Here is a 134,947-nt window from a genome sequence, read left to right on the forward strand (position 1 = left end):
AGCAATTCTCCTGCCTCAGCCTCCCGAGTAGCTGGGACTACAGGTGCGTGCCACCACGCTTGGCTAACGTTTTGTATTTTCAGTAGAGATGGGGTTTCACTGTATTAGCCGGGATGGTCTCAATCTCCTGACCTCATGGTCCGCCCATCTTGGCCTCCCAAAGTGCTGGGATTATAGGCGTGAGCCACTGCGCCAGGACCCCAGCTAATTTTTTATATGTTTTGTTTTTGTAGAGATGGGGTCTCACTATCTTGCCCAGGCTGGTCTTAAACTCCTGGCCTCAAGCGATCCTCCAGCCTCCCAAAATGCTGGAATTACAGCCACCACACCTGGCTTATTTATGGCTATATATTACACACTAGACCCTCTTTCTGAGCATGTATTGTAAGCCAAGCCTTCTTTTTATTATTATTATTATTATTATTATTTTGAGACGGAGTCTCACTCTGTTGCCCAGGCTGGAGTGCAGTGCAGTGGCCTGATCTCAGCTCGCTGCAACCTCCGCCTCCCGGGTTCAAACGATTCTCCTGCCTCAGCCTCTCAAGTAGCTGGGACTATAGGCATGTGCCACCACACCTGGCTAATTTTATATATATATTTTTTAGTAGAGACGAGGTTTCACCATGTTGGCCAGTATGCTCTCAATCTCCTAACCACGTGATCTGCTCGCCTTGGCCTCCCAAAGTGCTGGGATTACAGGCATGAGCCACTGCACCTGGCCTATTATTATTATTTGTAAAGATGGGGTCTCACTATGTTGCCCAGGCTGGAGTGCAGTGGCTATTCATAGACACAAGAATAGCACACTACAGCCTTAAACTCCTGGCCTCAAGTAATCCTCTTGCCCCAGCACACCAGGGGATGTGGCTCAGGCTTTCTACTAGATGCTGAGAATATAGCAATGAATAAATTAAAGTCCTTAGCTGGGTACCTGTAATCCTAGATACTCAGGAGGCTGAGGTAGAATGATCCATTGAGCCCAGGAATTCGAGACTCTAGTGAGCTATGATCACGCTATTGCATTCCAGCTTGGGCAACAAAGTGAGACCCCATTGCTAAAAAATAAATAATAAAATACATAATAAATAAAGTATTTGCTTTTATGGAGTTTACATTCATTGTGGTGTAACTAAATAAATAATGATGGCTAACACTAACATAGCACTTACTATGGACCAGGCACTGTTCTATGCATTTTTTACCCGCATAAACTAAGGGAATCCTTGTAATCTTATGGGTTATGTGCTAATATTCTCTCCAGTGCACAGATGAGGAAACTGAGGGCAGAGAAAGTAAGCATCCCATTACTTGAGTCCCTCCAAGGCCACAGGACTGCAGCCAGGCACGGTGGCTCACGCCTGTAATCCCAGCACTTTGGGAGGCCAAGGTGGGTGGATCACCTGAGGTCAGGAGTTCATAGACCAGCCTCGCCAACATGGTGAAATCCTGTCTCTCCTAAAAATACAAAAAATAGAAATAAAAATAAAAAGTAGCTGGGCGTGGTGGCAGGTGCCTGTAATCCCAGCAACTCGGGAGGCTGATGCAGGAGAATCACTTGAACCTGGGAGGTGGAGGTTTTAGTGAGCTGAGATTGTGCCATTGCACTCCAGCCTGGGCAACAAGAGGGAAACTCTATCTCAAAAAAAAAAAAAAAAAAAAAAAAAAGGCCACAGGACTGAAAAATGGCAGAGCTGAGAGACAACCTGACAGTCTGGCTCCAGAGTGTGTTATTTATTTATTTATTTATTTATTTAGACAGAGTTTCACTCTTGTTGCCTGGGCTGGAGTGCAATGGTACCATCTCAGCCCACTGGAACCTCTACCTCCCGGGTTCAAGCCATTCTCCTTCTGCCTCAGCCTCTCGAGTAGCTGGGATTACAGGTGCCCACCACCACGTCCAGCTAATTTTTTGTATTTTCAGTAGAGACAGGGTTTCACCATGTTGACCAGTCTGGTCTTGAACTTCTGACCTCAGGTGATCTGCCACCATCGACCTCCCAAAGTGCTAGGATTACAGGCATGAGCCACTGTGCCCAGCGCAGAGTGTGTTCTTTTGTTCACATAGTCTCCACCTCCCTGATGAGAAAAGGTGAGGACAAAACAGACAGCAGCCTGGACCAGAGTTGGCAGCCTTTATTCACATCAGTGTGGGGATCGTCCAATTCAGTTACCTGGAAGCAGGTTGTGATGCCCCAGCTCTTGCTGCTCCCGGTTTGAGCTGTTATACTTGAACATATTTTGACTAAAAGTTTATGTGTTGTTTATCTGAAATTCAAATTGAGTATCATGTATTTTGATGTGCTAGATCTAGTAATTGTACTCAGGAGTTGGAACAGATCGCACACAGCTGCCAGATACCTGGCTTGCAGTCAGCCACATTTAAGTTAGGAAGAGAGACACCGAGACCCACAGGATGAGGGTCAGGGTCTGGGCCAGAGAGGTGGGGTGGATGGCAGGAATAGAGGAGGTGAGGGAAAGCAGGAGTGGTTCTACCTTCAGCTTTCCGCCTTCCTGGATCCCTGACCCTCTTTCTTCTCCCTCTCAAAGTAATCTCCCTATCAAGCAAATCCTCTCACTTAAGGACTGACTGATTGGTTGTGCTTTCAACCTTTTATGAATAAGCTTCACTCCCTGTGTCCCCTCTCCCATGAGTGGGTCATGCTGGTAAGAGGGGAGCCCAGAGGACATCTGGGCTCTACCTGGAGAGCTTCTCCAGGGGTCAGCTTGCCCATCTCTGGAGTAGGCATAGCAGTCACTCATCAGAGAGCTGTGCAGAACAAACCGTAGCCCACAGGTGCAGATGCTGCTGCAGTTTCAGTGCACAAAAGTGTGCTCCACCTCTCTCGTGGCTCCAGCCACACTGGCTTTCCTTCAGTTCTGCCACAGGGCTTTTGCACATGCCACTCCTTGTACTTGAAACAGTCTTCTTTGTTCTTCAAGCCAGCTCAGCTCTACATCACTTCCTCCAGGACATTTTCCCTCACCTCCGTAGTACTCATACCCATAGCAATCAATACTTGACAGTGCTTCTCAAAGTTGTACTTTTTTACATGTGTTTATGTGACTATTTGGTTAACATCTGGCTTTTTTTTTTTTGAGACGGAGTTTCACCCTTGTTGCCCAGGCTGGAGTGCAATGGCTCAATCTCTGCTCACTGCAACCTCTGCCTCCTAGGTTCAAGCGATTCTCCTGCCTCAGCTTCCCGAGTAGCTGGGATTACAGGCGTCCGCCACACCCTGGCTAATTTTTCGTATTTTTAGTAGAGACTGGGTTTCTCCACGTTAGTTAGGCTGGTCTCGAACTCCTGACCTCAGGTGATTTGCCCGCCGCAGCCTCCCAAAGTGCTGGGATTACAGGCGTGAGCCACTGCCCCCGGCCTACATCTGGCTTTTAAATTAGACTGTAAACTGTGAGAGGGCAGCTGTTGGGTCTTGTTGGCTCTTCATTGTCTTCCTGACACCTGACACACTGCCTGGCACACAGGTGCTAAAAAAGACTAAATGAATGATATGTCCAACATCACCCAGCTATGCAATGGTAAATTTGCAACTCAGACCCAGGCAATCTAATCTCATGCTCTGAAATGCTACACTCTGAGTGGTGGATAAATTCTAGCTTTTTTTTTTTTTTTTTTTTTTTTTTTTTTTTTTTGAGACAGGGTCTTGTTTTGTTGCCCAAGCTAGAGTCCAGTGGTGCAATCATGGCTCACTGCAGCCTCAACATCCTGGGCTCCAGCAATTCTCCCACCTCAGCCTCCCAAGTAGCTGGGACTATAGGCATGCACCACTACTCAGTTATTTTTTTTTATTTTTTATTTTTAAAAGATTTTTGTAGAGACGGGGTTTCACCTGGCCTTGAGGTGTTTGTTAAATGAGTGACTTGTGAGTGTGCTAGACACAAGTAAGGCTACCACTCTGCGCCCTGTTGAAGAGGCAGTTCTGGCAAGGAGCAGGGGGCTGAACTGACAGGGGCTGAGGGCTGGGTTTTGGGTCCCTCTGCTGAAGCCTGGGGGATTTTTCTTTTTCTTTTTTTTTTTTTTCTTTGTTTGAGAGGGAGCCTCTCCCTGTTGCCAGGCTGGACTGCAGTGGTGCAATCTTGGCTCACTGCAACCTCCGCCTCCCAGGTTCAAGCTATTCTCCTGCCTCAGCCTCCTGAGTAGCTGGGACTACAGGCACCTGCCACCACACCCAGCTAATTTTCTGTATTTTTAGTAGAGACAGGGTTTCACCGTGTTAGCCAGGATGGTCTCGATCTCCTGACCTTGTGATCTGCCTGCCTCAGCCTCCCAAAGTGCTGGGATTACAGGCGTGAGCCACCGCGCCCGGCCGAGGTTTTTCTATAATGTTCAAGAGCAGAGGTTCTGGAAGGGACCTGCCCTGGGGAGAGGGTCTGTCATCATTATTCTTTCTTGGCCTCTCAGTAAAGGGGGTTCCTGGCTAATGTGTCTTTAACAGGTGGAACAGGATGACGAGAATAATCACAGTGATAGTTACCTTTAATGAACAATTACAAAGTGCCAGAACAGAGCTGAGACTTTAAATAATAATACTCACAAGTGGGGTGCGGTGGCTCATGCCTGTAATCTCAGCACTTTGGGAGGCTGAGCCAAGAGGATTGCCTGAGCCCAGGAGTTTGAGGCCAGCCTGGGCAACATAGCAAGATCCCATTTCTACTAAAAATAAAAACATTAGCCAGGCATGGTGGCACGCACTCATAGTCCTAGCTACTTGGAGGCTGAGGCCAGAGCATAGCTTGAGCCCAGGAGTTTGAGGTTGCAGTGAGCTATTATTGAGCCATTGCCCTCCAGCCTCGGCAAAAGAGCAAGCTCCTGTCTCAAAAAAATTTAAAAAATAATAGTAACAAACTATGAGTGCTTATTGAGAGAGCCCTATGTAGCCTGCCTGGAGCTGAGCGTTTTACAAGTAAGAGCTCATCAAATCACCCCAATGATACAATGCCATGAGACAAAAATTATTGTCCCATTTTCCAGATGAGAAAACTGAGGCTTAGAGAGGGACAGGATTGCCCATGGTCAGACAGCCAGTAAGTATTGCAGCTGGGCTGGGAACCCACTTCTCTCAGACCTGAAAGCCAGTGCTCTTGATCACTTCACTATGCTAAGTTCAGAAAGGGGTCCAGGAGAGCTCAGTGTGCACACAGTGGATGGCAGTGATGGAGCGAGGGGGCAGAGTCTCTTGTCTGTCTCATCCCTCATCTGAGGGATGGGAATGGTGTCATCCTTCTGCTTGAAACCCTCCTGCGCCTCCCCCATCACACTTCAAACAAAATCCGAAGTCTTGGCCAAGTCTGTGAACCCCCCAGGCCCCGGCCCACTCCCTCGGGCACTCTCTCTTACCACTCTGTCCCTCGTTCACCGCTCTCCTGCCACCAGGTATCTTTGCGGATCACTGGACATGCCCGGTATGCTCCCGTCAGGCTCTGCTCCTGCTATGCCCTCCACCTGGAACATTCTTTCTCCACTTCTCAGGGTTCGCTCTCTTACTTCATTCACACCTCTGCTCAAAAGTCACCTCCTGAAGAGGACTTTCCTTTTCTTATCTTACCTAAAATAGTTCCCTTTGGCCAGACGCGGTGGCTCACGCCTGTAATCCCAGCACTTTGGGAGGCTGAGGCGGGCGGATCACTTGAGGTCAGGAGTTTGAGACCAGCGTGGCCAACATGGTGAAACCCTGTCTCTACTAAAACTACAAAAATCAGCCAGGCATGGTGGCGCGCACGCCTGTTATCCCAGCTTCCTGGGAGGCAGAGACAGGAGAATCACTTGAACCCAGGAGGCGGAGGTTGCAGTGAGCTGAGATTGCGCCATTGCACTCCAGCCTGGGTGACAGAGCGAGACTGTCTGAAAAAAAAGAAAAAAAAAAAGCTCTCCATCAGTGATATAACCTATGTTATCTTTTTATTTTTCATGGCATGCTCTTTACTAGCAATCCTGTTGTTTATTTACCTGTTTGTTTCTCCCACTAGAACAAAGCTCCATGAGGCAGGACTTGTCTGTTTACTGCTGTTTCTCTGGATACATTTGATATATTGTAGGCCCTCAAAATGTACTTGTGAATGGAGCCACACCAACCTGGGCTCTAATCCCGGTCTGGCTACCTCCTAGCTGTGTGACTTTGAGTATTTCAGTTAACCCCTCTGAGCCTCAGTTTGTGCCTTAGAAAACTAGAGGTGGCTATGAGTATTAAGTGAGATCAGGCAATAAAATACCTGTGTAGCGCCTGGCACACGATAGGTGCTCCATAGAAATGGTAGGTGACAGCTGGGCGTGGTGGCTCACACCTGTAATCCCAGCACTTTGGGAGGCCGAGGCAGACAGATCACGAGGTCAGGAGATCGAGACCATCCTGGCTAACACGGTGAAACCCTGTCTCTACTAAAAATACAAAAAATTAGCTGGGCGTGGTGGCGGGCTCCTGTAGTCCCAGCTACTTGGGAGGCTGAGGCAGGAGAATGGTGTGAACCCAGGAGGTGGAGCTTGCAGTGAGCCGAGACTGCACCACTGCACTCCAGCCTGGGCGACAGAGTGAGACTCTGTCTCAAAACAAAAAAAAGAAGAAAAGAAATGGTAGGTGACAATCACAGACTTCCTTCCTTCCCTCCAAATTCTTCCCCTGCAAAGAAGGGAGAGAGCCAGAGATTGGGGCCCGGGGTTCACTGAGTGGCTTCTGCACTTACGTGCAGCAAAGACATGAGGCCTCGGCCTGGAGGGACTCCCCTGACTGTGATCAGGGGCTGGTAGAGAATGAAGCCAAAGAGGGAGTGGTCAAGCCTGGCCAACATGGTGAAACCCGTCTCTACTAAAAATACAAAATTAGCCAGGTGTGGTGGCGCACGCCTGTAGTCCCAGAGACTGGGGTCTCGCCATATTTCCCAGGCTGATCTTGAACTCCTGGACTCAAGTGATCTGCCTGCCTGGGCCTCCCAGAGCACTGGGATTACAGGCACGAGCCATCGTGCCAGGCCTAATTTTTAAAAAAACGTATCACCGAATGGGCAAGACAGGGGTGTTGCTGAAAATGTCAGACTCAAATTTGGATAGCAGCAAGAAGAATTTCTTTGAGGGGGAAGCAGATGATGAGGAAAGTGTGATTTTGACATTGGTGCCAGTTAAAGATGACCCAAATATGGAACAACGGAACCAAGTGTTTCTTCAACTTCTGACGTCAAACTGGAGAAACCTATGAAATACAATCAAGGTCATCTACTTCAAACAGATTAACAATTTACAGCTCCACAAAAAGCTAGATGTAAAATACCAGCTCTTCCCTTGCCAACCATTTTGCCTCCCATTAATAAGGTGTGTTGGGACACTTTGCGGGACTGGTGCCAACAACTCAGTTTGAGTACTAATGGCAAGAAAATCGAAGTTTATCTGAGGGTCCATAGGCATGCTTACCCTGAACAACAGCAAGATATGCTTGAAATGTCACAAGAGACCAGATTACAGTGGTGTTCAAGGAAACACAAGGCAGTGACCAAGACAGCAAGGCTTCAGAAAACTTATGAGATAAATGAGAGAGCAGAAGAGACTAATACAGTCGAAGTGATAACTTCAGCGCAGGGAGCCATGTTGGCATCAAGGGCAAGATTTGCTGCAAGAGCTGTTGAGCCTAAGGCTGTGAATTCAAGTTCCATTCCTGTTTCTCTTGAGGCCTTTTTGATGCAAGCCTCTGGTGTCAGGTGGTGTGTGGTCCATGGCAGACTTCTCTCGCAGACACAAAGGGTTGGGTACGCCTGCAGTTTCATGCAGGTCAGGCCTGAGTGCCTACCACTCACAGGAGGATGATTTCTCTCTTCTTGTTACCTGCCTGCATTTTCTCATCCCCAGGCACAGAAGATAATATGTTATGCTCCAACTGTGCTAAGAGGAATAAGAAGATGATGAAAAGATTAATGACAATAGAGAAGTAGCAGCCACCTGTTTGAATGAAATGTACTAGAGAAGGAGGGAGGTACTTTCGGACCATGTAAATCTATTATGAAACAATGGAAGAGGAGACAATTTGAATGAAACTTTGTGATATACAAAACAAAAATCGCAGTGACTAGGACTCCACAGTGAAGGTGGTTGATAGTGACACAGCCCCATTTAAAAGCCCCTTTCTGTAAGTCTGAAAACCCTTTAAAATAAAGTCACTGCAATTGGAAAAAAAAACAAAAACAAAAAGAGAGGGAGTGGTCAGAGAGGAAGAGGAGGGACTGAAGCATGCAGGCGGGATGCTCCAGGACTGCAGAGGGTCAAGGACAGCAAGGCAGAGAATTAGGCAGTGAGCTCCTCCACAGAGCAGTACCACTGACCTGGAGCCTGGGGATGAGGCCGACTTTGGTTGCTGACATTAGAGAGGACAGGAGGTGACAGCAGAAGTGACACAGTAGCAGGAAGAGTTGGGGAGGGAATTGGAGGTAAAAGGGGCAGAAGAGGGAGCAGCTGATCACCAACAAATAGTTACTGAGCACCAGCTACATGCCAGGCACTATTCTAGGCACTGGGAATACAGCAGAGGAGAAGACAGTCTCTGCCCTCTAGGATAGAGGCGCACAAACTGGCCCACATGATAAATCTGGCCTACTGTGTTTGTATGCTTGCAAGCTAAGAATGGGTTTTAGATTTTTAAATCATTTTAAAAGTCAAAAGAAGAATATTTCATGACATGTGAAAGTTATATGAAATTCATATTGTAGTATCCATAAATAAAGTTTTATTGGAACACAGCCATGCTCCGTTTACGTATCGTCTATGGCTGCTTTCTCACTGTAACAGCAGAGTTGAGTAGTTGCAACAGAGACCATATGGCCTGAAAAGCCTAAAATATTTACTAGCTGGCTCTTTCGAAAAAAAGTTTGTTCAGGGGCTGAGGGGTTAGGCGAGGGACGGCATTAGGAGAAGTACCTAATGTAGATGGCGGGTTGATGGGTGCAGCAAACCACCATGGCACATGTATACCTACGTAACAAACCTGCATGTCTGCACATGTAGCACGGAATTTAAAGTATAATTTAAAAAAATTAAAAAAAAAAAAAAAAAAAGAGGCACCAGAGGCCAGGCGCGGTGGCTCACGACTGTAATCCTAGCACTTTGGGAGGCTGAGGCAGGCAGATCACCTGGGCAAAAAGAGGGAAACTCTGTCTCAAAAAAAAAAAAGGCACCAGAGAGCTGCCTTGCCTTTCTGCCATGTGAGGACACATAGGAAGTGCTCTGTATGAGGAACTGGCCATCACTAGACACCAAATCTCCTGGAGCCTTGATCCTGGACTTCCTAGCCTGCAGAACTGGGAGAAATTTCTGTCTTTGCTAAATTACCCACTGTAAAGTATTTTGCTGTAGTAGCCTAGATGGACTGCGACAGTGCCCTAATAAGAACAGACACCAGATAGCTCACTCCCTCTCCCTCAAGCTCACAAAGAAGAGGTCATGTGGTCATGTGAGCACACAGCAAGATGGTGGCTGACGACATGTCAAGGGAAGAGTCCTCAGAATGAAATCTACCTTGGCAGCACCTTGATTTTGGATTTCCCAACCTCCAGGACTGTCAGAAATAAATTTCTGCTGTTTGAGCCCCTCCCTGCCAAAAAAGTTTGTTGACTCCTGCTCTAGAAAGTTACATTATCTGGCTAGACACAGTGGTTAATGCCTGTAATTCCAGCAATTTGGGAGATCAAGGCAGGCTTGCTTGAGCCCAGGAGTTTGAGACCAGCCTGGGCAACATAGTGAGACCCCATCTCTACAAAAATTACAAAAATGCCTGGTGCCTTGTGCCTGTAGTACCAGCTAATCAGGAGGCTGAGGCAGGAGGATAGCTTGAACCTGAGATGTTAAGGCTCCACTGAGCAATGATTATAGCACTGCACTCCAGCCTGGGAGACTGAATGGGGCCCTGCCTCCAAAAAAAAAAGAAAACAAAGTAAAAAAAAAGTTACATTTTCTTTGGGGAAGACAGTTAAACAAGTAGGTGAGCTCTTTTCCGGGTGCTTCCCAGGACAAGAACTGGCTGGTTTCAGTGTTTCTTTGTACCCTGCTCCTTGGCCACCTTCCCCTGGAAGAGAACTTCTCTATCCAGCCAGGCTCTGATACAGCAGCAGAGGAGCCTAGGTCATGGTGATCAGTCCCCTGCCTCCTGGCCAAGAGGATCTAGCCTTTTCCTGGCAGGAAAAAAATCTCGCAGTGGGCCGGGCGTGGTGGCTCACGCCTGTAATCCCAGCACTTTGGGAGGCCGAGGTGGGTGAATCATGAGGTCAGGAGATCGAGACCATCCTGGCTAACATGGTGAAACCCCGTCTCTACTAAAAATACAAAAAAAAAATTAGCCGGGCATGATGGCGGGCACCTGTAGTCCCAGCTACTTGGGAGGCTGAGGCAGGAGAATGGCGTGAACCCGGGAGGTGGAGCTTGCAGTGAGCCGAGATCGCGCCACTGCACTCCAGCCTGGGTGAGTGCAAAAAAAAAAAAAAATCTCTCAGTGATTGCAGTCTAGCACCCACCAGATCCCCTTCCCCTCTCCCAGATCCTGGATCCAGGAACAGCTTGTGACCTCAGAAGAACATAATCACCTTTGTTGTCAAGGCCTGCCATCTGTGTACACCTGCCACCTGGGTGGTGCCGCCCTCTTTCTAAACAGTCTTCTCCCCCACTGCTTCATGGAGCCCTCACAGGGGTAAGGCATGAGTAGGGATTGTTACTCCATTTCCAGATGAGAAAACAGACTTAAAGAGATGAACTGACTTACCCAGGGTCATTGGCTGGAAATAGCTTGTGGAGCCAAAATTAGAAAGAGTGGATTTAGAGGCAGTCTTTGTCTCTTTTTAAAAAAGAAAGAATTAATAAAATAAAGTTGGCCAGGCACAATGGCTCATGCCTGTAATCCCAGCACTTTGGAAGACCGAAGCAGATGGATCACTTGAGGTCAGGAGTTTGAGACCAGCCTGGCCAACATGGTGAAACCCCGTCTCCACTAAAACTACAAAAATTAGCCGGGCATCATGGTGCACGCCTATAGTCCCAGCTACTCAGGAGGCTGAGGCAGGAGAATAGCTTGAAACCAGGAGACAAAAATTCATGCCACTGCACTCCAGCCTGAGTGACAGAGCAACACTCCATCTCAAAAAAAAAAAAAGAAAAGGCTGGGCACAGTGGCTCACGCCTGTAATCCCAGCACTTTGGGAGGCTGAGGTGGGCGGATCACAAGGTCAGGAGTTCGAGACCAGCCTGGCCAACATGGTGAAACCCTGTCTCTACTAAAGATACAAAAAATTAGTGGGGCATGGTGGCACGTGCCTGCTATCCCAGCTACTCGGGAGGGTGGGGCAGGAAAATGGCTTGAACCCAGGAGACAGAGGTTGCAATGAGCTGAGATTGGGCCATTGCACTCCAGCCTAGGTGACAGGGTGAGACTCCATCTCAAAAAAAAAAAAAAAAAAAGTAATGGAATGTTGTCAGCTTTGGAAGGGGCCTTTGTCTTGGCCAAAGATGGGAAACTGGTAGCCTGAGGCAGAGGTGAATCAGGTAAGGGTGGTGGTGAGTCTGCCATGTGCAAGAAATAAGGCATGCTTTGTCTGTAGAGAATTTAAAAACATTAGTGAGGCCAGTTGCCATGGCTCATGCCTGCACTCCTAGCACTTTGGGAGGCTGAGACAGGTGGATTGCTTAAGCCCAGGAGTTCAAGACCAGCCTGGGCAACATGGTGAAACCCCACCTCTACAAAAAAAAGTAAAAAGAAATGATAAAATTAAAACATCAATGAAACTGGGTAGGTCTGCTTTTTACTATCACCATGGCTTGGCAATTCTAAATAATGTTGGTGATAAAATCATCTTTCCCAAAGAGATCCCTCTGTTGGTCAAAGTACTAACTGTTGTGATTGCTGTGAGGTTTTTTTTTTGTTGTTCTTTTTTTTTTTTTTTTTTTTAAGAGACAGAGTTTCCCTCTGTCGGCCAGGCTGAAGGGCAGTGGCACAATCACAGCTCACCGCAGCCTCGAATTCCTGGGCTCAAGGGATTCTCCACCTTGGTCTCCCAAAGCACTGGGACTGCTGTAAGTTTTAGGAATATATGTAAGCTTCAGATTCATATGTTTTTATTACCTAACCTTTAATAAATATTTTACACGGAAGCTAATTTGGATAATTCTGAGTTATACGCTTGGCCCCCAGCACACAGGGAGTCAGCTACACACCTTTAGTTTGAGAGTTCCCAGTGGGTTGAAATCATGGGAGCTCACTTTGGGAGTAGTTCATGTCTCCACATCCTTGCATTTAAACAACAAATTTGAAATCAACAATGATAACACAGTAACTATAAAAACAAGGGAAGAGCCAGGCCGAGGCGGGTGGGTCACGAGGCCAGGAGATCGAGACTAACACGGTGAAACCCTGTCTCTACTAAAAATACAAAAAATTAGCCAGGTGTGGTGGCAGGTGCCTGTAGTCCCAGCTACTTGGGAGGCTGAGGCAGGAGAATGGCATGAACCTGGGAGGCGGAGCTTGCAGTGAGCCGAGATCGCACCAGGGCACTCCAGCCCAGGCAACAGAGCGAGATTCCGTCTCAAAAAAAATAAAATAAAAAATAAAATTTTCACTGTGTTTACTTTCTGACCATGATTATTTGTTTTATTTCATAATTGTTACTGATAAAAATTCTGACATATGGAGGTTAAAATATGATTCTGTGTGTCAAATACACTAGGTGCACCATGGACCTGAAGACAGAAGAGGACCCACAGTGGCTTACATCATTATGTTATCCATCATAATCATCATTTTATTTATTTATTTATTTTGGACACAGGTCTTGCCCTGTCACCCAAGCTGAAGTGCAGTGGAGCTCACTGCAGCCTCAAACTCCTGGGCTCAAGTGATTCTCCCATCTCAGCCTACCAAGGAGCTAGTACTACAGGCATTTACCACCACACCTGACTACTTTTTGTTTTTTGAGACAGAGTCTTGCTCTGTCGCCCAGGCTGGAGTGCAGTGGTATGATCTTGGCTCACTGCGACCTCTGCCTCCCAGGTTCAAGCAATTCTCCTGCCTCAGCCTCCTGAGTAACTGGGACTACAAGGGCGTGCCACCACAGCCAGCTCAGCTAATTTTTTGTATTTTTAGTAGAGATGGGGTTTTGCCATGTTGGCTAGGCTGGTCTCAAACTCCTAGATCTCGTGATCCGCCTGCCTCGGCCTCCCAAAGTGCTGGGATTACAGGTGTGAGCCACCATGCCTGTCCTTAATTTTTATTTTTGTAGAGGTCAGGGTCTTGCTATGTTGCCCAGGCTGGTGTGAAACTCCTGGGCTCAAGGAATTTTTTTTTTTTTTTTGAGACACAGTCTTACTCTGTCTCCCATGCTAGAGTGCAGTAGCATGCTCATGGCTCACTGGAGCTTTGACTTCCCAGGCTCAAGCAATCCTCCCACCTCAGCCTCCCTAGTAGCTGGGACTACAGGCATGCACCACCATGTCCGGGTAATTTTTGTATTTTTTGTACAGACAGAGTTTGCCATTTTGCCCAAGCTGGTCTCAAACTCCTGGGCTCAAGTTGTCCACCCTCCTCAGCCTCCCAAAGTGCTCAGATAAGTGTGAGCCACCATGCCTAGCCTCTTTCTTAAAAACATGAAAAAAAAAGTTGTTGTCTTGATTATTGAGATTTTTGATGCCTCCTTAAATTTTGTACTTTAAGAGGAGTACCTCATTAACCTCCCCCTAGTCCTGACCTTGCTCATTTAACCCTTGCAACAATCCTGTAAAGTAAGTGCTATAATTACCCCTGTGTTACAGATAAGAAAAGTGAGGCACAGGCCGGGCGTGGTGGCTCACGCCTGTAATCCCAGCACTTTGGGAGGCCGAGGTGGGAGATCACAAGGTCAGGAGATCGAGACCATCCTGGCTAACACGGTGAAACCCCATCTCTACTAAAAATAAAAAAAAAAAATTGCCAGGCATGGTGGCACGCACCTGTAGTCCCAGCTACTTGGGAGGTTGAGATACGAGAACTGCTTGAACCCGGGAGGTGGAGGTTGCGGTGAGCCGAGATCGGGCCACTGTACTCCAGCCTGGGCGACAGAGAGAGACTCTGTCTCAAAAAAAGAAAAAGAAAAGTAAGGCACAGAGAGGCCAAGTGATTTGGTCAAGGACATACACTTTGTTTTTTGTTTTGTTTTGAGACAAGGTTTCATCATATTGTTCAGGCTGGTCTCGAACTCCTGACCTCAGGTAATCCACCGGCCTCAGCCTTATAAAGTGCTGGGATTACAGGTGGGAGCCACTGCTCCCGGCCTTAAAATGTATTTCTTTCTTTCTTTTTTTTTTTTTTTGAGACAGAGTTTCACTGTTCTTGCCCAGGCTGGAGTGCAATGGCATGATCTCGGCTCACCGCAACCTCCACCTCCCAGGTTCAAGTGATTCTCCTGCCTCAGCCTCCCGAGTAGCTGGGACTACAGGCACCTGCCACCACGCCCAGCTAATTTTGTATTTTTAGTAGAGATGGGGTTTCTCCATGTTGGTCAGACTGGTCTTGAACTCCCGACCTCAGGTGATCCGCCCACCTCAGCGTCACAAAGTGCTTGGATTACAGGCATGAGCCACCGCACCCAGCCTAAAATGTATTTCTTAAAATAATAAGACTTGAAAGTCAAAATTACTCCCTGATCCATAGGCTGCAGAATGGATGTTGTGTTAGCAGGCATGAAAATCATATTAATCTCGTACATCTCCATCAGAGCTCTTGGGTGATCATGTGCGTTGTCAATGAGCAGTAATATTTTAAAAGAAATCTTTTTCCTAAGAAGTAGGTCTCAACAGTGGGCCTAAAGTATTCCATAAACCATGCTGTAAACAGATGTGTTGTCATCCAGGCTGTGTTGTCCCATTTACAGAGGACAGCAAGAGTGGATTCAGCCTAAGTTTTAAAGTCCTTGGGATTTTCCCCAGAATGGTCAATGAGCACTGGCTTCAAATTCAAGTTACCAACGGCATTAGCCCCTAACAAGAGAGTTGGCCTGTCCTTTGAAGCACTGAAGCCAGGCATTGACTTCTCTCCAGCTATGAAAGTTCTAGATGGCATCTTCTTCCTATAGAAGGCTCTTTTGTGTGTGTGTGTGTGTATGTGTGAGAGAGAGACAGAGTTTTGTTCTTGTTACCCAGGCTGGAGTGCAATGGTGCAATCTCAGCTCCCTCCAAGGCTCAGCTCCAACCTCCACCTCCCGGGTTCAAGTGATTATCCTGCTTCACCCTCCCGAGTAGCTAGGATTACAGGTGCCTGCCACCATGCCCAGCTAATTTTTGTATTTTTAGTAGAGATGGGGTTTCACTATATTGGCCAGGCTGGTCTTGAACTCTTGACCTCAAGTGATCCACCCACCTCAGCCTCCCAAAGTGCTGGGATTACAGGCATGAACCACTGTGCTCAGACTGAAGTCTGTTTCATCTACACTGAAAATATGTTCGGTGGGCATGGTGGCTCACTCCTGTAATCCCAGCACTTTGAGAGGCTGAGGCAGGTAGATCACTTGAGGTCAGGAGTTTGAGACCAACCTGGCCAACATGGTGAAACCTCATCTCTATTAAAAATACAAAAATTAGGCTGGGCGTGGTGGCTCATGTCTGTAATCCCAGCACTTTGGGAGGCCGAGGAGGGTGGATCACCTGAAGTCAGGAGTTCAAAACCAGCCTGGTCAACATGGTGAAACCCCGTCTCTACTAAAAATACAAAACTAGCCTGGCATGGTGGCACGTGCCTGTAATCCCAGCTACTCGGGAGGCTGAGGCAGAAGAATCGCTTGAACCCGGGAGGCGGAGGTTGCAGTGAGCCAAGATCAAGCCATTGCACTCCAACCTGAGTAACAAGAGCGAAACTCTGTCTCAAAAAAAAAAAAAAAAATTAGCCAGGCGTGGTGGTGGGCGCCTGTATTCCCGGCAACATGGGAGGCTGAGGCAGAAGAATCACCTGAACTCGGGAGGCGGAGGCTGCAGTGCAAGATCATGCCACTACATTCCAGCCTGGGTGACAGAAGGAGACTCTGTCTCCAAAAAAAAAAAAAAAAAAGATTTTCCGGATTATTTGCTAAAGCTTCTCCATTAGCACTTGCTGCTTCACCTTGCGCTTCTTTTTTTAGATGAATTTTTGGTCTGCCGCCCAGGCTGGAGTGCAATGGCACGATCTCTGCTCACTGCGACCTCCACATCGTGAGTTCAAGCAATTCTCCTGCCTCAGCCTCCCGAGCAGCTGGGATTACAAGCATGCACCACCACACTCAGCTAATTTTTTTTGTATTTTAGTAGACACAGGGTTTCATCATGTCAGTCAGGCTGGTCTCAAATTCCTGACCTCAAGTGATCTGCCTGCCTCGGCCTCCCAAAGTTCTGGGATTACAGGTGTGAGCCACTGCACCCAGCCCTGGCTAACTTTTTATTTTTGTAGAGACAGGGTCTCACTATGTTGCCCAAGCTGACCTCCAACTCCTGGACTCAAGTGATCCGCCTGCCTTGGCCTCCCAGAGAGCTGGGATTACAGGCATGAGCCGCAGTGCCCAGCCTGTTCCACATTCTTATCATTCATGTGTTCACTGGAGTAGCACTTTTAATTTCCTTTAAGAACTTTTCTTTTGCATTCCCAACTTGGCTAACCGACACAAGAGGCCTAGCTTTTGGCCTTCCTCACTAAGTTTAATTAATTCTAGCTTTTGATTAAAAATGAAAGACATTCGAGTCTTCCTTTCACTTGAACACTTAGAGGCCACTGTAGGATTTTTTTATTATTATTATTTTTTATTATACTTTAAGTTCTGGGGCACTGTAGGGTTTTATTGGCCTAATTTCAATATTGTTTTATCTCAGGGAATAGGGAGGCTAGAGGGGAGGGAGAGAGAAGAAGGAAAGGCAACGGTGGGTAGAACAGTCAGAAAACACACACCACTAAGATGGAGTCTTGCTCTGTCACCCAGGCTGGAGTGCAGTGGTGCGATCTCAGCTCACTGCAACCTCTGCCTCCTGGGTTCAAGTGATTCTTCTGCCTCAACCTCCCAAGTAGCTGGGACTACAGGCACGAGCCACCACGCCTGGCTAATTTTTGTATTTTTAGTAGAGATAGGGTGTCACCATATTGGCCAGGCTGGTCTCGAACTCCTAGACCTTGTGATCCACCCGCCTTGGCCTCCCAAAGTGCTGGGATTACAGGCATGAGCCACCGCGCCCAGCCTAAGTTTGCCATCTTATATGGGCACAGTTTGTGGCGCCCCAAAACAATCACAATAGTAACATCAAAGCTCACTGATCACAGATCACCATCATAGATACCATAACAATGAAACAATCTGAAATATTGTGAGAATTACCAAAATATGACACAGGCATGAAATGAACACATGCCGTAGGAAAAATGGTGCCTGTAGTTGCTCAACACGGGGTTGCCACAAACCTTCAATTTGTTAAAAACAAAATATCGATTGGGTGTGGTGGTTCACGCCCGGAATCCCAGCACTTTGGGAGGCCAAGATGGGAGGACTGCTTAAGTGCAGGAGTTCAAGACCAGCCTGGGCAACATACGGAGACCTCATCTCTACATAAAAAATAAAAAATAGGCCGAGTGCAGTGGCTCATGCCTGTAATCCTAACACTCTGGGAGGCCCAAGCGGGCGGATCACCTGAGGTCAGGAGTTTGAGACCAGCCTGACAAAATGGAGAAACCCGGTCTCTACTAAAAATACAAAATTAGCTGGGCGTGGTGGTGCATGCCTGTAATCCCAGCTACTCCGGAGCCTGAGGCAAGAGAATCGCTTGAACCCAGGAGGCGGATGTTGTGGTGAGCTGAGGTCGTGCCATTGCACTCCAGCCTGGGCAATAAGAGCAAACCTCCATCTCAAATAATAATAATAATAAATAAATAAAATAAAATAAAAAATAAAGTCAGCTGGGCCCGGTGCCTCGCACCTGTGATCCTAGCTACCGAGGAGGCTGAGGTGAGAGGATCACTTGAGCCTGGGCAATTGGGGCTGCACTGAGCCGTGATCATGCCACTGCACTCTAGCCTGGGTGACAGAGCAAGACCCCATCTAAAAAATAAAATTTGATGAAGCACAAGTAAAGTGCAATAAAATGAGGTATACCTACACTCGTTTTGTTTGCTGTGCACAGGTTGTTAAATATCTCAAATTACTTGCCATCATTCCAATTTAAAATTAAATTAACAACAAAATAAACAAATAAGATTGTAAAAATACAACTTTCTAGCTTCTTTAAAAATATGGCCATCCAGGCCCACATTTCTGCTTTATAACCATCAGCAGGAATGGAGTAGCCACCTCTTTTAGATGAGGCTAGTTTGTCAAACTGCCATAGTCCCCATTGTCTGAACTCCTCACTCATTTAACTTCCTTATGTTACCCACCTGCTCCTATGGGCATTTGAATTTGGACCTCTAATTTCACCGTTTCACAAATGGAGGGATCCATGCCCCAGAGAAGGAGAGGCTTCCCAATTCACACAGCAGTTTTGTGAGAAGCTGGGTTCCAAACCTCACCTCATACAGTCCTCATAGACTTTTGTTTTGTTTTTTTTTTGAGACGAAGTCTCGCTCTGTCACCCAGGCTGGAGTGCGGTGGTGTGATCTCGGCTCACTGCAAGCTCTGCCTCCCGAGTTCACGCCATTCTCCTGCCTCAGCCTCCCAAGTAGCTGGGACTACAGGCGTCCTCCACCAAGCCTGGCTAATTTTTTATATTTTTAGTAGAGACGGGGTTTCACTGTGTTAGCCAGGATGGTCTTGATCTCCTGACTTCGTGATCCACCTGCCTCTGCCTCCCAAAGTGCTGGGATTACAGGCGTGGGCCACTGCACCCAGCCGACTTTTTTTTTTTTTTTTTGAGATGGAGTCTGTCGCTCAGGCTGGAGTGCAGTGGAGCTCACTGCAACCTCCTCCTCCTGGATTTGAGATTCTCCTGTCTCAGCCTCCCAAGTAGCTGGGATTACAGGCACATGCCACCACACCCAGCTAATTTTTTTTTTTTTTTTTTTTTTTTTTTTTGAGATGGAGTCTCGCTCTGTCACCCAGGCTGGAGTGCAGTGGCGCGATCTCGGCTCACTGCAAGCTCTGCCTCCCAGGTTCACGCCATTCTCCTGCCTCAGCCTCCTGAATAAGCTGGGACTACAGGCGCCCGCCACCACGCCCAGCTAATTTTTTGTATTTTTTTTAGTAGAGACTGGGTTTCACCATGTTAGCCAGGATGGTCTCGATCTCCTGACCTCGTGATCCACCCGCCTCGGCCTCCCAAAGTGCTGGGATTACAGGCGTGAGCCACTGTGCCCGGCCTAATTTTTGTATTTTTAGTAGAGATGGGGTTTCGCCATGTTAGCCAGGCTGGTCTCAAACTCCTGACCTCAAGTGATCTGCCCATTTCAGCCTCTCAAAGTGCTGGGATTATAGGCATGAGACACCATGCCCGGCCCCTCATAGACTATTATGAGTGAACTTGAATGTGATGGGAGCTCAGAAAGGGAGGTCCCCAACTCAGAACAGAGCTAACCCCTATTTTCTGAGCACCTCCCAATAGCTAGCACTGTGGTGGGCACATACACGTTCACATCCCATGTGGTCCTCCAACAACCCCGACAGATCGGCATGGACAACCTTTATCTCTCAGGTGAGTAACTCTGGTTCAGGGAGTTATGGGACTTTCCCAGGATCTCACAGCAAGTTTGTGGCAGGTCTAAGTTCAAATCACTAGCTCTTAACATAAGACTAGAGGAATCCACCACCTGCTCCCTTCCCGGGACACCCCCTCTCACTCCTGCTTGGATTTTCTTGGGATGGGGCTGGAGTCATCCCAAGAAATTCCTGGCTAAATTTCCTCTCTTCCAGGAGGATACTGAGGTAGGGCAGCATGAAAGCCAGGCGAGGATTGTAAAAAATATTTCCTATATGCTAGGCGTGTGCTAGACTTTTTTCACAAGACTGATATCATCTTCTTTGTTCTGTCTGCCTTCTCTAAATTTTCCACAATTAACACTTTTTACATCCTGCACAAGGAATTGTTTGTTCTAGGCCTGGATATGATTCTATGGAAGGTAGGGAGATGCTGGGGTCAGTAACTCCATTTTGCAGTTAAGGAAATAGGCTCACAAGGATTGCCCAAGGTCAGACAGCTAGTAAGTATGACTCCAAGGCCTGTACTCTCTCAATTCCACTGCTAGGCCTGCCTTTTTGTTTTTAACACACTGTTCCACAAAGGAGTTCAGGCAAGTCATAAAAATACGTAAGAAAAATTAAGCATTTATATTGTCTGTCTTGTATAAACTATATTTCAAAAGAATCAAATAATGAATGAGAAAAAGTTCTTTACACTGAGCTAATGAATGAAAAAAAAAAGAGAGAATTAGAAAATTATTATAGCTAATAAAATTGAATCATTAGTGGATAATAAAACCAATAGGTGAAAAGTTGATGGGAAATTTTATACTGAAGAGGGCATTAAACCCACTGATCAATCAGTAAAAATATCAACTAGACATATGTGTCTCCAGATGTGATGTAATAATAAGCACACAGCACTGTTACCAATGAGGTATTCTTTAAACACTCAGGGGGCCAGGTGCAGTGGCTCACACCTGTAATACCAGTACTTTGGGAGGCCGAGGTGGGAGGATCACTCAAGCTCAGGAGTTCAAGACCAGCCTGGGCCACAGTGAGACCTCATTTCTACAAAAATATTAAAAAGTAGCCAGGTGTGGCCGGGCGCAGTGGCTCACATCTGTAATCCCAGCACTTTGGGAGGCCAAGGTGGGTGGATCATGAAGTCAGGCCTTCGAGACCAGCCTGGCCAATATGGTGAAACCCCGTCTCTACTAAAAATACAAAAATTAGCCAGGCTTGGCGGCGGGCGCCTGTAGTCCCAGCTACTCAGGAGGCTAAGGCAGAAGAATTGCTTGAACCTGGGAGGCAGAGTTTGCAATGAGCCAAGATCACGCCACTGCACTCCAGCCTGGGCCACAGAGTGAGACTCCATCTCAAAAAAAAAGTAGCCAGGTGTGATGGCGTGCCTGTAGTCCCAGCTACTTGGGAGGCTGAGGCAGGAGGTCAAGGCTGTAGTGAGCCATGATTGTGCCACTGCACTCCAGCCTGGGCGACAGAGCGAGACCTTGTCTCAAAAAAAAAAAAAAAAAAAAAGAAAGAAAAAGAAACATTCAGGCATTCTTGAATGTAATTAATCTTCTGGATCTAACTTTCAGTTTGCTGGAAATACAAGGGGCAGAAAAACAAGGTAAAATACACTACTGAGTCTGGGTGCAGTGGCTCACGCCCGTAATCCCAGTACTTTGGGAGGCCAAGGCAGGTAGATCACTTGAGGTCTGGAGTTTGAGACTAGCCTGGCCAACATGGTGAAACCACATCTCTACTAAAATTACCCAGGCGTAGTGGCAGGTGGCTGTAATCCCAGCTACTCGGAAGGCTGAGGCAAGAGAATTGCTTGAACCTGGAGGTGGCGGTTGCAGTGAGCCAAGATGGTGCCACTGCACTCCAGCCTGGGCAACAGAGCAAGACTCTGTCTAAAAAAAAAATTCTCAAAAAGTTCTTTATACTGAGCTGATGAATGCAAAAAGAATGAGAGAATTAGAAAGTTAGAAACAAATACACTACTGGGGCCAGACGCAGTGGCTCACGCCTGTAATCCCAGCACTTTGGGAGGCTGAGGCGGGTGGATCACGAGGTCAGGAGTTCGAAACCAGCCTGGCCAAGATGGTGAAACCCGGTCTCTACTAAAAAAAATAGAAAAATTAGCCAGGCATGGTGGCGGGTGCCTGTAATCCCAACTACTCATGAGGCTGAGGCAGGAGAATTGCTTGAAGCCGGGAGGCAGAGGTTGCAGTGAGCCGAGATTGCGCCACTGTACTCTAGCCTGGGCGACAGAGCAAGACTCTGTCTCAAAAAAGAAAAAAATACATTACTGGAAAGCAATCAGCTAAATCTGGAATGTAGGAACTTTTACAGGACAAATATTCTGGTTTCTTCTACAACTCAATAGCATTAAAAAAATGGAAAGAAAAGTAGAACTGATCAAAAGTTACTTAAGAGATACATCAACCAAGTGAAGTGTGTGGATCTTGTTGAATCCTGATTGGAACAAACCAACTATTGAAGAAATTTGAGGCCGGGCGCGGTGGCTCATGCCTATAATCCCAGCACTTTGGGAGGCCTAGGTGGGCAGATCGCGAGGTCAGGAGTTTGAGACCAGCCTGGCCAACACAGTGAAACCCCGTCTCTACTAAAAATACAAAAAATTAGCCTGGTGTGGTGGCAGGTACCTGTAATCTCAGCTACTAGGGAGGCTGAGGCAGGAGAATCACTTGAACCCAGGAGGCAGAGGTTGCAGTGAGCCGAGATTGTACCACTGCACTCCAGCCTGGGTGACAGAGTGAGACTCTGTCTCAAAAAAAGAAAGAAATTTGAACATGGACTAGATATTAAATAATTTTAAGGAATTTGCATAAATTTTGTCAATTAGGTGTGACAGTAACATTGGAGTTATGTTTGAAAAAATCTTTTTTTTTTTTTTTTTGAGACAGTCTCGCTCTGTTGCCCAGGCTGGAGTGTAGTGTCAAGATCTTGGCTCATTGCAACCTCTGCCTCCTGTGTTCACGCCATTCTCCTGCCTCAGCCTCCCACGAAAAAATCTTATTTGAGATTGATAATGAAATAATTCAGGTGAATTGATATGATGTCTGGAATTTGCTTTATAATACTTTAGAGAGAGGAAAAAGTGGGGAGGTGGATGAAACAAGATTGGCAAAATGTTGATAATTATTGAAGGTGTGTGGTAGGTACATAATAATTTATTATTATTTTTTGAGACAAAGTCTCACTCTGTTACCAAAGCTGGAGTGCAGTGGCGAGATCTCGACTCACTGCAACCTCCACCTCCTGGGTCAAGCGATTCTCCTGCCTCAGCCTCTCAAGTAGCTGGGACTACAGGCATGTGCCACCATGCCCGGCTAATTCTTGTATTTTTAGTAGAGACGGGGTTTCACTATTTTGGCCAGGCTGGTCTTGAACTCCTGACCTCATGATCTGCCCACCTTGGCCTCCCAAAGTCCTGGGATTACAGGCGTGAGCCATCGTGCCCGGCCATGATAATTTATTATATTCTCTCTACTTTTATGTATGCTTGAAAATTTCCAAAATAAAAAGCTTTTTTTTTAATTTTTGTTTTTTGAGACACAGTGTCTTGCTATGTTTCCTAGGATATAACTGGACTCCTGGCATGCACCACTGCATTGAGCTTATTCTTTACTTTTAGCCTTAAAAAATATTTTTATTATACCAAGCCAGGTGTGTATCTATAGTCTCAGCTACTTGGGAGCTTGAGTTGGGAGTACTGCTTGAGCCCAGCAGTCCGAGTCTAGCCTGGGCAACATAGCAAGACCTCCTCTGTTTAAAAAAAAAAAAAGTAAACCAGAGAATTGGGGCCGGGCATGGTGGCTCATGCCTGTAATCCCAACACTTTGGGAGGCTGAGGCAGGTGGATCACTTGAGGTCAGCAGTTCGAGACCGGCCTGGCCAACATGGTGAAACCCTGTTTCTACTAAAAATATAAAATTTAGCCAGGCATGGCAGCATGCACCTGTAATCCCAGCTACTCGGAAGGCTAAGACCAGAGAATTGCTTGAACCTGGGAGGTTGCAGTGAGCCCAGACTGCACCACTGCACTCCAGCCTGGGTGACAGAGCGAGACTCCATCTCAAAAAAAAAAAAAAAAGAAAGAAAGAAAGAAAGAAAATTGGGACAAAAAATAATAAAGATATAGAAAAGTTCTGAGCTTCTTACCAACCAAAACAAAGAGGGAAACAAGAATCATGCTAACCAAGAGGTTTATAAAACCAACAAACCAGCAGTTTCTTGTAATCATAAGGATTCTGGGGCCTGGTGCGGTGGCTCACGCCTGTAATCCCAGCACTTTGGGAGGCCGAGGCGGGTGCATCACCTGAGGTCGGGAGTTGGAGACCAGCCTGGCCAACATGGTGAAACTCTGTCTCTACTACAAATACAAAAATTAGCTTGGCGTGGTGGTGCGTGCCTCTAGTTCCAGCTACTGGGGAGGCTGAGGCAGGAGAATCGCTTGAACCCGGGAGGCGGAGATTGGGGGGAGCCAAGATCGGGCCTGGGCACTCCAGCCTGGGCAACAAGAGCGAAACTCCATCTCAAAAAAAAAAAAAAAGTATTCTGGTGGTAGCAAAATTCCCATTCATTATGGCCTACCAGTTCACTAGGAGAAAGGCCAGTCACCCGTTCTTATTTGACTATAATGAGGGACTGGAAAAGAGCTGGTGGCAACAGAAGGAGAGTGAGATGGAGAAAGGTAGCCCTTACAGGATGGGGAGGAGGAAAGGCAGTGCATTCGGGGAAGAGGGCACAGAATGAGCAAGGCTAGGGAGGCTATTCTATTCTCATAAAAGGAAAAATAAACAAAACGTATAAAACCAATCCCTTTCTTCCTACTTGCACGCGCGCGCACACACACACACGCACACACACACACACACACACACAAAATCCAACTCCAAAAAGCACTGCAAAAAAGCAAAAGCCTTACCAAAGTTCTCTGGAAGGCATTGCAGAGGGGTTACACAGCACATCTCACAGCAAGATGTCCATTCATTAATTTCTTAGAGACAGGGTTTCTGTCACCCAGGATAGAGCGGCTGCTCACTGCAGCCTCGACCTCTTGGGCTCAAGTGATCCTCCCACCCCCGCCTCCGGAGTAGCTGGGACTACAGGCGGATGACAGCACCTGGCAAATTTTATTTATATTTTGTAGAGACAGGGTCTCTCAGTGTTGCCCAGACTGGACTCAAACTCCTGGCCTCAAGCAATCCCTCTGCCTCAGGCTCCCAAAATGTTGCTATTACAGGCATGAGCCACACACGGAGCCCGGCCGAGATGTCTTTTCTTTTTTCTTTTTTTTTTTTTTCCTTTTCTGTTTTTGAGACAGAGCCTCGCTCTGTCGCCCAGGCTGGAGTGCAGTGGCACGATCTCGATCTTGGTGGCCCACTGTAACATCTGCCTCCCAGGTTCAAGCGAGTCTCCTGCCTCAGCCTCCCCAGCAGTTAGGATTACAGGCGCGTGTCTCCACGCCTGGCTAATTTGTTGTATTTTTGGCAGAGACGGGGTCTTGCTGTGTTGCCCAGGCTGGTCTCGAACTCCTGGCCTCAAGCAATCCGCCCACCTCGGCCTCCCAAAGTGCTGAGATTACAGTTGTGCCTGGCCACTTTTACATAAAAAAAACTTTTCTGAGGGAAAAACGGCAGGAAGAATTTCCAGGTATTTCCAGGCCGAATGGCAAAACAAGACATGACAGAAAAAAAAGGGCCCCAAGGACTCTGCACCTCGGTCCTATCCCTGTGCAGTTTGAGCTCTTCAGCCCTCAAAGTGCCCTTCTGGCCACCACCTGGTCCTCTTTTCCAAAGACTGCACGAGAAAGGAGCCAGCCGAGGTGCCCTCAGGTCCAAGCCCTGTGACCTGGAGCTCTTTCTCCATGTGGCTTGAGGTCCCAAGGTTTCCCCAATGCCAAATCCTTTTGAAACTGAATATGAAGGAGAGGCTCTGAGGGACCCCCATCGCTTTGCCAGGTTTTCAGAGTGGGGCCCACCCTGCTGTTGTGGAGAGAGGGAGTCGCGGAGTCCTCAAACCCTTGCAGGGCAGACCTGGACCTTTCCTGGAATGTGGGAAATGAGTGCGACGGCATACTAGGGCTGCATTAGCCCGTCTCTAGAAAAACCTTCGCCTCCAGATCTGGCCCCCAGATTGAGTCCCAGGATTTCCGGGCTGGTTCCAAGAACCTGATCCGGAAAATGGGCGCGGTTCCTGTCTCCTCCCCTTTCCCCTCGGGCCGGTTGGGCACAGTACTTGGGACCCAAATCTGGACCTAATGCCAAGGCCGCCCATCCAGCGCCCAGACTCAGCTGGCCTTGTGCTCCCTCAAGCCACTCGCGGGTGCTGGGGACGCCCCTCCGCGTCCCGTGGCCCCCACCCCCATTTCCGCGTAGTCCCGGCTCCCGTCACCCCGCGCGCGTCCCGCAGGAACCCGAGCCCGCCGACCCCGCCCCCCCAGGCCCCGCCCCCGGTGACGCCCCGCCCCGGCACGTGCGCGCGCGTGGTCTGCCAGCTTCTCTGGCCTTGCAAGGCGACCTCTAAGCGCAATCCCCGGGACCCGCGGTCGAAGGGCTGGGGTGAGGGTGGCAGCGCTCAGGGAAGGAGGCGGAGGCAGAGGCAGAGGCCTCTTTCTTCCCCCGAGGTGGAGAGGGCCCCAGGTCGGAGGAGCGAGGGCCGCACCGCTGGAGCCCACTCCCGCCTCCTTCCCCACGGGTCGGCGCACTTGGGAGCTGGACAGGACGCTCTTCCTGGGCTCGGAGCAGGCGCGGGCCCGGGTTGAGCCGAGCCTGAGCAGGGGCAGGCTGTAGCTGGGGGCTGGCCAGATGCCCTCCAGGTGCGCAGCGCGTGACCTGCGGCAGGGCGGGGCGGCCCCACGAGACTTCTTCGAGGGTGGCGGGCGAGTCACATGAGAAGGGGTTGGGGTCCCCCGGGTAATGGGGGATGCGGGAGGAATGGAGGGCGGGAACGGCAGTTAAGCCCCAGCGACGCTCTCGGCCTGGATGTCGGGCCGGGTCCTGGTCGAGGCTGGGGAGCTGGGCCGAGGAGCCCCATCCCGCGGGCGCCGCCTCCCAGGTGGGGCGCGGAGCTCGGCTCTGCGCCGCCACCGTGTGGCCGAAGTGGGCAGCGCCTGCTTGGTGCCAGGAGGCTCCTCGGGGCTGACGGCGGGGACCCGCACGGGGCACCGAGGAGCCTCTGGCGGTCTGCTTTCGATACCCTGCCCCCTTCCGAGCTAGGGTGCAGGAGTGGGGTTGAGGTTGCCATGGCGACGGGTGCGCGGGCTGGTATCTTCCTCTGGCTGCTGTGGGGCCGGGGTGTGGACACTCAGCATCTGCCTCCACCCTGCTCACTGAATCACCTGGTGTGGACGAGGATTATCCTTCCCAAAAGCAGCCAGGCCTCCCAACAACCAACCAGCTTTTTTTGTTTTGTTATTTAAAAAAAAAAAATAGAGATAGGGTCTCGCTCTGTTGGCCAGGCTGGCCTCCCAAAGTGCTGGGGTTACAGGCATGAGCCCCCGCGCCCAGCCCCAGCTTTCTTTTCTTTTTTTTTCTTTTTGCTGGAGTTAAGCAGCATGATCTCGGCTCACTGCAACCTTCGCCTCCAAGGTTCAAGCCGTTCTCCTGCCTCAGCCTCCCAAGTAGCTGGGACTACAGGCACGAGACTTCACGCCTGGCTAATTTTTGTATTTTTAGTAGAGACGGGGTTTTGCCAAGGCGAGGCCAAGGCAGGTGAATCACGAGGTCAGGAGTTCAAGACCAGCCTGGCCAATACGGTGAAACCCCATCTCTACTAAAAATACAACAATTAGCCAGGCATGATGGTGCGCACCTGTAGTCTCAGTTACTCGGGAGGCTGAGGCAGGAGAATTTTTTTAACCCGGGAGGCAGAGGTTGCAGTGAGTCCAAATCAGGCCACTGCACTGCAGTCTGGGCGACAGAGCAAGACTGTCTCAAAAGAAAAAAAGAAGAATACCTAGGGCCCCCAGCTGTAGTCATGTCCCATTTTGGAAAACACTACCATAGGGAATTACTGGAAGTACCCTGGGGAGGTAGGATGAAGCCGCTGTTGGTTGAGCAAGGTTGTCTGGGGTAGGATGAAGCCACTGTTGGTTGAGCAAGGTTGTCTGTGTATCAAGTAAGGAGGCTTGCTGCTTTTCCTAATTCTTTCTGAGCCCCAGATCTATCAGCATATCTGATCTTAACCTTCCCTGCTGGCAACACTTCAGTGACTCCCAGTTCTCTTCCAGACAAAGAGCAAATGTCTTAACATGGCCTGCAAGGCCTTTTGGGATCTTGGGATAGGTCCACCGTGGCTCCACTGGGCTGGTGAATGAGGGAATGAGATAGGAGAACCAAGAAACAGGGAGGACTTCCTGGAGGAAGTGACATTTTAGCTGAAATCTCACCAATTTATGTGCGAGAACCAGGTGATGGTGGTGAAGCGCTTTCTAGGGAGAAGGAACAGCGCGTAAACAGTTCCTGAGACAGGAGGAAACCTTGTGCATGTGACCACATGAAAGAGGCCTGAAGAAGAAACTGGAGGAGTCTGCAGAGGCCAGACCCTGAGTGCCTGGCGCATCACAGACTGTGATCTTTTTTTTTTTTTTTTTTGAGACAGTCTCGCTCTGTCACCCAGGCTGGAGTGCAGTTGTGCCATCCATGGCTTACTGCAGCATCGACCTCCTAGGCTCAAGCAATCCTTCCACCTCAGCCTCCCTAGCAGCTGGGACTACAGGTGTGCGCCACTATGCCTGGCTAATTTTTGTATTTTTTGTAGAGCCAGGGTTTCCCTGTGTTGCCCAGGCTTAGACTGTGATCTTAATACTGTGCTATCAGAAGCCATTCAGAGTTCCAAGCTGGGGGATGACTTTTATTCAATGATGTGAACAATAAATACTTCTTGAGCACCTACTACATGTAGAATGCTGGGGATTTTATAGTAACCAGACTCTTGCAGTCTCTGTCATTGGGAAGCTTATACTCTTTTCTTTACCTAATCAAAGTTATATATGCACAAAGTTTAAACAGATAAGTTTTTATAAAAACAGCAGGCTGGGCATGATTATCACACCTATAATCCCAGCACTTTGGGAGGCCAAGGTGGGAGGATTGCTTGAGCCCAGGAGTTCAAGACCAGCCTGGGCAACATAGTGAGACCTCCATCTCTACTAAGAAAACAAAAAGACATCCCTCATTCCACTGAACCAGAGGCACCCATTTTCAACTCCTTTAACTGACTATATTTTATATTTATCTCCATACCTCGAAATAAATGTGCTTGTTTTGCTCTTTCTTGATGTTTCAGTTATAGGCACTATCTCTTGTTTTTCTACCATGGAAAATAGTTTTATTTTTTGGGTTTTTGTGAGACAGGGTCTCACTCTGTCACCCAGGCTGGAGTGCAGTGGCGCCATCCATGGCTCACTGCAGCCTCGACCTTCCTGGTTCAAGTGATCCTCAGCTCAGCCTCTTGAGTAGCAGGGACAATAGGTGCACACCACCATGCCAGGCTAATATTTTTTCCTGTTTTTTGTAGAGATGGGGTCTCACTTTTGTTGCCCAGGCTGGAGGAAGATAGTTTTAACACTTCCCATCACCAGCCATATACATAATCCCCATCTCTCTAAACTGCCATCATAATTTTGTTTTGTTCAATTCTCATTGTTTACATTATTCTACGGCACTATGATTCCTTTCCTCTACAACTTTTTGTTTTCCCTGCAGCTCTTAATTGTCCTGTTTTGCCACTTGCTTAGTGTATTTCACTCCCTACCAGGTAGCTAAATCTCTTCTCAAGATGTTCAGACAGGCCGGGTGCGGTGGCTCACGGCTGTAATCCCAGCACTCTGGGAGGCCGAGGCAGGCGGATCAGAGGGTCAGGAGATTGAGACCATCCTGGCTAACACGGTGAAACCCTGTCTCTACTAAAAAATGTAAAAAATTAGCCGGGTGTGGTGGTGGGCGCCTGTAGTCCCAGCTACTAGGGAGGCTGAGGCAGGAGAATGGCGTGAACCCGGGAGACAGAGCTTGCACTGAGCCGAGACTGCGCCACTGCACTCCAGCCTGGGAGACAGAGCAAGACTCTGTCTCAAAAAAAAAAAAAAAAAAGATATTCAGACAAATCAGGTGTCTTAGGTTGGTCTCTCTGGAAGGTACAGAGAAGAAGAGGTTTGTTAGGGATCGACACCTATGAAAGGAAGTGGGAGGAAGCAGGATTGGGCAGAAGTCAAACTACAGTGCAGGCCTGGCAAAGCCTAGGCCAACCTGGCAAGGAGCTCTGGAGTGAGTTTTGCCCATCAGAGTATGCCAAGCCTGGCTGGAATGGCCAGGCCTTTATACCGCTGCCTGGCTCAGTCACCTGATGGAGGCTGCCCTGGGGAAGGATGTGGAAGGATGTGATCTTGGGCGAGGCGGCTATCTGCATCTGAGGCCAGCCCTGGAGCTGACAGCTGGAGGCTGTCTGCTGTCCAAACTCCCTGCAGCTGGGCAGCAGGCGCTTCCTTGAACAGCGGGCGGGGTGGGCGAGGGGGGTGTTGGGAGGCTCATCTCCATGACTACCACATCAATCTTCTATCACTTTCATGTTCTTGAAGAAGTTTTCTTGGAGTCCTCTGTTCTGCTCCAGTCTGGAGTGTTTGCCCTTTATACCTGGTGAGCAGGTATCACTCTGGGCAGGGAAAGATCCAGATTGTTTAGGGTCTAAAACTTATGCAGGCATGGTGTGGTGGCTCAGAACTTTGGGAGGCCAAAGTGAGAGAATCTAGGCCAGGAGTTCAAGACCAGCCTGGGCACCATAACAAGCCCCACTTTCTACCATCAGTCATTCAATCCAAAATTAGCTGGGTGTGGTGAAGTTGAGGCAGGAGGATTGCTTGAGCCCAGGAGGTCAAGGCTGCATTGAGGCATGTTTGCACCACTGTATTCCAGCCTGGGCAAAAGAGTGAGGCCTTGTCTCAAAAAAAAAAAAAAGCTTATACATTCTGAGTCCTTTTATTTATTTAGAGACAGTCTGGTTCTGTCATCCAGGCTGGAGTGCAGTGGCGCCATCTTGGCTCACTGCAACCTCCACCTCCGGGGTTCAAACGATTCTCGTGCCTCAACCTCCCGAGTAGCTGGGATTACAGGCGTGTGCCACCATGCCTGGCTAATTCTTTTGTATTTTTAGTAGAGACAGGGTTTCACCATGTTGGCCAGGCTGGTCTCTAACTCCAGGCCTCAGGTGATCCACCTGCCTCAGCCTCCCAAAGTGCTGGGATTGCAGGCATGAGCCACTGCTGGCCTTTTTTTTGTTTTTGTTTTTGTTTTTGTTTTTTTGAAATGGAGTCTCGGTCTGTCACCCAGGCTGGAGAGCAGTGGCACGATCTCTGCTCACTGTAGCCTCCGCCTCCAGGGTTCAAGCAATTCTTCTGGCTCAGCCTCCCGAGTCTCAGTGGTGCGATCTCTGCTCACTGCAGCCTCAAACTCCTGAGCTCAAGCAATCCTCCCACCTCAGCCTCCTTAGTAGTAGCTGGGACCACAGGTGCTCACCACCATGCCCAGCTAGTTTTTTGCATTTTTAGTAAAGATGGGGTTTCACCATGTTGGCCAGGCTGGTCTTGAACTCCATACTTCAGGTGATCTGCCCACCTCGACTTCCCAAAGTGCTGGGATTACAGGTGTGAGCCACCGTGCCCGGCCTATTATTTTTTATTGAGACAGGGTCTTGCTCTGTCACCCAGGCTGGAGTGCAGTGGCACCATCTCTGCTCACTGAAACCTGGACCTCCTGGGCTCAATTGATCTGCTCTCCTCAGCCTTCTGAGTAGCTGAGATAAAGGTGCATACCATAGTGCTGGGCTAATTTTTGTATTTTTTCTTTTTCTTTTTTTTTGAGACAGAGTCTCACTCTGCCGCCCAGACTGGAGCGCGGTGGCGTGATCTTGGCTCACTGCAACCTCTGCCTCCCGGGTTCAAACGATTCTCCTGCCTCAGCCTCCCAAGCAGGTGGGACTACAGACAGGCACGCGCCACCACACCCGGCTAATTTTTTGTATTTTTTGTATTTTTAGTAGAGACGGGGTTTCACTGTGTTAGCCAGGATGGTCTCAATTTCCTGACCTTGTGATCCGCCCGCCTCAGCTTCCCAAAGTGCTGGGATTACAGGCGTGAGCCACTGTGCCCGGCAATTTTTGTATTTTTTGTAGAGACAAGGTTTCACCATGTTGCTCAGGCTGGTTTCGAAGTCCTGAGCTCAAGCAATCCATCTGCCCGCCTTGGCCTCCCAAAGTGCTGGGATTACAGTCATGAGCCACTGCGCCTAGCCTTTCAGTTTTTAATTGATTCCTGCCCTCTGTTTTCTCTTTCTTTCTCAGGCTAGAGTGCCATGGCTCTATCTCCTTGTTGCAGCCTCTGCCTCCAGGAGGATCAAGCCATCCTCCCACCTCAGCCTCCTGAGTAGCTGGGACTACAGGCTGGAGCCACCACTCCTGGCTAATTTTTGTAGAGATGGGTTTTTTTTTTTTTTCTAGAGATGGGGTTTCACCATGTTGTCCAAGCTGCTCTTGGACTCCTGGGTTCAAGCGATCCGCCAGCCTCAGCCTCCCAAAGTGCTGGGATTACAGGTGTGAGCCACTACGCCCAACCCTAGTCCCCTCTCTTTTCTATGCTTTCTCTTTCTGTAATTTCTTTAATTCAAATGTTGGGTGTCCTGGACCAGGCCCCTAATTATCTTTTTCCTTCCCCTTTTTTATCCCTTTTTCTCTTTGTTCTACTATCTGGAAGATTTCTCCAAATTTATCTTCCAACCCTTTCATTGAATTTTTAGATCCCAAGGACTTTTTGTTGTTGGTGGTGGTTGACTATTTCTTTTGTTTGTTTGTTTGTTTGTTTTTGAGACAGAGTCTTGCTCTGTCACCCAGGCTGGAGTGCAGTGGCTCGATTTTGGCTCGCTGCAACCTTCGCCTCCCTGGTTCAAGTGATTCTCCTGTCTCAGTCTCCCGAGTAGCTGGGATTACAGGTGTGCGCCACCATGCCTGGCTAATTTTTGTATTTTTAGTAGAGACGGGGTTTCACCATCTTGGCCAGGCTGGTCTTGAACTCCTGACCTTGTGATCTGCCTGCCTCAGCCTCCCAAAGTACTGGGATTACAGGCGTGAGTCACCGTGCCCGGCCTTGACTGTTTCTTTTTAAAATAACATCCTCTTCGGCTGGGCACGGTGTATTTTTGTATTAAAAAATACAAAAATTAGCTGGGCATTGTGGTGTGCACCTGTAATCCCAGCTACTTGGGAGGATGGGACAGAACAATTGCTTGAACCCAGGAGGCGGACGTTGCAGCCAAGATCACGCCACTATACTCCAGCCTGGGTGACAGAGCAAGATTCTGTCTCCCAAAAAAGTAAATAAATAAAATAACATCCTCTTCTTGCATCATGGATGTAATCTCTTCTCTTCTCTCTCTGAAGATGTTAACGGTAGGTCTTTCTTCTTGGCTTGGTCAGGTTTCCTTTAGACAACACTTTTCCTGCTCTCTTGCCTAGGGAGCAAAGCCATGGCGGCCAGCTTTCTGGGAGCCAATTTGGGAAACAGGGTTGGTGTGGGGTCTCAGCATTCACAGTGTGTGTGTTCACTTCATCTCCTGATTTGGGGAGGATACCCCTGCCCTCAACCGTGCCTGTGATCTCTCATTCCAGTGATCCTGTGTTCTCCTCTCAGAGAATAAACCTCCAGTGTTCCGCCAGGATTAGGGAAGCCACCCAGGGACCTGATAATTTTCATCCTTAAACAGCAGAGTCCAACTCCTCCTTATTTTATTCCTCCTCACCCCCATAAACAGGTGCCTGAGCCTTTGGGGGAGTCTGTGATCTGGACTGGGTGGGTTCTCCTCTTTCCCCACATCCAGTTTAGGGTACAGTTTTCATGGGTTTGCTGTGTAGTGACCACCTGACCATCTGCTTCCCAGCCTCCAAATGCTGTGCATTTGTCTCCTCCCTCATTCTCCCCGTCTTAGTGGGTTTATGCCTTAAAAAGAATCTCTTTACTGTAGTTTCAGTGAAGTTTTGGGAGGAAGTGAAATTGGATGTGTATGTTCAATTTGCAGAGCCTCTATTCTCGCCTAAACCAATACACAGATTAATAATTACAGACTGTGAGAGCTACAAAGGAAACAAATAGGGGGCCAAGATGAGAACAGGCAGGAATACTTAGGCTTGAAAAACGCAGATTTGTGTCTTTAAATATGTGTCTTACTACACTCCCGTCTGGGCGACAGAGCCAGACCCTTTCTCAAAAAAATAAAATATGCGTCTTGCTGCTGTGCAGAGAAGAGATTGTCCAGGAACAAGCAGGGAGTCTGGGAGACAGTGAGGAAGCCACTGAGATCAAGGTGAGGGATGGGGTTGATTGGAAAGGTCATGGCTATAAAGCTAGAAGGAGCCATTTAGGATTCAGAGAGACTGTGAGCTCCAGGAGGAGAGGCCCCATGTCCATTTTATTCCCTGATGTTTACATATCCAGAGCCTAACATGGTCCCTGGCCACCACAGACATTGTATAAAATATTTATGGAATGGAAGAGAGAGGAGTCCAGGATGACCTTCAGGTCCTCTGAGGGCTATGAGTGTGTAGCCAAAGGGAGCCACAGGTGGTGTGGGAGCAGGGGAATGACCAGGTGAGAGTCTTACCTGCATCATCGGGCCCCTCCACTTCCTGGCCTGTCTCCCACCACACCCCCCACACTGGCCTCCTCACTCAAGCACTTCCCTCTGCCTAACATTCCCTTTCCCTCGCCCCACTCCTTCAACCTGGCCACTCCACCGTCTGTCCTGACCTCAGGAGGCCTCAGTTCTTATTACCCGTTCTTTTTCTGCAGAACTCTTTTTTTTTTTTGAGACGGAGTTTCGTTCTTGTTGCCCAGGCTGGAGTGCAATGGCGCTATTTCAGCTCACGGCAACCTCAGCCTCCCAGGTTCAAGCGATTCTCCTGCCTCAGCCTCCCCAGTAGCTGGGATTGCAGGCATGCGCCACCACGCCCAGCTAATTCTGTATTTTTAGTAAAGATGGGGTTTCTCCATGTTGGTCAGGCTGGTTTTGAACTCCTGACCTAAGGTGATCCGCCCACCTCAGCCTCCCAAAATGCTGGGATTACAGGTGTGAGCCACCACGCCCGGTCTTCTGCAGAACTCTTACCTCAGTCTGCAGTTGTTGGGGTTCTGTGCTGAATGTCAGACTCCCTCATAGAATGTAGGCTTCATGAGCGAAGGAACCTGCCTGTTTTGCTTGTCATTGTGTCCCCAGCACCTAGGACTGGACCTGGCACACAGAAGAGGGCTCAATAAATAGTTGTGGAATGAACTAAAGTGTCATCTTGCAAAAGTGGTGGGACAGGGAAGAGGCTGAGGGGAGACCACAGAGGACGCATGGTCACACCTGGGAGGGAGAGGCACAGTCCGGGCACAAGAGGAGCAGAAGCTCTGAGAGAGGGTCATTGTGGGGATTAAATGAGCATGTGGAGACCACTGTATGAGTGCTATTTCTTCCCTTCCTGAAGCCTCTCTGCTCAGTCCGGGTCCACTGTTTCTCTGACTCTGGTCAGTGGTGGGCACAGAGGAGTCGAGGGTCTTCTTTGTTCTGGCCTGGGACTGAAGACAAGAGGAAATATAATTTCCTATGACCTTCATTCAATGGATGAGGAAGCCAGGCCTCAGAGAGGAGAGGTGACTTGCCCAAGGTCACACAGTCAGGGGCAGAGCCAGGATTAGAACCTAAGCCTACTCAGACCCAGAGCCTAGGGTCTTCCCACTGTGCCTCCCAGCATGCTGTCGACCCCTTTGTGGACAGGTTGAGAAAATTTCCTTCACCAGGAGATCCACAATGCTCTTCTTCCAGATCTAAGACACGCACACAACTCCCTTAGAAACTCCAGAATGAGGCTGGGCATGGCAGCTCATGCCTGTAATCCCAGAACTTTGGGAGGCTGAGGTGGGCAGATCATTTGAGATCAGGAGTTTGAGACTAGCCTGGCCAACATGGTGAAACCCCATCTCTACTAAAAATACAAAAATTAGTCAGGCGTGGTGGCGCATGCCTCTAATCCCAGCTACTGGAGAGGCTGAGGCAGGAGAATCGCTTGAACCAGGGAGGTGGATGTTGCAGTGGGCCAAGATCACAACACTGCACTCCAGCCTGGGCGACAGAAAAAGACTCCGTCTCAAAACGAACAAACAGATGGGTGCAGTGGCTCACGCCTGTAATCTCAACATTTTGGGAGGCCGAGGCAGCTGGATCACCTGAGGTCAGGAGTTTGAGACTAGCCTGGCTAACCTGGCTAACGTGGTAAAACCCTGTCTCTACTAAAAGTATAAAAATTAACTGAGTATGGTGGCAGGCGCTTGTAAACCCAGCTACTTGGGAGGCTGAGGCAAGAGAATTGCTTGAACCTGGGAGGCAGAGGTTGCAGTAACCTGAGATCACGCCACTGCACTCCAGCCTGGGCAACAGAATGAGATGGTGTCTCAAAACAAACAAACAAACAACCAAAAAAAACAGAAATCCAGGAATGAGGGTCACCCCCTCTCCTCCCATCTCCTGTGCTGGGCCAGAGCCCACCTGCAACTGCGGCTTAGGAGCTAGTTATAGACCCCAACCTCCACCCCAATCTCCAGTGTACTTGGGATGGCCAGAGAGGGGAAGTTGGGGCACAAAGGCAGGCCTGGGGTGGTAAGGGTCCTGGAACCAGGTGGCTTCAGGTTTGCATTCAGCTCTCCACTACCTTACTAATTTACCTTGGCTAAGTCACTTCACCTCCCTGAGCCCCATGTTATTCAGCTGTAAAATAATTGGGGAAAAACTCTCTTCTTAGAACTCTTCTGAGGTTGTTGACTTGAGATTGGTGGCCCATAGACACCCAGTCCATATTTATTGAGTGACTCGCTGGCTGATCAAATGCATGTTAGAGGTTTGTTAGCACAAGGCCTGGCTTGTGGGGGTTCTTGCTGTGCTTCTCCTTGGTGCCTTGGCCCTACTGTGTGCTGCACATTTAATGCCGTCTCCTCTCCAAGCCTCAGTCCTATCCCATATGGGTCCTTCAGCCTGTTGGGCTACCACGACCAGGCGCTGCTGCTGTGACAAACCAGCCCTCCTCTTCCCCCTACTTAGGGTCTCTTCAATGCTTTCCAGCCAAGCTCCACCCCCAGCTTATGTCCCTCATTGTCCCACCTGTGGCCCTGCTTATGACCTCAGACTTGAAGCTTGTCTCTTTTCAACCTCTTGTATTTGCCCTCAATCACAGGTGACTTGGTCTCATAACATTGTTTGGTTCCTGTATAGCATCCAACAGTCAAGGCCTGGTTTGACAAATTATAATACTGCATATTATGGGTATCCATGGCACACAGCAGTTAAGAACTTAATTGATGAACTCAAAATGCCCGAATTCAAGTCCCAGCTCGACCACTCATTGGCTCTGTGACTTTGGGGAAATTATTTAACTTTTCTGCATTTCAGTTTCCTCATTTATAAAAGGGAATAACAAACAGCCTGGGCAACATAGCAAGACCCAGTCTCTACAAGAAATAATAAAACTAGCCAGGCATAGTGGTGCATGCCTGTGGTCCTAGCTACTCGGGAGGCTGAGGTGGAGGATCACTTGAGTCCAGGAGTTGGAGGCTGCAGTGAGCTATGATCCAGTCTGGGTGACAGAGCAAGGCTCTGTCTCTTTAAACATTTTTTTTAATTAAAAAAAGGTTTTTTATTGTTTTTTTATTTTTATTTTTTTAGAGATGGGGTCTCATCATCTTGGCCAGGCTGGTCTTGAACTCCTGGGCTCAAGTGATCCTCCTGCCTCAGTCCTCCCTAAGTGCTGGGATTACAGGCGTGAACCACCATGCCCAGCCAAGACTCTGTCTCAAAAAAATAATTAAAATATAAAAATAAAATAAAATGGGGTTGGGCATGGTGGCTCACACCTGTAATCCTAGCACTTTGTGAGACCGAAGTTGGAGGACTGCTTGAGCCCAGGAGTTCCAGACCAGCCTGAGCAACATAGGAAGACCCCGTCTCTACAAAAAAAATTTTTTTTAATTAGCTGGATGTGATGGTGCTCATCTGTAGTCAGGAGGCAGAGGTGGGGGGATTGCTTGAGCCCAGGTCGACTTGCAGTGAGCTATGATCCCACCATTGCACTCCAGCCTGGGTGACAGACTGAGGCCCTGTCTCAAAAAAAATTAATTAAATTAAATTACAGGGGATAACAATAGTTTTTACCTGGTAAGGTTGTTGCTAAAAAATTAAATTACTTAGAATGGAAGCTCTATAAGGGCAAGGATTTTGTTCACTGGTGCATCCCCCATGCCTAGCCTAGTGCCTGACACAGATAAGCTATTCAATAAATGTTACACGTGTGTGGAGTAGCAATGCACATAAAGCAGCACTGTCAAATAGAAATATAATGCAAGCACACGTGCAGTCTTCAGATTTCTAGTAGCCATGTGAAACTGAAAAGAAATGGGAAATTGGCCAGGCACGGTGGCTCATGCCTGTAATCCCAGCACTTTGGGAGGCTGAGGTGGGGGGATCACCTGAGGTCGGGAGTTCGAGACCAGCCTGACCAACATGGAGAAACCCTGTCTCTACTAAAAATACAAAATTAGCCAGGCGTGGTGACACATGCCTGTAATCCCAGCTACTCGGGAGGCTGAGGCAGGAGAATCGCTTGAACCTGGGAGGTGAAGGTTGTGGTGAGCCTAGATTATGCCACTGCACTCTGGCCTGGGCAACAAAAGCGAAACTCTCTCTCAAAAAAAAAAAAAAAAAAAGAGTCATTCTTACTGTAATCTTAGCAACCTCAGTATATATATATATTTTTTGTTGTTGTTGTTGTTTTTGTTTTTGTTTTTAGACCGAGTCTCACTCTGTCACCCAGGCTGGAGTATAATGGCACGATCTCAGCTCACTGCAACCTCTGCCTCCCGGATTCAAGCCATTCTCCTGCCTCAGCCTCCCAAGTAGCTGGGATTACAAGCATGCATCTGCTAATTTTTGTATTCTTTTTAGTAGATACAGGGTTTCACCATGTTGGCCAGACTGGTCTTGATCTCCCGACCTCGTGATCTGCCCTCCTCGGTCTCCCAAAGTGCTGGAATTACAGGCTTGAGCCACCGTGCCGGGCCTGATTTTTTTTTTTTCCTGAAGTAGAGAACTTTCGCCTTTTCACTTAAAGAAAGCACTTTGCGGCTTCTCTTTTTCATATCCACATTATGAGTATCACTCCTCCTGTGCTTTGAGGCCATTTTTTTCTTTTTTCTTTTTTAAGATGGAGTCTTGCTCTGTTGCCCACGCTGGAGTGCAGTGGCACAATCTCAGCTCACTGCAAGCGCCGCCTCCAGGTTCATGCCATTCTCCTGCCTCAGCCTCCCGAGTAGCTGGGACTACAGGCACCTGCCACCACACCCAGCTAATTTTTTGTATTTTTAGTAGAGACGGGGTTTCACCGTGTTAGCCAGGATGGTCTCAATCTCCTGACCTCGTGATCCGCCCGCCTCGGCCTCCCAAAGTGGTGGGATTACAGGCGTGAGCCCCTGTGACCAGCCTGAGGCCATTATTAAAATAAGGGCTACCTGAACACAAGCACCGCAGTACCTCGGCCGGCGATCTGATAACCGAGACGGCTCTGAAGTGACCAATGGGCAGGAAGCACAGACAGTATGGATATGCTGGACAAAGGAATGATTAATGTCTTAGGCAAGAGGGAGAGAGATGGTGCAAGATTTCATCATGCTACTCAGAATGGCACATAATTTAAAATTATTATTTCTGGAACTTTCCAATTAAAATTTTCAGACCTTGGGCAACTGAAACCACGGAAAGGCAAACAGCGGATTAGGGGGGACTACTGTACCTGACAAAAAGAAAGGCATTTGACTTCACTAAGTATCTGGAGGGTGGGAGCTCTGAAGTTGGCTTGACAGCTCCGTGCTGTCCCAGGCTTTCCTCTGCTCTGCCATCCTCAGTGTATTGGCATTTGGCCTCAGGGTCACAAGGTGGTTGTTGCAGCTCCAAGCTTCAGATCCTCATAAATATCTCAAGGAGGAAGCAAACAGGGAGGCAGCAATAAATCCTTCTCCTCTAGAAACTTTTTCCCCCCAAGAAAATCTTTCTCATACTTCAGCGGGCACAACAATCACCTAAACAGTTTTTTTTTTTTTTTTTTTTTTTGAGATAGGGTCTCACTCTGTTGCCTAGGCTGGAGTACAGTGGTGTGATCATGGCTCACTGCAGCCTCCACCTCCTGGGCTCAATCAATCCACTCACCTAAGTCTCCCAAGTAGCTGGGATTACAGGTGCATGCCACCATGGGCAGCTAATTTTTAAAAATTTTGTAGAGACAAGGTCCCACTATGTTGCCCAGGCTGGTCTCAAACTCCTGAGCTCAAGTGATCCTCCTGCCTTGGCCTCCCAAAGAGCTGGGGTTACAGGCATGAGCCACCATGACCAGCCACCTAAACAGTTTTTGTTTTTTGTTTTTCTGAGATGGAGTCTCACTCTGTCGCCCAGGCTGGAGTGCAGTAGTGCAATCTTGGCTCACTGCAACATCTGCTCCCGGGTTCAAGCAATTCTCCTGCCTCAGCCTCCCAAGTAGCTGGGATTACAGGCTTGTGCCACCATGCCCAGCTAGTTTTGTTTTATTTTGTTTTGTTTTTGAGATGGAGTCTCGCTCTGTCGCCTAGGCTGGAGTGCAGTGGCGTGATCTCGGGTCACTGCAAGCTCCGCCTCCCGGGTTCACACCATTCTCCTGCCTCAGCCTCCCAAGTAGCTGGGACTACAGGCGCCCGCCACTATGCCTGGCTAATTTCTTGTATTTTTAGTAGAGACAGGGTTTCACCATGTTAGCCAGGATGGTCTGGATATCCTGACCTCGTGATCCACCTGCCTCGGCCTCCCAAAGTGCTGGGATTACAGGCGTGAGCCACTGCGCCCGGCCAAGTTTTTGTATTTTTAGTAGAGATGGGTTTCACCATGTTGGCCAGGCTGGTCTCGAACTGGCTGGGCTCAAACTCCTGACCTCGTGATCCACCTGCCTCAGCCTCCAAAGTGCTAGGATTACAGGTGTGAGCCTGTGCCCGGCCCTAAACAGTTTTTAAAGCCATGGTCCTAGGCCCCATCTCCAGGGATTCTGACTCTGTGAGTCTGAAGCAGGGCCCAAGAACTCCATTGCTAAGTTCACAGGTATGCTGATGCACTGGTCCCCAAGAGATAATGGTGGCGTGGACTAGGTTGTGTCTCATCCTGGTGTTACCCTTAGCCCTTCAGAAAGAGGTGGCTGAGGAAAGGATTAAATGCTGATACTAGACTTGGAAAGGTGGGAGGGTGGTGAGGGATGAGAAATTACCTGATGGAGGCTGGGCGTAGTGGCTCACGCCTCTAATCCCAGCACTTTGGGAGGCCGAGGTGCGCGGATCACCTGATGTCGGGAGTTCGAGACCAGACTGACCAACATGGAGAAGCCTCGTCTCTACTAAAATTACAAAATTAGCCGGGTGTGGTGGTGCATGCCTGTAATCCCAGCTACTCGGGAGGCTGAGGCAGGAGAATCACTTGAACCTGGGAGGCAGAGGTTGCCGTGAGCCGAGATTGTGCCTGGGCACTCTAGCCTGGGCAACAAGAGTGAAACTCCATCTCAGAAAAAAAAAAAAGAGAGAAATTACCTGATGAATACAGTGCACAGGTGCACACTCTTCAGGTGATGGTTGCACTAAAAGCCCAGACTTCAACACTACCCAAAGTATCCACGTAATGCAACTTCATGTATGCCCCCTAAAAATATGTTTTAAAAATTTAGGCCAGGCCCAGTGGCTCATGCCTGTAATCCCAGCACTTTGGGAGGTCAAGGTGGGCGGATCACGAGGTCAGGAGATCAAGACCATCCTGGTGAACACGGTGAAACCCCGTCTCCACTAAAAATACAAAAATATTAGCCAGGTGTGGTGGTGGGCGCCTGTAGTCCCAGCTACTTGGGAGGCTGAGGCAGGAGAATGGCGTGAACCTGGGAGGCGGAGCTTGCAGTGAGCCAAGATCGCGCCACTGCACTCCAGCCTGGGCGACAGAGCGAGACTCAATCTCAAAAAAAAAAAAAAAAAAAAAAAAAAAAATTTTTAAAGCTGACACTTTATTTGGGAGATGCAAGAATGATCCAATAGAAGAAATGGATAAGGCAAGCGAAGAGGTACCTGTGTGGGCTTAGTCTCAGAGGAGCAGAGGGATAGGTCCCGATCACAAGTTGAAAGTTTGGCTTTAGAGATTTCCCCCATAATAGGAGGGGACCCAAGGGGCGTGTGCACTGTGCTGCAGGTAGGTAGTAGAGGAGGTGGTGGGAAGACGAGGTAGCTCTTTTCTCACCACATCTTCTATCACCATGAAGTATGAAGGGAAATTGCTGATGTGGGTGAAGAAAGCAGGAGGTTAGCGATGGGAGATAAGGTGAAGGTGTCAAATAGTTTATCCAAGACAGAAAAGGTGCCTATATTAGGAAAAGTAATTGGAGAGTTTGGCAGTGTTGAGGGCCCATTTGAAATCTGCGGTTGTAACTATGAGGTGCATCTAGTTAGCACGTGGTGTAGTACTCTTATGCAATGTCCAGCTGTTTGGGTACAGGTGCCAGCTAAGTGCTGGGTTAAGTGTGATAGAGAAGGGAGTTCAGTGTCTAACTCTCTTCGTGCTGGACCATAGAATCTAAGCTGACAAAGAAGGTATGTGAAGACAGGAGGGGACTGGTGGAGAAAAGGTGAGTTAGGTTAATGGGCTGGGTGTGGTGGCTCACGCCTGTAATCCTTGGACTTCAGGAGGCCAAGGCAAGAGGATGACGGAGTCTTGCTCAGTTGCCCAGGGTGGAGTGCAGTGGCACGATCTTGGCTCACTGCAAGCTCCAACTCCTGGGTTCGTGCCATTCTCCTGCCCCAGCCTCCTGAGTAGCTGGGACTACAGGTGCCCGCCACCATGCCCGGCTAATTTTTTTTGTATTTTTAGTAGAGACGGGGTTTCACCATGTTAGCCAGGATGGTCTTGATCTCCTGATCTCATGATCCACTCACCTCAGCCTCCCAAAGTGGTGGGATTACAGGCGTGAGCCACTGCGCCCGGCAAACAAGGGCATTTTTAAAAGAAGATACTTGGACAGTTAGAAATTTTAAAATTTGGGTATTTCATAATATTAAGAAATTAATGTGGACAGTGGTATAAACAAGAACTGCGACAAGTTACTAAGTGTTGAAGTTGTGTGGTGGGAGTATGGGACTCATTGTATTATCCTACTTTTGCACATATTTGAAATTTTCCATGACCAAAAAAAGACATTTTTTTCAAAGTCAAGTCATCATGACTTAACACACTCACTGAAAATATGCGATGATGGGGAGTGAGAGATGAATCTGGGATAACTTTCAGGTTTCTAGCTTGAGGGGTGGAATGGGTGGTGGTGCTTTTGTTACGGGCATGTGAACCAGAGCAACTCCATCTTAAATAGGAACTAGGTAAAATGAGGCTGAGACCTGCTGGACTTCATTCCCAGATGGTTAAGGCATTCTAAGTCACAGGATGAGACAGGAGGACAGCATAAGATACAGGTCATAAAGACCTTGCTGATAAAACAGGTTGCAGTAAAGAGGCCAGCTAAATCTCACCCAAACCAAGATGGCAATGAGAGTGACCTCTGGTCGTCCTCACCACCAGTGTCATGACAGTTTACAAATGCCATGGCAATGTCAGGAAGTTACCCTATAAGGTCTAAAAAGGGGAGGCATGAATAACCCACCCCTTGTTTAGCATATCATCAAAAAAAAACCCAAAAAAATGGGCAACCAGCAGACCTTAGGGCTGCTCTGTCTATGGAGTAGCCATTCTTTTATTCTTTTCTTTTATTTTTAATGTTTATTTTTTTTGAGACAGAGTCTCGCTCTGTTGCCCAGGCTGGAATGCAGTGGAGCGATCTCGGCTCACTGCAACCTCCGCCACCTGGGTTCAAGCAATTCTCCTGTCTCAGCCCCCCCAGTAGCTGGGACTACAGGCACCCGCCACCCACGCCTAGCTAATTTTATTATTTTTTAGCAGAAATGGGGTTTCACCATATTGGTCAGGCCAGTCTCCAACTCCTGATCTCAGGTGATCCACCCGCCTTGACCTCCCAAAGTGTTGGGATTACAGGTGTGAGTCACTGCACCCAGCCTCCTTTACTTTCTTAATAAACTTGCTTTTGCTTTGCACTGTGGATTCGCCTTGAATTCTTTCTTGCTCGAGATCCAAGAACCCTCTCTTGGGGTCTGGATCAAGACCTCCTTCCTGTAATACTTGTAAAAGATTGAGGGGAACTAGAGGAGGTGGGTTTGTGAAGAGCAAGGAGAGTTGAATTTTGGTCATGTTGAGTTTGGGGTGCCTGTGGTACATCCGGATGGGACTACACAGGAGGCTGATGGAAATACTGACCTCAAGAGAGACTGGGAGGGATGCAAATGTGAGTCGCTCGATGACATCATGAGGAAAAACTGAAGAGGAGGGGATTGCAAAGGGGCTGGAGGAATGCTGTCTCAGAAACTAGAAGTTCTAGCCCAGGAAGAGGGCTAGAAAAGTTTTTAAAAGGAGGAAATGCTTGGACTCCTACCTCACACACTATACAAAAATTAACTCAAAATAGATCAAAGACCTAAAGTGAAGAGCTAAAACTATTTAAAACTCTTGGAGAACATGGGTGTAAATCTTCATGACTGTGGACTAGGCAATGGTTTCTTAGATATAACACTAAAAGCACAAGTAACCAAAAATAAGTAAACGGGACTTCATCACAATTAAAAACTTGGTTTGTCAAAGGACAGTATTAAGAAAGTGAAGAAGGGCCAGGCGCAGTGGCTACTCCTGTAATCCCAGCGCTTAAGGAGGCTGAGGCAGGAGGACTGCTTGAGTTCAAGACCAGCCTAGGCGACATGGTTAGACTCCGTCTCTACAAAAAATTTAAAAATTAGCTGGGCGTCATGACACATGTCTGTAGTCCCAGCTATTCAGGAGGCTGAAGTGGGAGTATCACCTGAGCTCAGAGACTGAAGCTGCAGTGAGCAGTGTTCATGCTATTGCACTCCAGGCCGGGTGACAGAGCAGGACTCTTATCTCAAAGACAAAACAAAACACACACACACAGAGAATAAGGGGATTACGGATATTATAAGTATCTAATATGGAAACTATATAAAGAACTCAGGCTTGGTGTGGTGGCTCATGCCACTAATCCCCAGCACTTTGGGAAGCTGAGGAGGGCAGATCACTTGAGGCCAGAAGTTTGAGATCAGCCTGGCCAACATGGTGAAACCCCGTCTCTACTAAAAATACAAAAATTAGGCCAGGGTTGGTGGCTCATGCCTGTAATCCCAGCACTTTGGGAGGCTGAGGTGGGGGGATCACCTTAAGTCAGGAGTTCAAGACCAGCCTGGTCAACATGGCGAAACCCCATCTCTACTAAAAAATACAAAAATTAGCTGGGTGTGGTGACAGACACCTGTAATCCCAGCTACTCAGGAGGCTGAGGCAGGATAATTGCTTGAACCCAGGAGGCGAAGGTTAACGGTGAGCCGAGATCGCATCACTGCACTCCAGCCTGGGTGACATCGGGGAGACTCCATCTCCAAAAAAAAAAGGCTTGGTGGCTCAAGGCTGTAATCCCAGCACTTTGGGAGGCGGGCAGATCACCTAAGGTCAGGAGTTCAAGACCAGCCTGGCCAACATGGTGAAACCCCCGTCTCTACTAAAAATACAAAAATTAGCTGGGCATGGTGGCAGGCGCCTGTTAATCCCAGCTACTTGGAAGGCTGAAACAGGAGAATCGCTTGAACCCGGGAGGCGGAGGTTGCAGTAAGCTGAGATCCCACTACTACACTCCAGCCTGGTGACAGAGCAAGACTCAGTCTCAAAAAAAATTATCTGGGCACGGTGGCGCACGCCTGTAATCCCAACTGCTTGGAAGACTGAGGCATAAGAATCGCTTGAACCCGGGAGGCGGAGTTTGCAATGAATGAAGATTGCACCACTGTACTCCAGCCTGGGTGACAGAGTTGAGATTTTGCCTCAAAAACCCCGCCAAAACAAAAAACTAGCTGGATGTGGTGCTGTGTGCGCCTGTAGTCCTGGCTACAAGGGGGGATTGTTTGAGCCCAGATCAACACTGCAGTGAGCTGTGTTTGCACAACTACACTCCAGCCTCGGAGACAGTTAGATCCTGTCTCAAAAATCAAAAACTATACACACACACACACACACACACACACACATACACACACATATACATAAAGAACTCTGAGGCCAGGGGCAGGAGCTCACACCTGTAATCCCAGTACTTTGGGAGGCTGAGGTGGGCGGATCATCTGAGGTCAGAAGTTCAAGATCAGCCTGGCCAACATTGCAAAACCCCGTCTCTACTAAAAATACAAGAATTAGCCAGGCGTGGTTGTGCATTGCCTGTAATCCCAGCTACTTGGGAGGCTGAGGCATAAGAATCTCTTGAGCCTGAGAGGCAGAGGTTGCAGTGAGCCGAGATCACACCATTGCACTCTAGCTTGGGGGACACAGCGAGACCATCTGAAAATAAAAGAAAAGAAAGAATAGAAAAGGTGGCTCATGCCTGTAATCCCAGCATTTTGGGAGGCTGAGGCAGGCGGATCACCTGAGGTCAGGAGTTCGAGACCAGCCTGGCCAAAATGGTGAATACCCGTCTCTACTGAAAATAGAAAAAAATTAGCCGGGCACAGTCGTGGTCATCTGTAATCCCAGCTACTCTGGAGGCTGAGGCAGGGAGAATTGCTTGAACCCAGGAGGCAGAAGTTGCAGTGAGCTGAGATCATGCCACTGCACTCCAGCCTGGGTGACAGAGCAAGACTCCCTCTCAAAAAAAAAAGAAAGAAAAGTTAAGAGAAAAGAACTCTTACACTTCAACAATAAAAACAACCCAGAAAGAATACTTTCCTGAGGAGCATGTTAAACACACACACACACTCCCTAATTATAACTTGGCAAAGGATGTGAATAGACACTTCTTTAAAAAAAGATACACAGGCTGGGCACAGTGGCTCACACCTGTAATCCCAGCACTTTGGGAGACTGAGGTGGGCAGATCACCTGAGGTCAGGAGTTCAAGACCAGCCTGGTGGCCAACATGGTGAAACCCCTCTCTATAAAAATACAAAAATTAGCTGGGCGTGATGTCGGGTGCGTGTAATCCCAGCTACTCAGGAGGCTGAGGCAAGAGAATCACCTGAACCTGGGAGGCAGAGGTTGCAGTGAGCTGAGATTGCACCATTGCACTCCAGCCTGGGGGAGACAGCAAGACTCTGTCTCAAAAAAAAAAAAAAAGAAAGAAAAAAGCCAGCACGGTGGCTCCCACTCATGCCTGTAATCCCAGCACTTTGGGAGGCAGAGGCAGATGGATCACAACGGCAAGGTCAGAAGTTCCAGACCAGCCTGGCCAGTATGGTGAAACCCTGTCTCTACTAAAAATACAAAAATTAGCCAGGTGTGGTAGCAGGCGCCTGTAGTCCCAGCTACTCGGGAGGCTGAGGCAGGAGAATCGCTTGAATCCAGGAGGCAGAGGTTGCAGTGACCAGAGATCGCACCACTGCACTCCAGCCTGGGAGAGAGAGCAAGACTCTGTCTCCAAAAATAAAAAATAATAAATAAATGAGGCCAGGCATGGTGGCTCACACTTGTAATCCCAGCACTTTGGGAGGCCAAGGTGGGCAGATCACCTGAGGTCAGGAATTTGAGGCCAGTCTGGCCAACATGATGAAACCCCGTTTCTACTAAAAATACAAACAATTAGCCGGGTGTGGTGGTGGATGCATGTAATCCCAGCTACTCGGGAGGCTGAGACAGCAGAATTGCCCAGGAGGGGGAGGTTGCGGTGAGCTGAGATCACGCCACTGCACTCCAGCCTGGGTGACAAAAGCAAAACTGTCTTAAAAAGAAAGAAAAGGCTGGGCAAGGTGGCTCACACCTGTAATCCCAGCACTTTGGGAGGCCAAGGCAGGTGGATCACCTGAGGTCAGAAGTTCAAGACCAGCCTGACCAACATGGAGAAACCTTGCCTCTACTAAAAATACAAAAAATTAGCCGTGCGTGGTGGCACATGCCTGTAATCCCAGCTACTTGGGAGGCTGAGGCAGAATAATTGCTTGAACCTGGGAGGAGGAGGTTGCAGTGAGCCGAGATCATGCCACTGCACTCCAGCCTGGGCAACGAGAGCGAAGTTCCGTCTCAAAAAAAAAATGAAAGAAAGAAAAAAGTACGAGTTACCATATGACCCAGCAATTTCATTCCTAGGTATGTGCCCAAATGAACTAGAAACATACGCCTACAAAAACTTCTATATGATATTTGTAGCAGCATTATTCACAATAGTCCCAAAGTGGAAATCACCCAAATGTACATCAACTGATGAGTAAATAAAATGTGACTTATCCAATGTGATATATCCATACAATAGAATGTTATTTGGCAGTACAAGTTATCAAATACATATGATATGGATGAACCTTGAAAACATGCTAAGTCAAAGAAGCCAGCCGAGAAAAAACACAGATTGATTCCATTTAGATGAAATATCCAGAAAAGGTCTAGAGAAACAGAAAGTAATTAGTGATTGCCTAGGGATGGGGGGAGGAAGAAATGGGGAGTTAACTGCTAATAGGCATGGAGCTTTTTTGGGGTGATGAAAATATTCAGAGGCTGGGCAGGGTAGTTCATGCCTATAATCCCAGCACTTTGGGAGGCCAAGGCGGGCAGATCACTGGAGGTCAGGAGTTCAAGACTAGCCTGGGCAACATGGCAAAACCCTGTCTCTACCAAAAACACAAAAAATTAGCCAGGCATGGTGTGTGCCTGTGGTCCTAGCTATTTGGGAGGCTGAGGTGGGAGCTTGAGCCTGGGAAGTAGATGCTGCAGTGAGCAATAAGCTGAGACCATACCACTGCAAACCAGCCTGGGTGACACAGTGAGATACCCCATCTCAAAAAAAAACAAAAAAAAAAAAACAAAAAAAAACACACACACGTATATATTCCAGAATTAGATAGTGGCAATAGTTACACAATGTTGTGAATGTACTAAAACCACTGTAGTATATGCTTTAAAATTGTGAATTTTGGCTGGGTGTGGTAGCCAGCACTTTGGTAGGCCAGGGTGGGAGGACTGCTTTGTGCCCAGGAGTTGAATACCAGCCTGGGCAACATAAGACTCCATCTCTTAAAATAATGATATAGTGGTGACTTTTTTTTTTTCCCCAAGAGCGTTGTGTATTTATTTTTTAAATTTTATTATTATTATACTTTAAGTTTTAGGGTACATGTGCACAATGTGCAGGTTTGTTACATACGTATACATGTGCCATGTTGGTGTGCTGTACCCATTAGGTATGTCTCCTAATGGGAGCATTAGGTATGTCTCCTAATGCTATCCCTCCCCCCAAAGCTAAGGAGCATTAGGTATGTCTCCTAATGCTATCCCTCCCCCCAAAGCTAAGGAGCATTAGGTATGTCTCCTAATGCTATCCCTCCCCCCAAAGTGGTGACTTTTAATGGTATATGATTATTTCTCAACTTGAAGGGGAGGGGTAATTCTCAGCAGTGTAACTGCTGCAATCAATCAGACCAGGCCTGAAGAGACCATGCAGCAGGCTGTCCACACAACAGCCATTTTCCTCTATCATCATCCCTCCTCTATTGAATTCTAACAATTCTGACTGGTCTAGGCAGATTCTGTGGTGTCATTCCTCTTGCTATGATTGGTTTAGGAGTGGAGAGGCAATCCAGATCTGCCCAATGAAACAGGCTGCTGGGGTGCTTGTAGGAAATATTTCATTATTTTTAAATACAGGGAAAAAAGGAGCAGTCCTCCAGCCTCTTGCCATTGGTATGGCAAATTACAATGTCTGGAGCAACTGCCTTGAAGGTGAGGTGGCTGGAGAACATGTTGAGGGCAGCAGAGCACAAAGATAGGAAGCCCACCTGGGACCTCACAACTGCCCGACCTCGCGACTTGAATCAGGAGATGAATCCTGAGTTTGTGCCATTTATTTTACTTTTTTTACTTAGAGCCCAAGCATCTGGTGACTTTTCCCAAGATCGTTAAGAATGGGCCTGGAGACAGGGCTCGCACTGAGCATGCTACCATGGCTGTCTTGGAGAATGGTCCTTACACGTTTTGATGTCTGGTTTGGTTTTAGGCCCAGCCACTTTCATGGTCCAGAGCCAGTCAAATCAGTATTTTCCAGGAAAGAAAAAAAGAAAAAAACTCCAAAAAGTTCAAGCTTACCCTACTCATCCTAATTATATGGCAACAAGAAGAGGGCCAGAAAATAAGTAAAAAACAGACTATCAAGTTTAACCTCAGCCAGTCGCTTCACATCTGAGCCTCACTCTCAACTACAAAATGGGGCTACACCTGTATCTCACAGGACTGACTCAAAAATTAAAGAGCATGAGGCAGAGCTGCTAGCATAGCCCAGGGCTTAGCGGACTCACCACTCACAAAGAACCCCAGCTATAACTTTCTCATATTCTGCAACCTCTGCTCAAACACCAGCCCATCACCCCTGACCACTCTAAGATGTCTGTAAGTTTCCTCTGGAAGAGGACACCACTTTTAGAATAAAAATTACCCATCTACAACCTAGAATGAATGACTGCAGCAATAATGAAAGTAAATGGCTGGTAACTGGCTACATGGACAAATGGTATTTTATCCTGAATAAAAGTCAGAAATGACTTTTGTCTAGTTGAGGGTCTGAATCCTGACTCTGCTGCTCATTAGATGTACACATAACCTCCAACAAGTTTCACCTGTGCCTGATTCCTCATCCATGAGTGTGATACATATATTACACAAACATCTCAACACTTGAGAGATAATACACAAAAAACCTCAAGAACTTAACAGCGATACTTTTTTGACTAAGAGAATGGACAAAGCAATTATAGTCTCCAATTTACTTTATTCCTGTCCAACAATACAGCCAGGAGGTCTGTGAAAGCAAATTCAAGGTGAAACATGAATTTGTTACCAGTTCCATATTCTAACAAATAGCTTCTTGCCATTTCACTTAGAGAAACATGGGGTTCTCCGCATCTCCAAACTAATCAGGAAAGACCCCATTCTGTCTTTGTTTGCAGGTCTACTTAGGAGCAAAGTGTCATCTACCTTACAAATGGACAATTCTGTACACATTCACAGGGACACTCTCTGACATTAGTCTATTAAGTTGCTAATTTTATAGAGATTGCAAATGCAGATAGAAGTAGAGAGGCTCCTGTCAGCTACCCAGCCAAAACCTCAGATCTACCAAAAATCTGCATTTTACACTTCATGTATTCGGAGTCATGCAAAAAACAAACACTGCAGGGAATGCTGCATAACCAAGTACAGAATCACTCCATACTCCCAGCCTTTCACCATCAGCTAAGTCTACTCCTGGAATCCTTCCTAACTGCACCTAGCACTGTGTTTTGGAAACTGACTATAAATCAGTGAAAAATCATCATTAGACTGTACATGGAGTACCTCAAAGCAGAACGTACCCTGTTCCAAGAGACTTGGATAAACCAGGTTACCCCACTTGTGGGAAAAGATCAGAGGCAGCATTCCAAGCCAAACTGTATCCAGCTTTATTAAAGATACTTTCCATAAACAATCATGGTATTTCAGGCAGGACATGGGCAGACAATCGTTAACAGTATACAACAACTTTCAAACTCCCTTCTTCAATGGACTACCAAAAATCAGAAAGCCACTATAAAACCCAATGAAGTCTTCATCTGATGCTCTGAACAGGGAAAGTTTAGAGTGAGGGTTGACATTTCACATTTAGCATGTTGTTTAACAACTTTTCACAAGCCGACCCTGACTTTCAGGAAGTGAAATGAAAATGGCAGAATTTATCTGAAGATCCACAATCTAGAAATGGAACCACTGCTCTTTTGACAGGTGCCATCTCAGTGGCATCACTGGAAAGTCCAGATTGCCTGACACACTGGTAACCAATGACTAGGGGTCAGGTCCCAACAGATGTCTGGGCTTAAGGGAGTTAAGTCTATGCTGAAAGATGGAAAGGGAGAAGAGGACATAAAAACAAATTTGTTTTTCCATACCACAAGGCTTTTGTGCCAAGGTGGCCATGTGTGTCAAAGTCAGGGAATCCCTCCTCCTGGGAGCCAAGAGGAAGTCTCTCAAAACTAGAAGGGAAAGGTGTTTTCTCCACATCAATCCAGCTTTGGAGACATTCTATTAGTGACATATGCCCCCCTTCCCCCAAAAACAACAATGAAGTGTTCTGTGTGCTAACAACATAGCTTTAAAAAAAAAAAAAAGTAAAACAAAATTCTGCATTTTTATAAAACTTGATAAAAAATAGTATTTCAAACTGTACAGTCACCAGAAGTACACAGTTATCAAAAATGCACACACTTCACTTGGCATCTCCAGCACCTTCAGCTTTCTGTGCCTAAAAGAAAACAGACAAATTAATGCAATGCGTAGATTTCAAAACTATCTTTGTTCACATTCCACCTACAGCATCACTTTGCTCCCAGGCCAAAGTTCAGTTTTCAGGTCCTGAGACTCAGTATTTCTTCTGAGAATGACTTACTAGGTAACTTTGCTAAGTCACCTCTCCTCTGGGCCTCATTGTAAAATTGAGGTAGGAAGAACACCAGAAGACCTGAGGTTACTCCTAGCTTGAAAACTTCATGTAGTATAAAACACAATGCCCTTCAGCTGACAGTAGAGATTTCAAGAATCCAGGATTTAAGTTAACAGGAAAGCTACAAGCAGACTCTGGACCAAATGGTACATTTGGAGTGATACAACAAAAGGGCAATTAAATTTTTGATATCAGCAACTAACTGAATGAGCAAATCTAACAAAGGGTGAAACAGCAGTTATACCTGGTCTGTTTTGGCATCTCCATTTTCTGCAGGGTTATTCCCCTCCTTGCCAGCATCAGCTTTTCCCTTTTTCCCTTTGGGTACCTTCTCTCCCTTCTGAAAAAGGGGAAAAAATAGAACTGTTTCTCCCCATTTCATATTACCAAGGTATGGTCTGCAAAGTTCTGCACAAGGTAGGATTGTTTACTCAAGATAAAACACAAACCCTCACCCATTTGACAAGAACAACTGATCAAAACTAGGCTAAATTATCTGTAATTTGCTATAATCTTTAGTACTTAAAATTTCCTAAGTAACAGAAAAATAAATCAGTTTAAACCCTGGGATATTTAATATTTAAATGCAGATTTTCCTACAAACTAACGACAGAATTCTTGATCAGGAAACCAACGTTATGAATGACAGGGACGAGGCAAGCTATCCACACAGTTTATAATCTCCATTAATGGAGGCACCATTATGTTAATTAAGTTAAGGCACTAAGGACAGTCCTCATTCTGTGAATATGATCAGTTCCAATGTTAGCACTTACCTTTGCAGGGGCCTTTTTAGGCTTGGGCTCTGGCTTTGGAGGAGCAGGTTTCTTTTTTTGGCAGGAAGAGAGGAAAAAGTGAACATGAGCACAATGGACTGAAGAAAACCACCCACAACCAACCAAAAGTACCAAGGGTAGAGAAGTTTTTCCTCCTCCTCAAAGTTTTGGTGGTTGGCTTTCTTCTAGAATGTTGGATCTCCAGAAGCCCACTCAAATGTCCCACTTTGGCTACAGGCATCAGAATTTCAGAGCCAGCAAAACCCAAAGGAGCAAGAGTCCCAAGTAGAGGCAATGATTCAAAACCAGGCACTAACCATGATTCATGGGAAGCAAAGGGAATTGTTTTTTGATGTTTTTTAGTTTCAGGGACAAATACGAAAATTCAAAAGCATACACTTACAGCAGACAACCTCGCGGATCTTCTCTGTGGCTATTAAAGACAACGAGAAAGTTAGAAATAGGACAGGTAAGTCGCTTTGAAAGTTTGGTATCAATTTGCTCTAGATTATAGAAGTGTAAATTCAGGACACAGGTTACGGTTAATCACCGAGTCCAGTGGCCTCTGCTAGTCCAAGGCTTTGACCCTTGAAGAGATAATAACTTACTTCGTCCTTCACCTTGGCTTTATCTCCCTTAGCATCCCCTTCAGCCTATAAGAAACAAGAACAAAAAACTGCAGCTTTTGAGGTGGTTCCTAGTCACTTCCTAAACTTTAGAGTGCTAACAATGAAAATTAAAGCAGTTGTCCACACAACTTTTCTAGGACATAAACAAATGAGTGAGCCCGACGTTCGTATAAGAACGAAGCGCGCGCAGGAGCCCCGGCTCGCCGACCCGAGAAGCGAGGGCTGAGCCCGGGCGCAGCCGGGAAGGGCAGCCGAGCCCGCACCACCGCGCCAGGCAGGAGCAACAGCTGCAGATGGCGCAAACAAACCCCCTCCGGAGGCGGAGCCCAGCGCCGTTGCTATGGCAGCCGTCGAGGGCGGGAGAGGGAGGCGCGCGCAGCTCGAGAACTCGTGGGCGGCGGCAGCGCGCGTCTCGTGCGCCGGGAACGTGGGCGAGGGGGCGGGGCCATACTGCACAAGCCCCGCCCCCTCACGGCGGCGGTTTTTTGGCGGCAGCGCTTTCCCCCGCCCGCCAACCCCGAGCGCCGCCTTCCCGCCCTTTCGGGTTTGAATTGCCCGCCCGCAGGGAGGGGAGGGAAGGGGCCCTGGCGATGGGGGAGGGGGCACGGGGCGGGGGCGGCGAGCCCGAGGAGAGCGGGATAAACAGCCGCCAACATGGCTCCTCCCGCCGCGGCCGCCGCTCCTCCAATATGGCCTCTGGCGCCCGCGGGCAGCCAAGCCGCTCAGGGTTAGCCCCGAGCTGCCCGACACCGCCTCGAGCCCCCGCGCGGGGAGGCTGCGCTGGCTCCTGCTCGGCGCCGATTCTCGCTCCCTGCACCAGGGAGGCGGCGGCGGCGGCGATGGTGGCGGCAGTGGCGGCCCGGCGCCTGGGGCCCTCGCGCCACGTACCTTTCTCTTGGGCATGGTGGCGGCGGCGACGGCGGCGGGACGTAGGTGCTGGACGCGGGATGCAGCGGCGCGCGGGCTTTGGTCGGTCCGGGGGTCGTTCTTGCCTCTTCTTCTTCACACTGCTCGGGCTCCGGGGGGTTTATAAAGTTTTTATAGCGCTGGGAGCCCCGGACCGGTTAGAACCGGATTTCACCTCCCGCCGCCGTTCATTGGCCCAGCTGGGGTCACGTGGGCGGGGTTTAAACTCACCTCCTCTGGAGGGAGTGAGGAGGGGGGTGTGTGGAGGGGGGGGTAGTGCGCGGAGACGGCTGCGCGCCGAGGGGGTGGGGGCGTAGTCGGGGAGGCGCGCGTCGAAGGCAGTAAATGAGGAGGGGTGCGCGAGTCGGCGGGCTCTGGGTTCCGGCTCCCGCCAAGAGCTGTCTTTTGCAAACTAGCAAGTTCCTTCCACCTTATGCAACCCAGCAACCCACTTCTCCAAGCCGTGCGACACTCAGGGCGCATCTCAGCGGCTTTCCTTCCTGCTCCCGCTGGGGGCCCCAGAAGAGGGGTTTGCGAAGCCTGGCTGCACTGTCCTGCTCCTCTGGAAGCAGGAGGAAGCGCGGCTGGAGACACAGGCTGCAGTTCCCAGGGCCCAGGCTGACGCCGAAGTGGGAAAAAGGCGGGGAAACCAGCTTGGCGCAGCCGGACGTGCATCTTTCCGAGCTGCCACTTCGGGAAAGCCTTTCGTGCACCTCACCTGAAAGACGGTCCCACTCGAGGTGGGCTAGGGGTTTCAGGGGGAGACTTTCCATGCAGAGGTGCCTTTTGGGTGCCGTTGGTCAGGTAGGAGCTGTCCTTTCAGCACCCGTTGCGCAGCCGCCTCCCCAAATGCTACGGAAGCCCCCACCCCCAACGCCTGTCGGGTGGCTCCCTTAAGGTCCCTGTATTCCCAAACCTCCAGACCCCGCCACAGTATGGTGGAGAGCGGCCGTCGAGGTCTACCAGCACTCCCTTCCCCCTACACTCTACCCCTCTCGGAGACATTTTGCCCAGCTGCCCCAACCCGACGCGGCCACCAAGCCTGGGCACTGCAGCCGCAGCTGGCGAAATCCCTCCTTCCACACTGTCAAGCTGGCTGCCTTTCACTTGCGCGAGGAAAAGCAGGGTGGAGGAAAGCGCCCAGGGATTAGGAAACAAGTAGAGGAACAGGTGGTGTGATGGCAAAAGGGCTCTTCCAGTGCCCCCTAGTCCAAAGCCAGGGTGTTGGAGCTAGCCAAGTGCACCTGAGGGAGGGTAGGCAATTGCAGCAGCAAAACAAGGTGTTCTTCCGTTGCAGTTAGCAAACAAGTTTTACATCTGAGAATCTTTAAAAATTCTATTTGAGACCCAGAACACAATACGATAGATGTCCTCAGATGGGGGCTTGGCTCACAGGTGGAAGGACACTAAATTGGTCCCATCTGATTTCTTGAGGCAAGGGTTGAACCTGGCTTCTACAAATCATACCTGTCCAAAGCAACCACGAGTTCTATTTTGCAGCCCTTGCTGCTGGGCGACGACGACGACCTCTCTGCCTCTTCTTTCCACCCCTACATCGCCTCCTGGGGCAGCTTCTCCCTACTCCACCCTGTGTACCTTTCCCAGAATACAGAACCTCAGGCCAAAGAGAGATGCCAGCCCCATTAATCACCTCTACTGTACCCCAGTCATATTACGGAAAGTCAGACCCAGGAGACAGGACTCAACAGCCACGCTCATAGGGCAGATTCCGTTTGCTGCCTCCAGCCCCTCATTCCCGCCTTAATTGTAGGGCTCTGCATTATAGCCGCATAATTCATGCCTCCCTAATTATGGCTGTCAACAGCCCCATTGTAAAGCTGGAAAATGTACAGCACCTGCTCTCCAGGAACCCTGTGCCAGGGATTGGTAGAGGGGAGTGCCAGGTGTGGATGGGGGCTTTGCCAAAGGGTTCACTGATTGGCTTCTCAATCGCCGTGTCTGGCGTTTATGCTTGACTCTGGGAGCATGGACAATAGCCAAGAAGTCTCTTGCCGCCAGGTATCCCGGGACAGAAAGGGGAAGAGGGGGGTGGGGCATAGGAAAGTTAGGGGTTTCCTGTGTGCTCTTGCTACAGCTTGCAAGATTTCACCTCTCCCCTAGAGGGAGCTGCTAGGGAAACAGCTTGCAGAAAGTAAAATGGGAAGTCTGGCACGGTTGCTCATGCCTGTAATCCCAGCACTTTGGGAGGGTGAGGCCGGCGGATCACCTGAGGTCAGGAGTTCGAGACCAGCCAGGACAGGGTGAGATGCTGTCTCAAAAAAAAAAAAAAAAAAAAAAAGTAAAATGGACTTTACTAAAGAGAGTAGCATTTGGTTGGTGTTGCTGGCTGCTACTTGCCGGTGTGGGGCACCTGAAATAGAGTTGCTCAGGCAGACAGCTCTTCAAAGGCACTAATCCTCTCAGCAGCTCTGCAGCAAGTCCTGGCAGAGGGAGGTAAGGGAAAGGACACAGCTTTGACCCTCACAAGCAGAGGACCTAGAACAAGCTTTGCCATGCCAAGAATAAATCATCTAGGGGCCTACTTAGGGAGCCAGGTCAAAAAGCTGAGAGAAACCTCGAAGAGTGGAGTGGGAATCAGAGTTTGAGATGGTGAGGGCAGGGAGCAGAGTCAGTTGGAAGAAGTGTTTGGTTCTGCTCAGTCCTGTTGTGTTACAGGGGAGAAGGCCTGTGCTGGATTCGATTCACCAGGGCCTGCAGGCCCTTCTGTTACCCTGTACCATGGAGGGGGCCAGTCTCACTTGGGAGTGGAGCCTGGCCCCATGCCCTGCAAGAGGAGGAGAAAAGCTTGTGTGGGCTGAGTCGACAATAGGTAATTGGATTGTAATCGCCCGCCTGGCTTCTGTGCACCATTGCGGGTGCTGAGGCTTTCAGTGAGCAATCAGTACAGCGTGGTGGGAGAGGGTAGAGATTCAATAGCAAATCCCAGGTGGAGAGCCAAGGGGGAGGAGCAGCAGATGGGCAAATTTTCTGTCTCTCCCGCCCCTTTTTTCCTTACCCAAATAACTGGCTGCCTATTAGTTATTTACTAGCAGATCCAAGGTAGAGCCAAATCTTTTGTGGAAGCTGGGTGGAAGGCTAAAATGGATGGGTAAAGAGCTAGGGTTTTGGGGAGAACTCTTCCCTGAAATTCTGTGTGTTGAAGGATGTGCTGGTGGAAAAAGAAAGTGCATCTAAGAGACAGGCAGCTGAAGAGTTGTGGCCCTTTGCTCTCCAAACCCTATTGGTGACCAGACCTAGGTTTAGTGTACTCGTGGGAGACTTTCACCCTCAATCCTCCTCAGGAGCCTGTCCCTGGCAGCCCAAAGGTATCTATGGCCAGCAGACCTGGCCTGGGGGGCTCCCCAGCCAAGCAAAGGGAACACAATTCATTATCAGGAAAGGAGGTGCCTTTCACCAAGAAAAGGAAGGGGAGTGGAGCCCTGGAGGCAGAGGGCAGGGCAAAGTGGCAGGTGGCCAGCCTCACTCAGGCTGATGCAGTGCCCAGACGGGCCAGCCAGTCAGCTCGCTTGAGTTCCAAGGCCTGCAGGAAGCCTTGGACTCGCTCTTCCCGTCTGGCCGAGAGTTTGTGCAAGCGTGTCCTTCGGAGCTGGGCGTCCCCACTGGCTTGGAGCCCCTCTCGCAGCAGCTGCTCTGTCACTGTAGCCTGGTCCCTCTCCAGCTGCTGCCTCTTCCGCTCCTCTGCATACATGTCTCGGGCCTTCTGCTAGAGAAAAGTGGGGATTGGGGTGGGGAGATCATTTTTAGGAGTGGGTGAAACTGGGATGGAGGAGGTAGGGGGTGGGGCACAGGGTGGACCAAGTGAAGTGGAACGGTGGAAAGTAGGTACCAGATTTGGAAAAGCTTGGGAGTAGGTATGCAGTGGGTGGTGCTCATGTTGTACAGGCAGGGCAGTGGCAGTTCTGGGTCCATCTTGGTTTGTTTTGTGTGGAAGTGTCTGTACTTCTTAAAGTTTTTCTCATGCACTTGGAAGGGAACCAAACAAATGTGGGTCTGACTTCTGATTCCCCCATCAACTGGCTTTGTGGCTTTGGGCAAATCCTGTCCTAACCTCATTTCTTCATCTGTAAAGTGGGGGTTGTGCCTACCTTGAAGAGTGGTTTTAAGGATTAGAGATAACATATGCAAAATCCTCTCTAGGATATTAGCAGGCTCTTAGACAGAAACAGCAATTTTACAAGTTGTTATTGTCTATTCTCTGCTGCAAGAAAGGTCCTATTCTTGTCAGGGACATGTCCCTTGGGTCACTTCCTTTGATCTCCCCAGGTTTTCTTCTGAGGGTACCATCCTCCCAACTCCCTAGGCTATTTTTCAGAGCTCCAGACTTGCCTCCTGTATGAAGACCAGCCTGATCCTTCCAGCAAATGACCCTCCTATGAACATTCTGAGAAGCAGGTTCAACTCTCTTAAGCCACTTATTGCATTCTGCATAGTAGAATAAGTGTTAGTGTTCATAGTCCACTCTTTCTGTTAGAAAATAAGCCCTTGGAAGTTTGAGAGCCTCCAGGCCTCTTGGAACCAGCTCTGACACCAGGTGGTGATCATACTCCCTGGCAGCAGTTATCATCCCAAGTACTAGAGGGCAGAGACTGGGCTTCTTCCTCTCCAGCACTTGGGGTGCCCTGTACATGTGAAACACTCAACTGACTGACCACGTGATCCCAGGAGAGCAGTGAGGATGCTCCTGATATAGAAGAGCAGAAAATCCCTTTGGAGCAGAACCAAGGCTTTCCTGTGCCTCACTGATCCTCTCTGTTCCTGCCAGTCTAACTGACCTGCAAAGCCTTTGCACCAGAGCTCCTCCTGCCAAACCTATTCCGTGTGTGAGAAACTCTATTTTCCTATGGTATCCTATACCCTGATGACCCTTCCCACATTCTACCTTGTATTACGGTAAACTTGTGTACATGTTTTTGTCCTAATCAGCCTGTAAGCACCTTGACTGCTCTGTCTTCATGGTTTAAAGAATATCTTACATGTGCACAACCACTTCATCTGTTGCCTCACTTGACCCTCACAATGGAGCTGTGAGGGAGGTACTTTCTGCTGGAGACAGACATGGAGCAGGGAACTGATTTGCTGTCTCTCAGCAATAAAGGTTTACTGCATGAATAAGGATGACAAATGAGAATTCTGGACTATCCCCCCCCCCGGGCTCCTGAATAATCCCAGGCATTCAAGGGTACTTCTCTTCTGCTATTACAATGAATTACATGTGGAGCTATGAAGACTTCGGGCTTGAACAGTTGCCGCTAGAGCTCTCCATCTTGCTGGAAGGGCTTCTTCCAGGCCTTGGTCAGGAGGCTCCCTGGGTGCTACATACAGGATTTTTTTGAGGATATGGAGATGCGCAGGACACAATCCCAGCAATCCAGGTGCTTACAGGCTGATTATACAGCCATACACACAGAGTGCCACGACGCAAAATAGGATATGGTAAGGGTCATGCAAGTTCAGAGGAGAAAGCAAGTGTGGCTGATAAACATCACGGAGCAGTGACCTTCATGGACAGACAGAATTTGAGCTGGCCCTTTAACCAATGAGGAGGATTCAAACAGAGGTGAGGTGTGTCGGGGGCAGGGAGAATATTCCGGCAGTGGGAGTAATAAGCAAAGATGCATGGAACCGAACAGCCTGTTGAGGCCAGAGTAAGTCCACCTGGAGCACTGGGGTTGAGAAGTTCCTGTCTAAGGCCTCCCTCACCTCTCTAAGGCTATTTCTTACTCTGCAAAACTGGGATAAGAGTACCCACCTCACTGGGTTGTTTGAGGAAAAATGAGATAATGAATTTTCAGCCTACTGCTTGACTATTAACTGTTAGCTGTTCTAGCACTACCACTTGTGGACTGGGCTAAGTAGTCTAAGTTTCTGGCAGAACAGAAAGGATGGGGGACACTCAGCAACAGAGGGAGGAAATACAGAGCTAGCTAAAGCCACTTCATGAGGCGCAAGCTTCTTCCAGATGGCATCAGAGTGCATGCCAGCAATGGGGGCTGTAGCCCAGGCAGAGCCTGGCCCCTGTCTGCCAGGAATTAGCAGTTCATTGTTCAGATAGCAGAGTTGGGAGGGTGTCTGCTCGTCATTTTACAGAAAATGACAGCAAGGCTGAGATGGCTGAAGTTCCCTTGGCTTCTCCACTAAGGTAACTTCTTGAGAGGACAATGTGAAGTGTATCTCGTGCCTGTGTATAAGCTGTACTTTCTAGGGGTGGAAAGACTGGTGGCCTGTATCTGGATACCTGTCTATCCAGCTTCCACATGGTCTGGATCTACCCTGTCAATCTCAGAGGTGTTTCCAGTTCTTCTCAAGTACTTACCCTTGGGAAATCCAAGCTAACAGAAGTCCTAGAGGTCAATTTTCTCTCCCTGACCATTTGTCTACTCTCCTTGTATAATGACCAATCAGGGTAAGTGAGGGTGTTAATTCTTTCCTTAGAGACTTTTTGTACAGACCTTATCCAACCTTGGTGCAAGGGCTCCAAGAAGCTCACTTTGAGAAATGTGGTTCTAACCTATGAATCTAAATTCCTCCTGGGCATTATCCCTCTCTGCTCTTACTCTCTCCTTGGTAGAATCAGAGAACAAGATGTAATAGTCCCTCCAGTACTTAAATATAAAAGTCCTCTACCACTCTGTTGGCACCTGGAGAGAGGCTGCAGGTCCTTGGCTTCAAAACATTAGCCAATGAAAAGTCCTTCCCCAAGCTGCAACCAGCCAGCCCAGGTCAGCAGCATGAGGAATGCATTTCTGAGGGCTGCCCTCAGGCAGAGAAGGACACCTCCTACCAGAAAAATGATGTTCTGAAGCACCCTCAGAGTCTCCTTGCCTGGGGAGTTGTACTGGGGACAGCATGTGCAGGGTGCTTTTCCAGAGACAGGAGTCTGAGGGGAGGCCAAGAGACACACATCTGGGGAACAATATTGGCCACCATTCTTGGAAAATGAACTGTGTTCCAGGCACTGCACTCAGCACTTGACATGTGTTAGCTTACTGAATCCCTATCACAAACCTGCAAGGTAGGCATTACTATAAACGCTACTTCTCTCATTTTACAGGTGAGGAAAATGATACTCTGAGGGGTTAAGTAACTGTACAGTCATATAGCTATGTAGGCAGTGCCAATATTCAAAGTCATGAATGTCTGAGACATTAACTCAAGCTTTTAGGCTAAGGTGGGAGGCTCGCTTGAGCCCAGGTGCTCAAGACCAGCCTGGGCAACATGGCGAGACCCCATTTCCACATGCATACATATATAACTCAAGCTTTTATCCTGAGAAGAAGATAGTGACAACCTGAAGAGCACAAGAAATATAATGTTCAATCCAGCCTGTTTAAATTGTGACAAATGTACTACAGGAAGCTTCGTGGGAACATGTGTCTTCTCCCTCTGTAATATCATCCTTGGAGATGAGGTGAACACTTTTTACTCATCTCCATCAATGACCTCTCAAGGACCTACCATCCATGCAACTTGTGATTGAGGATCAGCTGCTCTGCACTGCCGCACACCCCCTCCCTGGCCTGATTCTCTATTTGTCCCTGCCTCCTTGCTGACAAGTTCTACTGCATCATAGTCAAGATCTCCCTTTGCCAGCCTTTAAGACGGGCTAGGTGACCACCTGGAGACTGTCATGGTCCATTCAGATACCAAGGTCTGGCTCCCCACAACTTGTAGCCAAGTCCCTGCTTCCCTTACGATCCACCCGCTGCCTTCCTCCCAGTAAGCTACTCTAGGTCCAGAGCCTAGCCCCTTGCCCTGGCTTCCTGCAGAGAATAGGGACACATTGGGCAGGGCCTAGAGACAGAGCAGCTCAGATTTTAAAATGGGAATTTGGGTGATGGGGCAAAAGCACAGACATACAGGTAGGAAACTGGAGGGCATGGAACAAGTAACTGGGAAGAGTCCAGTTTGGCAATGATACAGGGTCTGTAAAAGGGAGACATGAGAAAAGCCTGGAAAGACCTCTCTGGTCTGAGAACAAACTGGTGAGGATGCTGTTAGTCTGGATTCTCCCCTTAATGCATCTGCCAAGGTGATATGATTTCTAGAAACAGAGCTTTGAAGCCTCTGGGGTAGAGAAAGCCTGGCCAGGACCTCCAAGGGCTCCTGCTGGAGAAGGCTTCAAGATAATCAGTATCTCTATTATAACTTTGGATTCCTTGCTCTAAAAACAGAGGCAATAATAATAGTATCTGCCTTAAAGCAGTTCATAGAATTTACTGAAAGGATGCCTGACATGTGATAAGAGCTCAATAAAAGTTTGCAAATATAGGTCGGGCACAGTGGCTTATGCCTGTAATCCTAGCACTTTCGGAGGCCAAGGCGGGTGGATCACCTGAGGTCAGGATTTTGAGACCAGCCTGGCCAACATGGTGAAACCCTGTCTCTACTAAAAACCCAAAAATTAGTTGAGTGTGGTGGCACGTGACTGTAGTCCCAGCTACATGGGAGGCTGAGGCAGAATTGCTTGAATCCGGGAGGCAGAGGTTGCAGTGAGCCGAGATCATGCCACTGTGCTCCAGCGACAGAGCGAGATTCCGTCTCAAAAAAAAAAAGTTTGCAAATATGATCCATAGGTAAAAATGGAACACATAATAGTTGACCTCAAACACCTTCCACCCCATCCCAGGAAACAGCAGAACTACACAACCAATTGCTATGGCCACAACCTAAGTGTCTTGGTTCCTAATAACATTATTATTTGTACTTATTTGTTTTAGCTTACAAGAAACAAGAGTTTCAGGCCGGGCGCGGTGGTTCACACCTGTAATCCCAGCACTTTGGGAGGCCGAGGCGGGCAGATCACCTGAGGTTGGGGGTTTGAGACCAGCCTGACCAACATGGAGAAACCCCATCTCTACTAAAAATATAAAATTAGCCGGGTGTGATGGCGCATGCCTGTAATTCCAGCCACTTGGGAGGCTGAGGCAGGAGAATCGCTTGAACCTGGGAGGCGGAGGTTGCAGTGAGCCGAGATCATGCCATTGCACTCCAGCCTGGGCAACAAGAGCGAAACTCCATTTCAAAAAAAAAGAAACAAGAGTTTCATAATTACATTATCAACATTGCCACTAACAATAAACCTCTTAAGTAATGTTTAATTTTGTGTTGCAGTTTGTATTATCCTGAGAAGAAATTCCACTAAAGATGAATAGCAGAGAACTGTGTTCAGGTAAGCTGAATTAATTCCTTTCTCTGGGGAGTTATGTTATCACCTTGATATAGTTAGTTTCACTTGTTTCTATTTCAACGTTTGTTTTTATCCTCTCTTCATTCACTCCTCCTCTTCCCTACTGCCACCACCCTACCTCCAGGCACATCCTCTTTCACCTGGACTACTGCAGGAGTTCTGTCTCTTGGCTTTAACTCCAGCCCCTTGAAAATTCTGAATGATTTTTACAAAATGCAACTCAGATCCCATCATCCCCTGATTAAAGTCCTTCAGCTTTGTTACCATGACCTACAAGGCTCTATATGAGCCAAGGTCTGACTCTAGCCTCATTTCATGCCCTTCTCCCTTGGCACGTTGACCTCTTTTTTGTTCTTCCAAGACCCAAACTTTAACCTCAGTCTCTTTGCATTCTCTTCATTACTTTCTAGCACATCATTCTGTATTCTTCACTGCCTTATTACAATCGGAACTTATATATTTGTTTACTTGTTTATTTCTGTCTCCTCAAGAATACAAGTTCCACAAAGGTAGAGATCTTGTCCCTCTGGCTACCTATTGACTCTCCTGTGCCTAATACAGTGCCTGATTCATACTACTCAATAAATACTTATGGAATGAATGAAACTTGAGTTAACTCCTCTGACAACCATATGCAAAGTATCTGAGAAATGTGAAATTACTATAAAAGACTTCTGAGCAGCCCAATTAGAGATAAAAACACAAAAACTCATGCACCAAGCTTCTCTGGGCTTCATGCAGAGCCAGTTCACTCTCATTTTATATACATAATTCCAACAAGCTTGACTAACTGGTTTCCTTGTCTATAGCTGATTTAAAACAGTAAATACTATGGAAGAGGAGAGATACTGTCAAAATTAACTGTTGACAGCAGTAGGAAATGAAAGAGGGAGGACACAGAAAAATATACATGAAACCTCAAACCCAGGTATTCTGGGACCATCTAACTTAGAGCAAACAGCCCTACCCCTCAAGGATATTGTTGTACAATGAAGTGTTTAAAGATGATAATTACTATTATCATAATCATTAGAATATGATGGCCAGGCATGGTGGCTCATGTCTATAATCCTAGCACTTGGGGAGGCCAAAGCAGGAGGATCACTTGAGCTTAAGAGTTCAAGACCAGCCTGGGCAACATAGTGAGAACTTATCTCTACAAAAAATACAAAAATCAGCCAGGCATGGTGGTATGTGTCCATAGTTCTAGCTACTCGGGAGGCTGAAGTAAGCCAAAGTTGCACAACTGCACTCCAGCCTGGGCAACAGAGTGAGACCCTGTTTCTAAAAAAAAAAAAAAAAATAGCATGTGATTATCAAATCATCATCATTATTAGCAAGTGCCTGGTATATAGATTTCAATGAATTATGTACAAGATACATTTTAGAAATTTTTCCATCAAAAAAGGGTAAAGTTTTAGGTTTTAGAGGGAGCTTTGGTCATATGGAAAAATCTGATATTCATTCCCCATTGACAGTGGATAACTGTGCCTTTGCTGTTTTTCTTTTCACTAATTCTAAACTTCTTTCAATTTCCTCATATTCTGAGACTAAGTAATTAAATACATGATCAAGTCTTGTGATTTGATTTACTTATACCAAGAGTTATGGACTTGGGATTCAGGGGCAGATTTCAGCAGTTATGTGAACCCCCTTAAAGTATTCTATGTGTGGCTGGGCTTGGTGGCTCATGCCTGTAATCCCATCACTTTGGGAAGCCAAGGCGGGCGGATCACCTGAGGTAAGGAGTTCAAGACCAGCCTGACCAACATGGAGAAACCCCATCTCTACTAAAAATACAAAATTAGTTGGGAGCGGTGGCGCATGCCTGTAATCCCAGTTACTCGGGAGGGTGAGGCAGGAGAATCACTTGAACTCGGGAGGCGGAGGTTGCGGTGAGCTGAGATTGCGCCATTGCACTCCAGCCTGGGCTGCAAAAGTGAAACTCCGTCTCAAAAAAAAAAAAAAAAGTATTCTATATGTTTCCATGATAAGTTTACAATTCTATGCAAAATTCCACTCAAATTCAAAAAAATTGAGTGATCTGCAATTTTCTGTCTGTGGCTTTCATTAGATTATCCAAAGGGACCCCAATACCAAGGAGATTAAGAATCCCTGACTCACATCATTATTTCCTCCTGGCATTACCTCTCCAGACTGAAGAAGCAGCACCAGCTTTGATTTTAAAATTCAGGCTCCTTAGGCCAGACGTGGTGGCTCACGCCTGTAATCTCAGCACTTTGGGAGGCCAAGGTGGGCAGATCACCTGAGGTCAGGAGTTCAAGACCAGCCTGGCCAACATGGTGAAACACTGTCTCTACTGAAAATACAAAAATTAGCCAGACATGGTGGCGCGTGCCTGTAATCCCAGCTAGTTGGGAGGCTGAGACAGAAGAATCATTCAAACCCAGGAGGGGGAGGTTGCAGTGAGCCCAGATCGCACCACTGCACTCCGGCCTGGGCAACAAGAGCAAAACCCCATCTCAAAATAAATAAATAAATAAAGATAAAATTCAGGTTCCTTGGGACAGTTACTTAAGTCTCTCTGCCCCTCTGGTTCCATATATGAAAAATGAGGACACCAAAACTGCTGGGTTGTTAGGTTAAATAAGAAAACTTACATGAAATCACCTAAGTGCCCTCGTAGATCCTCATATGTTAGCTACCACTACCATTATTATAAAGAGACCTAATCATATACAGGTGACTGCTAATAAAACCTGTTTCAAGATTTGGTGATGAAAACTGAAAGTCAAACTTCAAGTCTTGACACAACATAGTTTTACACAATGAAAAGACAATGCTATTTAGTTCTTAATCCCTACTGCTACAATCTTTTATTAGGGTAATACTTTAAAGGAATAATGGCCAGTTTCTCTGAGAAGCCTTTTCTTCCTGAGTCTTTAAAAGATAAAAGACCTGTAGCTCAAATCCTATTCCTACCTCTTACTGATTATGTGTCCTTAACTAAATCATTTCTATTTGCTTACTTACATAAGGGAGGGGCTAATAAGACTTCCCTCATTGGGTTCTTGGGAACATTAAATGAGTCGCAGCATGTAAAATGTTCGCAGTGCCTGACAAGTAGTAGATACTCAGTAGGTGGTAGCTACTATCATCATTATCATCATCTTATTAGGAAGTGCCTGGTGTATAGTAAGGTGGTTGTCAATCAATGCTAATCTTTTCTTCCATCCCATCCCGTCTGGCCAGCCCTGAACTCTTTCTTACCTGAAGCACGCTATGGTTCATCTGGAACTGCAGGATGGCCTCGAAGAGGTTCCAAAATGTATACTCTGGCCACAGAACGGGTTGGAACACCAGGCAGGAGTGAGAGGTCTGGGAAAGGTAGGGAGGAGAGTATGATTTAGTAACATGTTGCTGGGCCACATCTCTGGTCAGTCCTCCAAGGAAAAAGCAGGCTAAGCAGGACCCAGAAGCCCAGAGATGAGAATGTTACAGGCATCCTGAGCTGTAGCTGCAGCTGCTGCTGGCCCTGATTCATTCACTAGTAGGAGGAGGAGTCACTTGAGGCAGCCAGATCACCTGCCTGTGGCAAAGCAGAACTAAAACGAGACTAGATCAACATTTCCACCAGGATTTTTCTAAGAGCCAATTTTAGGACTATGAAATAACATCTGGATTATGTTATTGGCTCTTGGCCCTTAGAGGGCATCTGGAAGATATACTGTCTGATAAAGGTCAGCAATGAACAAATGGTAGCTGCCACTGTTATTTTTAAGTACCAGCAGCAGGGCACAGTGGTTGAGAGCGTGGGCTCTGGAGCCAGACTGCCTGGCTTTGAATTTTGGCTCCAACCATTTACCATTTATTTGAGCAGGCGTAATTTCACCTGGGCCTGAGATTCCTCAAATGTAAAACTGGATAATAGGAATACCTAATTTTCAGGGTACTGTTTAGATTAAATGAGATAACATATGTATAGCAAAGAGCCAGGTGTACTTTAATAATAATCACTGATGAAGAATCCCCTTTGGAACACTCTCGACAGCCACTGCCTGATATCTCTAGTGGTGAGGAATTCAGTACCTCATGGGGGATAACTAGTTGTCAGATAGCCTGTTTGGCTTTTTATGCTAAACCAATGTCATCTTCCCTACAACTTCTACCAAGGTCCCAGGTATTTTTTCTGGAACAAGTTTGTTTCTTCTTCAAAGTGACATTCTTTCAGGTATTTCAAGGCTAAATTAGAGCTGCCTGTTATCAGTTCCCAAGGTTGTAACGACTTGTTCAGAGTTTGTCTTTGCTAGCAAACTATAAGTTTCAAGACAGTAGGCATCATTTCTGACTCGGTCACTGCTATATTTCCAGCATAAAGAAGGAACTCAACACTTTTTTCCAAGGGAATACATTGTCACTTACTTCCCTTTTGCAGACCACTATCCTTTCCTCATTTTTTTGTAAGACATGAGATTCCTTGCTTTCCAGTTTGGCCTCTTCCAGTAAGTCCTCAAGTTTGTCAGTGTAACTAATCTGTACACTGAGTAACTGACTCTGTAGTCTCTTAAAATTCAGCCAATCAGTAAACTTCTCAAACGTGATCTGAGCAGCACGGTGGGCCACAGAACCAATAGGTGCACATTGTACTTCTTTCTTTTTTTTTTTTTTTGAGACAGAGTCTCACTCTGTTGCCCAGGCTGGAGTGCAGTGGCACCATCTCGCCTCACTGCAACCTCTGCCTCCTAGGTTCAAGTGATTCTCCCACCTCAGCCACCTAAGTAGCTGGGACTACAGGCACCTGCCACCATGCCAGGCTAATTTTTGTATTTTTAGTAGAGACAGGGGTTCACCATGTTGGCTGGACTGGTCTCAAACTCCTGACCTCAAGTGATCTGCCTGCCTCAGCCTCCCAAAGTGCTAGGATTACAGGCGTGAGCCACCACGCCCCGCATTAGCTCACTTTTAAGATTGTGGTCCATTAAAATTTCTGGAGCTTTATCATGTGAGCTGCTTCCAAATGGAGTCTCTCTCAGAACAAGGACTTCCCCTAGTTATGTGCTATCCAGGGACCAAGTTAACAGGGGATGGAGACTTGAGTGTTTGCATATTGTTTACCATGCTTGCATAAGTATGGCCCTTTATCCTGAAGGGGAGGGACTAGTAACTGCAAGGCAAGCTTCCAACCCAGAGGGGCTAGGGTCCCTGGCAGGTTACCAAGGCAAGAGCTTATGCTCAGGGATGCAAGACAGAAGTCCCATTCCTTGAAAAGGGGCACAATGAAATTTTCACTACAGTTGGATTCGCAAAGCCGGTGACAGATGAGGAATGGACATCAAATATCATCAGACACAGCCTAGAGATGCTTCTCCAGATTTTAGCTTTCCCCAGAAATACTCTGGCCCCAGCCTGTTTGGGAGTGGGGATGGACCACTCTAATCCATTCTGTGGATACGGTTGGTTTTCCCCATGACACAAACATAATAGTACTTGGAAATGACCTACCTGCCATAGCAAGAAGTCACTCAGCCGCACTTCTCCAGAAGTCCGTATCAAGATGTCAGGATGAGGAGAGCGGTTGGTATAGAGGCACTTATCAAGCAGAGACTCAGAGATATCACTAAGATGAGCAAGAAGAGACAAAGAGAGGCACACATCCTATAGTATTCTCTTTCTGTAGTATTCTCATGGTGAATTTCCATATATAGGCTTCTCAGTTTATACAATACCATCAAATACACTAGCCAGTACTACACAGAAGGCCCTCAACAAATGTTTGCTAAATTAATGAATGAATTTAAATCTTCACAACTACGTAAGGTATTTTATTTTTTTTTTAGAGAATATAATGTAAAATTATTTCTTTTCTCTTTTTTATTTTTTGCCTTTTTCGACATGTTCTGATACATAAGGTATTTATTTTTTTGAGATATCGAGTCTCACACTGTTCCCCAGGCTGGAGTGCAGTGGCACGATTTCAGCTCACTGCAAACTCTGCCTCCCAGGTTCATGCCATTCTGCCTCAGCCTCCCGAGTAGCTGGGACTATAGGTGCCTGCCACCACACCCGGCTAATTTTTTTTTTTTGTATTTTTAGTAGAGACAGGGTTTCACCATGTTAGCCAGGATGGGCTCGATCTCCTGAACTTGTGATCCGCCCGGCTCGGCCTCCAAAAGTGCTGGGATTATAGGCGTGAGCCACCATGCTCAGCAGACACATAAGGTATTTCTATCCTCATTTTACAGATAAGGAAAGTGAGGCTCAAAGATGAATAATTTGCTGAAAGTCATTTAGCCTCAGGCCTAAAACCAGATGCACCCACAAAAATATCTGTTGTCTTTTGCTATAAACATCTTGTTTTTTAAAATACATACATACATCCTATGGCCCAGTATTTGATGAAATACTATGCAACTGCATTCTAAAAATAAAGATACATCTAAATGCACTGATTTGGAAAGATGTCCAAAATCTAATGTTAAATGTAAAAGGCAAGTTTCAGAGAATATATAGTATAAAACACACACACATTCAAACATTCACACGTGCATATAAGTATACATAAACAAAGAACAGAGTCTAAAAAGATACATCATACTATTAACAGTGGAATGGATAAGAAGTAAGGAAGAAAAGACTATTTCTTTTTACTTTATGTACTTCTGTTATTGTTTGAATTTATGTAAATAACTTTTTTTGGCCAGGCATGGTGACTCATGCCTGTAATCCCAGTACTTTGGGAGGCTGAGGCAGGCAGATCACCTGCGATCAGGAGTTCGAGACCAGCCTGGCCAACAAGGTGAAACCCCATCTCTACCAAAAGTACAAAAATTAGCTGGGTGTGGTGGCGCATACCTGTAGTCCCAGCTACTTGGGAGGCTGAGGCAGGAGAATCGCTTGAACCCAGGAGGCAGAGGTTACAGTAAGCCCAGATTATGCCACTGAACTCCAGCCTGAGTGACAGAGTGAGGCTCCGTCTCAAAACAAAAAACACACAAAACATATTTTATTTTTTTTTCCAGACAGGGTCTCCCTCTGTTGCCCAGACTGGAGTGCAGTGGTGTGATCTCAGCTCACTGCAACCTCCACCTTCCATGCTCAAGCAATCCTCCTACCTCAGCTTCCCAAGTAGCTAGGACCACAGGTGTGCAACACCATGCTCAGCTAATTTATTTTTAAAACCTTATTTAAGTAATATGGACCCTGAAACATTGCAAAAATTCCACATTACACCAGATTTTAAATAAACAGCAATATGATCAGTTCTCCTGTGTTTGATAAGAGCTACTTTCCCAAGCACACAGATGGTCAGAAAGGAGATAGAATTGAAGAAAACTGGTGAGTGGAAGCATTTATCTGAAGTAAAACTATCCTGTCCACAGAAAGAGGGTATTTGCATGGCTGGTGTCTGTTGGCTCCAAGAATGCTGTTTACCTGTCCTACCAACTACCCAGAAGCAGAATTCAGAATGTCCAGGTAGTTAAGAGTTACATCTTGGAAAGGGTCCAGAAGACAAAAATTTCTTGGTGGGAACATGATTCTGGATGCATGGTCAGGAAAGCAGAAAGATCTGGGCTGAGTGTTCAAAACCAGACTCTACACTTACTAGTTGTGTGTCTTTAGGCAAGTTATCATCTTTTTTTTTGGAGATGGAGTCTTGCTCTGTCACCCAGGCTGGAGTGCAGTGGTGCAATCTTGGCTCCCGCAACCTCCACCTCTCGGGTTCAAGTGATTCTCTTGCCTCAGCCTCCCAAGTAGCTGGGACTACAGGCAGCCACCACCACACCTGGCTAATTTTTGTACTTTGAGTAAAGACGGGGTTTCACCATGTTGGCCAGGCTGGTCTTGAATTCCTGAGCTCAAGTGATCTGCCTGCCCTCGGCCTCCCAAAGTGCTGGGATTACAGGTGTGAGCCACTGCACCCAGCCAAGTTACTCATCTCTCTCAGTCCTCTAAGGCAAACAACAGAGAGAGCTTTCTTTTCCATATCATCATCACAGAGGAAACAGTGTTCACTTATAATTGAGCAATAAGAAGGGCTCTGGTTCAGATTTCTCTGGTAATCTGACAGTCTTGTCTTGGCAGCATGGTCTTAATTCTCCAAGTTATGTGAGACCCTGTACAATACATATAATTTCTCATTCTCTTATCTTTAAAATGGGCCCATTTGCTCTTTCCCTAAGCGGCCTGAGGTAATCTGTGAAAATGGTTCGCTATTCACTTAACCCGGAGAACCTCATGATATCATGCAAATCAAGAGGTTCCAATCTTCGTGTTTACTTTAAGAACATTCGTGAAACTGCCCAGGCCATCAAGGGTATGCATATACGAAAAGCCACGAAGTACCTGAAAGATGTCACTTTACAGAAACATTGCGTACCATTCCGACGTTACAATGGTGGAGTTGGCAGGTGTGCCCAGGCCAAGCAGTGGGGCTGGACACAAGGTCAGTGGCCCAAAAAGAGTGCTGAATTTTTGCTGCACATGCTTAAAAATGCAGAGAGTAATGCTGAACTTAAGGGTTTAAATGTAGATTCTCTGGTCATTGAGCATATCCAAGTGAACAAAGCACCTAAGATGCGCCGCTGGACCTACAGAGCTCATGGTTGGATTAACCCATCCATGAGCTCTCCCTGCCACATTGAGATGATCCTTACTGAAAAGGAACAGATTGTTCCTAAACCAGAAGAGGAGGTTGCCCAGAAGAAAAAGATATCCCAAAGAAACTGAAGAAACAAAAACTTATGGCACAGGAGTAAATTCAGCATTAAAATAAATGTAATTAAAAGGGAAAAAAAACAGGGCCCATTTGTCCTATCCACCTTATAGGTTATCATGAGGGTCAAATCAAATGAAATAATAGATTTGAGTGCACTTTGGGAACTATAAAGTGCTATATAAAGAATAATAATAAAAAATTATTTTCAGTCCCACCAACTTGCAGTGTGACTTCAGAGACTCAGTCTCTCTGAGTTTACAATTTATCTGCAAAGAGTTTCTTCTACCTACTTTAGGCAGTGGGCAGAATTCTTAATGCAAAAAGCTGAGATTGTGCCAGTGCATTCCAGCATGAGCGATACAGCAGACTCTGTCTCAAAAAAAAAAAAGGGGTTGGCCAGGCGCAGTGGCTCACGCCTGTAATCCCAGCACTTTGGGAGGCCGAGGCGGGCGGATCACGAGGTCAGGAGGTCAAGACCATCCTGGCTAACACGATGAAACCCCGTCTCTACTAAAAATACAAAAAATTATCCGGGTGTGGTGGCGGGCGCCTGTAGTCCCAGCTACTCAGGAGGCTGAGGCAGGAGAATGGCGTGAACCCAGGAGGCGGAGCTTGTAGTGAGCCGAGATTGCACCACTGCACTCCAGCCTGGGCGACAGAGCAAGACTCCATTTCAAAAACAAAAAAAATGGGGGTAACTCTAGGGTGGAAAGATGAAACTGACAAAATCAAAATGGAACATCTTTAGACTTTGGGCAACAAAAATCCATCACTAAATGGAATAGTGAGTTAAAGCTGTCTACGTGAAGACTTTTCGGAAATGATTTATATTAAATAACGGTAAAATATCAGTTTTTACCTATGAGAATAGGTTTATTTTTTTGTTTTATTTTTTGAGACAGGATCTGGCTGTTACCCAGACTGGAGTGCAGTGATGTGATCTTGGCTCACTGCAGCCTCAGCCTCCTGGGCTCAAGCCACCCTTCCACCTCAGCCTCCCAAGTAGCTGTGACTATAGGTGCATGCCACCATACTCAGCTAATTTTTGTACTTTTAGAGACGAGGTTTTACCATTTTGCCCAGGCTGGTCTCGAACTTATGAGCTCAAGCGATCCAACCCGCCTCAGCCACCTAAAGTGCTGGATTACAGGTATGAGCCACTGCACCTGGTCAGAACAGTTTACAATTAAAAAATCTTGGCAAGAATAAGGTGAAATGAGCACTTTCAAACTCAGATCCTGAGGAAACAATAAAAAATGCAGGCAAGTTCAGTCAAAGATTTAATTGTGGCATTATTTGTAATAATGAAATATTAAACTGCCTATATACCCAACAAATAGAAGACTGGTTAAAGAAATTAACACAAGATATATTTTACAGCCATTATAAATAATGATATGAAGAATTATTAAAAACATGGGTCATGAAAAGTACTCGTAACATTGAATGATAAAAGCATGATTCAGAGTGTAAACTATTCATTATGTGATTTCATGTGTTATAAATATTTATGTCAAAAGTGAGTGTGTGTGTGTGTGTGTTTCAGACAGGGTTTCACTCTGTTGTTCAGGCTAGAGAGCAATGGCGCAACCACAGCTCATTGCAGCCTCGACCTGCTAGGCTCAAGTAATCCTCCTCACTCAGCCTCCCAAGTAGCTACAGGTGTGTGCCAGCATACCCAGCTAACTGTTTTATTTTTGTAGAGACAGGGTCTTGCCGTGTTGCCAGGGCTGGTCTCAAACTCCAGGGCTCAAGCGATTTTCCTGCCTCAGCCTCCCAAAGTCCTGGGATTACAGGCATAAGTCACCATGCCCATCTAATTTTTTTCTTTTTTACTGCCTTATTGTTCATTTCAACTTCGCTGTGAGAAAGTCAATATACCACAGTGAATGAGAACACAGGCTCTGAAGCCAGGCTGAAATCTTGGCCCCAAGGTTTGCCAACTATGTGAACTTGCACAAGTTACTTTTCCTCTCCATGTCTCAGTATTCTCATCTTTAAAATGGGCATAAAAACAGTATCTACCTTATAGGGTCTAAGGATAAATGTATGTGGAATACTTAATCCTTGGAACAGAGTAAATGCTCAGTAAGTTAGCAATTACTATTAACACTATTGTTTTATAAGAAAGACAGGCCTACAGGGAGTCAAGTAGCCCGTTCAAGGTAACACAGTGGAATAGAATTTATTAACTATCCTTCGGTCTCAATCTAGTTCCTTCTTCTATCATTTCCAGACTCATAAAACAATCTATTAATTTAACTGCTAAAAAAATACATATATACCTCGGTCAGGTGCCGTGGTTCAAACCTGTAATCCCAGCACTTTGGGAGGCCAAGGCAGGAGGATCACTTGAGCTCAGGAGTTTGAGACCAGCCTGGACAACATGGCAAGACCCTGTCTCTACAAAGTCAAAAAATTAGCCAGATGTGGTAGCAGTATCTGTGGTCCCAGATACTCAGGAAGCTGAGGTGGAAGGATCTCTTGAGCCCAGGAGGTCTAGGCTGCAGTGAGCCATGTTCATACCACTGCACTTCAGCCTCAGCAACAGAGTGAAACCTTGTCTCAAAAACAAAACGAAACAGGCCAGGTGCTATGGCTCACACCTGTAATCCCAGGACTTTGGGAGGCCAAGGAGGGCAGATCACTTGAGGTCAGGAGTTCGAGATCAGCCTGGTCAACACAGTGAAACCCCATCTCTACTAAATGTACAAAAAATAGCCGGGTGTGATCCCAGCACTTTGGGAGGCCGAGGCAGGCAGATCACGAGGTCAGGAGATCGAGACCATCCTGGCTAACATGGTGAAACCCGTCTCTACTAAAAATACAAAAAAATTAGCCGGGCGTGGTGGCAGGCGACCGTAGTCCCAGCTACTCAGGAGGCTGAGGCAGGAGAATGGCATGAACCCGGGAGGCAGAGGTTGCAGTGAGCTGAGATTGCGCCACTGCACTCCAGCCTGGGCGACAGAGCGAGACTCCATCTCAAAAAAAAAAAAAAAAAAAGAAAAAAAATAGCCGGGTGTAGTGGTGTGCACCTATAATCCTGGCTACTCAGGAGGCTGAGGCACGAAAATTGCTTGAACCTGTAAGGTGGAGGTTGCAGTGAGCCGAGAGCATGCCACTGCACTTCACCCTGGGCAACAGAGCAAGACTCCATCTCAAAAAAACAAAAAAACAAACACACACACACATACACACACACACACACACACATACATACCCTGGAAGAAAGAAAAATGAGGAGTTGGATGGTGATAGTGAGAAATCAGGAAAATTCCAGCTATTAGAAGCATAGAACCTAATTGTAATTAACGCACTGACTTTGTTATAAATGTAGGTTTGTCTAAATCCGAATAATATAAAGTGTACCGCCTCAGGTCCTGATTAGCCCAGTCTGAGCACACCAAGCTTCAGGAGTTGGTGGGTTGAGACATTGGCCTCCTGACCCTGGTGATACTGCCCAACCCACACCCTGTCTGCATAAGTAACCCCACAGAGGCAAGTTACTAAACCATGCAGGACAGAGAAGGATATGGAAAAACTTGCTGGACAAGAAGCAGAAGATAAGGTCAGTGGTTACTGCAATGTCGTATGAGGGTAGAGCATGCTGGACTAGGAGTCAAGATCAGAGTCCTAGGCATAATGCATATTAGATCTGCTTGTCAAATGGCTTTCTTTCATTCTAGTGTCAACACTTGTGCCTTAATATTTATTTCATACATACAAGAACATTTGAAACATTCATTATAAAGCACAAAAATATAATGAACTATGAAAGTACCTCCAAACTAAGAATTTTAAAATTATTGAAAACATGCTTCTATTTCTATACCCCTTTTCTGTCTCATCCTCCTGCCTGCTCTCTACCTCTGCCAACTCCACCAGTCTCTTAATTGTTTTAACAACAGCTGATTTTCACTCTACATCTTAATTGACCTCCCTACAGCATTTGACACCATTGTTTCCATGGGTGCCCTACTCCTTCCCAACCTGCACCAACAAACTCCCTTTTCTTGGCTTATGTAATGCTGGGTGCCCTGGTTTTCTTCCTGCTTTTCTGTGTTTTTGCTTATAAAGCTTATTCTCCTCTACCCAGCCAGTAAAGGGTAGAGTTCCTCAAAAATGCCATCCTAGGCTCTTTCTTCTTCTCACTCTAGACTCCTTAACAGGCAGGGCAGAGTGGCTCACACCTGTAATCTCAGCATTTTGGGAGGCCAGGGCGAGAAGACCACTTGAGGCCAGGAGTTCAAGACCATCCTGGGCAACAAAGTCAGACCCTGTTTTTACAAAAAATAAATATAAAAAGTTAGCTGGGTATGGTGGTGCACGCCTGTAGTACTGGGTACTTGAGAGGCTCCTTTGAGACCAGGAGTTCCAAGATTCAGTAAGCTTTGATTGCCCCACTGCACTCCAGCCCGGGAGACAGTGTGAGACCATCTCTAAATAGATAAACACACAGATAGACAGACTCTCCTTAGCTTTCTCATCCCCTCTTTGCTCAGGTTAACCTATACACAGATGGCTTCCATACTGGCGACAGAGATAAACCCTGTCTGAACTGTTGACCTGACATCTCTGTCTGACTGTTGACCTGACTATACCAATCCCTCTCTGAACTGTTGACCTGACATCTCTGTTCAACATGTACAGGATATCCAAAACCAAACTCCTGACCCTTTTCAACTGGATTTTCTCTCAGGGCTACCTAGCATGGTGAAGGGCACCACTATCCACTGTAATATAAGTCTAAAACCGCCGGGCGCGGTGGCTCACGCCTGTAATCCCAGCACTTTGGGAGGCTGAGGTGGGCGGATTACCTGAGGTCGGGAGTTTGAGACCAGCCTGGCCAACATAGTGAAACCCCATCTCTACTAAAAATACAAAAATTAGCTAGGCATGGTGGCATGCCCCTGTAATCCCAGCTACTCAGGAGGCTGAGGCAGAAGAATCACTTGAGCCCAGGATGCGGAGGTTGCAGTGAGCCGAGATTGTACCATTGCACTCCAGCCTGGACAAGAATGAGACTCTGTCTCCAAAAAAAGAATTAGCTTAGCATGGTGGCAAACACCTGTAGTCCCAGCTACTTGGAAGGCTGAAGTGGGAGGATTGCTTGAGCCTGGGAGGCACAGACTACAGTGGGCCGAGATCACACCACTGTACTCCAGCCTGGGCAATAGAATGAGTCTCTGTCTCAAAATAAAAATAAAAATGGGCCAGGAGTGATGGCTCATGCCTGGAATCTCAGCACTTTGGGAGGCTGAGGCAGACAGATCACTTGAGGTTGGGAGTTCAAGACCAGCCTGGCCAACATGGTGAAACCCCATCTCTACTAAAAAATAGAAAAAATTAGCTGGGCATGGTGGTGTGCGCCTGTAATCCCAGCTACTTGGGAAGCTGAGGTGGAAGAATTGCTGGAACCTGGGAAGTGGAGGTTGCAGTGAGCCAAGATCTCGCCATTGCACTCCAGCCTGGAGACAGAGTGAGACTCCGTCTCAAAAAAATAAATAAAATAAAAAATAAAAATAAATAAATAAATAAAAATAAAATATTTGTTGAATGAATGAACTATGTGACAGAGAAATGTCACCCAGCTGTTAGGAAGGAGAGGCATTCATAAAATAGCCTCAAAAACTGTCTTGTCTCCTTTTTATCTAATTCTATTCTCACCAAGTAACTTTTTGATTTTTAATCTAGTTTCCTAGGTCAATCGAATCGGGAAGGGAACCAGAAAAATTCCTGGTTCCCAAGATCCCACATAATAGAGGTAAAGGATAAGAACCCTAAAATCAAACAGCTTTAGATATGAGTCCCAGCTCTGGCACTTACTAGTAGAGTGACCCTGGGCAAGTCACTTCAATGCTGAACTCAGTTTTCTCATCTACAAAATGGACAACAGCCTTGAATCTCTCACACATAAGGTTAATGACTTAATGAAATACAGAACACAACACATCTCCTGGGTTATTTTTTGCTACTATTATTTTACTATTGCTGTTAGTTTACAAATATTATTAAAAGTTACATAAATAATAACATGAGAGGGACCAAATATTTAAATGGCTTCAAAAGTCCCTCCACCTCTAATAATTAGATTCTACTATGTTGACAACAATTAATAATTTTCTTTTTGAAAAATCCCTGAATCGGCTGGGCGTGGTGACTCACGCCTGTAATCCCAGCACTTTGGGAGGCCGAGGCAGGCAGATCACGAGGTCAGGAGTTCGAGACTAGCCTGGCCAATATGGTGAAACCTGTCTCAACTAAAAATGCAAAAATTAGCTGGGCATGGTGGTGTGCACCTGTAGTCCCAGCTACTTGGGAGGCTGAGGCAGAAGAATTGCTTGAACCTGGGAGGCAGAGGTTGCAGTGAGCCGAGATCACGTCACTGGACTCCAGCCTGGGCGACAGAGTGAGACTTTGTCTCACACACAAAAAAAAATAAAGAAAGAAAGAAAGAAAGAAAAACACCTGAATCTTGTGTGGAAATAGAACATGAGAGACCTAAAGAACTCTAGCCCCAACAAACTGCATTCATGAAAAGTCATTCTTGGAAAAACACTACCAAAGGGCCAGGAGGGTGTAATTTGTAAAGGAATAATAACATGGCTTTGTCATCTGCTTTGCTCTTTCTCTGGGGTTTCTTGGTGTGTGGTGAACTCTAGTTCTGAAGCAGGTTGTAATAAGCCAATCCTAATCTCTAAATTTGGGAGATCCCCTTAAATCTTTCCACATGCTCCCCTAATTAGACCTCTGGCCAAGTACATGGCACAGAGGGGCTTTATGGTTTGGTACAGGCCTGGTTTTTTGTTGTTGTTGTTGAAGAGAGGGAATTTTGCCATGTTGGCCAGGCTGGTCTTGAACTCCTGGCCGGCCTCAAGTGGACTGCCCACCTCAGCCTCCTAATGTGCTGGGATTACAGACGTGAGCTACCATGCTGGCCCAGGCCTGTTTTCCTTAGCAATTACCATGCAAAACAACTCGGGATACCTGGGATCCAACAGGCCTTGCTCCACCCCCCAGGCCATCTCTCTCACAGCATTGCTGATCTCATGACGGGACGTGTATGCAAAACAGACATTCAGGAAACACCTGAGGAGGGAAGAAGAGAATAATTTACCAAAGGGGGACAGGGACTGATGACTGAAGTCACTGATTACAGAGAAGCCCTTCCAGCCTTTCCCTAGAAAGACAAATACACATCAAATGTTAACCGTGGATACCTCTGAAAGGTGAAATTATGAATTTTTTGTGGTTTCCAAGTTTTCTTGGAATAAACATGTAACTAGTTTTATAATAAGACAAATACTAAATGGCTCCTTTTTTTTGAGACAGTTTTGCTCTTGTCGCCCAGGCTGAAGTGCAATGGCGTGATCTTGACTCACTGCAACCTCCGCCTCCTGGGTTCAAGCGATTCTTCTGTCTCAGCCTCCCGAGTAGCTGGGATTACAGGTGCGCACCACCACACCTGGCTAATTTTTGTATTTTTAGTAGAGATGGGGTTTCACCATGTTGGCCAGGCTAGTCTTGAACTCCTGACTTCAGGTGATCCATCTGCTCAGGATGACAGGCGTGAGCCACTGTGCCCAGCCACTAAATAGCTCCTATTGCCGTCCTAACCCTCTCCCCTTCTGCTGTACAACCGGCTTTCAGAGGAAGACTCTACTGTGATATTGGCACAAACAAAGGAAAATAGGAAGGAAATTTGATGTAAAACAAGTCCACTGCCAAAATACACGTTATATTTCAAAGCTACACATCACAGAGTTTGGATTATTGAACTCTATTCCCCTGTACGTCTGTATGACCTCCCAAGGTCATCCTATCCATAGGTTAAAGGAGTGGAACAGAAAAAGAATTTCTTGAAGGATCTGTCTTCGAAGACAGGGATAAGAACTGCTGTATTCTGACCCCATGCCCTGTCAAGTAAAAACATACACACACACACACTTATTTGGTGGGGGCTGGGCAGAGAAAGGAGGAAAGAGAAACTGCGTATGTGTCAGTATACACACATATAACATGTTATTGCAGAATCATGTCTGGTGTGCCCTGCAGACAGAAGAAGAAAGTCTTTAAGCTGCTCAACCTACTCTCTCATTGCCCCTTGCACCAATCCAGACCAAGGAAAGCCCAGGACGTCTCCCTAAAGCCAGCAGGGAATCAAAGATTGAAATAGCTCCCCATAGGGAAATCTGAGAACTTACTTGTTGTAGTTCTTCGTGGCCTGTACAGCTTGTGCAATCAGCTCCTGGAGATCCAAGGGCAACAAGTGCAGATCGCCCAGGACCCGGATACACACCCCATGCTTCTGCAGTTTCTCCCTGATCAGGGAAAAGAGGCAGCATTGGGATAGGGCCCCTGCTGAGCTGGAGAGAGCAAGGTGCTCAGGTAATAACTGACCACCAGTTTTTTGAGTGCTTTCCTGTGTATCAGACCCTGTTCTACATGCATTATTTCATTGCATCCCTTCAACAACTCTGAAAGAAACTTCAGTGCCGAGGCTCAGACAGGACAGTCAGATAGGGACTGCCAAAGGTCATATAGCCATCAAGTGCTCTGTCAGGATTGAAACCCAGTTTGTCTGATTTGAGAACCCAAATTCTTTTTCTTGAGATGGAGTCTTGCTCTGTCACCCAGGCTGGAGTGCAGTGGCGTGATCTCAACTCACTGCAACCTCTGCATCCCGGGTTTAAGCGATCCTCCCACCTCAGCCTCCCAAGCAGCTGGGATTACAGGCGTCCACCACCATGCCTGGCTAATTTTTGTATTTTTAGTAGAGACGAGGTTTCACCATGTTGGCCAGGCTGGTCTCGAACTCTTGACCTCAAGTGATCTGCCTGTCTCGGCCTCCCAAGTGCTGAGATTACAGGCATGAGCCACCGCGCTCGGCCCCAAACTACATTTTTTTTTTCCTTTTTCGGAGACAGGGTCTTACTCTCATCCAGGCTGGAGTGCAGTGGTATACATACTCATGGTTCAATGTTAACTTCCAAATCCTGGGCTCAAGCGATCCTCCTGCCTCAGCCTCCCAAGTGGCTGGGACTAAAGGCATGCACCACCATGCCCGGCTAATTTTTGTATTTTTTGTAAAGATGACGTCTCACTATGTTGCCCAAGGTAGTCTCAAACTCCTGGCCTCAAGTGATCCTCCTGCCTGAGCCTCCCAAAGTGCTAGGATTACAGGTGTGAGCCACCATGTCCAGCAAGAACCCAAACTCTTTACTATACATTACACGACCTCATGTGTCCTTTTTGGGCAGTTGCATTTTATGTATCTGTGAAGTTTGTCCCATTTGAGAAGTGAGTAAACTCCTCAAGGGAAGGAGCTGTATTATGGGGTACTTTTGTTATGTTCTAGTGAAATATTATGATAATGGTGACAGCTAACATTCTATGTTTACTAAATGCCAGATATTGGTCTAAGTGCTTTACATGTACCAACACATTCCATCCTTACACCAACCTCTGAGTTATGTACCATTATTATTCCCCTTTTACAGATGAAGAAACTGAGGCACAGGGAAGTTAGGTAATTTGTTCGGACAGCTGATGAATGGAGAACCAGGATTTGCAGGTAGGGAGTCAGCCTCCAGAGCTTGTCTTCTTAATTATGACATTATATTGCTTCCATACAGTAACTCCCAAACTCTGCATACAGTGAGAATGAATTCAACCAGCTTCTCTCATCTGGAAATGCTATGAAGAAACCGAATGCTTCACATTTGGAAAATGGGAGATTAACTGAAGGAAGTATACTAGAAGACCTTGATTCAGCTCCTCCTGCTAGCTTGTGGTATAGTTCTGCCACTAGTTTGATGTGTGACCATGTGTAAGCTCTTGTCTTCTGTTTTTTAAAATTTTAATTTACTTATTTTTATTTTAATTATTTTTTCTGAGACAGGGTCTCGGTCTGTTGCACAGGATGGAGCATAGTGGATCGATCACAGCTCATTGCAGCCTCAACCTCCCCAGGCTCATCACAGTGATCCCCCCACTTCAGCCTCCTGCATAGCTGGGATTATAGGCATGTGCCACCATCCCGTTAATTTTTTTGTATTTTTTTGTAGGGATGGGGTTTTGCCATGTTGCCTAGGCTGGACTCAAGCAAATTCCTGGACTCAAGCAATGCGCCCTCCTTGGCCTCCAGAAGTGCTGGGATTACAGGCATGAGCCACCTTGCTCAACCTCTTCTCTTTACTAGGGTTTAGCTTCCCAACTGATGAAACAGAATCAGGCCAGTGGTTTTCCTACCTTCTTTTAGCCAAAGAACCCTTTCTTCAAATCAAATTCTACAGAGAAGCCCAATACATAAAATAGGTAAATGCAACTCAGCACCCCCTACCCCACTCCCACTAGGTTCTTTCTATACCTCCTCACACCTTGGGCTTCTGTGGCACATTAATGGAAAAGCACCTCTGAGTTTCTTCTTGCCTTCGCCAGGACTTCATGATAAACAAAGACAGTTTTCTCTACTACTAACTGATCAGCGCAATCTCATTAGCATCTCTTCTGCCATGCATTTTGATCTTGCAGGAATTGTAATATGGCCTGTCTCTCAGAACACAGTGTAGTAGATGATAGCTCAGCTCTGGAGTCAGAAAAATCCAGGTGTGTACCTTGGCTCTGCCTGTCTGATAGCTGTGTGACCCAGGATATATGCCTTAACTTCTTTAGTTAGCTACTTTCCTTCTCTCTAAAAATCGGCTAATAATATCTTTGTCATGGTATAATGTGATTACAGGATGAGTAAGAATGTATGAATGTATTTTAGGCTCAAAGCCTGGCATATAGTAAACACTTTAAAAAGGAAAGATTAGTGGGATGTGCCCCCCATGCCTCCATCCCCGGCTCCTTAGGTGTAAACTCTGAGCCACACAGGCTCTGCTGGGGACCGGGGAGCAATGTCTGTAGCCCAGAGTCTCACCATCCTAATATAGACAGAAGGAAGCCTGGCTACCCTCCCTACCACCCATTGTTCTAGGCTCATCTTCACTGGAGTTCTAGGCTCACTGTTCTCTCATCTTCCCGGTATAGGCAGGAGCTGGGCATACAACAGTTGTAACTAAGACTTTCGGGCAATTCTGGCTGGTAAGGGCTCCATACTTTGAAGCAAGCAGTCTCCACTGAACTTTGTCTTTGCCCCTCTGTGGCTTTATTCCCTAAGTTAAGCCTAAACTTACTGACAGCTAAGAATGGTACTGATGCTTCCCCATAAATGTCTCTTATGCATCATCCTATCCCTCCCAAAAGACTATGCAGGGGGAGTACAGTAACTTTTTAGGGTTCACTGTGCAGCAGAAAATGACTTCTTCAATGTTTTCTTTAACTCCCACTTCCTTGGCCATAGTTTATTGGCTCTGGGGTAGAAATCTGATAGAATTTAGGGATCCCAATTAAGGGATTTTATTGATTCTGAGCTGCTCTTTTGAAGCAAGAAAAAACTGGTCTGCAGAGAGAAGTGGAAATGAATGAATACAGAGGTTCTACCCAGTGGGTTTAATTCCTGGTTTCAGTTTTGCTTGAGGCTGGGTGTACTTGTTCTTAAATCATGTGACACACCTCAATATCCTCAAATAAATGCCCCCTTTTTTATTTAAAAAAAAAGTTAGAAATAAAGAATGAAAGACTATCTTGTATTTCTGATATTTGCCACCCAAGATCTCTAACTAACATTAAAAAGAGTTGGAAGTCCCTTAAGTAAGCCTCAGATAACAGAATTTCAAGGGTTAGGATAAGGCTAGGGGTGGTGGAAGAACACGCTCTCCCCTCTGATAGCATCTTACTGTTCTTCCATCAAGCGGCTGAACTTCTGCCGGGCCAGATCCATAAGCCCGTCTACCTCACTCTTGGAGCGTTTGAAGTTCTCAATGCTGAATGCGTAGACCGTCACCTCTAGGATGCCCAGGTTCAAACACCACCGCAGAGTCTGAGAGGGGAGAAGGCAAGGAGCTAGGATACAAGGAAGAGTGGGAAGGGGAAATAAGAGATACTTTTTGGTCCTGACTCAGAGTTGGAGATAGGAGACAGACTTTTCTCCTCCCCAAAGCTGGGTGAAGCTAGGATAACATCAGTGTTTATGTCAGAATTAATGCATCAAATAAGCAGAAAACCACCACTGAAGAAACTGAAAAATGTGATCTTAGTGAATGCTGATGGCACTGTGCATTACAAGAAAGAACTCTGCACTGAGAGTGTAAAACATAGGCTCTAGTCCCTGACTCCAGCATGCACTTATGTGACTGGAATCAAATCATTTAATTTCTCTAGGTTGAAGTCTCCTTACCTTTAATATGGGATCACAATCCATCCCTTACAAGGTGGCTAACGAACAATATAAAAACACAAGGTGTTATTACTCACAGCATAACTTCATTATTCTGGTAGGTTGAGAGGCTGATGAGTTAAAAGAAAAAAAGCAACAACTGGACAGCTGTGTAGCATTTAATAGCCTGCAAAGGGTTTTCACATAATTTCATTTGATTCTTTGAACAACCACTTTAAAATGACACTACTGTTTTCATGCCTACTTTACAAATGATAAAACAGGATCAGAGTTGAAGAATATGTCAAAAATCCTCAACTGTCTGATTCCATTATATGGAGTTCTAGAACGGGAAAAACAAATTTATAGTTACAGAAATCAGTACGGTAGTTGCCTAGAGAGGAAAAGGAGGAGGTAGAACAGAAGTTGATTGAGAAGGGGCACCAGGGAATTTTTTGGAGAGATGGAAATGTCCTACATCTTTTTTTTTTTTTTTTTTTTTTTTTAAGCTGGAGTCTCGCTCTGTCACCCAGGCTGGAGTGCAGTGGTGCAATCTTGGCTCACTACAACCTCCACCTCCTACGTTCAAGTGATTCTCCTGCCTCAGCCTCCCGAGTAGCTGGGCCTACAGGCATGTGCCACCACACCCGGCTAACTTTTTGTATTTTTAGTAGAGATGGGGTTTCGCCATGCTGGCCAGGCTGGTCTCAAACTCCTGACCTCAGGTGATCTGCCTGCCTCGGCCTCCCAAAGTGCTGGGATTACAGGCATGAGCCACTGAGTCCGGAAGCCACAAGTCCTATATCTTGACAGGGGTATGGGTTAGATAAATGAATGCAATTGTCAAAACCTAAAATCTGTGCAGTTCACCATATGAAATTATAACTCAAAAAGAAATGAAATTGGCTGGGTGTGGTGGGTCTCTCCTATAACCCTAGCACTTTGGGAGGCTAAGGTGGGCAGATTACCCGAGGTTGGGAGTTCAAGCCCAGCCTGGACAACATGGTGAAACCCCATTTCTACTAAAAATACAAAAACTTAGCTGGGTGTGGTGGTGCACACCTGTAATCCTAGCTACTTGGGAGGCTGAGGCAGGAGAATCGCTTGAACCGGTGAGTGGAGATCTCACCACTGCACTCCAGCCTAGGCTACAGAGTGAGACTTCAACTCAAAAAAAAACAGGCCGGACGTGGTGGCTCACACCTATAATCCCAGCACTTTGGGAGGCCAAGACGGGCGGATCACAAGGTCAGGAGTTCGAGACCAGCCTGACCAACGTGGTGAAACCCTGTCTCTACTAAAAATGCAAAAATTAGCCGGGTGTGGTGGCGCAGGCCTGTAATCCCAGTTACTCAGGAGGCTGAGGCAGGAGAATCACTTGAACCTGGGAGGCGGAGGTTGTAGTGAACTGAGATCGTGCCACTGCACCCCAGCCTGGGTGACAGAGCAAGACTCTGTCTCAAAAAAAAAAAAAAGAAAAAAACTTAGTCCTTTGGGGCTGCTCTAATCCTGCACCACTAAAGGTGGAGAACAATGTTGAGAGGTAGAGAACAATGTTGAGAGATGGAGAGCTGGAGGTTAAATGTAGACAACAGAAGACATTCAAGACATTCAAACAGAACAGAAGAAACAAGCTGAAGAGCTACCTCTCTAACCCCTTAACAAACATACAAGCAAACAAATCTACTGTCATCTTAGGAAAATTACCAGTGAGAACCTGACACTTGAATAGCCTCAGGCCCTAAAGACCTTGCAAGGCAGCCACTGTGGATGGCACATCTGGGTTGGAACCCACCACTGACATCAGTCAATACAGTTGCTAATAACAAGTTTCAATTTTTTGAGCACTTCCTTTAGGTCAGTGCCTGTGCTACATGCTTTTCATTGTGCCATCTTATTTATCTTCAAATAATCTACTGAGATAGAGATTGCTAACCCCATTTTATAGATGAAGAAACTGAGGCAAAGGGAAGCTACATAACTCGCTGCAGGTCACAAAGCCAGACAGTGACAAAGCAGGGGTGCCAATGAATTCTGAGTGACTCCAGAGCTTAAGCTCCTAAGCATTAGGCAAAACTGCCTCTCAGTTACAAAAGAGAAGCTGGAGTCAACAAACGTAAAGACTTCTACAAGGTTCTGGTGAGAACCCCACTGCTATTTACTCAAGGAAAAAAATATCACAGCCCTGGCATCAAACTGTGTCCCTGTGCTAGGACACTGGGACCTGTGAACTACAGACCATATTTCCATTCTTTTTTTTTTTTTTTTTTTTTTTGAGACGGAGTCTCGCTCTGTTGCCCAGGCTGGAGTGCAGTGCCACAATCTTGGCTCACTGTAAGCTCCGCCTCCCAGGTTCATGCCATTCTCCTGCCTCAGCCTCCTGAGTAACTGGGACTACAGGTGCCGGCCACCACGCCCGGCTAATTTTTTGTATTTTTAATAGAGACGGGGTTTCACCGTGTTAGCCACGATGGTCTTGATCTCCTAACCTCATGATCCGCGCACCTCAGCCTCCCAAAGTGCTGGGATTACAGGCATAAGCCACCGCGCCCGGCCCTCCATTCTTCTTAAAAATTTCACCAAGATTGTCATATTCCATTCTTTTGTTAAACTTAATGTTTTCCAATTTATAACATGCATTATACCATAAAAAGTTCATGACCTCTGTGTAGAGTGATGTCCTGGTTTGCCGGGGAGTTTCACCAGTTTTAGCACTGAAAGACCTGTGTCCTGAGAAACCCCTCAGCCTTGGCAAAGCAGAATGAGTAGTCACTCAATGTTCATCCAGAAATGTCACTTCTAAGAATTTATCCAAAAAGAGTACTTTTTTTTTTTTAGACAAGGTCTTGCTCTGTCACCAGGTTGGATTGCGGTGACGTGAACACAGCTCACTGCAGCCTCAACCTCCAGGGTTCAAGTCATCCTTCCACCTCAGTCTCGTAAGTAGCTGGGACCACAGGCATGCACCATCATGCTTGGCTAATTTTTTTTTTTTTTTTTTGTAGAGACAGGATCTCACCATGTTGCCCAGGCTGAAACAGTACTATTTATAATGTTTATAGTAATGTCAAGTAATAGTGGAGCAGTTAAATTATATCAGATCCTCTTGATAAAATGTTCTACAGTCATTGAAACATACAGATAGAAAGCTTATATATACACCTTAAAAAATGCTTCCCCAAATGTTGGCTGGGTAGAGTGGCTCAAGCCTGTAATCCCAGCACTTTGGGAGGCTGAAGGGGTGGATCACCTGAGGTCAAGAGTTCGAGACCAGCCTGGCCAACATGGTGAAACCCCATCTCTACTAAAGATACAAAAAAATTAGTCGGACGTGGTGACGGGTGTTCAATCTCAACTACTCAGGAGGCTGAGGCAGAAAATCACTTGAACCCGGGAGGCAGAGGTTGCCGTGAGCAGAGATCATGCACTGTACTCTGGCCTGGGCAACAGAGTGAGACTCTGTCTCAAACAAATAAACAAAACCAAAATGTTAAGTGAAAATAAGGTTACTGAAGCTACAGATGCAATTTTATTAATGTTAAGTCACGTAGAGCATACAATAAGGATTGGATGAAGCATAAAATATAAACTATTGATTAAAATAAGAGGCAATTTTGTTCTTATTTCCAGTATTTTATGGTCATTCACTGGATGATTACTTCTTTATGTCATTTTTTCTTGAGATGGTGTCACTCTGTCACCCAGGCTAGAGTACAGGGGCACAATCTCTGTTCACTGCAGCCTCAAGCTTCCTGGGCTCAGATAGTCCTCCCACCTCAGCCTCCTGAGTAGCTGGAGGCACAGGTGTGCACCATCAAGTCTGGCTAATTTTTAAATTTTTTTGTAGAGACAGGGTCTGATTATGTTACCCGGGCTAGTCCTGAACCCCTGGGCTCAAGCAATCCTCCTGCCTTGGCCTCCCAAAGTGTGGGATTACAGGCAAAAGCAACCACGTCTGGCCAATGTCAAGATGAGACCTATAGCTAGCAAGCAAACAATAAAATACAGAGACAGATACAAAAAACACTCTCTAACCACAGCAAACCCAGAGCCTGGTTTTCTAGCTATAATCTACCTCTCCACAGACTGTTCACTTTGGGCTCTGCCATACACACCCACCTCAGCTAGCTTGTTGAAGCCCTGTGAGTGGCCTTCCTGCCGCTCCACCTGGCACTTCTTGGCATAGCGACGGTTCCCATCCATTATGAATGCAATGTGTTTTGGCATTGGGCCTGCCTGTGGAATAGGAAGACAAATGATGAACAGGTCTCATATTCTTCAGGGATAAAGGAAGACACTACACCCCAAGGTGATAGGTTTGGGCTATGTGATGAAAACCCTGACGAAGGGAATTGGGTACTTTGTGCTTTTAACTCAGTAAAAAGACATTAAAGTTTACTTACTTACTTACTTTATTTTGAGGCAGGATCTCACTCAGTCACCCAGGCTGGAATGCAATGGTATGATCACAGCTGACTGCAGCTTTGGCCTCCTGGGCTCAAGTGATCCTCCCACCTCTGCCTCCCGCTGAGTAGCCAGGGCTACCAGCACATGCCACCACACTTACCTATCCTTTTTTCTTTTCTTTTCTTTTCTTTTTTTTTTTTTTAAGAGATGGGGTCGGCCGGGCATGGTGGCTCATGCTTGTAATCCCAGCACTTTGGGAGGCTGAGGTGGGCGGATCACTTGAGGTCAGGCATTCGAGACCAGCCTGGCCAACATGGTGAAACCTAGTCTCTATTAAAAATACAAAAATTAGCCGGGCATGGTGGCACATGCCTGTAGCCCCAGCTACTCTACTTGGGAGGCTGAGGCAGGAGAATCGCTTGAACCCAGGAGGTGGAGGTTGCAGTGAGTTGAGATCGCGCCACTGCACTCCAGCCTGGGCGACACAACGAGACTCTGTCTCAAAAAAAAAAAAAGATGGTGTGTTTCCCTATGTTAACCAGGTCTCAAACTCCTGGGCTCAAGCAATCCTCCTTCATCAGCCTCCCAAAGTGCTAGGATTAAAAAAGGCATGAGCCACCATAGCTGGCCTACTTATTTTTATTTACATGTTTACTGAGCACTTACTACATGCCAAATACTATGCAAATATACTTCATCTTATCATAGAAGTCTATAAAGTAAAAAGTATTATCTTCATTTTACAGGTGGAAAAACAAGCTCAGAGAGTTCTAGTGACTTGCATAAGTCACATAGTTTTTTGTTTTTTTTTTTTTTTGAGAAGGAGTCTCGCTCTGTCGCCCAGGCTGGAGTGCAGTGGCACGATCTCAGCTCATTGCAACCTCCGCCTCCTGGGTTCACGCCATTCTCCTGCCTCAGCCTCCTGAGTAGCTGGGACTACAGGCACCCGCCACCATGCCCGGCTAATTTTTTATATTTTTAGTAGAGACGGGGTTTCACCGTGTTAGCCAGGATGGTCTCGATCTCCTGACCTTATGATCCGCCTGCCTCAGCCTCCCAGAGTGCTGGGATTACAGGCGTGAGCCAGCACGCCCGGCCCAGTCACACGGTTAAGAAGAGGCAAATAGGGATTCAAACTGATGTCCATCTCCTTCCAGAGTTAATCTTTCAACCATATGCTCTTAAGTACAGGCTTGGTTTAGTTGGTCTCCAACTAGAAAGCAAAAGGAAAAAAATTTTTTTTTTCTTTGAAACAGGGTCTTACTCAGGCCAGGCACAGTGGCTCACAACTGTAATCCCAGCACTTTGGGAGGCCGAGGCGGGCAGATCACGAGGTCAGGAGATCGAGCCCATCCTGGCTAACACGGTGAAACCCCGTCTCTACTAAAAATACAAAAAGTTAGCCGGGCGTGGTGGTGGGTGCCTGTAGTCCCAGCTATTTGGCAGGCCGAGGCAGGAGAATGGCGTGAACCCGGGAGGCAGAGCTTGCAGTAAGCCGAGATGGCGCCACCGCACTCCAGCTAATTTTTTTATTTTTTGTAGAGACGGGGGTCTCACCATGTTGCCCAGGCTGCTCTCGAACTCCTGAGATCAAGAGATCCACTCGACTTGACCTCCCAAAGTGCTGGGACTACAGGTTTGAGCTATCATGTCTGGCCAGGAAAAATTTTGATGGGCATAGTCAAATGAAGATGGTACCTTCTACAGAAAAAAGGAACTCATAGGGCCAGGCGCAGTGGCTCACGTCTGTAATCCCAGCACTTTGGGAGGCCAAGGTGGGTGGATCACTTGAGGTCAAGAGTTCAAGACCAGCCTGGCCAACATGTTGAAACCCCATCTCTACTAAAAATGCGAAAATTAGGGCTGGGCACAGTGGCTCATGCCTGTAATCTCAGCACTTTGGGAGGCGAAGGCGGGCAGATCACGAGGTCAGGAATTCAAGACCAGGCTGGCCAGTATGGTGAAACCCCGTCTCTACTAAAAATACAAAAATTAGCCAGGCATGGTGGCAGATGCCTGTAATCCCAGCTACTTGGGAGGCTGAGGCAGGAGAACTGCTTGAACCTGGGAGGCGGAGGTTGCAGTGAGCCAAGATCATGCCACTGCACTCCAGCCTGGGCGACAGAGCAAGACTCCATCTTGGAAAAAAGAAAAAAACAAAAACAAAAATTAGCCAGGTGTGGTGGTGGGAGCCTGTAATCCCAGCTGCTTAGGAGGCTGAAGCAGGAGAATGGCTTGAACCCGGGAGGCAGAGGTTGCAATGAGCCGAGATAGCGCCACTGCATTCCAGCCTGGGTGACAGAGTGAGACTCTGTCTCAAAAAAAAAAAAAAAAAAAAAAAGGCACTAATTCCTGACCTCTAGCCAACTGCTGACACACAGGAACTGGGGCACAACATTGCTGGATCTGGTGATCTTGCAAGAAAACCAAACATCAGGATTTTTATTAAAATTTTGCTTTTCAGCCAGGCGCGGTGGCTCACGCCTGTAATCCCAGCACTTTGGGAGGCCGAGGCGAGTGGGTCACGAGGTCAGCAGTTTAAGACCAGCCTGGCCAAGATGGTGAAACCCTGTCTCTACTAAAAATAAAGAAAAATTAGTCGGGCGTGGTGGCGGGCGCCTGTAATCCCAGCTAGTCGGGAGGCTGAGGCAGGAGTATTGTTTGAACCGGGGAGGCAGAGGGTACAGTGAGCCGAGATTGCGCCACTGCACTCCAGCCTGGGCGACAGAGTGAGACTCTGTCTCAAAAAAAAAAAAAAAATTGTTTTTCAAAGCAAACAAAAAAGACTTTTTTTGAGCCAAACAAAACTTACTTGGGGCCGGACGTGGTGGCTCAAGCCTGTAATCCCAGCACTTTAGGAGGCTGAGGTGGGCAGATCACTTGAGGCCAGGAGTTCGAGACCAGCCTGGCCAACATGGTGAAACCCCAACTCTACTAAAAATACAAAAAAAAAAATTAGCCAGGCAAAAAAAAAATTAGCCAGGCATGGTGGCCGGCACCTATAATCCCAGCTGCTTGGGGAGGCTGAGGTGGGAGGATCGCTTGAACCCAGGAGACAGAGGTTGCAGTGAGCCAAGATTGCACCACTGCACTCCAGCCTGGGCAACAGAGTAAGACTCCATCTCAAAAAAGAAACCACAAAAAACAAAACCCTTATTTGGCTTGGAACAGCTTTGAGTTGTCTCCCATAACACAAATGGACTCCTTAGCCTATTTTTCCTCACCTGGGAGGGCTCTTCTCTGACTGCTTCCTCATCAATACTTCTCCTTTTTCTACTTTTGTCTCTCACATACAGCCTTTCCAGCCCCCAAAATCCATTCAAGTTATGCAGCTTGTTCTTCCAAACATACCACTGCAGTGGTTCCCCAAGGAGATACTTCCCATTTCCTGGACTGCTTGAGATCACTTGGCATTTGTTTGTGAGCATGTGTGGGGCTTGTATAAAGGTTACTGACTCATAAATTCATTACTACCTGCTGCTTGACAGCCTGTGGCTGAAAAACAAAACCAAGCTGACTGGCCCCAATCTCAAACCTGTCTTAGGCAGATATAATATTGCTGTGATTCCTAGAGAAAAAGCTGAGGGAAGATTTGGGGAAGATAGGAGATAATAGTCTTCAAATGTCTGAAAGACAATCCTAATAATAATTAACAACTGCTAGACATTATGCTAACTGCTTTATATTAATGTCTCATAAATTCTCATAACAATTCTACAGTTGTTAAAGTCACATGATTACTAAATGATAGAACAGGACTTTCAGGCCAGGTGCAGTGGCTCAGTCCTATAATCCCAGCACTTTGGGAGGCTGAGATAGGTGGATCACCTGAGGTCAGGAGTTCGAGACCAGCCTGGCCAATATGAGAATCCCATCTCTACTAAAAATATAAAAATTAGCCATGTGTGGTAGCACATGCCTGTAACCCCAGCTACTTGGGAGGCTAAGGCAAGAGAACTGCTTGAACTTGGCAGACGAAGGCTGCAGTAAGCCAAGATTGCGCCACTGCACTCCAGCCTGGGTGACAGAGTGAGACTCCATCTCAAAATAAAAAAAAGAACAGGAATTTCACCCATGTTTGTCTGCCTCTAGAGCCCAAACTCTTTTTTTTTTTTTTTTTTTTTTTGAGACAGAGTCTCGTTCTGAACTCTTTTTTTTGAGACAGTCCCGTTCTGTCACCCAGGCTGGAGTGTGGTGGCACAATCATGACTCACTGCAGCTTTGACCTGGGCTCAAGAAATTCTCCCACTTCAGCCTTCCGAGTAGCTGGGACTACAGGCGCACACCACCAAGCCCTGCTAATTTTTTAATTTTTTGGAGAACCGGGGTTTTGCCATGTTGCCCAGGCTGGTCTCAACTCCTGAGCTCAAACAATCTGCCCACCTCAGCCTCCCAAATTGCTGGGATTACAGGCATGAGCAACCAGGCCCAGCCCCCAAACTCTTAACCGTTGCTCTACTGCCAGATCAAAGAATATATCAAAGATTAACCTATTTAAATCAAGAGGACAGTACATGGAACAATGGATCAACGTTCCAGGGAAACAAATTTCAGTTCTCTATAAGGAATACTTAGCAGTCTAGGCTGCGCAATGATATTAAGAGGCCTGGGCTTCCTGAAAATGTCAGAGTCAGGACAAAAGTCTACCAGAAATGTAGACCTGGAAGTTACCATTCTAAGACTCTTTGGTTTCCTTGCTAAATTCCACTTAACATCATGAACTGCTCAACTTTAATAACAGGTTTTGATATAAGATTATCCAACTGACCAGAAGGCCAGCCGGTGCTCTGGGCCATTGCTCACCTTTATGATGTTGGCACAGAACCGCTCCCAAAGTGACAGTTCTCCTTCCTTGATCCATGACATAGTTCTTTTCCAGTCAGAAGATCACTCCAGAACAACCAAACACCAGCCAGCTAATCTTGGATAAACAAGAAAGAAAATAAGAAGTCACCAAGGTTTGCAATGAGCTATAACTGACTTCTGGGGAATCAGATGGACTATGGAGAGCAGCCGGCATTAGAATCCAAAGACACTGGTCTAAGCCTATAATCTTTTACCACCCAGAGTTTTATAACGCAATGAGACCTCTGGAGGGCAAAAGCCTTTCTTTGGTTCTCCTGGCTTTGCAGACTTGTTCCCATTCCCATTTCCTCCGTATCTGCACTGACTTCTTCTGAACATCTAAGTCGGCTTCCTGCCACATCATGGTGCCCACATCTTGATCATTCCCCGTTTCTTCCTTCTCCATCTTCCCCTAAGCTGTTTCCAACTCTGCGCTCCCAGTTACTTACCCCTTCAGTTATCGCACCCCCGGTACTTCACGCCTCAGTGGTCTCCTGATTATTCCCTCAGTCGTCCCTTTGCTTCTCCCGCAGCTTCTCCCCGCCCAGTCACCCTCTTCTCCTCTAGTTCACCCCTTCAGTTCAGTGACACCTGATTCGCTCCGCTGGGCGCGTCCCCACCGCTTCAGTGGGCCGGCACTTCCTCACGACGTGGCGCTAGAAGAACACGTCATCTTTGGGCGCTGCGTCACGCCCCTTCCGTCACCCAAGTTGAGGGGGCCCTGCCCTGCGCCTGCGCCTGCGAGCTAGTGGGAGGGCGGTTCTCAGTCCCGCGGGGTGTGGAAGCGGGTGAGGGTGAGAGCCAGGCTCCCGTGACCGAGCGGGGCGGGAGGCTGGGCTCCAGGCCACGTGCTGGGGGAGCAGCTGGGGAAGACCGGGTTGAGCCCAGCGTTGGGAATGGAGGGGTCGGTAGACTCACAGATTGGGAGGCCTCTGGAAACGCGCCAGGGAAATGAGCCAGGGGCAAGAATCGAGGCGCTTCTCGGCCGTCGAAGGCAGCTTAGGACTGCTGAGAAACTGGGTAAGGCAGCGTCCTTACCTTGGAATGCCGCAGAACCGGGCTTCATTAGAACACTGGTGCATACTCTTACAAATTATCTCGTTACCTTTTCGTGTTTTATTTAGTGGATTTAATCGTCTGGGAAGTTTCTAGCAGCAGCCAATCTTACAGACGCGCAGAATATTAATCTATTTTGTGCCGACTTAAGGCACGCATATTTTAGGATTTGTGGATTCCCAAGACTTATCCCAACGAACAAGAGAAGGGGTAAGGCCAGAAAGATCTCTGCCATAAGAATGACTTCTAGGCCAGGCGCGGTGGCTCACGCCTGTAATCCCAGCACTTTGGGAGGCCGAGGCGAACGGATCACCTGAGGTTAGGAGTTTGAGACCAGCCTGACCAACATCGTGAAACCCCGTCTGTACTAAAAATACAAAAAGTGAGCCGGGCGTGGTGGCGGGCGCCTGTTATCCCAGTTACTCGGGAGGGTGAGGCAAGAGAATCGCTTGAACCTAGGAGGCGGAGGTTGCGGTGAGCCAAGATCAGGCCACTGCACTCCAGCCTGGGCAACAGGAGCGAAACTCCGTCTCAAAAAAAAAAAAAAAAAGCATGACTTCTGAAATAACAGGTGCTCGCTTTGGCAGTACATAAATGAAAATAACAGAAATTAACCCTGGTAGAAAAGTTAAGGGCATTAGCTCTACTGAACCTTTACAAAAAAAAGGGTTGCAAGAATTCTAGGCTCGCAAAAGAAATTAGTAGTTCAATTTCCTCAAAATTGAAAAAGGAGGAAAAAATTCTTTACAGATTCTTATACAACCAGTATTATTTTTATTTATTTATTTATTTATTTATTTATTTTGAGACGGAGTCTGGCTATGTCGCCCAGGCTGGAGTGCAGTGGCGCAATCTCGGCTCACTGCAACCTCTGCCTCCCGGGTTCAAGCGTTTCTCCTGCTTCATCCTCCTGAGTAGCTGGGACTACAGGCGAGTGCCACCAAGTCTGGCTAATTTTTGTATTTTTAGTAGAGACAGGGTTTCACCATTTTGGCCAGGATGGTTTCGATCTCTTGACCTCGTTATCTGCCTCCCTAGGCCTCCCAAAGTGCTGGAATTACAGGCGTGAGCCACCGCGCCCAGCCACAACCAGTATTTCTTGCAAAGCATAATACAACTTTATGTAGTATTATGTTTTGAGTGGAATAAAAATTCACAATTGTCAAAGAACCTTTTTGTCGAATTTCACTTTACAATATTATTAAAGAAATGAGGCAAGGAAGAGACGTTTTATTGGCAATTTCTAATTGATTATGTCTTCCACTCTTTCTAATGAAAGGAGTTATTTTAACACAGCAACATGATGAAAGAAAGCCCTAGAGATGAGTAGAAATGAATAGCGTTGAGCTTTTCCATCCTTCCTGCTTTGCAACCTGGGGAGTAAATTTCAGTCCAAGTTACTTCATTTTGCAGCAAGACAATTTAACGAAGTCCACTAGTAGTCTGCTGCTTCATGAGGTTCTACTGTCAGCTTTGACTTTTGGTACAATTAAGGAGCCCCAAAGTCCCTGGAGTAGATGTATTGAACTTCTTACCCTTGCTCTGATAATGTCAGGCTTGAGGATTTAAACCAGTTTCCCTGTTTCCTTGCACTTTGTGTTAATATACTTGGTTTGCCTCCAATCAAGTTTTTTTTTTTCCTTTTTAAAATCCTCCTTCCCTTAGTGGGAATAGATGTTTAAAATTCAGTGTTCTAGCTTGATGACTTGTGATATATATAAAAAAATTAGATGTTCATTAAAAAGCTAGCAAACTTTGGCTCAAAGAAAATGTTGCATTTATAGCTAGTCAGTGAATCTCCTCTGGCCTCAATTTCCCCAGTTCCACAACACATTTCTCTCCTTGGGGTGCTGCAAGGGGTTAATTAATTAAGATTTGTAAAAGGCTTTGAGGAGTAGGGGATGAAGTATTATTAGGGTCTCATGCCCCAAGCCATGGCCCCATCCTTTCATCCCAGCCAGTGGCACAGGCAACCCCATTCTTATGCATGCCAAGCCCCTAATCCCCTCTTGAATGTGGAAGCTTCCACGGAAAGGACAAGAGGCCTTAACTAGAAACAAAAATCCACTGTAATGAGGTGCTAAGAGGACTGAACTTTCAAGATTCATTCCTAACAAACTGGCTGAACAGAAAAACGTAATGGTTCTTCTGTGACTTCTGAGTCCCAATCCAAGAAAGTGGGAGTTATCGGAAGGGCAAAAACATCTGACAAGGGGATGACAGTTTGAGTACCAATAAGTCTTTATTTATTCATTGTATTTTCCCAGGGAAAGGAGAAGGGAAGGGAAGAGTCAGCATGTGTTAAAAAATGATTAGAAAATGGGAAAGGAAGTACCCAGTACAGCAAAATCAACCATCAAATAAACACACCCCAGTGATGGGGTCACCAAAGCCCAATGGGGCTCAGTCTCCTGCAGTTCAGGAATGAGGGAAAAGGATCAGGAGAAAAACAGACAGGTACAGGCTTTCCTACCCTCCCTCCCCATAAATTCAAGATTTTACACAAAGCTTTGGTTTCTAGCAGTAAACATGGAGTTACATTCGTTCGTCTCCTATTAAACAATCTTGTGGCCACTTTGACATAAGTTTCTAGCACCTGCATAAAAGTTCCTGAGTGACTTGGATATACATTCATATTCCCTTTCTTGGCCTCCTGACCCCACTTTTTACATGGAAGGCCCCCAATTGCATCTCTTTACTTTAGGATTAGAAATTAAAATTAAGTAGGTTTGATCCATCCAAAATACAGTAGTGTGTTTTTTGTTTTGTTTTGTTTTGTTTTTTTGAGACAGAGTCTTGCTCTGTAACCAGGCTGGAGTGCAGTGGTGCGATCTCAGCTCACTGCAACCTCTGCCTCCCGGGTTCAAGTGATTCCCCTGCCTCAGCCTCCTGAATAGCTAGGACTACAGGTATGCGCCACCACACCCGGCTAATTTTTTTGTATTTTAGTAGAGACGGGGTTTCACTGTGTTGGCCAGGATGGTTTTGAACTCTTGACCTTGTGATCCGCCCGCCTCAGCCTTCCAAAGTGCTGGGATTACAGGCGTGAGCCACCGCGCCCGGGCTATAGCAGTGTCTTAAGTGTTTGGCATGAATACATCAAGAAATGGTCGGCCCAGCGTGGTGGCTCATGCCTGTAATCCCAGCATTTTGAGAAGCCAAGGTGGGCAGATCACCTGAGGTCAGGAGTTCCAGACCAGCCTGGACAACATGGTGAAACCCCGTCTCTACTAAAAATACAAAAATTAGCTGGGCGTGGCGGGTGCCTGAAATCCCAGCTACTCAGGAGGCTGAGGCAGGAGAATCGCTTGAACCCAAGAGGCAGAGGCTGCAGTGAGCCGATCATGCCACTGCACTCCAGCCTGGGCGACAGAGTGAGACTCCATCTTAAAAAAAAAAGGAAAGAAATGGTAATGGTCTTGACTTAGGAGGTTGGGAAGAACAAGGGATGGAGGGTTTTCCTAGCTTCAGGATTTTTGCGTACATCGTTTAAGAGTTGTGGAGACACTCCAAGCATTAAATGTGTGTGTGTGTGGGTGTGGTTGTGGAGACGCTCCAAGCATTAAATGTGTGTGTGTGTGGGTGTGTAAGTTTTCTTTTGGGGGTGAACAGAAAAGAGGGCAGGGTAGAAGACAAGTTTTTAGGACAGAAGATCTGGTCTAATAGGTAATAGGGGAAGGGGAATACAAAAGAAAGGATGATTCAAGATCCCCACTTTAAGAGGGCCCCCCAAACTAATGTTTCAGATCTTTTTGCCTGGTGCAGAACCTTCTGTCAAAGATACTTTGGCTATTTTTCTCTCAATACAAAAAGAAGTTTGTAAACAAAACCCCCAAAGAACATGGAGAAAGACCAATACATTATATTTACACAAACTAGGCCACCTAGCAATCAACTTAGTGAAGTCCTACAAAGCCCAGACAAATACAGTAATTTGGGGGGCAGCATTTAGGGGAGACAAGAACCCAGGATCAGACACACACCACCCAATGCGTTCTATTGCATTTGTCCCGTTTCAACACAGTGAGGTAGGTTTGCGGTGATCTCACAGCATGTAAACGAAACCCCCTTTTTCTCCTTTAGCTACCATGACACTATTAATCACTACTGCAGCAGGGCAGGACACAGGCCCCAGGCACCACAAAGCCCTCGCTTATGTGTCTCCCTGGAACCCGAGAATTTTGAAAGGTTAAGGATCTTACCTTACTTCATATATCCATCCCTCGACAGCACAGGATTAAGTACAGGGGTATTGGTCTTTAAACTTATCCTTAGCAACTCTAGTTTTACAAACATACACACACCCTGTGGTACATGGTAGGCCTAACCTAATCTGGTGAAGAATGGATCTGGAGATGTAAAGCACGTCCTGTGCCCTAGGATTAGACAACCCTCACCTAATCTTGGCTTGCTCTCTGGGCTTTTCACCTGGCCCAGCCTCTCCTAGCCTCTGTGTACCACCATTTCCTGTTTAGACTAATTCCCAATCTTCCAGTAGAAGGCAATCAAGTCATGGGGCAACCCAGTTAAAACCTAGTCTCCCATAAAACATTTTCAAGGCAGAGGAGGTTTCAAGAGGACACTATGGCAGAAAAGCCAGCTCTTATTGGCAAAGATGAGGTAGTTCAATAGGCTGTGCACTCCAAATAGTTGCTCTCCATGGTGGCAAAAACAACAAAAAGTATTCCTGCTGCGCAGACCTGGAGCTGCTGCTGGCTATCCCTGAGATTGCTCATGTACCTGAGAACACAGTGCAGGAAATGAGGGCCTTAGATTAAAATATACAAAAATACAAAACCAGAATATTTATATTAAGGAAAAAAAAGTTAAAATGCACAAGATACGTCATTCGCACACAGCTAGTGCAGTTGGCATCCTGGAGAAAGTGGGACCCAAGGTGCAGTATCCAAGGGAGCAAATAAATAAAATCACATTGGCCCAGAATGGGGCGGGGGTGAGCATAGAGCAGCAGGTCTGCAGCTGTTCCCCCAAACACCCTTTTTGCCATCATCATTACCCATTGCTTGGGACAGTTGCCAGCACCCTATCCCAAAAGTGGGTATGAGGATACAAGATGTGAAAAAAACCACTGCTTACTCCTGAGGGATTCCCTTCCACAGAATGTAGTGGCTTGGCTCCATGAATCTGGTCTTATACTTAATCATTTCACTCTGGCATGGGAATTATTATATATCTTTCTTTAAAAGGAAAACAACTTCCCTATCCAGGCCACTTTCAAAAGCTGGAAATTCTGGGGATGGAGACTCAAAAGTATGCAGGTTGTAGGGTGATTCCCCCCTCCTGGTTGCCCCCAGAACCCTCACTTGCATTTGGACAGAGCATGGTTGGAGTTCCTTTGACTCACCCTTTCCCCCCACCTAGAGGGAAGAAAGGGTGATGGTGTGAACCCAAGCCTGAGATACATGGCAGTGCCAACTAGCCCCAATGCACCCTATTCCCACTTTCTCCACTCTGCCTGCTCCTCGAAACTTCCTGATAGCAAAAGAATAGCCCCCACCCATTGTAGCTCAATTCTGCGCCTCTGGGAGCAGGGCAGGGCTGTGGATTTCTTCTTCTTCCTCCCGAAAGTAGGTTGGCTTTCCCTGTGCACTAGGGCCCTGCTGGGCCTTCAGCGGACATGAGGCTACCATATGGCTGATGCTCTGGCAGAAGTGGCACTTCTTGGGCTGGGGTGGCAGCTTGCATTCCTTGGCATGATGGTCTAGACCTCCACAGTTGTAGCACCTAGTACAAAGCAAGATGGTAAAAGTAAGAGAAAGGAGCAAGAAGAGGCCAGGTGCCTCCCACGAATGAGGACACCTGGGCTCTGGTACAGGTTTGTCACTTACTTCCCTTCCCAGAGACCAAACTTCCCACTTACAAAAGGAGGACTATTACTAAATGATCTCTAAGTCCTTTCCACATCTAATTGTCTAGGTGATCTCTTCAAATTCATGTCAACTTGAAAATACCAAGATACCAGAAATAGAAGTTACTGACCCCAACTAGGAACTGCAACTTGGGGGATAGGAGAGATTCTTCCATACCCTTAATATAGGAGAAATTAAAGAGCCAAATTATAGTGTCTGTTCAGATCTAAGGGGCTTTAAGCTCGAGCAAGATTAAGGAAACCAGCCGTTTGCAGACCTGGTAAAGCAGCAACAGATATAGATAATACTATCTTTTCCCACCATTTGCAAATCTATGATCTCTTTTAATTCTGAAACCATCCTAGGATGTTAGTATCACTGCCTCACTTAACAATTGAGGCTAGAGACCACAGAGCAAACTTACTTGTTCCAAGTAGAAGCACTAAGTTACCCCCAGCGGCCTCCTCACCTACTGCCCTTGCCCACACCTATTGCAGGCGCTCAGTCTTCCAGATGCTGCCAGGGACCACAGGCTTCCCTTTGTCTTTTGCAGTGTGACCCAAAAAGTGACAGGATTGGGAGACAGGGGATGCCCTTAGCAACCTATATAAGCTGGCTTCCAATCCATACCTGTCTCCTTTTGATCTGCGCTTCTGCATGTTCTTCCCTTTTGGCCGCCTCTCACTCCCGATACAGAATACTCCACCAGGTCCGGTGACACGGATGGATTCCAGACCCTTGGCTGACTTCTTAAAGGTGAACTCCACTGCCTCACCCTCCTTCAAGCTCCGGAACCCCTCCATGTGCAGCTTACTCTGGTGAAGGGAAATGCAGTAAATTTTAACATTAGTTCCCATTATTATACCAAAAGACAAAGAACACTTATTCCTGTAGGGTAGGAATCAAATGTGATGGTACTCCTATTTTACTGGTAAGGAAACTGAGTCAAAGAGTCACTACGATTAAGAACAACAAAGTCTACCAGTACATTAACAAAAATCGTAATTATATAAGCAGATGCCATGACATTTTTGTAGCTATTCAGGTTTAAAGTTCTTAATAAAATAGAACAGAGGGCCGGGTATGGTGGCTCACACCTATAATCCTAGCACTTTGAGAGGCTGAGGCGGGCGGATCACCTGAAGTCAGGAGTTCAAGACCAGCTTGGCCAACATGGTGAAACTCTGTCTCTACTGAAAATAAAAAAAAATTAGCTGGGCGTGGTGGCGGGCACCTGTAATCCCAGCTACTTGGGAGACTGAGGCAAGAGAATTGCTTGAACCCAGGAAGCAAAGGTTGCAGTGAGCCGAGATCACACTATTGCACTCCAGCCTGGGCGAAAGAGTGAGACTTTGTCTCAAAAACAAACAAACAAACAAACAACAACAACAAACAAAAATTTCTAAATACAAGCATTTGGAAGAACTCAACAAATATAAAATTATGAAATTTAAAGTGTCACACTATAGAGGTTGCAGTGAGCCAAGATGGCACCTTTGCACTCCAGCCTGGGCAACACAGCAAGACTTCGTCTCAAAAATAAATAAATAAATAAAATAAAGTAAAAATAGCTGGGCATGGTGGCTCAGCTGCACACGGTGGCTTACACCTGTAACCCCAGCACTTTGGGAGCCTGAAGCAGGTGGATCACGAGGTGATCACGAGGTCTGGAGGTGGATCACGAGGTCCGGAGTTCGAGACCAGCCTGGCCAACATGGTGAAACCCTGTCTCTACTAAAAATACAAAAATCAGCCGGGTGTGGTGGCGGGCGCCTGTAATCCCAGCTACTTGTGCGGCTGGGGCAGGAGAATTGCTCCACCCGGAGGCAGAGGTTGCAGTGAGCCATCACGCCACTGTACTCTAGCCTGGTCGACAGGGCAAGACTCCATCTCAAAGAAATAAATAAATAAAATAAAAATAAAATGTCATGCTATAAAGCACTGAAATATTCATTTTTCACATAATGCCTCACTTCGTATTTATACCATCATCAAAAGACCAAATAAGTAGAATACTGGAAAAAATACAAAATCAAGTGGTATTTTTATAATCAAAGCAATATTATATGCCTTATTTAAAAAAAAAAAAAAAAAAAGGCCGGGCACGCTGCCTCATGCCTGTAATCCCAGCACTTTGGGAGGCCAAGGCAGGGGATCACAAGGTCAGGAGATCAAGACCACCCTGGCTAACACGGTGAAACCCCCTCTCTACTAAAAATACAAAAAATTAGCCAGGCGTGGTGGCGGGCACCTGTAGTCCCAGCTACTCCGGAGGCTGAGGCAGGAGAATGGCATGAACCTGGGAGGCAGAGCTTGAAGTGAGCCGAGATCACGCCACTGTACTCCAGCCTGGGTGACAGAGCAAGACTCTGTCGCAAAACAAACAAACAAACAAAAAAACAAACTCAAGATGCTCAATGATTTAAGAAATAATATTAATGGGCCACGCGCAATGGCTCATGCCTGTAATCCCAGCACTTTGGGAAGCCGAGGCGGGTGTATCACCTGAGGTCAGGAGTTTGAGACCAGCCTGACCAACATGGAGAAACCCTGTCTCTACTACTAAAAATACAAAATTAGCCGGGCGTGGTGGTGGGCACCTATAATCCCAGCTACTTGGGAGGCTGAGGTAGGAGAATCACTTGAACCCAGGAGGTGGAGGTTGCGGTGAGCCGAGATTGCGCCATTCCACTCTATCCTGGGCAACAAGAACAACAACAACAACAAAAAAACAGAAAAAAGAAAAAAAAAGGAAATCATAATAATGGCTGCAAAACATGTTAAAAAAACAAACAAACAGAATAGGCCAGGCACAGTGGCTCATGCCTGTCTGTAATCCCAGCACTTTGGGGAGGCTGAGGTGGGCAGATCACATGAATCCAGGAGTTCAACACCAGCCTGGCCTACGTGACGAAATGCCATTTCTACAAAAAATACAAAAGTTAGCTGGGTGTGGTGCGCAGACCTGTAATCTCAGCTACTCGAGAGGCTGAGGCAATTGTTTGAACCCGGGAGGCAGAGGTTGCAGAGATGGCACCACTGTACTCCAGGCTGGGTGATGGAGCGAGACTCTGTCTGGCTCACCCCTGTAATCCCAGCAGAGGTGGGAGCATCGCTTGAGCCCATGAGGCGGAGGTTGTAGTGAGCCAAGATTATGCCACTGCATTCCAGCCTTGGCGACAGAGTAAGTAAGACCCTGTCTCAGAAACAAACAAAAACACCAAAACCCTCAGAATACATTTAACAAGGTAAAAAGCCTATATGAAGAAAAAACTCAAATATATTAAAGGAAAAAATGCAAAAACATACCACGATCTTGGATTGAAAGATTCAGTGATTCTAAAGGCTATGGGAAAATATAAATTGCCAAGAATACCAGATATTACAATTTAAATTGGATATAATCAGCAGTGTAGCAACTACAAAGGGAAAAACAGCAAGTTTACAGTGGAGAAAACTGGCAGATAATACCCTAGTCAAGTTCTTTGAGTTTAGCTTTGCCTAGAATGGGACACACATATCTTCTAATATGATGCACTAAGGACTTATGACTTTAAAAACGCACATCCTGAATCTAACCTTGAGGGAACATCAGACAAACCCAAACTGAGGGACATTCCTATAAAACAGGACTTCAAAAATATCAAGGTCATAAAAAGACAAAGCCTGAAGAACTGAACGGTTCAATGCAATCCAGGATTCCAGATTGGATCTTGAAACAGGAAAAAAAAAAGGGCAATTGACAAAATTTGCATATGGTATATAGATAAATGTACCAGTGTTTAATTTCCTGATTATGATTAGTGTACTGAAATGATGTAAGATTGATATTCCCAGCCAGGCACAGTGGCTGATGCCTGTAATCCCCAGCACTTTGGGAGGCCAAGATGGGTGGATTGCTTGAGCCCAGGAATTCAAGACCAGCTTGGGCAATATGGCAAAAACCCATCTCTACAAAATAATACAAAAATGAGCCAGGCACAGTGGTACACGCCTGTAGTCCCAGCTACTGGGGAGGCTGAGGTGGGAGGATCCCTTGAGCCCAGGAAGCGGAGGTTGCAGTGAGCAGAGATCGCACAACTGTGCTCCAGGCTGGGTGACAGAGTGAGACCCTGTCTCAAAAAAAAAAAGATCAATATTCCCATTCTTGGGAAATATGCACTGAAATATTTAGAGATAAAAGTGCTTACTGTCTCCAACTTATGGTTTAAAAAAAAAAAAACTATCTGTACCAAGATAGATAATGATAAAGCAAATGGGGCAAAATGTTAAGAGTCAATGAATCTGGGTAGAGGTTATGTGGGAGTGTTGGGTATTGTTCTTGCAGCCTTTTTAAAGTTTGAAATTATATCAAAATAATGTTACCGAAAGACAGTATAACCCAAGCAGATGGATCAGAAGATTAAAATGGAAAATCACAGAGATCTGAGAATATATGGAGAAATCAGTAAGTAAGGAAAATAATTCAATAAATGCTGCTATAGAAATTAATAATCCATTTGGAAAGGAAGTCATATTCCTACACACTTTGTATGATACATATGCAAAATACATTTCAGAGGATTTAAACACCTCATTGTTAAGAAAAATACTGAAAAGTTAAGACAGATTCAGACTGGTAAAACTACAAAAATATACCATAAATCACTAAGAAAAAAGAATTACACAACATAATATAAGTAGACTGTCAGTAGGAAATCTTAGCATGACACATATACTCAGTACCTCACTGTTGGTTTAAAAAAATTGGAAATAACCTACCGGTTTATTTGAAGGGGAATGGTTGAATAAATATGGTACATCTATAATAACGAATACCACGCAGCCATTAAAAACAACATAAAGTCTTTGGTTTGTTCACAGCTACATTTTGGTACCTGAAATAATGCCTAGCACATTTTTGAATGAATTAATGAACCAGGAGGCAGATTTTTAATCATTCAGCTGAGAAAGATTACCAAATAATATTGTTAAAAGAAAAAACAAAAAGCAAGATTTAGAACAATATGTATGGAATAATCCTATTAGAACACTGCATGTTTGTACCAAACTGATATTTATAAAGCAGTTAGCAAACAGCCAGCAGCCATCAAGAAAAAAAAAAAAAAGTAGTTATTCATACAGCTAGTTCTGTAGCAAAGCCAGGGTCAGATGAACCCAGAGTTCCTGATTTAAAGCTCAGGGCTCATTCTATCATGCCACTTACTGCACCACCAACTTGACGTTAGCAGAGGTGACAGCATCTCAGACCCTACCCAGAATAGACTTCATTACAGCTTCATCTATTATAGTAAAACAACAGTGTCAAGTATGTCAACAAGGAGTAGTCATCATAGAAAATGGAGAAGCAAAAGGGATCACTGTGCACTTACCTAGTCCTGGCTCAAGGGAACATGAGTAAGCAGCATTAGTATTTTATGCTGGTGGCTGGGGGGTAATATTCCAAACTGGAACTTAGATGAAACATGCTCTTCATCAAGATGGGAACCACAGATTCCTCATCACTTATTATTATTATTTTTTTTTTTTGAGAAAGTCTTGCTCTGTCGCCCAGGCTGAAGTGCAGTGACATGATCTCAGCTCACCGCAACCTCCGCCTCCTGGGTTTAAGCGATTCTTCTGCCTCAGCCTCCCGAGTAGCTAGGACTACAGGTACACGCCACCACACCCAGCTAATTTTTGTATTTCTAGTAGAGACAGGGTTTCACCTTATTGGCCAGGCTGGTCTCAAACTCCTGACCTCATGATCCGCCCACCTCAGCCTCCCAAAGTGCTGGGATTACACACTGTGCCCGGCCAAATTTTTGTTTTAAGATGATATTGCAGGCCGGGTGCAATATCTCTCTCGCTGTTGCACAGTAACCACCCTGAGTTTAAAGTCAGATTTGTAAGGTCGGGCATGGTGGCTCACAACTGTAATCCCAGCAATTTGGGTGGCTGAGGCAGGTGGATCCTGAGCTTGAGGCTCAGGAGTTGGAGACCAGCCTGGGCAACATGGCGAAACCCTGTTCTCTACAAAATAATACAAAACTTAGCTCAGCATGGTGGCATGTGCCTGTGGTACCAGCTACTTGGGAGGCTGAGGTAGAAGGATCGCTTGAATCTGGGAGGCAGAGGTTGCAGTGAGCTGAGATCGCGCCACTGCACTCCTGCCTGGGTGACAGAGCAAGAACCCATCTCAAAAAATAAAGATTGTATTAGATTTGACTTATTTTTTATTGAACGGGGTGGGACAAGAAATGCAATTAGTGGGTGAGTTGGGAGGTCCTAGAGGAGCCAGACCAAGAGCCTTCTGGACCCAAGCAATTCCAGCTTCATTCACTTGCCCAGCTTGTCTTAGGCTGGGACACTCCTAGTTCTAGCTGTGATTCAGCAGGTAAATAGTTAAGAACAAGGGTTGATTGAGTCTGATGGCCTGTTCCCTCCTTTCTTTAATCATCTATAAAAACGGAGTAAATACTAATTTTACGGTAGTGCTGTGAGGTTTTACACATGAAAAGTAGTTAGCACTTCGCCTGCCACACATAAATCCTCAGGGAGTGGCAATTATCAACCTCTTCACACTGGATGGCGTGGGTTAACAGAGAGAACTAAGTGCCAAGCGTCTGGTTTTATCCTAACTAGCTATAGAAACTCAGAAGAATATCCCCTCTCTAAGCCCCAGTTTACTGGAGAGTAACACCTTCCTCTATGGACACCTCATAGGTTTATTTTAAGAGGATCATATAAATGGGGACATACAGCAAGAAATTGACTAGTCCTCTCAGGTCACTCACGTCATCACTGGAGGATCTGAGGTCTAAGACTTTTACAGAGTAAACCTCCACCCCTGCAGGCACCTCAATGTAATCAAGAGATTTAAACTGGTGGTCTCCAGGGGTGGCTCCCTGCCCTCCTCCCCCGCCCCTTTCTAAAACACATAGTTTGAATTCCTCTCTTATCAGATAGGTAATCAGCGTGCAGCCCCACAGAGCCAGCCTCCCAGGGCCTGCATCTGAAAAGCGCCTGAAATTCTTGTACCACCCCCATTCCACCCCCAACCACACACAAAGCAGGGCCCCGCCCCCTTCCCCATCCCCTCCAAAAAGAAAAGACCTTAGGGGGAGGGGCATGGCCTGAGCTCCCCCAGTAGAGCCCAGCCCCAGGAAACAAAGAGTTGACACTGGCTGGTTCTGGTGGTCAGATTCCTGGAGTTCCAAGGAGCAGATCCCTCTTGCATCCCCCTCTCCCTCCTCCCCACATTCAACAGTTTCTTCCTTCCTCTCTATGTTGGGGTTATGGTCACGGTGAGAGAGCTAGATATAGAAAATCCTTCCTTCCCCAGGCAGTCTTGCCAAAGTCACCATCAGCAGCCATCTTCCCTTCTCTGGCTTGCCCACTGCCCACTTCATGGATAGAACCAAACAGGACCCCCTCCCCTTGGGTCTCTTCAGTCCAATCCTGAATTATTGATTCAGATAAATTATTTTAAAGGGGAGGGGGAGAGAAGGCATGACTCATATCATCCTTTCCCAATTTCTTCAAGTTAGGACTGTGGGGAGCCTACATGGGCCTACTGTGTTGGGGAATGTGGCATCAGACAACAGAAAGCATTTCTTTTTCATTTTTTGATGGCAGGGAAGGTATCTCTCCAGTTAAAAGTACTTAGGCCTTCCGATCCCTTCTTAATACCTCAGTAATTGCCTGCCTTACCCTATCCAACCCACACCAAGTACCTCATCCCAGCTTCAATTTATGCCTTTACAAGCTTAGAGATAGAATGAGCCTTAGGGGTCACTTAGGAAATGTGAAGTTAAAAACAAAACAAACATTATAAAAGAAAAAAGTATGAACAAAAATAAAATGGAAACAAAAAAACCACAAAGGAACCTAAGTGTCCTTCTTTCTACATAAGTGGCAACAGAATTTCAGGGTACTTGCTACAGTTGTGCAGATTAAAGCTGGGGTTCTTGGCTCTTCTGCAAGAGGCTATTCCAGCTCTTCTTCCAGGGCCATTCCAGCCGAAGATTCCGTAGTGCAGGTCTCTACCTCAATTCTAGGTTCCTAGCTTGCACAAGCATTTGTTGAGTGTCTAAGTACTATGCAAAATAACAGTTTACTAATTGATGCTTACTGTAGGCTAAGTGGCATTCTAACCACTTTACGTGTTGTAACTCATTTAACCCTCGTATCAAACTGGTGCAGTGGGGTGTTATGAAGACCCTCATTTTACAGCTTGAGGACATGGAGGCAGAGGGGTTAATAAGCACCTTGGTTAAAGTCTCAGTAAGAGGCAAGAGCTGAGCTGAGTGCAACTGGCCTAACTCTCGCCAGTGCAATTCAATATGATGCAAGTCACATATATAATTGAAAACTTTCTAGCAGCTACGTTTAAAAAAAACAGCCGATGAAAATAATTTTAATGACTCAGTCCTGTGGTGTCACATCCCTATCTTAGCTTCATTCCTGGAGGTAAGATTTGGTAAGGGAGAACCAACCGGTTCTCCCAGAAGCAGTTATTTGATGGTGTGTGTGTCAAGGAGGGTGTGTGTGTCAAGGAGGGTGGTGAAAGGGGTGTCTGGAACGGAACGCTGCAGGCAGCCAATCCCTCTGATCCCCTCTGCTCAGCCATAGCCAGGCCTTGTAGCTCCTGCAGGGAGTTCTCCACCAGATGGCGCTGCTCAGCCTGTCTGCCCAAAGGTAAGCCCGAGGGCGCCTATACCAGGAGGTACTGAGTAGCCAGCTACCTGATCTGAGCTGTGAACTCAAGTGTTCAGGTAGGTTTATCTCCGCAGCTCCTTAGGGCAGTCATCTTGTCCTCCCCGTTCCACCCTGCCCCCACCCAACCACCTGCTCGATCAGGGATAAGAATGAAAGGTTCCTAGACTTTTAGGCCAGAAACTCAGTTCTTATATTCTACTGCTTAGAAAAGCCAAGTCCTGTCTAAATTAAATAACTCCACGCTGGGCCAGTCGTGGTGGCTTACGCCTGTAAACCCAACACTTTGGGAGGCCGAGGCAGGCGGATCACCACTAGGTCAGGAGTTCGAGACCAGCCTGGCTAACATGGTGAAACCCCGTCTCTACTAAAAATACAAAAAAATTAGCTGGGCATGGTGGCAGGTGCCTGTAATCCCAGCTACTCGGGTGGCTGAGGCAGGAGAATCGCTCGAACCCGGGAGGCGGAGGTTGCAGTGAGCTGGAGTGCAGTGAGCGCCACTGCACTCCAGCCTGGGCAACAGAGAGAGATTCCATCTCAAAAAACAAAACAAAACAAAACAAAACAAAAAACCTCGATGCTGAGATCATGTTAAATAAGTCTGTATCAACTGTGTATTCTCCCCCAACTCCTTTGACCTCCCACTCTGACTATGTGGCCAGTGGTTGCTATTCATGCCTGTAGGAAGATAGGAGGCGTAGTTTTACCTAGGGCAGTTACTCCAAAAAACAAGAATTCCAGCAGAGTGTGATTAGCAATGTTCAAAAAACTAAATGGCCCTGGTGAGTGTTACTGAAAACCACTTGTAAGGCAGGCAGCAGTGTCAACAACCACAGGGTAGAAATGTCCCATATTTGAAGCTTTGTTCAGGATGATGTCACAGCCTTTACTTTACACTGTTGCCGGGCACCGTGGCTCATGCCTGTAATCCCAGCACTTTGGGAGTCCCAAGCAGGTGAATCACTTGAGGTCAGGAGTTTGAGACCAGCCTGGACAACATGGCGAAACCCCTTCTCTACTAAAAATACTAAAATTAGCTAGGCGTGGTGGTGTACATCTGTAATCCCAGCTACTTGGGAGGCTGAGGCAGGAGAATTGCTTGAACCCAAATGTCGGAAGTTGCAGTGAGCTGAGTTCGTGCCACTGCACTCCAGCCTGGACGACAGAGCAAGACTCTATCTCAAAAAATAAAAATAAAAAATGACATTGTCTAGAAGCATGTCTCAGAAAGAGGATCCCAGAATATTCCACAATGTCTTCATGAACCTTCCTACCTCTCTACCAACTTTCTGAAAAATCAAGTCAATTTATTTTAAGCTGCCTTTTCTTATTAAGACAGAAATAACTCATGGATGCCACTAAATCCATGGCTTCCACTCTATCAACAAAAACTCTCTGGGCTCAGAGTTGTGCTCTACCGATATTCACTCCACAAACTTTCATAGTGCTATGTAGTGCCCAGGCCATATTTTCTATGTTGTGCCCTGCCCAGAAAGCGAGCAGCTACAGTTGACACCCCTCAGTATCTCTAGTCTTTTTGTCTGAACAAAGATCTCTGCCAACATGGACCCCAGACTGCTAAGTGTACTTCTGATTCACCAAGGTCCTCAAGATGCCCCTTTTCTTATTCATTCCTCAGCCCACCAAGTGCATACTAGAAAATTAACCAGGCAGCTAAGTTCCTCCCTTCAAAGAGTTTATGGGTTACATAGAGAAGGGTAGAAGACCAGTACATCAATAACTAGACATGAGGTGAGTAATCAGAGGTGCAAGGTTGCTCTTACCACCTCCTCACTCATGGCTTTCAGAAAAAGTAGGCCACATGCTTCAGGGCAATTTCAGCAGTTGTCTAGGTATTGAAAACCTTTTCTGCTAACCCAACTTGGTCCCTTGGTCAAATCTGGGCTTTTCTTTTGACTCCAAGTCTTCTAATATAGCATTTTAGCCAGAAAGCCAATTTTAACATATTTGAGATTGAAACATATCTGGGGTCCTGAGGAGCTATGGGAAAGCAGGGAACTTTTCTTATTTCCAAATTGAGCCACAGGAAACATGAGTTAAGCCAAAACTCTTAAAATGGCCCAAAATGAGGATTTTTGAATTCTTGATGAATCTCAGGAAAATAGTTGACAGTTTAGCTTTCTTGCTCCAGCTTTCCTGTATAACTGTGTTTCTCAAGCAGGGATGAGATTTTGACTCCAAGGGGACATTTGACAATGTATGGAGATGTTTTTGGTTGTCACACCTAAGATGCAACTGGCTTCTGGTGGGTAGATACCAGGAATACTGCTGTACATCCTATAATACATAGGACAGACTCCCCAGAACAAATTATCCTGCTCAAAACATGTCAATAGTGCTGAAGTCGAGAAACTCTAATTTAAGGGCTTGCTATCTATTTCCCTAACTCTAGAGACAGGCAGATTTCTAGAACTAAAGATGTGTACCTAAGGAAAAGAGTTGTTATAGAAATCTCTTTGCTTTGTGTTTTGTTGTTGTTTTGCTTAGTTTTTGCCTAGGGGGTGGGCTTTTCCCCCCACTCATCTACTCTTAAGAGGATATTACAGCATCTGGGAGAGAGCATAAGAACATTAGTTAACAGGGCATTGGGATCCTAATAACCTCAACTTTGGAAGAGAAAAGAAAACGTTTTTAAATTGCTTTTCCCCCTGCCTCTTTACTTGCAAAGGGGCTCCCTGACCCCCACCCTCTGGTAGATGCTATCTTAGGACAATTACCTTCTCACCAGCCCACCCCAACCCCAGGGTGCCCAACCCCAGCAGCCAAAGAATGGGAAGTTTTGTTAAAGATTTCTTACTCTCTGCTTCGGGAACACTTTCCTCCTCCCCCAGTAAACAATTTATCCTGTGTTTACTAAATTCCTTTACCATAGATTTCCAGAGAGTCATTTCTAATTTCACAAATGCAAAAGGGTGGTGGCTCACGCCTGTAATCCCAGCACTTTGGGAGGCCAAGGTGGGCGGATCATCTGAGGTCAGGAGTGCGAGACCAGCCTGACCAACATGCAGAAACCCTGTCTTTACTAAAAATACAAAAAATTAGCCGAGCGTGGTGGCACATGCCTGTAATCCCAGCTACTCAGGAGGCTGAGGCAGGAGAATTGCTTGAACCTGGGAGGCGGAGGTTGCAGTGAGTGGAGATCATGCCATTGCACTCCAGCCTGGCCAACAAGAGTCAAACGCCGTCTCAAAAAAACAAAACAAAACAAAACAAAAAAAAACAAGTGCAAAGACTGGAATCACTAATCTAACTTACGGTTAAGGTGGGGTTGGAGGACCCCTGACCCAAGCCCTCCCGGCATGCTGCCATTATCAGAGCTATCAGGTAAAGGCTCAGGGAATTTCCACCCATCATTGTGCTTTATGAGTAGAATGGGAAGAGCTGGGGATTAGAGAGACAAATTCTTAATTCTCTTCCAGCTCAGCTCCCTCTTGACAACTTACTCAACCATGGGTTCCTGGATGTTCCAAGAGCCTAAAATCCTGAGTATTTCCAAGCCAGTACATCTGACCCAGCACAGTGTAGACTCAACGCCTGCTCTATGCCGTCCAATAGTTTCCCAATTGCTCTAGAGCCTAAGGTGAAGCCTGCTGAGGCCCAAGTCCCCATTTGCTCAAACAAACAAACAAACAAACAAAAAAACACCTTCCTTGGGGTATGTATATCACCAAGGAACCCAGAAGATGAGGGGATACATTCCCCTCAGCCCCTCCCTATCTGGCAGCCTTTGGATGGGAGATGAGAAAACGTTGGGTCTGACTCTTTTATTCCAGCCTCCCAAAGTTGGGGGAGCTGTCCAGTCCCCAGACCAGGAAAGATTTTAATCTCTTTGTGATCAGATAAATGGGAGAGCGGGGGAGGCTTGCTACCCTGCTGAGGAGGGCCATTCAAAGCTGGTTCCTGTAATAAAGTGATTTAATAGATCTAAAGAGGCCAATTCCCTTCTTTCTCCCACAATTACTTCCTGTGGGTTATCATTCACATATGTAAATGAGACAGAGAAGGGAGAAAAGCCACCAGTGGGAAACTAGCTGTCTAATGGGGGGTTGGGGGAATAAGGGTGCTGCAAGGGGGCAGCTCAGTATCCTGCTGCAGGTCCTTTTGGCAGATGTTCAAGTAGCCCACTGACCCCAAGGCCCCAACAGTAAGTGGTGGCTCCCCATCTCCCTGCATCTATTTCCCTTGTTTGTTCCCCACTGAAGGCTGTGCTCAAAGACGTCCCTGCTGCCTCCAACTAGTCCACCCAGCATCTCCCTTCCCTCCCCCTCCCCCAAAGAATGCCATCCCTTCAGGCTCCAACTCTTAATCCCCACATCCTCCTTTCCCCTCCCCCACATCTCCTAAAGCCAACCTCCCTTAAGTAACCCCTCCCTGCCCGGCCTGGGTGTCAACCTACACGATCTGGGATTAGCAATTTCTTCTTTCCAGATCCAGCCCCAAACCTCCAAAGATGGAAGGGCCATAGGCAGCAAGCAACTTCCTTTCCATGGTCTTTATGGGTAACTAGTGGCCCAGGACCACCGGAATGCCTCTAGGATATTCAGGAAGGGGAAGCCTGGGAGGAGGGAGACTCTGAAGTCTCTGGCTCCTTGTTTGAGGCCAGGAATGTTAAGACAGCAATCAATGGCTGTCTGGGGCCATAAATGCCAAGCGGAGAATAGGACCAGAGGCCAGCCTCCCTTCACCCCCTGCCCTGCGACACTGAATTTCACCCCCTACTGTGCTGCCCTGCTTTAACTGAGAACTTGGGGTTGCAACCTACCAACTTCCCTCCCAGCCTGGCCCAGGAATGTAAGGAAGGCCTGGGCTCCTTGGGTTTTCCTTCCTCACGGGAACTGGACAGCAAAGACCCCAGTCCTGAGCTTTCAAGCCCCCACAGGGATCCTTCAGGGATCTGCCAAATCCAGTTTTTAGTGACCAGCCAGGTGAAGTCTGCATTAAAAAGGGGATGAGGCTGACTTCTCGGCTTTACGCTCCTTGGGTCCAGTAGCCAGTTGCCCTCACTCTCTCCCGCCTTCTGAGCTCCATTCAGACGTTGGAGGCGCTGGGCGCCCGGCTCAGGCCCGGCATGTGCTTCCCTGGCCGGCCTGCTCGCCCTCCCCCCACCGGCAAGCACAATACAACCTTAGTTTCTGCCACATGGGGTCACCTCCCTGCCCCCTGCCCCTTCCCAGGGGAAAGAGGTAATAGACACGTGGTAAGCCGGAGGGGTTCCCGGAAGGGGGCGGGGGTGCTGATAATTGGTGCTGCCTCCCACTACTCCCCCGCGAGATAGTTAACAGGGACTCAGAATTGGGGTGCCGAAGCAAAGACAGGGATGCATAATGAGGGCTCCCGATGGCCCTCAATTCAACTGCGAGCCCGGAACCCACCCGTGGATATGCGCGCCTAGACGCCCTTCCCTGGGCAAAGTTACCGGAATCAGTCTCACCTGGTGCACAAAGACGTCCACTGGGGGGTCGAGGGCGACCCCGGCGCGGGCGGTCATGGACAGGAAGCCGAACCCCATGCGCACGTTGAACCACTTACAGATGCCCGCACCGTGCAGCAGCTGAGGCTCGTCCGCCGCCCGGGCCGCGTCCTCCGGCGCCTCCTCGGGCGCCTCTTCTGCCGCCTTGGCGCAGCCACCTGGAGAGAGGGAGGGCCGGGCACTCAGCTGGGGGGCACGGAATCGGAGGGCCGTCTCGGGCCCCAGGCAGGGAGACCCGAGTGTCCAGCCCCACAAGTGGACAGCCAGGAGGGGGCAGCTACCAAGCAACAGAAGAGAAGAAACCTATCCCTGCCGCCTCTCGCGTTCCCCTAGCGTACACGGGGACAGTAGTGCCCCAAAAGTTTTGCTCCTCTTCCCACAACGCGTTTCCCGGAGACTCACGGCGGGACAAGCCTCTCCCCTCCATTCACCCACGTAGTCTGGCGCGCACGCCACTGGGACACCAAGGTTCCTTGCCCCAGAGACGGCCCTATGAAGCAGGAGGCCGCACCGTCTTGGGGTCCTTTGGACAGCCTAGGACTCAGTTCCCCACCTCCCTTCTACGTGGCTCCTGGCCGCCCGTGCATCCTAAAGTGTCCCCGCTAAGTCCCGAGCTCGAACCTGCAAACTGCTGGTTGGACACGGAGCCCATGGTCGTCGGCTGAGCCCGTGGCCCTGGGCCCCTGGTCGGGCGGCTGCTGGCCCCGGAGAAGTCCGAAGGCAAAGGGGTGGTTCGGAGAAGAAGCTGCTACATCTTCCCCCGCACAATAGCGGTGGGAGGGCCCACGGCTTTTCAAAGGCTCCCAAATTCTAAAAGACAATGACCCAACCCCCTGCGGGCAGCCCCCTCCCCTCCCCTCCCTCTCCTTTCCCCTCCCTTTCCCTCCGGCTCCAGCTCCGGCCCTCCCCCACTGCTCCGGTCTCTGACACCTCTGGGGTGTCCCTTCTCAGAACCTTGAGGTTTGACATCCCCTCCCCACACGCATATCTGGAGATGGGTCTGTCTGCCCTAGAAGACTTGAGTACCCCGGAATTTGGGATCCTGAACTTTGGACTCAATAGGGGTCCCCAAAGCAGATACAGGTGGGGGACCTGGTGGGGGGGGTAGTTTTAAAACCACGTGACTGCACACACACACACACACACACACACACACACACACACACACACACCCCACCCCCACCCCCCGCGCAGATAATTATACATTCCAGAGAGTTGGGGGAGGGAGGTGTGAGCCTGGCGGCGCTGGCCAATCAGAAACACAAACCACCTGTCAAGGGAGAAATGAATGGGCCCTCCCCCTCCCCCAGCTCTTGAGCGCCCCTCCCCCTCTCTTCCCCCTCAGGCCTCTGAGCTGACCCGGCTGCTTGGCGCTGACCCGCTCTCACCCCCCACCACCGTGTGCTTAGATAGACCTGGAGTTCTGGACACTAGGAAGCCCGGGATGGGGGAGCAGGGGAGAGGCTGGGGACACACAGGGCTGATCTGTCCTGATCAAAGCGCTGCCTTCCAAAGTCTGTCTGCCTCTGACTACATCTGAATGTCTCCCTCCCAGAGTTTCTGACTCAGAGTTTTTCTGGGCCTCCCCCAGTTAGAAAAAGAGAAAGTGTTTTTAATTGATTCGGTGTAAAGAATTCTTCCTTCTTTCCTCCCTCCAAACCTATGTGTCTAAAGTTAGCCCCAGGTAAGCTCCCTGGAGAGCAGGAGGAACCCAAAGAGTCTTGAAGCTGTTTCTCTGCCAGCTGCCTTCTCGTCCTACCCCCACCCCATCCCCATCCACTGCTGAGAGAGGGACTGGGTGGGCTGGTGGGTAGAGGTACTTCCTCTCTACTCTTCACACTCTTAGATTCCCAGGCCCTCCTTGTTTCAGAGTAACCACCCTAAAATGCGCTCCCATTCCCATAGTGGAGTTGGTAGGGGAACAGGACTGGAGGGCCTCCTCATTTGAAGAGGTAACCTCCCCTTCTAGGAGATAAAGACGGCTGGCTAGTGGGGGTGGCTACTGCCCTGGTCGGAGATGGACAATGGCCCGGGGCTCAGTGCACGGCCCTGGCCCTGCCCCTTCACTTCCGGTGCTCAGTTCAAACTGGACAATGCCAGCTCCGGCCAGTTCCCCTCCCCCACCACTACAACCCATTTAAAGGGACAGAGCCTGCTTTCGGGGGCATCCGCTTGCTCTGAATTCAATCTTCTCCACCGAGTGTGCAGAACCTTTTGGAATTCTCACGCTGTGGCTCTGTGTGTGTGTTTGTGTGTGTGTGTGTGCACGCGCGGATGTGGGCACATGTGTATTTCAGAGAGACCGGATGAGTGGGGGTAGGGAAGGGGAAGATGGGGAGGAAAGCAAGAGACTGCAGAAATTATTTCCCTTTCTCTCCTACGGGGTGCTCTCTCCAAGAAAAGAAAACTTGAGCGTAAGGAATGGGAGGTGGGACTTCCTGGGGTAAAAAGGACAACATTGGCCCTTTGCTGCTCCGCCTAAAAAATACATATCGTTAACAAATATTATTAGCAGTGCCTCACTCCCAACTGAGGACTCTAATTTAGAATTATCAAGAGTTCTCCTAGTACATCAGCCAAAGCCATTTTTATTTACATAATTCTCCCCTCCCAAAAGTCTTATCTCCCGCTGTTAGTGGCGCCCTTAAAATATATTCGCTCCCTGTACCTCTGTTCCTAAGACTCAGGAGCAAGTGGCTGAGGTCTGGCTGAAGAAAAGGGAGGGAAAGGGGAGTTGAACGCTCTGGCTTCGCTTGGTGGGTTCTCAAGTGATGCGAATTCGGTTCCCCGGGAATGCGCGGCCTGCTTCTCTGTCCAGGGTCCTGAGGACTCCAGTAGCTCTGTCCACGGTGCTGAATTGAGTCACGCTGTCTTGGTTCTCAGCTCACAGTTTTGAGAATATCTTCTTGAGTTCCCACGTCCAAGTCCTTCCCAGAAAACCTGATTTTCCTCAATGCCGGTTCCCGCTCTGGTAACACTGACACATTTCAGATGAATGAAGACACTTTTTTTTGGGGGGGACGGAGATTTGCTGTGTTGCCCAGGCTGGAGTGCAGTGGCGCGATATCTGCTCACAGCAACGTCCGCCTCCTGGGATCAAGCAATTCTCGTGCCTCGGCCTCCCGCGTAGCTGGGATTACAGGCACATGCCACCACGCCCGTCCAATTTTTGTATTTTTATAGAGACGGGGTTTTACCATGTTGGCCAGGCTGGTCTTGAACTCCTGACCTCAAGTAATCCGCCTGCCTCGGCCTCCCGAGGCTGAGATTATAGGCATGTGCTGGGATTATAGGCATGAGTCACCGTACCCGGCCTAAGAGACTTTTTTTGAATGCTAAACAGATGGCATTTTCGACCGGGCATGGTGGCTCACGCCTGTAATCCCAGCATTTTGGGGGGTCAAGGTGGGAGGATTGCTTGAGGCCAGGAGTTCGAGACCAGCCTGGGCAACATGACGAACCCCCATCTCTAAAAAAAATACAAAAATTAACGGGATGTGGTGGCGCATGCCAGCTACTTGAGAGGCTGAGGTGGGAGGATCGCTTGAGCCCAGGAGGCCGAGGTTGCAGTGAGGAGATAGTGCCATTGCACTCCAGCGTGAGTGACAGACTCACCCAGGACTTGTCTCAAAGAGAGAGAGAGAGAGAGAGAGAGAGAGAGAGAGAGATTTCCAGTAGTATATGATTTTGTGAGAGTGATGCAGGTATCTCAAACTCCTCTTCGGAAAAATGGGAAACCTACTTTCCATAATATGGCTGTAAAGGGTTAGGAAAGAAGAGACAATATTTTTTGAGTCAAAGAAGACCAAAGTAGAAGAAAAACTAATCTCTATTTTTAAATTATTTTCTTTTCTCTCTTTTTTTTTTTTTTTTTTTTGAGATAGAATCTCACTCTACTGCCCAGGCTGGAGTGCAGTGGTGCGATCTTGGCTCACTGCAACCTCTGCCTCCCAGGTTCAAGTGATTCTCCTGCCTCAGCCTCCTGAGTAGCTGGGATTACAGGTGCCCACTACCATGCCTGGCTAATTTTTGTATTTTTAGTAGGCACAGGGTTTTACCATGTTGGCCAGGCTGATATTGAACTCCTGACCTCAGGTGATCCACCCACCTCGGCATCCCAAAGTGTTGGGATTACAGGCGTGAGTCACCGCTCCCGGCCTTATTTTCTTAATTATTACCACTTTTTATAGGAATACAAGGCGTTAGAGTCAGATTACCCATGTTCGAATGTCAGCTGTACTATTTACAGCTCTTCCTTAACCTCTGTATTCCTCTGTTTCTTCCTCTGTCCTATGGGAATAATGAGAATACTGAGGTCTCAGAGATATTGTGAGGATGAAGTTAGATCATGTAGGTAAAGCTTTTGAAACAGTTCCTGTCATGTAGTTAGTTCTTCTTCTTCTTTTTTTTTTTTTTTTTTTTTTTTTTTGAGATGGAGTCTTACTCTGTCACCCAGGCTAGAGTGCAATGGCATAATTTCAGCTCACTGCAACCTCTGCCATCCGGGTTCAAGCCATTCTCCTGCCTCAGCCTCCCAAGTATCTGGGATTACAGGTGCCTGCCACCATGCCAGGCTAATTTTTGTATTTTTAGTAGAGACAAGGTTTCACCATATTGGCCAGGCTGGTCTCGAACTTCTGACCTAGTGATCCACCCACCTCGGCCTCCCAAAGTGCTGGGATTACAGGTGAGAGCCACCGTGCCCAGCCGACATGTAAAAAGTAGTACACACTAAGTAGCATGAGGATATACAAAAGTAAAAAAGGAAAGAAAAAATATTTCCTGCCTTCCAAGAAGTTATAGTCTACTTAGGAAGCCAAGACTGAAATAGCTAAGCATTGCAGGTTTCTTGTGTACTGGTTTCTGAGAGTGATAATATCTAGGTAAAAGGAGGGTAAATGTAGTCTTTAGAGAAGACAAGGGTGTCCAGTATCAACACAAAGAACATCCCTTTCCTTAAGGCATTTTGCTAAGTTCCTTTTGTGCAGGTTTATAACTTCATAAAAGAGCTGCAAGAGGTCTTAATAATAATAACAATCCATCCAACAATTGACAAATATTTGTTGAGCACTTCTTCCATGGCAGACATTCTTCTAATTGTTGAGAATACATCAAAGTGCAATACAAACAAAAATTCCTGCCTCTGTGGAATGAGCATTCTGCTAGATAATAATAACGACAGCCAGCATTTATCAGGAATACAGGCATCTTTTTAAAATCTCATTCAAGACTCTCAGTAATGCTGAAGAATAAGTATTAAGTTTGTACTTTACAGGAGAGGAAACTAAAGCTTAATTGAATGAATATATTAATAGCTTGCCTAATGTTGCTCAACTAATACATGGCAGAGGCAGATTTGAACTCACATATCTTTGACTCCAAAGCCCACATTATTCCCACAGTTCTAGTATGTTGTTATCATGACTAGTGCCATCACCATTTTACCAATAGTGAAAAAAGATACAGGCAGACAAAAAGACTGGAGGGAGACTATATATTCCACCTGATTGATAAATATAGGACCCAAGTTTGTGATTTCTTTTCCATGGGCCACAGCTCTAGCCTGTCCTTTTTGTTTTTAGACAGAATCTCATTCTAGTTGCCCAGGTTGGAGTGCAATGGCACGATCTCGGCTCACTGCAACCTCTGCCTCCTGAGTTCAAGCAATTCTCCTGCCTCAGACTACCAAGTAGCTGGGATTACAGGTGCCTACCACCATCCCTGGCTAATTTTTTTTTTTTAAGTAGAGACAGAGTTTCACCATGTTTGCCAGCTGGTCTTGAACTCTTCACCTCAGGTGATCAGCCTGCCCCGGCCTCCCAAAGTGCTTGGATTACAGGCATGAGCCACCATGCCCGGCATAGCCTGTCATTTCTACTGATCATTCTTCCCATAGCTCCTTGGCTTTCTAAGTCAAAGAGCTGGCCAGAGCCAAAGCAAGTCCTCTTCTGGGTAATCATCCACACTCAGCTCCCATTTCTGAAGTACTCTGAGAATTCTGTGGTAGAGTCCAGATTGGTGTTTGGAGTGTAATATCCTGACCATCTTCTAACATGAATGACGGTATGCATTGGAGAGAAATATTTCCCATAGTGTGTCCCTCCAGATAGTAATTCCATGGGATGAATAATACGTATTATCACTTTCAAAACATTTGTAGAGTGACATCATTTGGAAATGGTATGTTAACTATGTTTCCTATGCAGCTGTTTTCTTTTTCTTTTTTTTTTTTTTTTGAGTTGAAGTCTCACTTTGTCGCCCAGGCTGGAGTGCAGTGGCGCTATCTCAGCTCACTGCAAGCTCCGCCTCCTGGGTTCACGCCATTCTCCTGCCTCAGTCTCCTGAGTAGCTAGGACTACAGGCTCCTGCCACCACGCCTGGCTAATTTTTTGTATTTTTAGTAGAGATGGGTTTCATCATGTTAGCCAGGATGGTCTCAATCTCCTGACCTCGTGATCCACCCGCCTCGGCCTCCCAAAGTGCTGGGATTACAGGCATGAGCCACTGCGCCCGGCCGGGACAGAGGTTTTCAAAGTATGGCAGTATACTCTGTAATTCACCATGAAGGGAATACAGTATATATTTCTATTTATTCATCTATTCATTCACTCACATACCTAACAAATATTTATTAAACATATATTGTGTATCAGGCAGCACCATCTGAAGCACAGTAAATACATTAGTGAACAATACAGATGAAATTTCTGACTCATAGTGCTAACATTCTAGAAGAGAGAGACAGACAATAAACAAATAGTTAAGTAAAATGTGTCTATGCATCTAGTTCAGCCTGATTTTTGTTTGTGTTCCAGCCTAATTTCTTCTGTTTGTTTTTGAGACAGAGTCTGGCTCTGTTGCCCAGGTTGGAGTATAGTGTCACGATCACGCTCACTGCAGCCTTGATCTCCCAGTCTCAAGTAATCCTCCCACCTCAGCCTCCTGAGTAGCTGGGGCTACAGGTGTGCACCACCATGCCCAGCTAAATTTAAAAAAACTTTTAAAACTTTGTAGAAAGAAGGTCTCACTATGTTGCCCAAGCTGATCTTGAACTCCTCAGCTCAAGCAATCCTTCTGTCTTGGCCTCCCAAAGTGCTGAGATAACAGGTGTGAGCCCCACACCCAGCCCCAGCCTGCTAATTTGCTCTGTGATCTCAAGAAAAGCACCCAGTTGTACCTTTGAGGGTATAATGAGAGTTAGATTTGTTGTTAGACAAATGTTTCTTCCAGTTCAGACATTGACATTTTTAGATGATATGATTTGTGTAAGTGTGTGTGTGAGAGACAGAGTGTGTGTGTGTGTGTGTGTGTGAGAGAGAGAGAGAGAGATCTCCCATTCCCCCATTCCTATTACACAGAGAAACAATTTGTTTTTGCCCCATGCTGTCATCCTCATCCCACTCAGGGACCAGGGCTTCCTGCATTGAGCAGGATCGTGTGACTCTTGCTTCTCAGGCCTATTGAGTTGGCAGTGGCAGGAGAACAAGCCAAGGGGATCCCATCCTTCTTTCAGTGTGCTCCCCATGCTGGCCCTGCTTCACAGAGCAGGATGCCAGGCACTTGCTTTCACCAATAATGGCTTCATTAGATTGAAAGGAGACGAGAGTGACCTCAGTGAAATAGACTTCCTGACCCCAGCTGACCTCCGACCCTCACCCTGACAGCCTCTAAATCTTTTTCTTTTGACACATCCCCCACAAGGCATAGGCAGGAAGAGAAAATGATGATCCTGCTATAGCTCACTGTCCAGGAACTGTAACTCTCCATGCGTCCTCTTGCAGTGGAACTCATGATACCAAACTGTGATTTCCTCATGGCTGCTGATCCTTCCAGCAATCCCCAAGTCTGGTTTGTGGGTCACAACCCACACAACTATCATTCACCTGGTGCCCGTTTGTTTGTATCCAATGGTTGTCATGTGCCATGGAGGCAGGAGGCAGGTGTATCCAAATGCTTTCATTTCTCAATGCTACTTTAGTCTGAACCTTGAACCTACTCTTCCCTGATTCTGCAGTTACTGTTTATTGTGTGCTGATTATACACCAGGCATGCATCAAATGCTTTGTGTGTATTGTCCCTTTCAGTCCTCAAACATCCTAATATGGTCCCCACTTTACTGGAGAGGAAACCGAGACTTATTGAAGTTAAGTGACTTGTCTCAACTTACGGAACATAAGGGGTGGATCCTAGGTTGAGCTCACTCCAATATTCTTCTTCTTTACTTTTTAAGAAATACTGTAGTTCCTCATAAATATGTACACCTATGTACCCACAAAAATTAAAAATTAAAACATACTGTAAAGTAATTAAGTCATGTGGTTCAATTAATATTGAAAGAATTATAATAAAATCTTCTGGCCACTCCACCCCCTCCACTCCCATGAAGCAACCACTCTTTCAGCCATTTCTTCTGGAGAACATTTCTATACCTCTAAATAATATGCATGCATGTCTGTTCCTTGATTGATCGATTTTAGATATTATCTATTGATTTCCTGTTATGGTAGATGAGGACTCACCTCTCTTACAGGGCCCATCTCCCCTGTCCCCTTCCTCCCAATATAGTTAAATAACCACTTTCAACTAAATTGATAACCAATGTTTATGCTGTCACGATTATGGAAATGTTCATTGCATTGCCAAGTAGTATACTAGGTGAAAATTTTCTTTTTTTATTTATTTTGTTTTTAGAGATGAGGTCTGGCTATGTTTTCCATGCTGGACTCGAACCCCTGAGCTCAAGCGATCTTCCCACCTCGGCCTCCCAAGTAGCTGGGACTATAGGAAAATTTCCTTTCTTCCACCACTTTTTATTTTCCCTGGACTCTCTAACTGCCTTTCTCCCTTTACTGTCTTGTTTGTCATTAAAACATCCTTAGTTGTTTGCTTTCTTTTTTTTTTTGAGACAGAGTTTTTGCTCTTGTCACACAGTCTGGAGTGCAATGGCGCAATCTCGGCTCACTGCAACATCTGCCTCCCGGATTCAAGCAATTTTACTGCCTCAGCCTCCCAAGTAGCTGGGAATACAGGCGCCCGCCACCACACCTGGCTAATTTTTGTATTTTTAGTAAAGACAGGGTTTCACCATGTTGGCCAGGCTGATCTCGAACTCCTGACCTCAGGTGATCCACCTGCCTCAGCCTCCCAAATGCTGAGATTACAGGTATGAGCCACCATGCCTGGCCTCCCTCAGTTGTTTTCAAAGCCTCCATCATATTATCTTTTACATTAAGTCCTTTTTCCCAGAGCCCCCTCCATTCTGGCTTGCCTCCAGCAGTCACATTAGGGCTTCCTTCTCACTGCTTTCCAGGTTGGAGACGGTGTTTTCTGGATCTCATGTCAACATATTTCTTTTTTCACACTTGAGAAGCACATCTTCAAGTAACTGCCCAGGAAAGGGTGAATGGGAGTGCAATTTCCTGGATCCCACATTTCTGAGCATGTTGTTACTTTGCCCCTACTTTTGGATGGTTTCAGATCCATGCTCTTTATCACTCTGCTCTGCAGGCCCCTCCTAGAATGAAGACAGACTCTCACATTGCTCTGAGGACATTAAAGTTGGAGCTGTGAACCCAGAGTTAGTAGAATAAAAATAATAAAAAATAATGGTAGCTTACTCTTTTCAAAGGCTCACCATGTGCACCAGGTACTGTGCTAAGTGCTTTATATATAAATTATCTGTTCAAATCCTGACAACTCTTATGAGACAGGTTTGGTTGTTATTCTTATTTTACAGGCACAGAGGGGTTAAGTAGCTTACTCAAACTCACAGAGTAAGTGACAGTCAGGATTCAAAGTCTGGTAGGTTGACTCTAGAATGAACATTCGGAGTCAATAATCTACACTTCCATTAGAAGAGGTTTAGGTGGCCAGGCACGGCGGCTCACGCCTGTAATCCCAGCACTTTGGGAGGCCGAGGCAGGTGGATCACCTGAGGTCAGGAGTTTGAGACCAGCCTGGCCGACATGATGAAACCCTGTCTCTACTACAAATACAAAAATTAGCCGGGCGTAGTGGCACACACCTGTAGTCCCAGCTACTCAGGAAGCTGATGCAAGAGAATCGCTTCAACTTGGGAGGCAGAGGTTGCAGTGAGCCAAGATTGCACCACTGCACCCCAGCCTGGGCAACAGAGTGAGACCCTGTCTCAAAAAAAAAAAAAAAAAGCCGCGTAGGTAGGCTGAGTGGGTGGCTCATGCCTGTCATCACAGCACTTAGGGGGTCAACGTGGGAGTGGGGGGATCCCTTGAGGCCAGGAATTTGAGGTTATAGTGAGGTGTGATGCATTCTAGCCTAGGCAACACAGTGAGACCTTGTCTGTTTAAAAAAAAAAAAAGAGAGAGAGAGAAAGAAAAAGAGGTGGCCGGGCACGGTGGCTCACGCCTGTAATCCCAGCACTTTGGGAGGCCGAGGCGGGCGGATCACAAGGTCAGGAGATCAAGACCATCCTGGCCAACATGGTGAAACCCTGTCTCTACTAAAAATACAAAAAATTAGCTGGGCGTGGTGGCGGGCGCCTGTAGTCCCAGCTACTCGTGAGGCTGAGGCAGGAGAATGGCGTGAACCTGGGAGGTGGAGCTTGCAGTGAGCCGAGATTGTGCCACTGCACTCCAGCCTGTCCAGCCTGGGTGACAGAGCGAGATTCTGTCTCAAAAAAAAAAAAGAAAAAAGAAAAAGAGGCTTAGGAGTTACTATTTTCAGACTTTGTCTTTCATCCATTCCATTTTGTAAATGTGAGAACAAGATCTAAAATCCAAATAACTTGTTCAAGTTCCCATAGCTAGTAAATAACAATAACTAGGTTTCTGGCCTCCTTGTATACTCCTTTCAATCAGAGAATATAGGTTCAAATTGACATTTCTGGCGGGGCGTGGTGGCTCACACTTGTAATCGTAGCACTTTGGGAGGATGAGGCAGGAGGATCCCTTGAGCCTAGGAGTTCAAGACCAGCCTGGGCAACACAGGGGGACCTTGTCTCTATAAAATAATAATAATAAAATTAAAAATTAAAAAATTCACATCTCTCCCCTGTCTGTTTGGTGGGGAGAAAACTAGTGGAGAAGACAGATATATAACTAGACAAATGCATCAGATTGTGGCTGGGACATAACAGCGTACTATGGAACCAGTGAAAGCTAACACATGGGATATGTTATGGGAGGCTTCATAGATGAGGTGGCATTGGGTTAGACCTTGTATACGATTTTGAAAGCCAGAGTGGGCAGGGCATTCCAGAGTAAAGGAACAGTTGAAACAAAAGCAGAGAGGCTTAAAAGAACAGCCTGTGGGCCGGGCGCAGTGGCTTACGCCTGTAATCCCAGCACTTTGGGAGGCCAAGGCGGGTGGATCACGAGGTCAGGAGGTGGAGATCATCCTGGCTAACATGGTGAAACCCTGTCTCTACTAAAAAATACAACAAAAATTAGCCGGGCGTGGTGGTGTGCGCCTGTAGTCCCAGCTACTCGGGAGGCTGAGGCAGGAGAATGGCGTGAACCCGGGAGGTGGAGGTTGCCGTGAGCCGAGATCACGCCATTGCACTCCAGCCTGGGCGACAGAGCAAGACGCTATCTCAAAAAAAAAAAAAAAAAAATAGCTTGTGGCCAGGCTTGGTGGCTCACACCTGTAATCCTAGCAATTTGGGAGGCTGAGGCAGGTGGATCACTTGAGCCCAGGAGTTCCAGATCAGCCTGGGCAACATGGCGAAATCCCATCCCTACAAAAAATACAAAAATTAGCTGGGCATGGTGGCATGTGCTTGTAGTCCCAGCTACTCAGGAGGCTAAGGTGGGAGGGTCACCTGAGTCTGGGAGGTCGAGGATACAGTGAGTAGGGATTGCACCAGAACAGCTTGTCTGAGGAACAACTGCTGCAAAGGTTGGTTCCCACATCAGCAAATCCTCCACGTCCCTGGGAACATATATAGAGACCTTCACTTCATTCATTCAATCTTCAATGATACATTCATTCAACATTTTGTCAATAATAGAGATAGAACGGTATGGTATGGTAAGAAAGTTCTGGTTTCCAATCCCAGCTTTGTCACTAACTCACTGTGTGGGGCCTTGAGCAAATCTCTTCCTCTCTGGGTGTCAGTTTCCCATCTGTCAAACGGAAGAATGGATATATGATCTCTACACTCTCTTGGTACTCACTGCGTTTGTGACATTTACAGATGGAGAATAGGACAAAAGGTGTCGAAGTACCCCTGATTCCCATCCTTTCTTCTTTTTTTAAATTTTTTATTATACTTTAAGTTCTAGGGTACATGTGCACAACGTGCAGGTTTGTTACATAGGTATATATGTGCCATGTTGGTTTGCTGCACCCATCAACTCGTCATTTACATTAGGTATTTCTCCTAATGCTATCCCTCCCCCAGCCCCCCACACCCCCATACTTTCTTCTTTTAGTGTAAAGATTGAAAATAACATTTGTGGCCGGGCATGGTGGCTCACACCTGTAATCCCAGCACTTTGGGAGGCCAAGGAGGGCAGATCATGAGGTCAGATCAGGACCATCCTGACTAACACGGTGAAACCTCGTCTCTACTTAAAATAGACAAAAAAAAATTAGCCGGCTGTGGTGGCAGGCACCTGTAATCTCAGCTACTTGGGAGGCTGAGGCAGGAGAATGGCGTGAACCCAGGAGGCAGAGCTTGAAGTGAGCTGAGATTGCACCACTGCAGTCCAGCCTGGGCCACAGAGCGAGACTCTGTCTCAAAAAAAAAAAAAGAAAAGAACATTTGTGGGCTGGCTGCAGTGGCTCACGCCTGAAATCCCAACACTTTGGGAGGCCCAGGCAGGCAGATCACTTGAGCCCAGGAGTTTGAGACCAGCCCGGGCAAGATGGTGAAACCTTGTCTTTACAAAAAATTTAAAAATTAGCCAGGTGTGGTGGCACATGCCTACAGTCCCTGCTACTCGGGAGGCTGATGTGGGAGGATCTCTTGAGCCCAGGGGGGTGAAGGTTGCAGTGAGCTGAGATGGCACCACTGCACTCCAGCCTGGGTGACAAAGAGAGACCCTGTCTCAAATAAATAAATAGCATAGAAGATAACATCTGCCAACTTCTGCTATGTGTTGGACACAGCTTCCTCCAACTATCCTGTGAGTTAGGTGTTACTCTCCCCATTTAACAGAAGAGAAAATTGAAGTTCAGAGTGTTTGAATAACTTCTTCAAATTTCCCCAGCAAGTGACAACAATAAAATACAGATAGTCCCTGACTTACGATGGTTTAATCTGCCATTTTTTGACTTTATGATGGAGCAAAAATGATACATATTCAGTAGAAACTGTACTTTGAGTACCCATACAATCATTCTGTTTTGCACTTTCAGTCCAGTATTCAATAAGTTAAGTGAGATAGTCAACACTTTATTATAAAATGGGCTCTGTGAATGGCAAGGCGCGGTGGCTCATGCTTGTAATCCCAGCACTTTGGGAGGCCAAGGCGGGCAGATCACGAGGTCAGGAGATCAAGACCATCCTGGCTAACACGGTGAAACCCCGTCTCTACTAAAAATACAAAAAATTAGCCAGGCGTGGTGGCGGGAGCCTGTAGTCCCAGCTACTCGGGAGGCTGAGGCAGGAGAATGGTAAGAACCCGGGAGGTGGAGGTGGCAGTGAGCCGAGATCGTGCCACTGCACTCCAGCCTGGGCCACAGTCTCAAAAAAAAAAAAAAAAAAAAAAAAAAAAAAAAAAAAAAAAAAAAAAAAGAAGCCATGCCAGACTTAAGGCCTCCAAATGATAGGAGTCTGTCCCTTCCCTCTCCTTATCACTGGGTCCCTGTGGTTCAGCCATCGTGGAGGAAGGATGACAGAAAGACAGATGCATGGAGCTGTCCATTTTCCATTCCAGGCTCTCCTGAATGCAAGCAGCATCATGAAGTTCTGAAAAGAGCCTCCACTCCTGTTCTATTAAAGGAGAGGGAATGGAATAAAGGGAATGGACATTCCAAGATCCTTGATTCCAAGACTCTCAAATAGACCTTGCAGATCAGCTGACCCTCTCCCATACTCCAAGCTTGACACCAACCATTGTCCAGATCAGCTTGCAAACTTCCAGCAACAAGGAACTTACTGTTGTGAATGCCTTGCCCATCCACAGATAGTTGGGATTGTTAGAAAGTTCTTTCTTCTGCCCGGGTGCAGTGGTTCACACCTGTAATCCCAGCACTTGGAGAGGCCGAGGCGGGAGGATCGCCTGAGGTCAGGAATTCGAGACCAGCCTGGGCAACATGGTGAAACCCCATTTCTACTAAAAATACAAATAAATAAATAAATAAATAAATAAATAATAAATAAAAATAAAAATAAAATTATCCAAGCGTGGTGTCTCATGCCTGTAATCCCAGCTACTGGGGAGGCTGAGGTGGGAGAATTGCTTGAACCCAGGAGGCGGAGGTTGCAGTGAGCCAAGATCATTCCACTGCCCTCCAGCCTGGGCAGCAGAGCGAGACTCCACCTCAAAAAATAAATAAATAAAAATAAGAAGTTATTTCTTCCATTGAATTCAACCTAGTCTCTATAGCTTCTATCCACTGGAGTCCTTAGAACAAGTCCCCTTCCTCTTTTGCAAAGACTCTGGGGTCATGTTTTATGTTCAAACTCCAGTCCTCATCTTCTCTAGTTTTGTGACCTAAGGTTTTTAAAGGCTCAATGTCTCAATCTTGGTTAATTTTCCACTGTTTTTCTGGAAGTTAGCCAAAAGCCAGATTTACCCAGCTTGATCCTCAGTGATCCACAGCTCTTTTCTAGTGTCTGTGTACTACTTTGTACAGTGCTTTTCAGACCCCAAAGTATTTTCCCATTCATTATATCACCAGACCCTGGAAAACAAGGCGGCCAGAAAAAGAGGGAGATAAGGTGGGCACATTGTTATTGCATTTTTGCAGATGAGGCAGATCTCTGTGCCCAGTACCAGCCTTACTGCCAACTGTACTCCTTGTCCTTCCCCTTCTCACTTCTGTCACAATGCACGCTCTAGGGCCTCCAATAGCTTGACTCTCTTTCTCCCTAGGGTTTCTCCATGATTACCCCCTGCCTGAAGCACCATTTCCCTTGCTTTCACTTTGCTGATCACTATTAATTCTCTTTCATTTTTATTTTTGAGACAGAGTCTTGCTCTGTCTCCCGGGCTGGAGGGCAGTGGTGCGATCACGGCTCACTGCAGCCTCTGACTCCTGGGTTCAAGCAATCCTCCCACCTCAGCCACCTGAGTAGCTGGGATTACAGGCATGCGCCACCACACCTGGCTAATTTTTGTATTTTTAGTAGAGATGGGGTTTCACCATGTTTGCCAGGCTGGTCTCAAACTCTTGACGTTGTGATCCGCCTGCCTCGGCCTCCCAAAGTGCTGGGATTACAGGCGTGAGCCACCGTGCCTGGCCCCATTCTCTGTTTTTTAAATTAAAAACATGTTTTTATAAAGATGAGGTCTCCTTATGTTGCCCAGGTTGGCCTTGAATTGCTGGCCTCAACCAATCCTCCTGCCTCCCAAAGCACTGGGATTATAGGTGTAAGCCATGGCTCCCAGTCCCTTTCCTATTTTTTTTTTTTTTTTCAGTTTTTTTTGAGATGAAGTCTAGCTCTGTTGCCCAGGCTGGAGTGCGGTGGTGTGATACCAGCTCACTGCAACCTCTGCCTCCTGGATTCAAGCAATTCTCCTGCCTCAGCCTCCCAAGTAGCTGGGATTACAGGTGCCTACCACCATGACTGGCTAATTTTTGTATTTTTAGTAGAGACGAGGTTTCACCATGTTGGTCAGGCTGGTCTCGAACTCCTGACCTCAGGTGATCCCCCCGACCTTGGCCTCCCAAAATTGCTGGGATTACAGGTGTGAGTCCCAGCCCCCGGCCCCCTTTCTCATTTTTTATAGTACTCTACACATCTAAGACAGAGCATTTGTCCCTCTGTATTATATATATTTGCTTATTTGTCTTTCTTTCTCACTGGCCACTACAATGTAAACCCCATAAGCCAGGGACTACGTTTTGTTCATTGTGTCAGTATGCAGCACAAAGCTTGGGATAACATAATTGCTTATTAAATATTTGTTGAATTAATAAATGCATGACTTGCCCCAGTTTCCACAGTTAATAATGGCCAAAATTAGAATGCAGATTTTATTTCCAAGTCCAAGAATTTGTTTTTACCATCTCCTGAACCTAACCTAGTTCTTACTCCTAACCGCTACTGTCAGCCCTGTCTCCTCTAATTCCTTAGAATCTTAGGTCACTTATCCAGAAGGGAACTTAGAGCTCATCTGATTCAATCCCTTCATTTATAGATAAGAGAACTAAGACTCATAGAAGGTAAATGCTTTGTCCAGGCCACACAGCAAAAATTGTTTCAATCCTTTCTTCTTGACAACCAGATTGGTGTTTTTTTAAATGGGATTCACCAATGAGTTCATGGACTCCCAGGGCTTTGTCTTGGGGACAGGAGTAGTAGTAAATAAATAATTCCATCTAAGGCTCTCCTTTTATACTCCCTAGACCCCCCAAAGGCTAGACACCCAAGAGTCTATTCTGAGACATCCCATCAGGCAGAAATTTCAAGCAAGACAGGTTAGAGGGGTGTGGGAGTGTGTGTGTGTTTGTGTGTGTATAGGATCATGGGGCACCATGAAAACTGGGCTGCAGCACAGCCCCTCTGTTGTGGGGTCCCTCGAGTCTCCCACCATGGCAACACCACTCCCTCTGCCCCTGAAGCTGACCTTTGGGGCCAGAGATCAATAACTTGGACTTCGGCTTCAGTCCCCTTTGGCCCGCTAGTGACCATAGGCTGCCCAGAAGAGCTAGTGGGACTCAGGGTCATTAAGTAACTGTCGCTCTTCCCCAGCCCCACTTTGGGGCATGGCTTGGGGAGGGGCCAGGGATGGGAACCATGTGGAGAGTCACAGGTGTGGTCTGGTTCTTCCCATCCTCACTGGAAGAGAAGTGACCCCTATCTCTCCTTGACCCCCACCCACTTCTCCTTTTTACCCTCGGCCAAGAGGCTTCCTCTTGCCCTCTCTACTCCGTCCATGTCCTTAGCACTGAGCCCTGACTCCCCTCACAGAACCCCCGTGCTCCTCACCATGTTCCTCTTAGTCCAATCTTTTATGAACCCCCTCTCCTCCCATTGTGCTCACACTTTATATAAACTGGAGGTATTTTACCCTTTTGTCAGCCAAGACAGTAGTCAGAGGCTGGGTGTGGTGGCTCACTCCTATAATTCCAGCACTTTGGGAAGCCGAGGCGGGTGGATCACCAGAGGTCAGGAGCTCGAGACCAGTCTGGCTACCATGGTGAAACCCCATCTCTACTAAAAATACAAAAAATTAGCTGGGCGTGGTGGCAGGCACCTGTATTCCCAGCTATTTGGGAGACTGAGGCAGGAGAATCACTTGAGCCCGGGAGGCGGAGGTGGCAGTGAGCCAAGGTTGCGCCATTGCACTCTAGCCTCGGCAACAAGAGCAAGACTCCATCTAAAAAAAAAAAAAAAAAAAAAAAGACAGTAGTCAGGAATTCCTCATTCACCTTTTTCTGAATACCTCATCCCAGATGTCTTCTCACCAACTATTCCCCTCCAGAGAAATCCACTGTTCTGCCATACTTTTAGCGGGACCCTGTTTCAGAAACACACTCACCTACCCCAACCCCACCCCACCAACTTTCTGTACTCTTCACCCATCATTCCTCATCCACCTCCACCCCAGTGCCCCAGCCAATCACTACTGATTGATTGATTTGGGAGGAGGGGGAAAGAGGATCGATGGAGGACTCTGGGCCTATTCTTATTCAAAGCAAAAGGTTCAAGAGGGGGTGGATATTCATTGTGGAGAGGATGCAGAAGTCACTGTGGCGCTCCTCAGCTTAGCTGACATGGTCTGCAGCATCGGGGAGGATGGGTCAGGGCACTGGGGGTGGGGACGGATGCTCTGAAGGCTGGGAGGAGAGTGGTGTGGGGGCTGATAGAGGTAAGAAGAAGGCACGCATCAGGAGTCTGGGCATAAGGTGAGGTTCCCCAATGCTGCCTCTCAAGGAGGAAATTTACGACCAGAAGTCATTCTTCCCAGCTCAGAGAAGATGACCTGGGTACTCTCAATGTCCAGCAGGGGACACCCTTACCCCACATGACCCCTTTCCTCATCCACCATCACTAAGTTCCTTTGTTCATTCATTCATTCATACATTGAAACGTTGTTTGAGTGCCACTCTGTGCCAGACACCATGCCACAGACTGGAAAAATACAGTCATGAACAAGATAGATACACAGACAAATGAGGTTCCAGGCCTTGTGGCACCAGCAGGGCAGGATTATAGTGAACAAACAGTTATAGTGATTTAATTTAAGGGAAAGGAGATCAGAAAAAAGCTTTCTTAAGAAACTGACTTTGAAACAGAGACTTAACAGATGCCTAAATCTTGACCAAAGAAAATGTGGAAAAGACGTAAAGGGGGGGCATTTGTATGTGTGTGTATGTGTTAAGAGTGTGTTTCAGGCAGAGGGAACAATTTATACAGACCTTGAAGCAGAAAAGATCAAGGTCCCTTTAGAGGGATGAACAGAGAAACCTGTGCACAGCTGGATTCAGCTTTGGTTGGAGGTTTAACCGTTTAAATTATAGAATGCACGCGTGTGGACACACACACACACACGTGCACACACACAGCTGGGGCCTCCATTTCCCAAGGCGCAATTTTCCTGGTAATCACTTTTTTTTTTTTTTTTTAAAGAGAAGGCAAGGGCAGAGAGCCAGCAGACCTCTGAGGCCTTTCCAAAGTAATCAAACTCAAAACTTGTCTTCCAGAAATGAGTGGAACAGAGGTAGATTTAGCTTAAGCTTCAGGGCTTCTCCTTGGGAAGAGTTAAGTAATGTGTGCAAATGATTTTTTTATTTTTATTTTTTTTTGAGATGGAGTCTGACTCTGTTGTCCAGGCTGGAGTGCAGTGGCACGATCTCGGCTCACTGCAAGCTCCACCTCCTGGGTTCACGCCATTATCCTACCTCGGCCTCCCGAGTAGCTGGGACTACAGGTGCCCACCACCATGCCCGGCTAATTTTTTGTATTTTTAGTAGAGACGGGGTTTGACCATGTTAGCCAGGATGGTCTCGATATCCTGACCTCATGATCTGCCCGCTTCGGCCTCCCAAAGTGCTGGGATTACAGACATGAGCCACCGCGCCCTGCCTTTTTTTTTTTTTTTTTTTTTTTGATATGGAGTTTCGCTTTTTCACCTAGGCTGGAGGGAAGTTGCACAATCTCAGCTCACAGCAACCTCCGTCCCCCCAGGTTCAAGTGATTCTCCTGCCTCAGCCTCCCAAGTAGCTGGGATTATAGGTGCCTGCTACCACGCCCGGCTAATTTTTGTATTTTTAGTAGAGGCAGGGTTTTACCATGTTGGCCAGGCTGGTCTTGAACTCTTGATCTTAAGTGATCCACCTGCGTTAGCCTCCCAAAGTACTGGGATTACAGGCATGAGCCACCACGCCTGGTCAATCTAATATTAATAGAAGGCACAGAGCCCACCCTGTGGGGGCCTCCTTATCTCAAGGTGAGACCAGGACTCAACCAGGGGAACCCCTGGTCAGATGGGGAGGACACAGAACCTGCTTTTTCTGAGAATCTGATCCCCTGACCTTCTCAATACTAACTTTGGCTGGGAGTGGTGGTACGTACCTGCAGCCCCAGCTATGCAGGAGGCTGAGGTGGGAGGATTGCTTGAGCCTGGGAGGTTGAGGTTGCAGTGTGCTGTGATTGCATCACTGTACTCCAACCTGGATGACAGAGCAAGACCCTGT

At 47.0% G+C, this 134,947-nt stretch overlaps 3 protein-coding genes, 1 long non-coding RNA gene and 2 pseudogenes across 7 annotated transcripts; 3 read left to right on the plus strand and 3 right to left on the minus strand.

Moving 5' to 3' along the window:
* The first annotated feature begins 7,021 nt into the window (after positions 1-7,021).
* Positions 7,022-7,932, plus strand: LOC100451539 (developmental pluripotency-associated protein 2-like; annotated as a pseudogene).
* A 43,342-nt stretch (positions 7,933-51,274) lies between these two features.
* On the minus strand, positions 51,275-54,750 carry HMGN2 (high mobility group nucleosomal binding domain 2). The gene is given in 6 exon segments (NM_001132303.1): positions 51,275-52,134; positions 52,577-52,672; positions 53,109-53,159; positions 53,512-53,541; positions 53,717-53,761; positions 54,626-54,750. Coding segments are annotated over 6 exon segments (273 nt in total). The 5' UTR covers positions 54,641-54,750; the 3' UTR covers positions 51,275-52,098.
* Positions 54,751-55,961: 1,211 nt separating this feature from the next.
* Positions 55,962-94,628, minus strand: DHDDS (dehydrodolichyl diphosphate synthase subunit). The gene is given in 5 exon segments (NM_001131595.1): positions 55,962-57,962; positions 88,608-88,610; positions 88,910-89,026; positions 94,001-94,118; positions 94,492-94,628. Coding segments are annotated over 4 exon segments (204 nt in total). The 5' UTR covers positions 94,064-94,118; positions 94,492-94,628; the 3' UTR covers positions 55,962-57,941.
* Positions 58,363-84,312, plus strand: LOC129051861 (uncharacterized). Of its 3 annotated transcripts, none has more exons than XR_008516369.2 (5): positions 58,363-59,056; positions 63,776-63,833; positions 82,029-82,102; positions 82,187-82,357; positions 82,596-84,312. It is a non-coding gene; the product is annotated as an uncharacterized LOC129051861 (long non-coding RNA). The 3 variants fall into 3 exon arrangements; XR_008516367.1 differs by lacking the exon at positions 58,363-59,056 and adding an exon at positions 60,005-60,221; XR_008516368.1 differs by lacking the exon at positions 58,363-59,056 and adding an exon at positions 60,005-60,221 and having other exon boundaries at positions 82,187-82,321; positions 82,430-84,312.
* LOC129051860 (putative uncharacterized protein encoded by LINC00596) lies at positions 72,205-82,018 on the plus strand (annotated as a pseudogene).
* Positions 94,629-96,706: 2,078 nt separating the features above from the next.
* Positions 96,707-116,347, minus strand: LIN28A (lin-28 homolog A). 2 transcript variants are annotated; one of them, XM_054539495.1, is made up of 5 exons: positions 116,183-116,347; positions 115,778-115,966; positions 115,118-115,314; positions 101,599-101,783; positions 96,707-100,843 (listed from the first exon to the last, which is right to left on the minus strand). In XM_054539495.1, exons 2-5 carry the CDS (start codon positions 115,806-115,808, stop codon positions 100,627-100,629), a joined length of 630 nt encoding a protein of 209 aa, XP_054395470.1. In that variant the 5' UTR covers positions 115,809-115,966; positions 116,183-116,347; the 3' UTR covers positions 96,707-100,626. The 2 variants fall into 2 exon arrangements, with proteins under 2 accessions (XP_054395470.1, XP_009231613.1); XM_009233338.3 differs by lacking the exon at positions 116,183-116,347 and having other exon boundaries at positions 115,778-116,093.
* Between the last annotated feature and the right edge of the window lie 18,600 nt (positions 116,348-134,947).

The sequence above is a fragment of the Pongo abelii genome, chromosome 1, assembly GCF_028885655.2.
Source record: "Pongo abelii isolate AG06213 chromosome 1, NHGRI_mPonAbe1-v2.0_pri, whole genome shotgun sequence".
Taxonomy (NCBI): Eukaryota; Metazoa; Chordata; class Mammalia; order Primates; family Hominidae; genus Pongo; species Pongo abelii.

Bases quoted from the DNA above. Each gene is read 5' to 3' on its own strand.
- LIN28A (XM_054539495.1), bottom strand. From the start codon at position 115,808: ATGGGCTCCGTGTCCAACCAGCAGTTTGCAG. The intron at 115,315-115,777 runs GTTCGAGCTCGG...CCCTCTCTCCAG, and splicing joins GTCCAACCAGCAGTTTGCAG to GTGGCTGCGCCAAGGCGGCA. The intron at 101,784-115,117 runs GTGAGACTGATT...TCCCTTCACCAG, and splicing joins TGGACGTCTTTGTGCACCAG to AGTAAGCTGCACATGGAGGG.